At 42.1% G+C, this 144,179-nt stretch overlaps 2 protein-coding genes across 6 annotated transcripts; both read left to right on the forward strand.

Annotated features, from left to right (window-relative positions):
- The first annotated feature begins 8,125 nt into the window (after nt 1-8,125).
- Nucleotides 8,126-25,754, forward strand: LOC140118910 (gastricsin-like). The gene is made up of 9 exons (XM_072137358.1): nt 8,126-8,233; nt 19,913-20,069; nt 20,147-20,264; nt 22,428-22,546; nt 22,682-22,881; nt 23,034-23,141; nt 23,468-23,615; nt 24,903-25,001; nt 25,506-25,754. Exons 1-9 carry the CDS (start codon nt 8,178-8,180, stop codon nt 25,656-25,658), a joined length of 1,158 nt encoding a protein of 385 aa, XP_071993459.1. The 5' UTR covers nt 8,126-8,177; the 3' UTR covers nt 25,659-25,754.
- Nucleotides 25,755-29,379: 3,625 nt separating this feature from the next.
- TFEB (transcription factor EB) lies at nt 29,380-76,504 on the forward strand. Of its 5 annotated transcripts, none has more exons than XM_072137352.1 (9): nt 29,380-29,416; nt 50,556-50,777; nt 52,280-52,534; nt 54,781-54,861; nt 54,957-55,077; nt 65,750-65,806; nt 65,898-65,973; nt 68,236-68,386; nt 74,295-76,504. In XM_072137352.1, exons 1-9 carry the CDS (start codon nt 29,390-29,392, stop codon nt 74,664-74,666), a joined length of 1,362 nt encoding a protein of 453 aa, XP_071993453.1. In that variant the 5' UTR covers nt 29,380-29,389; the 3' UTR covers nt 74,667-76,504. The 5 variants fall into 5 exon arrangements, with proteins under 5 accessions (XP_071993453.1, XP_071993454.1, XP_071993455.1 ...); XM_072137353.1 differs by having other exon boundaries at nt 68,239-68,386; XM_072137354.1 differs by lacking the exon at nt 29,380-29,416 and adding an exon at nt 29,979-30,118.
- The last annotated feature ends 67,675 nt before the right edge of the window (nt 76,505-144,179 follow it).

Below are 144,179 nucleotides of genomic sequence, written 5' to 3' on the forward strand. Positions count from 1 at the left end.
CTCCCTAACAGGGGCAAACACGCTATCAGGTACCTAGCTTACGGACCCTGAAAGATCCTACAAGATGACAGGGAATACTTACTTTGTCTGGCAGCTTCTGGATGGTGAAGCTGACAGGTAAAAGGTAAGGTATAGACCAGTGTTCACACTAGAACACATAAAATGTTGACACACAAGTTGAAAATAAACACAAGTCTGAGACAAGGAAGGTGAGGTAACACAAGACTGATGATACAGACACACAAGTGGAGACGGACAGAACCGGGTCAAAACCTAGATGGCAGCAAAGGTACAGAATCATATAGTAAAAGAATGGTCGGTAGGCAAAGCAGAAGTCAAATACACAGGATAGCAAACAACAAGTTAGCAAGAGCACTAGATAGCAGAGATCAAACTGAATAACCAGCACCCACTGAAGGTACTGGGCAGAATATAAAGGGGACAATGGACACTGCTTCCACCACTGAATGATTCAGCTGTCCATCACTCAAACCACGACTGCAGACAAGGAGCTCAAACACACACCCAAAAGAGAACTGTCAGAAAGGGAGCTGTCAATCACAGGCAGTTCTGGGCGTGTTTTTCAAGCACAGAAGCTTGAAACCAGATCCCACTCAGAACAATTTGCGAGTTCTGATATTATCCTCTTACTTTATTGGATTTTGTTCCTATTTGCTATCTTTGTTCTGATTTGGAAAGTTTGACATTGCCTTTATGTTGTCTGTCATTGTGTCTGTATCTACCCCCGTTTCAATCCACTTACTAGTATAGTCACTGCCGCCTGATTGCCACCTATGATTTAGTAAAGGCCCAGCAAGTAGGCAGGGAAAGAGGTTGTGGGACTTATGCATAGTTCCCAACTGTCTCCGATTCAGCAGGACAGTCTAGTTTTTGACAGCGTGTCATCAGAATATAACATTAGGGACAGATTAATTAGAAATACACCCAATTCCAATATATTGATTATTAGGTTTATCTGCCGGATTTATCCGACGCTATTGAGGCTTTTACATACCAAGCCTATAAAGAATAAACCCCACCCCTTGGGGAAGTATCCCGGATGGGTGAACCAATCAGGAAACCACAATGGAGTCTCCATTCTGGAGGCTCCCCCAGCAGCATCCAATGATGCTGCTTCACACACAATGGCTTCGGAAGAACAGAGAGTGGATATCACATCTCCCAGAGATGGTGCCAGGGCACGAGCAACCTATAACAACAAGGGCTCGCAATCAGCCCCCAAACGCACCGCCTCCATGGGGAGGGTCCCAATGATGCATACCCAACATCCCATAAAACCAGAGACCGTCTTGCAGTTAACCATGCACTGTATAAAAGCACAGATCAAGAGAGTACAGTAATCAGCTTACAGGGGTCCACATAAGAACTAACAGAAAATCTAATAGTAAAACTAAATATTAAAACTAATAGTAAATCTCAGACAAACAAAAGTGTTACAGCACCATACATGTGCCTTTGTTAAAATGTATCCAATCATGTTCAAAAGCCGATTACACAAGATCTTTTCAATGTAATATTTATGTATAATAAGGGATAAGAGATGCTATCCCCAGAACTTATCCAGTGGGGCATTATTGATCTGGTCATTTAGACCTAATTGGATCAGCTCCATCGGCATTCTTTCTTTTTAAAGAAAATATCTTTACTTACCTTTGCATTATTCCTCTGTAGTCCTGCTTCCTCCTTGCCCTGGAGCTCCAAGATGATGAGGAGAAGGGGCGGGGCCATACAAGGGGAGGAGCTATAGCTGGATTGCCCCTCCTGCTTGTGAGCCCCCAGGGAGTGGGGGAAGCAGAAGGGGAGAAAGGCCACAATAAGCAAAGATGGAGGACAGTGGGGGTTGAGGACAGGTGACCACAATATGATGTAGAAGGGAAGACACAATATGAGGGTGATATAGGACAGGAGGTTGGAGGACAAGGGTCTTCAGGAGTAGGTTGGAGGACAGGAGGACACAGGAAGAGTTTCGAGGACAGGAGGCCACAGGAGTAGACTGGAGGACAAAGGGTAACAGGAGGAGGCTGGAGGACAGGAGGCCATAGGAGAAGGCCAGAGAACAGGAGGCCACTGGAGAAGGCTAGAGCACAGGCTACAGGAGGAGGAAGCTGGAGGAAGGAAGGAGGCTGGAAGACAGGGGGCTACAGAAGAGGCTGGAAGACAGGGGGATACAGAAGGAGGCTGGAGGACAGGGGGATACAGAAGGAGGCTGGAGGACAGGGGGATACAGAAGGAGGCTGGAGGACAGTAGGCCACTAGAGAAGGAGTCTGGAGGACAGACGGCTACTGAAGGCGGCTGGTGGAGAGGAGGAGTCTGGAGGACAGGAGGCTACAGGAGTTACTGGAAAACAAGAGGAGGTGTGAGGACAGGAGGCTACAGGATGCTACAGGAAGAGGCTGAAGCGAGGAGGCTACGGGAAGGGGCTGGAGTGAGGAGGTTACAGGAGGAAGCTGGAGGACATGGGGCTACAGGAAGGGTTTGTAGCACTTGAGGCTACATAAGGAAAGTTGGAGGACAGAGGGATAAAGGAGGAGGCTACAGGAAAAGGCTGGAGGACAGGAGGCCACAATATCAGGGAGGATAGGTTTACATTATACTACAGTATGTAGAACATGGATTCACATGTACCACGGAACATCATGGAAGCAGAAGAAAACCTGACGGCTTTTTAAAAAAAAAACTACCGTTATGGAAACTACGAATAGAGAACAATAACTTTTCAAACTTTCCCCTTCTGGGTGACTGTGTAAGTAAGATCAAAAATGTCTCTGGAATCAGAGATATTTCTGTTTCTATGGAACTGAAGCAAACTATTTCTATGCACTTAGATGAGCTTGCAAAGTCTCTAGACTGATATTTCCCTACAAGAGAGTCATATCCAGCATGGGTGAGACAGCTGTTCACGTTTGCTGCTGAGACACCAGATGTCAATTATGAATACCTCAACAAAATCATAGAAATTCAGCAGAGACAACATCAACAGCAACTCAGAACAAGACCATTCTCAACGTTTAGGTGTCGACATTAGGAATAGACCCAATTATTGCTGGAAGCCCTGGAATTTTTATACCATTTGTTACAACATAACTCTGCAAACAATCCTTTTCAAGGATGCTGGACATAAAAACAAAGAAAGGGAACAGACACGCATATCTGAACTGGTCTCTCAAAAACAACAGTAGTAGTCACACTGATTTGCAGGTATGTTGTGAATTCATGCATGTGTTGGTTTTGTTCTTTGATCAAGGTGATGTTCATGCACGGTTCATTTTGTGTACCAGTAAAAAAACATATACCTATGTCTTGAATTTGGAAAAAAAAATCATATTTGATTTATCACTAATGAAGGGTGAATGTAAATATGAAACTGGTGGGTTCGGTACCTCAAACAAGGTTAAGAACCACTGATATAGCACAACTAAAAATGACCACAGAGGTTCTAGTGTTCTATAACGGGCTGAGACCTCTTTATACAGAGGTGGGGTTTGCTGCATATTGCAGCAAACACCCACCAGTAATACTCGCAGTCGGAGCTAGCACCAATCAAAGGCATTACCCTGATGATGCCACCGCCAGAATTTAAAAGAAGATTATTGGTTCCGATTGACGCTCCCCCAAACGTCATTGGGGAGGAGCGATTGGTTACCACGAAATAAAGAAATTTAAAAACCTAAAAATTCTAATCACCCCCCTTTCACTAGAACTGATATAAAAATAAATAAAATGTAAAAATCACAAATAAGTTAGGCATCGCAGTGTCCCAAAATTATTTGTCGGCAGTGAACCCCATAACGGAAAATAGCACCTAAATGTCTGAGACACCACTTTAACACCTTTTTGCAACACATAAAAAAATGTAATAAAATGTTATCAAAATGTTGAACAGTTCTCAAAATGGTAGCAATAAAAATGTCAGCTTATTTCACAAAAAATGACACCTCACACCATAATATGAAAAAGTTTTACATCAGAAGATGGCAACATTTGGTACACATTGGTTTAATTTTTGAAAATGTATTAAAACATAATAAAACCTATATAAATTTGGTATCAAAATGATCATACCAAACCAAAGAATAAAGCAGAGGTGTTATTGCTCCAAGTAACACCTCTGCTTTATTCTTTGGTTTGGTATGATCACAGTTAAAGTCGAAAAATCTGAGCCCACAAGAAAGTGACGCAAATGCATTTTTTAGACAATTTCTACACTTTTTTTTCTACACAATTTTTTTACAGATTCCTAGTACAAGGCATGGAATAATAAATAACATCAGTGGGAAGCAAAATTTATTACGTAGAAAATAAGCCCTTACACAGCTCTGTACACATTAAAATTAGTTATGGATTTTTGAGAGAGAGCAAAAATTGAGTGAAAAAGTTCTGCGTCCTTAAGGGGTTAACCTTAAAAGTTCAGGTTTACTACTTTGTATAATGGTGAAAGTATTGTTTAAGTGTATAATATTTATTTCTTGATTTTCTCAGAGGTGACCGTAAGAAAGTGTTTGTATACTTCAATCAAATACTAACTTGACCATTCATTTAATTGTGGTTTTATCTCCAGGTCTTGGATCCAAACAGTTAAGATAAAATAAATGTGTGTGGTTTACATAAGTAGTACTACCTTGACATTAAATAACAGATTTAATAAGAAGGCTTCAAGAAACCCTGTGCACAAATGTTTGTAATAGTTGAAGGAAAAATGTAACGTAACCCTGTCATTTTCAGTTTTTGCATCTCCTACCCATATTCTAAAAGCCATATATATTTTATTTTTCCATTTAGATATCAGGACTTATGAGGAAAAATTGCACATGGTCCGACTAAGCGCCAGAACGTCCCCTAATTTGTGTCATATGATGCCTATTGCTGCTGCGCCACTTAAATACCTGTGCAAGCAGTTTACACCTAAAAGAAAGTGCAAAGTCTGTCAGAAAACAGGCGCAAAGCCCTTAGTAAATGTGCCCCATTGTCTTACTACCCTTACTTACTCATAGATTCAAGCACTGTAATCTTCCTATATATTTTCATAGCCATTGTTGTTCTAAAATTGAAAATCAAAAACAGTATATACTAATACTAATAATATACTAATGAGCCAGAAGTTATCTGGGGGATGTTACCAAAGCTCTTCCATGCTCTGGCTTCACATGCTGTTATGTTGTTACACTGTCTCACTCTTCTCCCTTCTCCCCCTGCAATTCCCCCTCCCTCTGCCTGCTGTAATCACACACAGTAAGAGGGCTGCTGCTCATGGCACAGTGTAACAGCCTGTGAAGGCAGAGGGAATGGAGGGGCTGAGGGAGCTTGAGGGTAGATTTCCTTTAAATAACAGCTATTATTTTTTTTATATTAAGCACATGTAGTTGTGTAAGTTATCTCCTTTTGTGTGACATTTTCAGAACTAAATGAACTTCTTGTCCTTTTCTATTATCACTGGGCATTTGGGGATACTTAACATGTTCATTATTTTGATGATTATTAAGAAGCATTATTTTCTAAAACAGGGTTGTGATTTTAACCGATAATAAAAAAACTTTTTTAGCAATTTTAAAAAGCCTTACTACCCAAATTAGTTACTAACATTTACTGATTTGTGTTGGCACAATTTTTTAAATGTTCTAAAGTTTGTTTTCAATGTTAGAATGATTACAAATCAAAGTGATATTTCAGAATTTTTTTTGAAAATTTCAGAATTAAATATTTTAGGAACTATTTTATTTCTATGGAGGCTTTGAAAGTCCTATTAATAGAAAGCCTCTACAAATCACCCATTTTCCACACACCATGTTATAGTACATTGTGGTGCAGTAGGGGCTGTATGTAGAAAGCCCACAGGGTTGGTGCTAGCTGTATTCTGCTGGCACCAATCACAGCAGTTAATCAGTGCTGGAGATGTGTCTTGAATGGTTAATCGCCCCCCTTCCTGTGTCATCATTGGATGGCGCTGATCAGTTGTCATGATTTATAGACATATCTATAACAGTGTGCTGAAGGCAGAATGTTAGAGATCAGTAGTAGACATACAACCTATTGTAATACAGTATTTTGCAAGACAAGTTGTACTTTTTATTGGTACCTTTGATATCATGGAGTAGGTCTGATTTTTGATTGCTCTTTATTCTTTTTTTTTGTGAAGCAAAGAGGAAAGTTATAACCTTTAGATGGTGTTTTTTAGATTGTGTTCACTATGCAGGTTCAGAGGTTACAGATGCAGCGATACTTAAAGGAAAACTACCACATGGGTAGTCATGATTTAAACCATGTAAACCATGGGTGAATGCCCACAGAGCTCTCTATCTGCACCCCCGGCATCAGGAAAGAATTGACTATTCCATTCAAAGCGATACATGCAGGTTCCTGTCTGAATCTTATATATGAATTGGCTCTGTACATTTGCTGAGTGGACTCTACATTTCTATATATGTCACGCTAAGTTATCCTTCATACACATGAGAAGTCTTTTATGTTTTACATACTCTGTATTTATTTGATTACTTGATGATATGATTATATAAATCACACCTTTTTATCAGTCTATTTATTTTACATGAATTACAATTATCAGTTAATTTATATATGTATCTGATCATATGAATTGTTATTTATTTATGCTGAGCATATGAATTGCTATTATAATGTTAAAAATCACCAATGCCTTCATCGATGCATAGAGTGCATTTCTTTTTGATCAATTTATTGATCCATAGATTTATATGTATACATCTAATCTATGATCTAGTACTACCCATTATCATTAATACTACTAATGATTTATATAGTGTTGAATCTTTTTAATCCCTTGTGTAATGATATAATTATATGTAGCAAAACAATTATCTATTGTATCTAGTTCACATCGCCAAATCCCCCAAAACGTTTTATTTTCCCCAAAAGAGGTACATTTATTTGTTGTTTCATTTTCGTGCATTTATACAATTTTCTGTATGCATTGATTTGCACATCCTTTCCCCGATATTAATAAGGACTCCAATATTTGTATGTTCTTTCTCTTGTCCATGGGAAAAACCTTTTACTCTTTTATTCCTTTTATTGTATTCAGTCTTTTTCACATGAGTAAGGGGTTCTTTTCCTTGGAAGGTGTTGTGATTTGAAGTCCCATTATAATAAATAAAAATCTTTTAGCCTGTACCTCAGAGTGCGACATTCAATTAGACCACCCCCACAAACATTATCCATATATCCTGTATAGTGTGGTGACATTACACAGGAGATTTCTATTTGGAGGCAGCACCTGAAAACATCTATCTGAAGCTCAAAAATAGTGTTGTGCCTATCCTAAGCATAACTGGATACGATGAGCACAACTCTACCTCTACATCTAAATTTACTCAAAGATGTCACACTATTAGCACTTTCTCCCTATCCTTTCTTGCCACTTTCTACAACCATGCTTATTAGGGAGAATGAGCTATGATTATGAGCTGATAATGTTGGACTATTTTTGAGGGTTTTTTTACAAAAAGACTGGTGACTATTCTTCTTGAGTGGGTAAGATGTAAATACCTATTAATAATATGTTTACCGAGTTAAATATGAAAGTGAAGTCACACAATTAATAATTGGGGCACCATTATTTATACCTTTAGAGTGTTACAAAGAGTCAGTGCATTTCAGAGATGCTCTATTCCATGGGCATTGAAGGGCTTTGTTCCCGCTGTGTTGTCACTGTTGTGGAAACTGAGCACTTTCAACATTGTTATGCGGCAAATTTCAACTTATACCTGGAGTTCCAGCAGAAGAAAAAGTAATAGTTGACAAAATGTTGCCAGTTCCTTTAAGGTAATGTGTTACAAAGTTATTATTTTACATTTGTCATTGATAGTAGATTTCAATCAAAATATCAACTATGGCTATAGTATACTGTAATGTTTCATTAATGACGGCAAGCTTCTATCTTAAATACCTAAAGGTGAATTCATGAACAATTATTTGCTGCCAGCGGTTGTTCAACAATTGCTATCAGATAAATTGCACTTATCAGCTGGATGCTTAAGTGGAATTTCTACACCTGCAAGATGATGAATTTGATTGGTAGAATTATGAAAAACAAAGATAACATAGGGCTGCCCAAATAATATAAGAAGTGAATTTCATACGCTAATACTTGATTCTTCCTAAGAAAGGATAGACAGAAAACATGAAGTGGGTGGTGGTTGCTTTTATCTGCCTTCAATTGGCAGAGGGACTTGTAAGGTGAGTGCAAGCCAGATAATATATTATATGTACATTAGATTTTGAATCTGTGCACTTTAAAGAGAATATATGATGAGAAATTACTTAGTAATTTTATTTTCTAAGTTTGCTAGCTATAATCAAAATTTCTTTTTTTTTTTTTTTTACATTTTTTACACTTATTACGGAGCCTCTGGACTCACCACTGTCGATTGATGTACACACACAATCCCATTAGAGTCATATTACATGCAGGTTACTGACAATGCTTTATATACACCCACACTTCTCCCATAGAAGTCTTAGTGCCTCTTGGCTGATTGAGGTATCCTTGGAATTTTTCATCTAGCCACATCATTCTTGAGTAAATAATGTCATTATGTATAGATCTCTAGTGCCAGGCCATCTGCATACATAAGAATAATGGGACAGAGTTATCACGCTGTCTAAAAGTAAGAATGTTCTTAGTTAAAAAAGATTTTGTATTTAATACGTATATTGTACTGATTGTATTTGTATTGGTCACATTTTGGGGTATGGATATTTGAAGAGCGTGGTGTAATTTTGTATAATTGCCCATACCACCCAGCTACACATCTTTTGGATATTTATTTAGGTTCCCTTTAAAGATGAACCAAAAACAGTTGGTGCACTCTTTTGGAGCAGTGCAGATTCATGAAGAATGGGTGCCACCAACATTGAATCTGGTGCCCTCGGCACACTACACATAGTACAGTTTGCACCGTTTTTAACAAATCTGGGCCAATGTGTACATTCTCTTTCTTAACCCTGTGTAAATATGAATTTGAGGGATAAATTATTATAGTTATATTGAAAAAAATATTTTTAAATGTCAAGTTTTCCTTTTGTTTAATTCCCACAAAATGCTTTACCCCCAATGATGAAGCCTGAACATAGTTTAACAAATATTAGAGTGTAGAGATTTAAGGTAACTATTTCTTTTTTTTTAGCTACCTTAAAATTTTATGCAGTTTTTGTGAAAATTTTAGATAGTAAAAAAATTAACAAATGTTAAAGTGTAATTGTAGAGTATAAAAACCTTTGCTCTAAGCCAAAGCCAGGCTGTACTAAGCCAAAATAAGCAATTCTCTAATTTACACTCATTAGCTATCTGGATAACAAAAAAGTCCCAAACTGTGCTTCTAAATAATCTACATAACAAAACCACTCTGTGCCCCCAGCATATATCAAAAATTACATTGTTACCCCCAAATATATATATTACAGTCCCTGAATAAATAATACTGTACCACTAAAAATATCAACACTAAATCATGTGTGCCCCCCTCCCCATTAATTAAATAATACATGGTTCCCCTGTGAATTATTATATACATGGTCCCCTTTAATATATTAATTTACGTATTTGTCCCTTCTAATTATTTGTATACAGTGCCCCCACTAAAGAATGTGTTTTATAACAATCTACTTATTCTTTTTATACACAGTACTGTCTAATCAATTATTGTATAAAAACTGTATTATTTTTTTTTATTAAAGAGATCTTGTCAGCATAGATTACCCCAGTAACTAGCAGAAGTGCCTTCTGCAGCATGTAATTTTCTTTCCTTGTAACTACTTGCCATAGTACAGATCAGCGCCCCCCCCCCCCCTCCATTGTAATCAATGGCTCTACATTTAAACTGCCCTGCATTTCTGTAGGGTTTAAAACTGCAAGGGTTTCCTGATGATACAGACATGTGGTGTATCTTCTGGGTGCCACTAAATGTTATACATTCTGGTTGCCGTGTTAGTACCACGCAGGCACAGGAATCCAGGGTACACAACACATGCACAAAACACATCAGTAATGCAGGACAGTTTGAAAGCAAAGTTAATCACATTCAATAGGGGTGCTGATCCTGACTTTGGCATTTAGCTCCCGCCTCCCTCATTTTTTCAATGCTGCAACAGGAAAAGTGGATCACATGCTGCACACGGCACTTGTTACTGGGAAACTCCCTGCTGACACGTTCCCACTACATATAAATTGTTTTATTTCTGTATATTGCCCCCAAATATCTTAAATGCTGTCACCTCTATGCATTTTCCAAAATAGATCCCCTCATGAATTTTAAAAAGGGCCAGCTTATTTCACACATTACAACCAGAAATTTTTAATGGGGGCACCCACATTTTACACACTACCTTCCCCGAATTTTAAATAGGCCCTCTCTTTGTTCACATTGAACTTCTTTCCCTTGAATTTTAAATATGGCCCAGGCCCCCTCATACACACTGCCCCTGGCCTCTCTTTTCCGAAAAAAAAATAAAATCATGTACTTACCTTGTCCTGCCACTGCTGCCACCCATCTAGGGTGCAGCACATCTAGGGTCAGAGTGCGCCATGTGCCGCCTCGTACTCGCTGCAGTGATAGTACTCGAGCGGCCGTTTCCATCCGCACCGAGTACTATTACAGCCACGGGCAGGGGCCTCCTATGGGTGGGAACAGTGCCCCCTGCCATAGTGCCAGGTGTCTGGTCCCACCGAGGGATTCACAGTACAGTGTAACCTCCTTGAGCAGATCTTAGGAAGGTGGTGGTCTGCAGAGTGGAGGCAGCTTACATAGAGTATAGTGGCAAAAAAATAGCACTAATTGAATAAAAAAATGGAGGGGGTCAGCTCAGATCTAATATAGGTAGTCTTTTGGGGAGGTTTCACTCTGTATATACACTCACCGGCCACTTTATTAGGTACACCATGCTAGTAACGGGTTGGACCCCCTTTTGCCTTCAGAACTGCCTCAATTCTTCATGGCATAGATTCAACAAGGTGCTGGAAGCATTCCTCAGAGATTTTGGTCCATATTGACATGATGGCATCACACAGTTGCCGCAGATTTGTCGGCTGCACATCCATGATGCGAATCTCCTGTTCCACCACATCCCAAAGATGCTCTATTGGATTGAGATCTGGTGACTGTGGAGGCCATTTGAGTACAGTGAACTCATTGCCATGTTCAAGAAACCAGTCTGAGATGATTCCAGCTATATGACATGATGCATTATCCTGCTGAAAGTAGCCATCAGATGTTGGGTACATTGTGGTCATAAAGGGATGGACATGGTCAGCAACAATACTCAGGTAGGCTGTGGCGTTGTAACGATGCTCAATTGGTACCAAGGGGCCCAAAGAGTGCCAAGAAAATATTCCCGACACCATGACACCACCACCACCACCAGCCTAAACCGTTGATACACGGCAGGATGGATCCATGCTTTCATGTTGTTGACGCCAAATTCTGACCCTACCATCCGAATGTCGCAGCAGAAATCGAGACTCATCAGACCAGGCAACGTTTTTCCAATCTTCTACTGTCCAATTTCGATGAGCTTGTGCAAATTGTAGCCTCAGTTTCCTGTTCTTAGCTGAAAGAAGTGGCACCCGGCGTGGTCTTCTGCTGCTGTAGCCCATCTGCCTCATAGTTCGACGTACTGTGCGTTCAGAGATGCTCTTTTGCCTACCTTGGTTGTAACGGGTGGCGATTTGAGTCACTGTTGCCTTTCTATCAGCTCGAACCAGTCTGCCCATTCTCCTCTGACCTCTGGCATCAACAAGCCATTTCCGCCCACAGACTGCCGCTCAATGGATGTTTTTTCTTTTTCGGACCATTCTCTGTAAACCCTAGAGATGGTTGTGCGTGAAAATCCCAGTAGATCAGCAGTTTCTGAAATACTCAGACCAGCCCTTCTGGCACCAACAACCATGCCAAGTTCAAAGGCACTCAAATTACCTTTCTTCCCCATACTGATGCTCGGTTTGAATTGCAGGAGACTGTCTTGACCATGTCTACATGCCTAAATGCACTGAGTTGCCGCCATGTGATTGGCTGATTAGAAATTAAGTGTTAACGAGCAGTTGGATAGGTGTACCTAATAAAGTGGCCGGTGAGTGTATATATATATATATATATATATATATATATATATAGGTTTTTTTAATATATTTCTTTTAAATATGCATGCCTCTTCACAGGCCTGACGCAAGCACCCGGCTTACACGGGCAAGTGCTGGGGCATAAGGTCAAGTGTACCAGTGTCACTTTAAAACACTGGAACAAATTATCACCTTCCAGTTCAATTAGTTTTCCTCCTCTATGTTGCGCTCCTCTTATTCTACGCTATGCTCTATGCAGAATCCAAAACTCAACTTTCCTCGTTCCCTCGAAGTGGAGCTTTGCACTGTACACGACGGCTCTGAAGCCGACACACATGATGATGACTTAACATCACGTGGCGGCTGCAGGCGCTGCTTCGGGGGAATGAGGAAAGCACGAAGTAGACGCCAACCTGGACGTACCTTTTCATTGGTTGAAGTTATTTATTAAAAAATGGAAATTTGGTGAAAATTTAGAAAAATTTGTGATTCTGTTTCTAAATGTTTTGCTCATCATACAGTTAGTCTAACTGCCCAAATTGGTTGCTAACTAACCTTAACCATATGTCTGCTTTATGTTGACATAATCTTTTTATATGTTTTTTTAAATTTTATTAGGACATTAGATTCAGATTCTATCATTTTAGAGGACAATTCATCTTAACAAGGGTTTTAAATGTTTTATTTATGAGAAATCCCCCACAAATCACCCTATTTTTAAAATTACACCCCTCAAACTATTCAAAACACATTGTTAAGCTTGTTAACCCTTAAAGTATCTCGCAAGAATTAAAACATGAAAGCTCTATAAAATGATTATTTATCCCTAAAATGTACATGCTCATGCAGGATAAAATGAAAAAACACATCTCAGCAGGGCACTTTGATGATGCTATTTTTAGGTGCCATTACTTTGAAAACTTCCTGAGGTATCAGAAAAGTGACCCCACCCCCCACAAATGATTGTATTTTGGAAATTACAACAATTTATCAAGGGTTATATTGAGCTTTTTAACACCATGATGTTTCATAGAAAGTATAAACACTCTCTTGTATAAGTAAGATTTCTTATTAGCTTGCTTTAGGCCCTAAATTTAATTTTTTTTCTTCTTTTTTAACATACATTTTTATTGTTTTTTTTAAACAGAACTATACAGTACTGGGAGTTAATAATCCCTGTGGTCCCTCGGAGGTAAACAGATTGCATCAGTGCAAATAACAATGCAGTTATACAAATCTCCAGTGGAAGGGGGGAAAGGAAAAGGGGGGGGAGGGGTACAGGAGGAAGGGAGGGATGGGAATGAGAAGGGTAGGAGAAGAGTGTACACATCAGAGGAAGCATACAGGGAACATGTTACCCCCTCCTCCGAAATGTACACTCTTCTCCTGCCCTTCCATTTCTATCCCTCCCCTCTTCCTGTACCCCTTAACCCCCTCTTCTGCTGAATATATGTATCCATCTTTTCCCATCTAGAGACAAAGCAAATGGGTCCTTCTCCACAGGGCATGATGTGGGGCAAACCATCCTCCAACTCCCTTAGAATCCATTTTCTACGACCCTCTTAAAAAGCATGAAGGTATTTCAGTGATCTATGGCGCTCTCACACAGTCCGACACAGAAGGACCCATTAACTTTGTCACTAGATGGGAAAAAGAACTACACAGCCAATTCTCACCTCAACAGTGGCAATAGGTGTTCCTTATGAGCTCTAAATCATCTCGCTGCATCAATCACTTAGAGATATCCAAGAAACTACGATACAGGTGGTATCTGACCCATTCTGCCACATTCTGTAGATGTAATAGAGAGACTGGCATTCTCATGTTCACATGTGTGGTGGTGTTGTGGGAATATTGTTCGCTTGTGGCATTCCATCTTTCTTTTCCTAAAAAAAACTGTTCCCTCCATCATTGGGTCTTCTCCTAGCTCTCATATCCCTAGATGTGGATGATCTCAACAAGGACAATTGACATTCCACATCTTGACAGTCACCAGAGTACAAGTAGTTAAAAAATGGAAATCTAGCTTCCCCCCATTACTTAGGGAGATTGTGCGGGGTATGCAATTCAACGCAACTATGGAATAGCTTATTGTAAGCAGAATGGGCTCATTACCTACATACAAGCGTACATGGGCACTCTCTTAAGTACTTTGGTGGTACACATATGTTAGGTATTGAATCATACCCCAGGACAGACTCATCAACGTGTTCAACAGCGGCACAGCTAATGGGAGGAAGCATACATGGAACATGTTACTGTTATGGTTATTGTTAACTGTTAATATTGTGTTCATTGCTACTGTTATCCCCTCCTTTGAAATGTACACTTCTCTCCAACCCTTTCCATTCGCATCCCTCCCCTCTTCCTGTTACCCTCCTCGCCTCCACTGCATATTAGTATTACTGCACTGTTATTTGCACGAGTGCAATCCAGTTACCCTGGGAGACCACCGGTCTCCCTGCACTGTATAATTCTGTTTAAAAAAAAACAAAAAAATATGCTAAAAAAGAAGAAAAAGCATGGCTTAGTGGGTTAACCAGTATCTCCAGAATGCAATAATATCCTGCTGCTGTCACAAACTGCTGTAGGGGCACACTGGGGTCTTAGAGCTTTTGAGCCTGTGCTTTCTCCATGACTTTGGAGAACCTCATGGTGCGCTAAATGCAAGCTCACCATGTTTCCCAATGTCAAGGTGCATTAAGGACATCTACATACAGGTGTAAGCCCTCTCTGACAGAATACGTGCTTCTTATGCACTTGTTTTAACAAAAAAGCCTTTAAAAATTGTACTCCATAAATGTCAAGGAACCTGGAACCCCTCATGGTCATTTTCATAATAATTAATTAGCCTTTTTATTGATAAAAACAAAGGCATTAGAAGAGCAGATCCTGCCACATGAGGCACATATCAGCATGTTAGTGGGCTTGGTTAACACTCCTTGATCTTGATGGTAGATGTCCTCTAATAAATCTTCAGTGTTCTCCTGCACTGCTGATTTTTTGGGAACTTTTTTTTCAGAGTAACACAAAAAGTTGCAAAATGCTTCACACCAGGAGGGGACTGGAACTTCCTTTTATCCAACTTTTAAAAAAGTTTTAAAATCTCGCCTTGCACTAGATTTATTCATTTGTTGGTTTAAATGGCATGAAATCTTCTGTGCCATTTTTTTTTTTACTTTAATGAAGCCAAAAAGCATATATACATCATTACGGCACATTACAACCTGTTCACTTACAGTAGGATGCCTTTCGGCTTCATTTTGTTTTTGTACATGTAGTTTAATGATCACTCTTAACATACTAATTCAACGAGTAACAAAGTAAACCCAACTATCAGGCACAATATTAAGGATGCATGCATACTAAAAGTAATTTGAGGGTAATTCTTTCAATTACTCTTAAATTTTAATGCGGGGGAGATGACAGTGTTTAATGCTCATCGAGCATCGAGTGAACTGATGCCTTGTAGCATATTGAAGTTAAACACAATTCCCACTTCTTATAATAAATCTGGTTTACTTTCAGTGAAAACTATCAATTTCTCCAGGATACAATTATTATTTACCCTTCTAGACAATTCAGTAAATGCATAATGCAGCTATAAGTGTAATGGCTGTTGTAGTCACGTGGAAGATTTTTGTCCTCTCTTTGGGAAGCAGGTCCTCTAAAACCAATCCCCAACAAGAACAGAGCTGGGTTTAACTCAACCGTTATACTTAGGATCCCCGATAACATTGCTTTTACTTGAATCCAGAAACCAAGAAGAACTGAACAAGTTCAAAAAATATGTAATGCATTTTGCTGAGGCTGTCTGATAGATTCTTATTAATTTTGCTGGCGTATAGTACCATCTATAAAAGATCTTTCCATGTGTGAAACACATGAGTACCTTATATACTCGAGTATAAGCCTAGTTTTTCAGCACAAAAAATGTGCTGAAAAACCCAAACTCGGCTTATACTTGAGTCAAAAAAATAAATATATCTAAACTCACCTTTCCGGCGACTCCTGTATATCTTCTGTGCGATCTGTCCGGCAGCGGCGGCAGGCTATACAAACTGGGGCAGGGTCTGGCAGGCTATACAAACTGGGGCAGGGTCTGGCAGGCTATATACACTGGGGCAGGGTCTGGCAGGCTATATACACTGGGGCAGGGTCTGGCAGGCTATATACACTGGGGCAGGGTCTGGCAGGCTATATACACTGGGGCAGGGTCTGGCAGGCTATATACACTGGGGCAGGGTCTGGCAGGCTATATACACTGGAGCAGGGTCTGGCAGGCTATATACACTGGAGCAGGGTCTGGCAGGCTATATACACTGGGGCAGGGTCTGGCAGGCTATATACACTGGGGCAGGGGCTGGCTGGCTATATACTGGGGAGGCTGTGACCAATGCATTTCCCACCCTCGGCTTATACTCGAGTCAATAGGTTTTCCCAGTATTTTGTGGTAAAATTAGGGGGCTCGGATTATACTTGGGTCGGCTTATACACGAGTATATACGGTACTTATTAATGGAAATTTGTAAATCATTTTCCCATTTCTCTAGATAGGTAGTTATAGGATTTTTAGACATAGATACAATGGACTTGTATGTTAGGATGATACCTTTAGATAATATGGTAGGGTGAAGAAAGGCCATAGAGAAGATAGATGTATTATCTCCTGATAATTTCTCTAAATTGGAGAGGAAATTTCTAATTTTTAAATATTTGTAAAAGTTGTGCTTAATGTACCAAGTAATTAGAACATATCTCTGTAAAAGCCAACAGGTTGTCCTTTTGCCATATCTCCCCAATAGTGAAAATACCCAAGGCCATCCAGTTGGTGATATCTAAATCTTCTACAAAATGACATTTTTGTAGTGACAATTCACTTTTAAGCATAACAAAGGGTTGTCCCTAGTGTAACTTTGCCATTTATTCAGTCCCGGTTGTACTGTCAACACCGCCATCGGACTTTGCCCATTTACTGAAAACCCACGCTGTAATATAGTACCATCTATAAAAGATCTTTCCATGTGTGAAACACATGAGTACCTTATATACTCGAGTATAAGCCTAGTTTTTCAGCACAAAAAATGTGCTGAAAAACCCAAACTCGGCTAATACTTGAGTCAAAAAAATAGATATATCTAAACTCACCTTTCCGGCGACTCCTGTATATCTTCTGTGCAATCTGTCCGGCAGCGGCGGCAGGCTATACAAACTGGGGCAGGGTCTGGCAGGCTATATACACTGGGGCAGGGTCTGGCAGGCTATATACACTGGGGCAGGGTCTGGCAGGCTATATACACTGGGGCAGGGTCTGGCAGGCTATATACACTGGGGCAGGGTCTGGCAGGCTATATACACTGGAGCAGGGTCTGGCAGGCTATATACACTGGAGCAGGGTCTGGCAGGCTATATACACTGGGGCAGGGTCTGGCAGGCTATATACACTGGGGCAGGGGCTGGCTGGCTATATACTGGGGAGGCTGTGACCAATGCATTTCCCACCCTCGGCTTATACTCGAGTCAATAGGTTTTCCCAGTATTTTGTGGTAAAATTAGGGGGCTCGGCTTATACTTGGGTCGGCTTATACACGAGTATATACGGTACTTATTAATGGAAATTTGTAAATCATTTTCCCATTTCTCTAGATAGGTAGTTATAGGATTTTTAGACATAGATACAATGGCCTTGTATGTTAGGATGATACCTTTAGATAATATGGTAGGGTGAAGAAAGGCCATAGAGAAGATAGATGTATTATCTCCTGATAATTTCTCTAAATTGGAGAGGAAATTTCTAATTTTTTAATATTTGTAAAAGTTGTGCTTAATGTACCAAGTAATTAGAACATATCTCTGTAAAAGCCAACAGGTGGTCCTTTTGCCATATCTCCCCAATAGTGAAAATACCCAAGGCCATCCAGTTGGTGATATCTAAATCTTCTACAAAATGACATTTTTGTAGTGACAATTCACTTTTAAGCATAACAAAGGGTTGTCCCTAGTGTAACTTTGCCATTTATTCAGTCCCGGTTGTACTGTCAACACCGCCATCGGACTTTGCCCATTTACTGAGAACCCACGCTGTGATACCAGAGATCTCACTAGAGCAGGGGTAGGGAACCTATGGCTCGGGAGCCAGATATGGCTCTTTTGTTGGCTGCATCTGGCTCTCAGACAGATCTTTAATAAATAGTGATGGCTGCTGTGTGTCTTAGACTGATCACTGGGCACAGGCAGCTAGCTATGTTACGACCTTTGTACGACCCAGGCGCCATCGCCACCAGCGATGAGGAGCTGGCTGCAGGGAGTAAGTGAATATTCTTTTTTTTTGCTGTGACTGCCTATCTACTTAGGGGTATGTGCTGTGGCTACCTATCTCCTGGGAAGCATGTGCTGTGGCTACCTATTTACAGGGAGATGTGCTGTAGCTACCTGTCTACTGGGAGGCATGTGGTGGGTGTCAGGATTTGGTGTAGTGAACCCCCTGGACCACTGCAGATGATGATGTAAGCAGACACCTGGGACCGGACTCTCAGTGGCAACCAGTCTTCACCAGGGCCCGCCGCAAAGCAGGATGGTCTTGGTGCAGCGTGGTACCACCAGGTCGTTCCACAGGTGCGACTTATCCACGGTGGCAGCCAAAATCGAGGTACAGGATCACTAGGCAGTCTCATGGTCAGGGACAGGTAGACGGTCAAGGTCAACGAAGGAGCAGAATAAGGAACAGGTCCGGGGTCACAACGGGAGGTCAACACTTGGGAATGCTGAGAGCTGCCGGTCTTCATAGGAACCCGGGACGTAAGCAGCGAGAAGCAGCAGCGCACTGGTTCATCAAATCTGCGAGTGCCAGCGCGGGAGCAGGAACGTAGAGAGGTGAGTGAGCTTGGAAAGGGGCACCGCCACGGATAGGGGCACTGGTGTGCCTGCGATCCAATACGTAGATCGCAGGGGCACTTGTGATGCTGGGACTACCCATCTACTGGGGGGCATGTGCATATGGTACGGCTCTTACAGAATAACATTTTAAAATATGTGGCTTCATGGCTCTCTCAGCCAAAAAGGTTCCTGACCCCTGCACTAGAGGATGTTATAGTCTCCACCAAAGGTTCCATGACAAGTGTGAAAATGTGGGGTGACAATGGACATCCTTGTCAGGTTCCATTTGAAATACAAAAAGGAGTAGTGGAGTACCCAGCCATGGACACAAAGGCAAATGGCTTAGTGTAAAGTGCCAGCATCCCTCTCATTGCCTCCTCAGAGAAACCAAATTTTCCTAACACTTCTTTAAGATATCCCCAGTGAACTCTAATGAACACCTTCTCCGCATACAAAGAAAGAAACAGAGAAGGCATTCGATTTTTTCCAATAAAATCCACCAAATCAATAAGAGGGCACATTCCAACTAAGGAAACCCTTGCCCAGACGTAGCCCACCTGATATACAACTTTTAATCCGTATTGAGTAGGGATATGGGGCAAAAGTTAGGGGGGGGCTATCGGGGTCTTGCCAGGTTTTGGCAAGTTAAAATGGATGCCGCCAACATTTCCTTTGTAATAACACCTGTGGACTGGATATTGTTAAGCTAGGCAATTTAATACTTTAAAACAATAATTACATTTGTACATTTCCTTTCCATTAGGCCTCATTCAGGAGACGGTTGTTGGGACGTATGGCAACCGCTCGGTGGCACCGTACTGCACTGTATACACAGGGAAACAATCTTACCAATAACTGCTTGGAAATATATTTGGTAGACTATAGTTTAAAAACATCATTGCTTAACATCTTATTTTCCATTTTAGAGTCCCTCTACAAAGATATAAGTCTGCTCGGGATAACATGCGAGAGAAAGGAGTTTTGGACCAATACATGAAGACTCACAAAAGAGACCCTGCAATTAAATACCACTTGAACCAAAAATATGATTTTGCTGTAGCCTATGAGCCCATGTACATGGATGTAAGTTTAAATAAATACACACAAAATTACTTGCTACTGAAATATAAAGTAGACATTGATGCTTGTTTTGTTTTTAGACATACTATTATGGACAAATCAGCATAGGAACCCCACCCCAAAACTTCTTGGTTCTTTTTGACACTGGATCTTCCAACCTGTGGGTTCCATCGGCATCCTGTCAAAGTGCTGCTTGCGGTGCGTGTCATAAGATAAGATAAGATAATCCTTTATTAGTCCCACAGTGGGGAAATTTACAATTTATACAATTTACATTATATACTTATTAGATTTTATACTGGTTAACAGTGGTTACGGAAATTTTTCACTCTTTGTTTCATTTCAGCCAATTGGTAAGGTCAAAATAGTCTTTTTTTTTTGCTCATTAAAGTAAACTCTGTACCCCATCTAGACAGAAAAATAAACATAAATGTAGATATTTTTGTAAATTTATTAAACAAGAAAAACTGAAACATCACATGGTCATGAGTATTCAGACCCTTAGCTCAGTATTGAATAGAAGCACATTTTGAGATAGTACAGCCATAAGTATTCTTGGGAATAATGTAATAAGTTTTTAACAACTGGATTTGGAGATACTCTGCCATTCTTCCTTGCAGATCCTCTCCACTCCCCTCAGGTTGAATGGTGAATGTTGATGGAAAGCCATTTTTAAATCCCTTTTGAGAGCTCAATTGGGTTGAGGTCAGGACTTTGGCTGGACCAGTCAATAATGGATTACAGAGTTGTTTTGAAGCCATTGGTTTGTTATTTTAACTGTGTGCTTCGGGTAATTGTCTTTTTCAAAAGTGAACTTTCGACCCAGTCTGATGTCCTAAGCACTCTGGAAGAGGTTTGCATCCAGGATATCTCTATACTTGGCCGCATTCATCTTTCCTTCAATTGCAATCAGTCATCCTGTTACCACCACGTTTCACTGTTGGGATTGTATTTGGCAGGTGAGGAGCAGTGCCCAATTTTCTCCACACAAACCGCTTAGAATTACCACCAAAAAGTTCAATCTTCATCTCATCAGACCAGAGAATCTTATTTCTCTGTCTGGGTTTCAAACTGTATGCAGGTTTTCATAAGTCTTGCACCGAGGAGAGACCTCCCTCGGCACACTCTGCTATAAAGTGATGACTGCCAAAGGGCTGCAGTGATAGTTGACTTTGTGGAACTTTCTTACATCTCCCTACTGCACCTCTGGAGCTAAGCCACAGTCATCTTGGGGTTCTTTACCTCTGTCATCAAGGCTTTTCTCCCATAATTGCTTATTTTGGCTGTTGTGGATGTTACAAACCTTTTTCATTTAAGGATTATGGAGGTCACTGTGCTCTAAGGAATCTTGAGTGTTGCAGAATTTATTTTGTAACCTTGGTCAGATCTGTGCCTTGCCACAATTCTGTCTCTGAGATCCTTGGGCAGTTCCTTATACTTCATGATTCTCATCTGCTCTGACCTGTACTGTGAGCTGTCAGGTCTTGTATAGACAGGTGTGTGCCTTTCCTAATCAAGTCTAATCAGTTTAATCAAGACAGCTGGACTCTAATGACGCAGTAGAATCATCTCGAGGATCAGAAGGAAATGGACAGCTTGTGTGTTAAATATGAGTGCCACGGCAAGTGGTCTTAATACTTATGACTATGTCATATTTGAGTTCTAGCAAAAATATCTACATTTCTGTCAAGATGGGGTGCAGAGTATGCATTAATGAGCAAAAAAAAGAACTTTGATTTTACCAATTGGCTGCAATGAAACAAAGACTGAAAACTTTAAAGGGGTCTGAATACTTTGGTATTACAGAAATTTTTTTGTGCAGTTTTTAAAATAAATAGTATGGAGTGGAGATGATCACATTAAAGATTATCATATAATTGCTAGCTTACATTTTTTGATCAGAATATAAATGGATGTGGCTTGACCTTACCCATCCACCTTCATGTAGCGAAATAAGGGTTGAGTATCAGCATTAGGGTTCGTAATTATGTACCATCATGAGTGACAGTAACACCATCCATGGCTCCATTACAATCTCAGAGACGGAAAACATATTTTGCTGGAACAAAGTAGAGTTCAATCAGTTTAAAGTAAGGTATGGAACCTTAAATATTGTAATATGTTTTTGTTTGTAAAATGTGTATTAGGGAAAACTTTTCTCTGACTATAAATGTGTCCCATTCACATGAATTTGGATGTTGCTGCACTAAGCACATGAGTTTCTGCAAATCCTTAATGGAACAGGCACAAAATTGAAGCTTATCTGTTCTTTATTAATTTACCCTAATTAATACATTATCATGTATTTTAGTGATACGTTAAACTTTTTTTCTGTAAAACTCATGCATTTTATTTATTTAGGCAACCACAATGTATTTAACCCTAGTCAGTCCTCTACCTACACATCAAATGGACAACAGTTCACAATGTCTTATGGCAGTGGAAGTGTCAGTGGTGTCTTTGGCTATGACACAGTTTCGGTGAGTAAACCAAGACTAAGGATAATCATTTGCTCCTAATCAAGTTATTCTGTAAGTTACTGTAAATATTTTCATGCAACATATTATATATTGCATATTTTCATGTATCATATCATGCAAATATATTTCACATAGGTTCAAGGACTAACCATCACTAACCAGGAATTTGGACTGACCTATACAGAAAGTGGCAGCAGCTTTTACTACTCAAAGTTTGATGGGATCTTTGGAATGGCATACCCTGCCATGTCTGCTGGGGGTGCTACTACAGCTATGCAAGGAATGTTGCAGCAGAACCTGCTGAACTATCCCATCTTCAGCGTCTACATGGGCAGGTACATCAAACATTTAGAGTTCTAAATGTGACAAAACACAAAGGAAACTGAAAATAATAATAACACTGATCATTGTGATTTGTATTTTTGTAGTTATATAAAAATCCACTACTAGTTCATATAGTCTGATTGTAATTATGTTCTTTTTCTAGCCAATCCGGTGAGGTGATCTTTGGTGGGGTGGATAACAGCTTGTATTCTGGACAGATACTTTGGGCTCCCGTCACTCAAGAAGTTTACTGGCAAATTGGAATTGATGAGTAAGTTACAGGCATTGTGTACCGAACACCAGATGGATAACTTGGTATTTAAAACTCTGACCATTGTATAAAAAAAACAGATAATGATCATTTGACAAAAAGGACTCCAAAATCTCATGAAGCAAAAAAAAAAAAAATCTTCTGACTGAAAGAGATAAGATGCATTAAAAGACCAATAATTAAAACATATTATTTTGTAGTTAGTTTGGAACATGATTCACATTTACTATAATATTTGTTAAGGTGCCAAAGACCTAGTATGTATGGGTGTTTAAATGTTTTTTTGTCAAAGAATGATGCATACTGCTCATCCTTGTACCTTACAGGTTCTCAATCAATGGACAAGCAACGGGATGGTGCAGTCAAGGTTGTCAGGCTATTGTGGATACAGGAACCTCTCCACTAACCGTTCCCCAACAGTATATGGGCTCTCTCCTCCAATACCTTGGAGCCCAGCAGGGGCAGAATGGAGAGGTGAGATTAATAACAATAAATAATCATAGATCAGCACTTTACAGAACATTGAGTACTATATAGTAAGATAACACATAATCGAGCAATAACATTGTCAGATGAAACACTTAGAATGAGGGCCTTGCTCACAAGAGCTTACAGTCTATGGGGAAGATTTATCAAGCTGTCTGAAAGTCTGAATATTTCTTATTTTTAATGCAAGGTTTTAGGTTTTTTCAGTTAAGAAATAACTAAACTATATAATCTAAACTGTACAATCAGCGATCATACTGAACCAAAGAATAAAGGTTCGGTGTCATCTCGAACACACATTGAAAGCCATAAAAATAAAGCCATCAGGATATAGCGCAACTGTGGTTTATGTCAATTCCACCAAATTTGGATTTATTTTCAGCTTTCCAGCACATGGAACAGGATATTAAATGGAGCCACGAGAAAATAGAATTTGTCTCGCAATAAGAAGCCTCATTTCACTCCTTCACTCTCTCTGGGGCCTTAACATCACATGCGGAGAATAACCCACTTTAGCTTTCTATGCATAGCCACAAGCTATGTACAATAGATGCAGATCCCACCTCTAGGTCTCTGACCCCCCATCGTGTAGCTGCAGCGAGTGGAGAAGTGGTAGTAAATGTTGCAACCATTAACCGATAAGACTTGTATATGAGAGTTGATGTTGTGGTAGATGTGTAAATGTGTCTTGGCTCACCATTAGACAAAGGAGTTAGCATTCTCCAATTTGCTAATACTATCAATCTGAAGAGCTGCATTTTAATATAGTCGTGCAATATTATTCTCCATCATTTAGCCAAACCACGTTGACAATATTTGGTAAGAGAATCAGCAAGAGAGAAAAAAAAATTGTAACAATGAAAACGGTAGCTGGTCCTACAAAAAATTATACCTTACACAGGTCCATACCATGAAGTATGAAAAAGTTATTGACAAAATGAAGAAATTTTACATAATAAAAGTTATATAAATTTGCTATTTCCGAAATCATACTGACTCAGAGAACAAAGTGGAGGTGTCATTTGGAGTGTGTAATGAAAACCATAAAAACAGAGCCCATAAGAATGTAATATACAAATGCATTTTTTGTCAATTTCGCTGCATTTGGAATTTTTTTAGTACAAGGATTCAAACCGTATATTAGAGGGGGTCTGAAGAATAAAGATTTCTGTGTGAATATTTTAACTCATAATAACATGCTATATGTAAAAACAATATAATATGAAAAAAATTCTTGTCAAATATGTTTATAGCCTTTATATTTTTGATTTTCAGTTTCTGGTCAATTGTAACAATGTGCAGAGCCTGCCACCTATCAGCTTCACCATAAATGGAAACCAATTTCCTATTCCACCCTCTCAGTACATAATTCAGGTAACTGGTCACTTTCATTTATTATATTTATTATACATATTTAATGGGTACATTCATTATTTAAAAGACAATACATTTTAGGCACTTTCTGCTGCACCATTTCTCACAAGGGAGCAGGCATACCGTTTCAGAAAGGGAGCAGGGTTTCCAATGAAAAAGGCCCACAATGTTAGCCAATTGTTTTGTCAGAAAATGTGCCAACTTGAAAAAGAAGGTTGGGGGTTGTAGTGATCAGCACTAACAGTCAGTATAAGAACTAGAGTGGAACTTTATACCTATGCATGTAAATGTAACCATATTCAAAGTGTATAGAACACAATAATATAGATTTTCGGACTTTCGGATTTTCAACACTTATAGAATCAATAATTCAATGGGACAGTGCTAACTGGTCAAACACGTATTTTCTGTAAGGTCAATCCTTAACATCTGCCCACCTTTATACTGATTCATCAGATGAAAGTATTATTTAAATGAATTTTCTTTATGTTTTTGTTTCTCTAGAATAATGGTTATTGTACAGTTGGTGTTGAGGAAACCTACCTCCCATCTCAGAATGGTCAACCCCTGTGGATCTTAGGAGATGTATTCCTAAGGCAGTACTACTCTGTATACGATATGAGCAACAACAGGGTTGGCTTTGCACAGGCGGCATAAGAACCCCAGGAACTGTCTTTCCTTATTGGAAAACTGATCAAAAGTTACTGTTCCTCAGCAAACCCTTAAAAAGGCAAATAAATGGTCTTATTGAAATGTGTCTTTTAATTTATCCCTAATTGAACAAGGTTAAATGTGAAATATAAAATTATGCTTGTACAGAAATGAACACATTTTATATGAATCCCAGAGCTAGGTTTAAGATAAATGGTTAACAAAGTGAGAGGTACACACTGGGGCACAGAGAGTATATGAAAGGGGGGAATACATTTAAATCATGTACATGACATATTATTATTTAAATGAACTTAGAAGATAAAAGTCTTAAAAAATAATACATAGATAGTGGAGCAGTTTGGTCTTGCCTCTGGGCTAGAAATGAGCTGCATTAAGTCTATTCCTTGCCCACTGGAGCGGTCTGGACTACAAGGGCCAGGAAAGTTAATAATTTTAGGTCTGGTATAAATATTAACTCCAATCTATATGGTTCTCTTAATAGACTTCCATTGATAAACAAGGTAACAATACATTTAAAATCGACTAGTATTATTTTTCATTTAGTTGTAGCTTCACAAATGCAATACATATGGGAGAATCAGATATTTTTAAAGCTTTGTTAAGAAAGGTGAATGCTAGGTACAATAATGTTGAAGAGCAACGGAAAAGAGCATCCCTCTGAGCTTTTGCAATAAGGTTAATTGCCATACCACCATCTGAACCATAAGGTTCCATGCGGTGGCACTCTGTTTTTTTTCGTGGGTTGCCCAGGAGTCCACCATCATGTGGGAGATGTTTGTAGCATTTTTGAAGAAGACAGAGACCAGAGAAGATGGATGTGGTGAGATCAATTTCTCTAGTCCGGCAGCAACACCTTCTCTGGGTCCTGAGTTTGGAGAATAATCAAGGCAGATAATAGAAGTTAAATTATATATTTTATTCAGAAAACATAAGGTGTTGGAGTAGATCAGGGAACTGATGATCCCAGATGAATGGGGTAGGAGCAACACTACTTTTGTGCAGGACATCAAAAAAATTGCAGGAAACCTGTACTCATGGTACTTCTTCTGGAAGAAGCACCATGAGAATAAAATGGCAATCGTTTTTTGTAATATTTTGATGTCCTGCACAATCTTCCTCACTACCGGAATTTTAAAGAAGACCAATCTGGTGAATAGAAGCTGTTGGCTGATGTCCGGTCGCCGCCTGATGAACCACCGTGTATCCAAACAAAGTTGTGAAGGATAATACAGGCTTGATCTACCAGCTTCATGTTGCCTGGCTCCATCTGAATAAAGCTAAGGAGCACCCGCCACTAAAAATTCTGAAGGCACATACCATCTCACAGAGGTAAGATAATGGTTGAAAATGTTGAAGTTCTGATGGTCCACAGTTATTACCTTAGGGTTAATATATTTAAAATGTTTACTCAGACTATACTGGGGTACTTATCAGAGGATTCAAGGAATGGTACACGGAAAAGGACAAAAGATTAGGTCGTGAGTGTCAGGTTCGCTAGGGAGATTGCTGGGACTTCTGGTTCTTCTGGTGGTACCAGCAGTGTTCTCCGAACCCCGGCGCGTATCCGCGCAAACTCCACCTCTCGTCCTGGGCAGCGGCTGCTAAGATCTCGCGCTGTCTAGGAGTTGCTGGGACTTTGAACCTCTGCTTGGTGCCTGGTTGTTTCTGCACCATGAGGGGTTAATTCCCAGATGCTGTCCAGCACCTATCAGGTTCTGGAGGTGGAGTTCTGGCTGCATAAATTGCAGCTTCACTGGTCTCCTGTGCCAGTGTTTGAAAATCCCTTTCTCCACCTGGTTGCTGCTAGTTTGTATTGCTCAGTATCTGTATCTATATTGTTGTTAACTCGGCTAGTTTTGGACTTTGACTCTTGCTTACTGATTCTGCTTTTGACGTTCCCTCTAGTTGTGACTCCGGCTTGTTTACGATTCTTTTATGTTCTATGTTTGTCAGTCTGTTTGTATTTTCCCTTATCCACACTTACTCAGAATATTCCGAGTCTTCAAGTAGTCGCCCCACGGTTTAGCGTGGGGGGGCTATAGGAAGGGACAGAGGTTGGGGCAAGCTCAGGGCACACTATCCCCTGTCTTTTGTGTACCCTATCCTAACAGTGAGTATTTGGATTCTCCAAATAAATTTTTTACTTTTCACTAAAATTAAAGTCCACACTGTAGGTACTTGTTCACATTGTGAACAGGGACAAGTACTGTGGGGGGTTACTTTCAATAATAAGGGCACCTCCTCTTATTCAAATCTGCTATTGCAAAATGAATCTTAGGAGAATAGTATATAAGGGATGTAAGTGACCTCAGGTAGTCAATATTGCATGTGCTTATTGAGGCTCTCTCGAAAGCTGCCTGCCCGATGCTGTGTTAGTATGAGCAGAGTGAGCAAAGTGCTGACTGGTCATTTGACTGCTTCCTGCGCCTCGGCCGTGTCACTGGATTTATAAATGTTTCGCCAAGGGGCTTGGCTTCATCTGGGGACAGGGTTGGCCGCTCTCAGCTTTTTTAGTCATTTGTTCCTGACAGGGTGGTTTAGCCTAAAAGTGATTGTAGAATCAAATGCACTGACTGGTAATTTATTTGTTATCCATAGCCTCCTTCCTGAACCAGGAGGGCTCTGGGGTTGTTACCAGAGCACCTCTGTGCAGTAGCTTCACAGGTTGTCACAGTAGGCAACCCACTCTGTATTGAAACTTTCATCCTCTGCTGACATGAGATTACATTAGGCAGAGGGGGGAGGTAAGTGCTGGGGGAGCAGGAGGGAGGGGGAGTGCTCCTTGAACAGTGATGGTAAGTGAGATCCCCAAAACTGCATCAGAATGCTGGTCACACAGCTTTTCTAAAACTCTGCATGGTCAATTTACCTAAATAAATTCTTCTGCTCTGATGTCACTACAATGTGTGGTTGCCATAAGACTAAAAGCAGGATAGAGTAATATAATTTGTCTGGAAAAGATGGGTGACAACACCAGTGGTGGTAATATTGATTATCATCAAACTTGTCCACATTTAGCTTGTGGCTTTGTTGACTATGAATAGCCCCTATGGTGCAGATTGTAATTTCTGGTTTATCACAGGTTGGTGCAGATGCACACATAGAATTCCGCAGGACACCCATATTATATAAGCAACTAGCTGTAGTTCCCGGTGCTGCTCTTAGCTACAAAAAAATAATTTTATATGTATATATATACTGTGTCAGGCTGTCACTGCCGTCCCTTTTTTTATAAACTTTTTTGACACTCTCATTCCAGCGACTCTTCGTTTCTGACGCTCTCATTCCAGCGACTGTCCGTCTCTGGCACTCTCATTCGAGCGACTGTCCGTCTCTGGCACTCTCATTCGAGCGACTGTCCGTCTCTGACACTCTCGTTCCAGTGACTGTCCGTCTCTGACGCTCTCGTTCCAGTGACTGTCCGTCTCTGACGCTCTCGTTCCAGTGACTGTCCGTCTGACGCTCTCGTTCCAGTGACTGTCACTTTGTCAAGTTTCATTTTCCCACAGCTGTTTATAAAATTACAGCTGATCTCAGATTAGTTTCCAGATTAGTTTTTTATCAGACATTTCTGATAAATCTCCCCCTATCTCTGTATCCCTATTCATGTTACCTCACACCAATCAACCAATAAAAGCTCAGAGCTCATATTAATGACCTATGGCAGAACAGCAACCATTCACGGCTCAGCTTCCAACTGCCACAGCAGCAGCATGAGCAGACAATGGCTCCTGTATATGGTGGGTAATAAGTGGATTTTGGAAAGTGCGGGGTGAAAATGTCAGCGACTGTGCTAAATTTGGTGATTGTAAACATGACGCTACAGATTCCTTTTAGCTCTTCCTCCCTTCATATGTCTATGGACTGAGCAGCTACTCCTTGTGCCCAGTGCTGACTTATATACAGGGTATATTATAACATGGAGAATCACTGCTCTCAATCTCCACTAACTTCTGGTTGGACAAGAGTTACTGGCTGCTTGTAATGGGCCAGTCACTCGAGCTGTATCACTGAGTGGCAGCTGCCTCCAGTTTGTGGTATCCAATCAGATCACGAGGGCGGGGCTTCTCTCCCTGTCAGCACCAAGTCTAGGGATAGAGTGTGGGGAGATAAGATCTGTACCTGCAGCTCTCTCAGGCCCGTAATACCTGCCGCCGTATGGATTGCTGTTGTATTGTGCCCTTCACAAAGATGGCGGTCTTTAACAGAGCAGAACTTCACTTCCCATAATCCTCTAGGACGGGAAAGTCCACCCCAGTCTCCTCGCGACTCGAGGGCTCCCCCTGGCGATCCAGATAACTCCGTTTTGACAGGAGTCGGTGACAGGGGGCGGGAGAGTCGGACGAAAGAGGAGCAGAAAACAAGGCGCTGAGGCTGCACCCGGCAGTCACTGATCTCATTGGAAATTCCCAGCACTACTAAGGACAGCACGTACTTGTCAGGTAACCTTAGCAGTACCGGGTGACCTTCAGGGTGTCATGGCTTCAGAGCCCCGAGAGACAAGCCGGGAGCTGGGTGCACAATGCTACCGCGCCAGGGCGGGGGTTATAGACTGCACTGGCACTGGGCACAGTGTACGGGACTCACCCGGAGAGTAACGGGGAGTGCCTGAGGGGGCGGGGCTCTAGTGACACCTGTCATCACTGTACCAGGGACACATCCGGGGCTCACATGGGGTTATTTGGGTCATAGCTGCTTGTGCCGGGTCGGATGTGACACACGAACTTTATGGGGGAAGTCACACAGAGCCATTTCTGCGGAACTCGAAGAATCTGCGCCCTTTAGCACATGGCTTTCATCCAGGCTATTAGTGTTGTCCCTGGCCATAGCCCAGGTGTGTGCGGAGCTCCGTGCCCTGCAGACACTTGTACCATCTTATCCCCGAGGTCTGGCAGCGGAGTAGAGAAGTGGTAGATGTACGTAAAGGCGCAATTCTACTTATTCAGATTCCCACCGTTAGGACAGTGACCGGCAGTGCAGGCATCAGGGGCCCTGACATAGCGGCAAGTTAAAGGGCACCGACAGATAGATCTTATCTCTCTCCATAGACTTGGTGCTGACAGGCAGAGAAGCCCCGCCCCCTGTGTACTGGTTACATTACACACTGGCTGTAGTAAGCCTTTATTGGATGAGGCAGCTGCCAGTCAGTGTTAGAGCTGGAGTGACAGATTGACAGGTGCTTCATGCAATAGAAGCCGAGTACAACCAGGAACTTTTGTCCAATAAGATTCTTACTCTAGGCCAGGATGACGTTAGTGGAGACTGAGAGCAGTGATTGTGTATGTGTAGAGATTGGAGAATTGTGGTCGGCACCAGGGTCTGGACGCTGCTCAATCCCCTCATAGAACAAGAGTCAGACTAATCATCTATAGCAGTGATGGCGAACCTTTTAGAGGCTGAGTGCCCAAACTGCAACTCAAACCCCCCTTATTTATCGCGAGGTGCCAACCAAAAATTAAAGCAGTAACTTATTGCTCCCTGTTCTTCAACAACTTTCAATCATATTGGCCTCCTGGGGACAGCAACACTATCGAAAGATGGAAAATTTTCATCATTTTAGCTTCTTTCCAGTGTTCCTCTGTACACAGAGAATCATGGGGCCAGCAGGAGGTCCTCCAAAGATAATTCAGCCCCACATTCCCCTCTTCCTACTGTCCCTAGTAACTAAGCAAGTATCAAAATATGACTGAAAGCAGCATCTTTTAAGTGGCTTGGAACTGCAAGAAGATTCTTTGAGTCCTGTCTGATGTGCTGGGGCGATGGCCTGGGTGCTCACAGAAAGAGCTCAGAGTGCCGCCTCTGGCACCCGTGTCATAGGTTCACCACGACTGATCTATAACTTCACAACAGTCACATAAGAAGTTGTGTGACATAAGCACTGCCAGACAATGACTCCTGCCCCAGTATTGTCTTGCATCTGCTCCAACATGTGATAAGACTGAGCTGCATAATGGGGTCCCTTGCTATTTATAGTATATAAATGGATACTTTTGGTGATAACCAATATGCCATTGGTGTCATTGATTCGGGATGGAGCGTTTCTCACGGACTGCACTCGCTTGTGGGGACGAGAGGCCTTATTTGACAGACATTTATTTGCTAGCGGATTTAATAACTAGGTACATTGGCAGCTTGGTGCAGTGGAATACCTAGGCACCATCAATAATTTCCCCAGTGATGTAGTGCAGGTTTTTCATGTGTTTGGTTTATTCGCCTTTTGCTACAGTTTTGGCTTTCCCAGGCGATTTCATCCATTATAATGGCAAAATTTGCTCAGCAGCTAGCGTTATTTTTGCAGTTATAAGTAATAGAAAAGTAGAGGCAGGCACCATTACTTGTGGTGTGAACTTGGACTCTCCCTCAACCTTGCATGGGGCATGGAGAGACATAACCGTTTACCAGGTGGAAGAGTTACTGTGGTAGACAACTAGTACGTACCCTTAAGTTGTCTGGATCCAGCGCAAGATGAAGGAGGAGTGTTGGCTGCTCTATCAACCAGCATGCAGCTGCTTCGTTCTAGACTAGAGTTTCCTCAATTTCATATACTTCTATACGCAAATGATCTGATGCTTAGAAACGCAATGCGCCCTGGGGTGGGGCATGGCCTGATCGCTTCTGCGTTCCCAGTGAAGCGCATGCAAGCGGCAACAAGAATCTGGTGTTTTATATCATGTACATGCAAAACACTGGTTTTTATCGATCACATGGAAACGCACTTGGGGTCAGGCTGAAGCCCACCACAGGTGCTTAGATTGCGTTTCTAAACACAGTGTAAGCGCTGCCTTTGTCCATACCCATAAAAACTGGAGGGTGATTCATATTTGTGAATGTGAACTGCAGATAAAGATCCAATTCCCACCTTTTTCTTTAACTTGCCATATCTCCGTTTCTGTAACAATCATAAAAATGAGATTCTTATCTTTAATATGACACAAAACCATATTTCTAGTTGCTATAAAACCCATGATTTTGGCGTCTGCAGTGACACTCCCCTTCCAGCCTCTAAAAGGGATTTTCACCTGACTTTGAAGAAGAATTGTTTTGCAAGTAAACAGTGGAGTTGTAACATAAAAGGTGAATTCTAGAAAGGATATTTCATACCCTACCTGTGTGTGCTGGATATTTAGTAGTATAACAGCTGGTGATGGTGCCCCTTTAACGTTATACTAGGGTCCTTGAGCCATGAGCAACTCGATAAAGACTGTTGTGTGACTTTTTATTCTGTAGTATTTACATAAAGTTTCAAGTCATGTGTATGTACATATGACATGGAGAAATATGAAATAACCACTGCTAGGGCTGTATATAATCTCGCGCTGACCACTTGTCTAATGACCCGGTCTAGCAGCATCATACTGTAGATCCTAGTTATGACCTAATGGAATTGTAGCTATGAGATTTGTGTGCACTGCAAAACCACCTTGGGCCTGGATTTTTACTATGTGATTCATGTCATTGGCGTGTACAAAGTCAATGTTTTGTTACATGGTCTTTGCTGCCACCATGTTTGTATATTTGGGACAGAATGAAACAAATTGAGGCTTCTGTTGATAGAGATGTGAGAAACATTTGCAGAACATGATTGTTGTGCAATATCTCTCCTGCGATTGCAACAGAACTGGAATTAATCTGCGGACCCCTCGCAGGGCTGGTACTATGTGCACACCAGAGCTGCTAAAAGGGGAAGACACAAGAAAGATCCCTTGACAAACAAATGCACTTGTTCAGTCTCGCAAGTATTAAAAGTTTTTTAAACTGAAAATAAGACCGTATTGGTTAACTACACGTTCACATGTGGCAAGTTATGCTGTATTCACATTTGCCTGTGATCATGGGCTGATAACTCTGCTGGGGGACTGAACATAAAATTGATATATGATGCATGGAATTCTTGTTTCCCCATATGCAGCAGAGCCAACAATGTACTGTCGGCTCTGCTACATATGGGGGAAACAAGAACTCTGTGCATATATTATGTTCAGTCCCCCAGATCAATCCATGGAACAGGACTTCTCATGTCCGGCCTTTCATCAAATTAAAAACTGTTCTGCTTATATTAATAAGGTTGTTTTGGTGGCAAAAAAAAGTATTTCTATTCAGGTTATGCCCTGTTAAAACATGGCAAACCTTTCACCATGCAAATACATCCAATTCACAGGCAGCATGTTATGGAGCAGGCGATGCTAAACAGATTGTACATGAGGTCCAAACTGCAGGAGAAGTTGTTATACAATTTTGTGAAGAAGGATTTAATATGCCTCTTATTTTATTAATTTAGACCTTCACTAATAAGGACTGCCCACTGCGCTCCTCATCCCAGAATTATGAGTAAACCACAAGTTATCCTGGTTGCATATGCTCTATAACGTGCTGCCTGTAGATAGAACTGCATAGAAAGCAGACAGATCCGTCTGTACTGCCCTGGCTGCGCAGGCTTAGCTGTCATTGACTTCAAAGGGGGCTGTATATGCAGTGAGCTGAAACATGTTCACCATATACACCATTCGCTGTCCTAGTGCTAGGAGTCAGACTTCCAACTATCTCAGGTGGTAAAATGTTAAGTGTTCTATGCATTAGTACTTTAAAACTGTGAGGAAGACCTGTCCTCATAATAATATATAATAATAATAATAATAATAACAACAATATAATCTATATTGTGTGCCCTGGTTGCCAAAGGCTAGCATAGATGTAATTTCTTGTGCACAGGACAACCCCAGATTCCAGATGACCTTTGATTAATTTTGCTTCTTCTTTTTCCCAGCTCAACATATTTATTGCATTTATAGTAGGAAACACCTTGGCAATTCTGCTCCAGGTTACCGTAACATGTACCCCCAGCACTGCATTTTCAAGCGCAATGCTAGCGCAGGGGGTTGTGCCTCAGACCGATCTCATAAGCGTTTCCAGTGAAACGCACACGGCTACTTACTGATCGCATGCAAATGCAAATAGCGAAGGCACGGCTCCATTACGATAGTGTTGCGCTTGAGGTACTGAAGTAAGCAGAGTTGCTTGCTGGCTGCTATTCCACCACTCCTACGGAAACTCCATTTAAATACCTATATTATAATATTGCAACATTTCCATTTAACAATACTGACAGCAAGAATATCTTGTATCAGACATTTGTTGTATATCTTTTTTAACTAACACTCGCCTTTTATCAATATTATGAGCCCTTGAATGTTGCACACCTGTTATCTACACATCTCTGAACAGATGTAGATAATCTGGTATGTGAGATCACTATCTATCACATTGTGGGGAGGTCACACTCGGTGCACACAACACTCCAGCCTTCAGCTGTCAATCACACTTGAATATCAGCGCTAAGCCTGGTACTCGCTGTCCCCCCCTTACATGTAAACACAGCCTCTTCACTTCTGTATCCGCCGTGCTAAAAAGGGCTAGTGAGTCAGAGCTACAGCTACTGACCCGTACTACTGGTGCCTGTGAAAACCAGTGCCACGGGTATTGGTTGACACACTACTCACCCATATATAGAGTAGGACGCAAGTAAACTAACAATTTTGATCTAGAAAATGATCTGACATGTCCTATCTTTTCCCGGGCTACGGAGCGGTACGGTGCCCCACCGTACTGCTCCCGTAGGGTGCCGTGAGCCCATAGAAGTGTATGGGGGACTTATATTGGCCGCATATAGGTCGGCCGTATATACGTCCCCCATACATGTGTGTGAATGCAGCCCAACTCTCCCCTGTTGCTCCCTCTTTTTGATGTAATCTCATTACAATGTTTCAGCACACATTTACTGCTCCTTAAAAAAGGTAACAGCCTACAGTTGCAGCACAGAGGAGCTATGGTAATGCCCCCAGGAACCCTTCAGGCTCATTAGCATAGTTTTTTTTCAGGAGGAAGTAGGCCATGAATAACATATATAAGATTACCACAGTCACAGTGCCTGGATCTATCAGTAAGTGTCCCTGGTTTATCCATGCTTGATTTTTATGGTAGATTTCCTTTACGCTGCTCACTAACTTTACAGTTGTGCTCTTCATATGATCTAAGTTCTTGGGGATTTGTTTTTTGTACTTGTGGATAACAGATTGTGTTGGGACTATACTCAGTATATGCCGATATCAGGGCTGCTGGATGCACAGTCCTTACTGTAAAAGATGGTTTCACTTTGTTGCCCTCTAATGTACTGTAGTCCAGCAGCAAACTAGGATTTAAGATGTTTTCTAGGAAACAACTTTTTGATTCCGAGCACTTTGTTTAGAAGTCTGGCGCCTACAAATTCCTAAGGTTTGGCAAGTGATATAAAAGGATGCAATGCGCATTGTGTAATCGTCACATTCTGATTCAGTAACAATACATTTCTTCAAGTGTCCACGTCTGTACCTTGTTGTTGGCTATGATGTTTAGTAATGTCAAATGTTAGTTCTTTTATTCAGTGCACATTTGGGCGTGAGTAACTTCCTGGTAACACAAATTGAGGAAGCATAGCTGTCTGATGTGGGGATTGCCCAGAGACATTCAGAGAAGGAGACTAAGCTGAGACTGGATACGTCAAGGTAGAAAAGGCATGGCTTGTTAGATTACAGGCACCAAGATTACCTGGCAAAAATCACATGCAGTTCACATTGTGCACCATCATGTCATTATATTGCAGTTAGAGCTAATTTTTCCCCACAGTTTGCACAGAATTTTTGTAAAAAAAACCAGGAATTGATTGTTCTGAGTACAGGCTGTCCCCGGGTTACGTACAAGATAGGGTCCGGAGCTTTGTTCTTAAGTTGAATTTGTATGTAAGTCGAAACTGTATATTTTATGATTGTAGATCCAGACAAAAAAAATTTTGGCCCCAGTGACAATTGGAGTCTAAGAATTTTTTGCTGTAATGGGACCAAGGATTATCAATAAAGCTTCATTACAGACACATTACAGCTGATTATTGCAATCTGGGACTATAGTAAAGCATTCAGAAAGCTTCACCAGAGGCGAGAGGGGTCTGTCTGTAACTATGAGTTGTCTGTAAGTCAGGTGTCCTTAAGTAGGGGACCACTTGTAAATGCAATTCCAGAAATAATAAGAAAGATGTCTGGAATCTGCTGTATATTCTAGTTTCAACATTTAAATGATGAAATATAGAAGATCATTTATTTCTTATTGCATATTTATAGTACTTCCATGGGAAGTTTTAGGAACATTTAGAAATGATATAGGTTATGTTCTATCCAGCTATGTATTAAAGGGGTCAGGGTTATTAAATCCCATCTATAGACCAAATGGACTAAGTTGATTGTATTCTATAGTTCTATAACCAGATAATGCCAGATTGACACGAGAATGACCCATCATTTCTAATTTAGTGGGTAGGAGAAGGTTACTGGACCCTGTTACTACTGCTGCTGCTGCCTGAGAACATATAGATATGTAAATGCTTGCACTGATGTCTCACAGGTGCTTTTATGCATAATATTTTTGTGGCATAAAACATATACTAATGTATGTATTTACGATGACCCTTTATAGAAAGTTGGACCCAGGTTATAGAGCCCCTGTGCTGAAAGATTGTGTGAGAAGAACCTTTGGTGGTTGTTGTAAGAGCTGACGCCGTGTCTGCTGCTGCACTGGTGTCATAATTGAGTCAGACAGAAAGCAGAAGTTACACACAAACAAGCTGTGCTGAAGCAGAAGAGAGCTATTCCTGGCCAGCGACTCCCCACCCAAAGCACCAAGCCCCCTCCTACGCAGGGGGACAGCGACTGACACACATACAAGAATATACAGGTGCACTCTCGCCTACATCCAAGAGCAAGGTCAACCGTGAACTTGGACACAAGGGACCTGGTACATACAACAATGTCCACTGTATGGCTGAACGTTATTAGATCTCCAGTGAGCTGACATTCGTCCCATTTGGGGATTATTAGCATGTGGAATTGTGACAGGTCATGGCCATCAATGCAAACATAGAGGGCACTTGTCCTAGATAAACATATTATCTCCCTGTTTATGTGCGCACACAGCAGTCTTTGAGTACATATAGTCTCCTTAGATCTGTTTAATATTTGGAAGCACTGAGGTGCAGATGTTCTGCTTCATTGAGCAAGGAATAGGGACAGAACCTTCTGGATAAAATATAACCGCTCTAGCACATACTCTGTAGTGGGGCACATTCTGTTCTGTCCTTTACTTCTCCAGTCTAAGACATGCTAATGTGTAGTAACTTTGGTTGTTGGTAGTGCGTACTTTGGTTGTTTGCATGTTATTAGATGTTTATTTATGTTAACAATTGACCGAATAAACCACTACCAGTATATTGTTAAGTGGCGTAGCACCTTCTAGTAATTGTTTCTTTCATGGCCCAGTGTGGTGACGTCATCCAGAAAATCAACATTGAATTGAGATGTAAATTGGTCGTCCAAGCGCAACGCTAGCGCATGGGGTGGGTCTCGGCGTTTCCAGCCAAACGCATGTGATTGGTAACCAGTCACATGCATTTCACTGGAATGTGCTTTAATCGAATACATGTATGTCTCTTGGAATTTGTAAAAATGGAGTGATCTTGTTCTCCCTGCTGTTTGTGCATGTAATCGCATGCATTTTAAAATACAGACCACAAACACATGCGTTTTGAAGAACGCACCAAAAACGCCACGTGTGTCACCGGCTCAAGTGAAACAGGAAGTTCAAAAAAGGCCATAATTGGATTTTTTTTTTATACAGATCACATTCCTAATTATTTCTCTGGTATCTCTGGTTCTGTTGAGTACCAAAGTCTGATGAGATTCTTATCTTTAATATGACACAAAAAAGTACTATAGAACCGAAGTTAAGGGCCTCTCAGCGTGCCTCATCTCAAACTCTGATCAGCTCAGAGTACATGTTTCCGTTAAAATATTACATATCTTGTTTTTGTAGGCTCCAGGGTTTTTTATTTATAAGATCAAATTGTTCAGCAAATATTAAAGTAGTATGTGCATTGCATCCACAGGACTATTCCTTTTCTGCGAACCTGCACAGAAGCCATGTACTCTGTTGTTGCTATGGCACATGTCACTACTGTTGATTATGCTGTCTGCAATTGGAGCACCATGACAGGTCGCCTTTAGATCTACTTTCATTTGTGTTGTAAAACTTAAGCCAGGTCATTAGCAATTGGCCTGATAAACCAATAATACAATCTTGTCAGGCAGTGTAACACCTTCTAGTTTTTGTTTCTTTCATGGTCCAGTGTGGTTACATCATCTTGAAAATTAACTTTGAAGTAAGAGGTAAATTGGTTGTATGAAGTCAAGGAGGAGGAGAGTTTAGTACTGAAGTCAAGGTGGGGGGAGCTCTGAACCTCTCCTCCTCTGATTTAAATCATTAATTGGACTTCAGGAGATTTGGTTAGTGAGGTCTCTGAATTCAGGACCATCAATTACAGTGAGGAAGAAAGAGCTTGATTTCAGTATTAAAATCTACACTCACCGGCCACTTTATTAGGTACACCATGCTAGTAACGGGTTGGACCCCCTTTTGCCTTCAGAACTGCCTCAATTCTTCGTGGCATAGATTCAATAAGGTGCTGGAAGCATTCCTCAGAGATTTTGGTCCATATTGACATGATGGCATCACACAGTTGCCGCAGATTTGTCGGCTGCACATCCATGATGCGAATCTCCCGTTCCACCACATCCCAAAGATGCTCTATTGGATTGAGATCTGGTGACTGTGGAGGCCATTTGAGTACAGTGAACTCATTGTCATGTTCAAGAAACCAGTCTGAGATGATTCCAGCTTTATGACATTATCCTGCTGAAAGTAGCCATCAGATGTTGGGTACATTGTGGTCATAAAGGGATGGACATGGTCAGCAACAATACTCAGTAGGCTGTGGCGTTGCAACGATGCTCAATTGGTACCAAGGGGCCCAAAGAGTGCCAAGAAAATATTCCCCACACCATGACACCACCACCACCAGCCTGAACCGTTGATACAAGGCAGGATGGATCCATGCTTTCATGTTGTTGATGCCAAATTCTGACCCTACCATCCGAATGTTGCAGCAGAAATCGAGACTCATCAGACCAGGCAACGTTTTTCCAATCTTCTACTGCCCAATTTCGATGAGCTTGTGCAAATTGTAGCCTCAGTTTCCTGTTCTTAGCTGAAAGGAGTGGCACCCGGTGTGGTCTTCTGCTGCTGTAGCCCATCTGCCGCAAAGTTCGACGTACTATGCGTTCAGAGATGCTCTTCTGCCTACCTTGGTTGTAACGGGTGGCAATTTAAGTCACTGTTGCCTTTCTATCAGCTCGAACCAGTCTGCCCATTCTCCTCTGACCTCTGGCATCAACAAGCCATTTCCGCCCACAGAACTGCCGTTCACTGGATGCTTTTTCTTTTTCCGACCATTCTCTGTAAACCCTGGAGATGGTTGTGCGTGAAAATCCCAGTAGATCAGCAGTTTCTGAAATACTCAGACCAGCCCTTCTGGCACCAACAACCATGCCACGTTCAAAGGCACTCAAATCACCTTTCTTCCCCATACTGATGCTCGGTTTGAACTGCAGGAGATTGTCTTGACCATGTCTACATGCCTAAATGCACTGAGTTGCCGCCATGTGATTGGCCAATTATAAATTAAGTGTTCACGAGCAGTTGGACAGGTGTACCTAATAAAGTGGCCGGTGAGTGTACGCCTCCTTGACTTTATACAAGCAATTCACATCTCAATTCAAAGTAGATTTTCTGGATGATGCCACTACACTGCTCAGCCGCTTAGCAACATACCGTATATACTTGAGTGTAAGCTGACCCGAGTATAAGCCGAGACTCCTAATTTTACCACCAAAAACTGAGAAAAACGATTTACTCGAGTATAAGCCAAGGGTGGGAAATGCATTGGTCACAGCCAGCCCCCAGGTAGTATACAGCCAGCCAGCCAGCCCCCAGGTAGTATACAGCCAGCCAGCCAGCCCCCAGGTAGTATACAGCCAGCCAGCCCCCAGGTAGTATACAGCCAGCCAGCCAGCCCCCAGGTAGTATACAGCCAGCCAGCCAGCCCCCAGGTAGTATACAGCCAGCCAGCCAGCCCCCAGGTAGTATACAGCCAGCCAGCCAGCCCCCAGGTAGTATACAGCCAGCCAGCCAGCCCCCAGGTAGTATACAGCCAGCCAGCCAGCCCCCAGGTAGTATACAGCCAGCCAGCCAGCCCCCAGGTAGTATACAGCCAGCCAGCCCCCAGGTAGTATACAGCCAGCCAGCCCCCAGGTAGTATACAGCCAGCCCCCAGGTAGTATACAGCCAGCCAGCCAGCCCCCAGGTAGTATACAGCCAGCCAGCCCCCAGGTAGTATACAGCCACATTTGTGCACATGTATTTAAGAAGTGCTCGAGACACATTTGTGTCGTAGCTGCACTATACTGCACTGAAATGGGTGTTCCTGTGCTCATTTGGACAGTGCGCCACATTTATAATGCAAATTCCGACAGAAGTGTGTTGCACATCGACGTTAAAAGTGCACCAAAAAAAGTGGCACACTTTGTCGGAGCAGTGCATCTGGTGCCAAATTCATGAAGAACGTGCGCCAGAAATCCTGAATGTGGCGCCCTCTGCACACCACACCACACATAGTGCACTGTTTTTATTGAATGTGGGCCTTGTTGTTTGTTACCTTTCACATACGTTTCAATGGAAGCGTATATGCGATCGGGCCGAGACTTGTCCATGTGCTTTGCGTTTCTAAACGTAATACAAAATCATCCTCTTAGCGACCCTCACTTCCAGTGACGCCTCAATAAGCTGTTCAATGCCCTTCTGCTTGTATTGCATTTGTACTGCACTGAAGTTTGCAGGACAATGAGAGGCAGGCATCCTAGCTGGCCACAGCAATCACAGATCTGTATGCGTAATTAATATATATATCTCATTGTGGCCTAGGACAGACTCACTCTGGGGCCTTGGCAGAGAAGAAATGTGATACCATGAGGGGCGTTCTCGTGGGAAACCTTGGGTCTAGATATTTGTGTGGATGTTACCTTACACATAGCACATTGATGGTATCCATAGGCTCTGCGGTGACATCACATGAACAGCGGGCACATGCTGTAGTGGTAGCATGCCATTCATATAACATCATTGCTGAGTCTATATACCAATAGGGATCTGAGGCACAGGTCCAGAGGCAAGGATCGTGGTAAGTATAAGTTCTTTATTATTTTTATATCACCCGGGACCTATAATGAAAAAAAATTACCCTGGACAACTTCTGCAATACAATTTTGTACACACATTCTTATTTAAGAAAGCATCATCCATCTGATTTGAAGTGATATCCATTGTAATTACGGTGATGTCAGCAAAGATCAGATTATCAAGACCCTGAGATTTCTGATTGTTTGTTTAAAGTTCTTAAATATTATTACATTTACATGTGGCGTAACATGATGGACTTGATGTCTACCACTAGATGTCACTAAATTCCCACGATGTGAGAACTTTTTCTAGTGGATCCCTTCATCTGTGTATATATACAATATACACTGCTCGAACAAATAAAGGGAACACTCAAACCTTTCTAGATCTGAACAAATAAAATATTCTTATTGAATACTTTGTTCTGTACAAAGTTTCTTTTAATAGACTCATAGTTGGGCAGTGTCATCGTCATGGCTGCCGTCCCTTACACAAGCAGAGAGGGGAGGATTCCTCTTCTTCTTTGTCTCACTTCTACCTTTTATTGCACAATCCAGCAGGTTGCTAAAGACCAGTCTTTTCTGTACAGAGTTTAATGTGCTGACAACAAAATTGCCAAAAAAATAATCAATGGAAATCAAATTTATTAACCAGTGGAGGCCTGGATTTGGAGTAACCCACAAAATTAAAGTGGAAAAACACACTACAGGCTGATCCTACTTTGATCTCATGTCCTTGAAGGGAACCGGTCATCAGACATTGACCTAATAAACTGCTACCGGTATGTTGTCAAGTAGCTAAACACCCTCCAGATTGTATTTTCTTTCATGACCCAGTGTGGTGGTATCATCCAGAAAATCAACTTTGAAGTGAGATGTAAATTGGTTGTATGAAGTCAAGGAGGTGGAGATTTTAACATTGAAGTCTCTCTCTTCCTCAAAAAGCCCCCTTCACTGTAATTGATGGTCCTACGTGTGTCATGTAGCTTGTCCTGGAGCCTATATATCAGTGGTGGCGAACCTATGGCACGGGTGCCAGAGGTGGCACTCAGAGCCCTTTCTGTGGGCACTCAGGCCATCGCCCCAGGACAGAAACACAGTTGTTCATGGTGCACAGTTTGCCCCTTAAGGAGCTACTCACAGTATAAGACCGGTTTACACAGTCTTTGAAAAAGTCCACAGAAATAGAGAAAATAATTTCACTATGACCGGAGCTCCCAATATTATTCTTCTTATTCATTATTCCATCTTAAACGACCGATGAACAGCACCAATGCTCAGTTTCTCATGCTGAGAGCTCCGGTCATAGTGAAATTATTTTCTCTATTTCTGTGGCCCCAGGACAGAGTTCACAAAACAGGACCAAATCCACTGAATCTTCCTGAAGTCCCAGGCAACTTCTCTCAGTGCCATTTTAAAGCGACAGACTGTTTGAAATTTTGGGAAAAATGAAAAGGTTTTGCTAGAAGATCTTTGGAGGTCAGCCTGTTGGACCCACCATTCTTCCTGTACAGAGAGACCCTGGGGAGAAGCTACAATAATAGTCTGAATTTGTGCTCCTTCTTTCAACTGTATTGGTGGCCTCAGGCAGCTGATACAATTAAAAGAAATGGAATAACAGGTAGCAATAAGATACTATTTACAATGATGTTGGCACATCATTGTAAATAAGTAGATTTTGGTTGTTGTTTGGGCACTTGGTCTCTAAAAGGTTCACCATCACTGCTATATATATTAGGGCAAATGCATAGTGCAGATCACACCAGTATAAGGTAGAAAATTATTTTATTAATATACTCAAAAACGGAGTTAAAAATGTGCATATAGTAAAAAGTAAACACCAAACACTGTGCCTGACCCAGGTTTCGCCTCTTCAGGCTTCTTCCAGGGGCATGGTGCTGACGTAGCCTTGGGCGTTTTTATTTGGTACAAATTCACAATTGACAACACCTCTCATTTACAGAACAAACACATTCAAAAAGGTTTCCTAAAGTTCCAATAAGAAACTCCGATAGTGTGGCTCGTTAAAAACTCCACGTTATTTCATTTTAAAATCTTAAAAAAAGTCTTAAAAATTCTTTTCCCCAAATAGTTTCTATAGAAAAACCAATCCAAAGATGGTACAGGTACACGCTTTCACAAATTGCATCTCCTGTACTTGTATTATAGTTTTCATGCCGCGAAAGATTTCATTTTCCTTGAAGCTCAAACCTAACATTTTAACCAATCAATGAGGAAAGCAACAATTGTGTTGGTATTGTCTTCTCGGTTCCCAATTGGACATTTGTGGCCTGCTGGAGGTTACTTTGCAGGGCCCTGTCTGTGCTCATTCTGTTCCTCCTTGCACAAATAGCGGTCCTGATGCTGGTAGCGTCCCCCTCTACATCTCTTGGTGTACTGGCCTGTTTCCTAGTAGCGCCTCCAGCCTTTGGACTCTACGCTGACAGACACAGCAAACTCTCTTACCACAACTTGCATTGATGTGATATCCTGGATCAGCTGCACTACCTGAGTGACTTATGTAGGTTGTAGAGTGTGTCTCATGCTACCAAGAGTGTGAAAGCACCACCAACATTCTACATTGACCAAATGCTGACCCACCTGCATAACCACACCTTTTATTGAGTGTGTCTTGCTAGTGGGCTGTGAAATGGATTGTCAATCAGTGTTGCTTCCCAAGTGGACACTTTGATTTAACAGAAGTTTGATTTGAGACCGAGAAACTGGAAAAACCCTATTCACTCGAGTATAAGCCGAGAGTGGTAAATGCATTGGTCACAGCTCCCCACAGTATATAGCCTGCCAGCCCCCTGTAGTATGTAGCCTGCCATATAGTATATAGCCTGCCGGTCATTTGCATACAGCTTTAGGACCTGATTGCCTAAGTTTACAGGCATATAGAGGGACAATGAAGGGATAGAGGCAATGCTTTCTAATGGCAGTTTATGAAAATATATTTAATTTTGGGGGTTAATTTGCCTAACTGGTTCTCTTTAAGGAAAGCTTCATTTTGTTTTTGTTTGTTTTTTTTTATTCCTGAATGCAATATGATTGTCTTTGTTTCTAAACATTGAAAAGTTTTAGTTTGAAAAGTTGTGTTTTGCATCTGTCATGGCTGTGGAATCAGTAAGCCAAACTCACAACTGGATTTAAGTGATCAATTTACAGTAATAATAAGGCTTTTTATCACTATTATGATGCAATAACCAAGTTATTTAGGTAGAACATAAAAAATATTTATTGATATACAAACATAGAACTAACTTTGATAAATTGTAATTATGCAAAACACTATGTGGAAAAAAGTGTTTTAAAACAAATGTACTGAATAAAATTTGTTTAATGAGTCTATGCATTTGTTCTTAGAAAAAACGTATTACCTTCATCAGATCCTCCTTCATAGATGACCTCAAGCCTGACCTAATTATTTTAAGGTTAGAGAACAGCCTCTCTAAACCGACTTGGGTTGGTGGCAATACAGCAACCACACTGGCAACATCTCTAACAATTACCTGATATGGAGGAATCACCAGGTTCGATGAACAGTTGAACTTTCAATATCAGACTCTTCTCTGGGAACAGCTCACTAGGTGTTTCACATAATAATGCTGCACAGTCTAGCAGATGTGGGGAATTGCTCTGGTAGATGCCTTGTAGCAGTGCAGGAAGCAGGGACACACACAGAGTTAAAGTCCAAATTAAGTGTTTTTTTTCACACTTCTTTGTCAAAACACAAATTCAGCCTTGGCTTAGGCACGTACAAAATACAAAATAAACCCTGCCCGGCTGGGCACTGCCTAATACAATAGCAGCTCCTAACTATACATGTACCAGGCTGCCTGGCACATGCTCTTGGCCAGCAGAATATCAGGAGTCACTCAGTTACCTTTGCTGTGTGAACACGGTCCAGCCTTCAGCTCTCCAGGTAGTGCCTCTCCTAATGCTTCTGGCCTGCAGTCTAAATCAGGCTCTAACGAGGTCTGTGACTTGCACCTGTGGGCTATACAGAAACCCAGGACCGAAGCCTGGATGGAGTAGGAGTCCCACTACCAGCCTACCCCTACGGACATTAGCAGGCCAAGTACGGACATTACAAAGGTGTCTATGCTAGCTAGGCCAACATAGACCAAACAGACTTCTCCTGCTTACCACATGTCTGCATTATCCCTTGGGTTACTGCAAACAAATCCAGGGCTTTTACCATATGCTTTTTATCTGCCTGTAGGGAAGATAGCGGTTATCCCACACAACACCTCTCACTTTCTCACACAGAACTAACATAAAGACTTGCCTTCTGTACCTATATTTCTGAATTTGAGATGTTCTAAAACAGTTTTCCCCTCATGTTCTATGTAAAGTGTATAGAATTCCTCAGAGCAGCTAGCTTATACACACATGAATTTTGAGGAAAAGCAAACTAAAACATTGGGGCTCATTTACTAAGGGACCGCGGAGCGCATTTTCGTTGGGTTTCCCGGCTATTTCCGTTTTGCGCAGAATTTTCCCGGGATTTTGACGCACACGATCGGATTTTGGCACATTGGCGCCGGGTTGCATGTGACGGGTAGGCCGTCGGACATCTGGACTGATTCGGACAACGCACAGGATTTAATACCTAGAATTGTGTCTCATTTACAAGCACCGGGAAGAAGAAAGCGAACTCCGGCGGACCTCGGCGCGGAAGCGACGGATGCAGGAACTCAGGCGCACGAGCTTAGGGAATCGCGGCAGACCCAAATCCTTGTCGGACAACGCACCCGGTAAGTAAATCAGAGACAACATACACTGGACAATCCTGCCGTAATCCAATTTTCCTGATCACTCTAGTTCTAAGATAAGTGCAGACATACCTTCCCCTCTGATCTGTAGGGAAGTAGCTTCACTACTGAACATAAAAAAAGTGCATCCAAATTCATCTCAACTAAAAGCCTACGTCCAGAGACACAGACATTTATAGGACATTCCATAATTTCCCCAAATTTTGGAGTCCGGCTCGATACATTTTATTCACCAAAATGGTCTATGACTCCGACTCCATAGCCCTGCCATCTCTCTGTGATTTAACCCTTTAACGACCGGGGCCTTTTTTGCTTTTTTTCATTTCCATTTTTCACTCCCCACCTTCAAAAATCTATAACTTTTTTATTTTCACATGTAAAGAGCTCTGTGAGGGCTTGTTTTTTTTTTCATAAAAAATTGCACTTCACAGTGACGGTATTTCATATTCTATGCCATGCACTAGCAAGCGGGGAAAAAAATTCCGTTTTCTTGTGGGCTTGGATTTTACGGCTTTCACTGTGCGCCCCAAATGACATTTCTACTTTTTTGGGTCGGTGCGATCACAGGGATACCACATTTGTATAGGTTTTATAATGTTTTCATACATTTACAAAAATTAAAACCACCTCTACAAAAAAATTTGGGGGGTGGGGGGGGTTTGCCATTTTCTGGTGCTTATAACTTTTTATACTTTTATACATTTTTTGCGACTTTTTGCGAGTTGTAGGTGGTGTCATTTTTCGCAACTTTTGATGACTTTTTAATGCTTCCATTTTTTGGACTGTATGACCTTTTGATCACTTTTAAAATAATTTTTTATATTTGCCAAAAGTGCCATTTTCAACTTCGGCCACTATTTTCCGTTATTATATTTTGATAGATCGGGCATTTTTGGACACGGCGAATGTGTTTTGGATGTTTACTGTTTATTTATATCAGTTCTAGGGACAGGGGTTTTAATTAACTTTTTTTAAATTTTTACTATTTCTCGGGGAATTAATGGCAAACCTTTTAGAGGCCGAGTGCCCAAACTGCAACCCAAAACCCTGCTTAATTGGTTGTTCCAACCAAAAATTAAAGCAGTTATTTATTTCTCGCTGTGTAACAACTTTCAATCATAATGGCCTCTAAGGACAGCAACACAGTAGAAAGATGGAAAATTTTCTTCATTTTAGTTTCTTTCCAGTTTCCCTCTGTACACAGAGAATCGTGGGGCCAACAGGAGGTCCTCCAAAAATAATTCGACCCTGTCTAATTCTCCCTCTTCCTACAGTCCCAAGTAGCATCGTTTAAGTTGCTTGGAACTGCAGGAAGATTCTTTGAGTCTTGTCTGGTGTGCTGGGGCGATGGCCCGGGTTTCCCACAAAAAGGGCTCTGAGTGCCGCCTCTGGCACCAGTGCCATAGGTTCGCCACCACTGCCCTAGGGTACTTTAACCCTAGGTTGTCTGATTGATCTTACCAAATACTGCCATACTGTAGTGGGGATTTTCAGCCCGAGAGCCCTCTCCTTGCACCAGTACCCGATGTGCGCCATACTATTATTACTATTAATCTCCACCGTTTATTCACATATCAGTGAATTCTGTACATGGTGTCGTGGATCTGTGGGAAAACACAAAGCACACGGAAGCCATTCATGTATAATTGCTGTTTGAAGGAGCCAGTATCTCTAAACCTATGTGTATTCTACAGGGTGGGCCATTTATAATGCATCTACTGTAAATAAAATGGAAATGGTTGGTGATATCAACTTCCTGTTTGTTGCACATTAGTATATCGGAGGGGGAAACTTTTCAAGATGGGTTTTGACCGTAGCGGCCATTTTGGATCCAACTTATTTTTTATGGGAAGATGGTCATGTAACACATCAAATGTATTGAAAATTTCACAACAAAAACTTTGGTGTGCTTGGTTTTAATGTAACTATATTTCTCTATATCATGAGTTACTTGCTTGCGTACAAGTTTGTATCTTCACAGTGTAGGCAATTGCAGACGACCCCAAAGATAAAAGTCTAAGGGGTCAGATCGGGAGCTCGGGAGACCTCGTGGCCATTCAACTGGCCCACTCGACCAATCCACTTTCCAGTGAACTGTTCATGTAGGAAGGCTTGGACCTTTGGGGTCATCTGAAGGCACTTGTCTATGCTGTGAAGATACGAGATGTGCAGCATCTGAAACAACGGATACAGGAAGCCCGTGCTAGCATTTATTTTGTGGTGTTGCTGTCAGTGTGTCAAAAGTGGGAGAAGAGAGATGCATTGACAATCCGACACAATGGGCAACACTTTGAACACATTTTATAATGATGATAAACTTGTAAATAACTCATAAATGAATAAAGTTACATTAAAACCAAACACACCATTGTTTATCTTGTGAAACTAACAATAAGTTTTATGTGTTACATGACCCTCTTTGATCCAAGATGGCCGCCATGGTCAACACCCATCTTGAAAAGTTTCCCCCCTCCTATATACTAATGTGCCCCAAACAGGAAGTTAATATCACCAACCATTCTCATTTTAGTTAGGTGTATCCATATAAATGGCCAACCATGTACATTGCTAGCTCCTTTTCTCATTTGGGAATTTGGTGACCTCTAGTGGTGAATAACATCAACATGTTATATTATGAATAGATAATACATGGACAAGGTTTTAGAAAGGCAATGTCATGACTGTTACCATTTTGGTAGTGGGGACGGCAGGTGTAAATACAAATGTAGGCTCAGGATTAGGGATAGAAGGGAAAGTAGCAAAACTTAAAACCTTTATTGTCTTTTATAACATTAGATACACCATCAAAAAATAAAGATGACTATAAAATATGAGACAGGGTTAAAGAACTGGTCAGTGGTTGAATTTTTCTTTTTCAATGTAGTGGACCAGCAGACCCCTAAATAGTAGACTTCGTCCACTTCCCTTTTAAACATCCCTTTTATACATCCACTAGAACAATTGTAATCACAAATAAATTGTTTTATGTGGACTGCAATGTGTGAGCTTCTGTTTGTCATTTCACGTCTTTATACCTCGGAACACACAGGCCGTGGTACAGGCCAATCGCCCCCTCTATGCAGTGTTCATAACCCGTGCGGCGAGCTTTTGCCGTGCTAAATGGACAATGGCCACTGGGTAGCAGATATTCAGCCCATGTAAATAGTGCATTAGTGTAGAATGGTTGTAGTTAGGAATATCCTTAGGTGTCTGTGATAAACTTCATAACAGGGACAGTAATGGCCATTACAAATCCTAATCATGTTGTTCTTTGAAGTAGTTCAAGGTTGAGTATTTTTTGGGTTGTTGTCATCTACCAAAACCAATCTATGATCAGGCTTGAATATTAGGCTTTTGGAATGTGTTCATATTGACTTTTTCCTTCCATCTTTGTTATATTTACAGTGTCGCACAACTCCAAGGCATAACATTATATACACTCATTCCTTTAGCAATTGTTCATTCTCTGTTAAAGCTGCGATCACCACCCACTGTGTTGTGGCCCAAGACTGTGGAGGATGGAGGGTAACCCCCTTTTATAAAGACAAACCACAGAAAAGGAAGCATTCTAAAGCGGGGGCCATAGAAAAGGGGCGTTGGGAAGGGGGCTGCAGCAATGGGGGTACTATAAAATGTGCTTTGCAGGGGTGGGTTTTCCGGAAAAAATTTTTTTTTGCAGACAGTCCCTGGTTACAAAAAGGTCAGAAACCGCTGATTTAAAGCACAGACTACCCCTAGAGTGAGGTTCAAAGTGCTATGTGGTTTATGTGAGCCAGAAGATAAGTAGTTAACTGGTTGGACAGATGCAACAAAGTCGACAGGTGCATGGCTACCTGTCTGACAAATACAACTTGCCAACTTTGGTACGGAAAGTTGATAATGTTGGGTTTGTAGCACTAAGAATCACATCTATTGCCTTCACATTACCAATATACTCTAAATATTTATTTTAGGGGACATCAAGAAAAGTGATCTTCAACATGGCGTCAAGAATTGGACTTCGGATGCAGCTGATGAAAGAGCAGGCTCAGCAGGAAGAGCAACGCGAGCGCATACAGCTGCAACATCAACAACACTTCACACAGCATCATATAATACCATCTTCAGCCTCCACTGCCATCAACACACCTGCCTCTTTTCAGGCTCCACCACCAGTTCCCATGGAAGTCCTGAAGGTAGCGTTTGTATAAGTGAGATTCTATGCAAGGGTGAAATCCAGTGGAAAAAATTGAGCTCAAATCTTCAACATAATAGGCATGCGGTGTATATGAGAGCATATGTTTATCTAAAGAAACTATTTTATGTGCACATTTGGAGGCCATATACACAGGTCTGTCCTAGAACACTTTCCATCAACCTTTAGTATTCAGCCTCCATCATGCTTTTCTGTAACTTAAGAGCATAATGGAAACCACCAGTGCCTATGTGAACTGTGCCAAATAGAGGCCTTAGACAGTAGAGTTTCAATATTTGTTGAAACTCTACTGTCTGTAAAGTAACTTATACACAGGGAGATGGTATAAGATTACAGAGGGATTTCTGGAAGCTGCAGGTCTGGACTGAGAAATAGCTTATAACGTAGATAATTGCAAAATTATGCACTTGGTTCCTGGAAATAAAATGTGCAAATATGTCCAACATTCAATGACTTGTAAAACCGCATCAGTAGAAGACTTCGGTGTATTGGTGGATAGTAAACTAAATTTTAGTGACCAGGCAGCTGATAATAAAGCAAATAAAATTATGGGATGTATGAAGAGAGTAAGAAATTCTCATGATAAGGACATAGTTTTTTTTCCCTTGTCAAACCACGCATGGAATATTGTGTACAATTTTGGGCACCAGTGTATAAAAAGGACATAGTAGAACTGGAACAGGTGCAGAGGAGAGCAACCAAGATTATTAAGAAGATGGGGGGACACATTTGCACATATACAGCCAGTGACAGGTTCTAATAGAGCCCTATTAACTGACTGACACCCTTCGTTTAGCTAAAAATAGTTTTGCTTAAATCCACATGTCCTCCCATCTAATCCTCCACATAACTTATGCCTCCTTACTCGTCACAGTTTGTCATGTGACCAGAGTGACATCACCTCACGTCATTTAGCATCTTAATAATAGCAAACTGTACCCCAAGCATGTATCTGACCACATGAAGTCACAGCAGTCTCCATGGACTTCTACTCCTCTCCATTCTCCATGGAGGCTTCTGTGCTTTCTTGTGATATCATACATGGTGAACAGTTTGCATTTAACCCCATAACGGAAAATAGCGCCCAAAGTCGAAAATGCCACTTTTTTGCCATTTTGAAAAATATTTTAAAAACTCAATAAAAAGGTTGTACAGAACTAAAAATGGTAGCATTGAAAGCTTCATCAAAAGTCGCAAAAAACACGAGCCCACAGCTTAGTACACTGAAGTATATAAAAGTTGTTATTAGTGGCAGAAGATGGCAAAATAAAAAAAATTCTACAAGAGTTTTTAATTTTTGTAAATTTATGAAAACATTATAAAATCTATACAAATTTGGTATCCCTGTGATCGCACCAACCCAGACATAAAAGTAAAAAAAAGTCAAAAACAAAGGGTGAGGCCCTTAAAGGGTTAAGGTGTTATTATTATTATTATTTTTTACATTTCAAAAATGTCTCTCCTTTTTGTTTCCTAACACAGGTTCAGAGCTACTTGGAGAATCCAACCTCCTACCATTTGCAGCAGTCTAGGGACAAGAAGGTTCGAGATTTTATCTCAGACACTTATGGGAACAAATTTGCCTCCCAAATAAATCCACTCAGACTGTCTCCAAAACCCCCTCCGGCTCCATCTTCTCCTGCACATCGCCCAGCGCGCCTTTCATCTTCAGCAGGAAACAGTGCACCTAACAGTCCCATGGCTAGAATGAACTTGTGCTCCAACACAGAAAGAGAAGTGAGTAATTTGTGAAGCTTTGTGATGTCTACCGGAAAACACACATAAAGCATCTGCAATATACTATAAAAAATCTACACCTAAAGCTGGCCAATTTAATTTATTACAGTTTATCATTCTTCATCTCTGAAAATTTCCAGCATATTGCACTTATCGTGTCACCACATTACTGAAACTCACGTAAACTTATTTAAGTATATCTAACAATAGACTATTCGACTGTCTCCAATAACAACATGCAAACCTCTGGTGTGATGCAGGCTAAGCCCAGGATCGATACAAGATAGATAAGACTATATTCCTAGTTCAATTGAATTTTATTCACATCATCAGTAATGATATTACCATTGGGTTAGTCACTTAAATTTTAGGACTTTTTAGAACTATAAAATAAAGGATTAGGGCTAAAAAGAAGGGAATGGGTGAGGGAGTAAAAGTTTCTTGAGTGATGCATGTTGTGAAGTATTTCCAATTTATATAGATATCCAATGTAAGTGTGCTACTAAAAATAAGGGACAGACCAACAGATAACACAATAGAGGTGTTGTGTTCATCTGCCAGTAGTATCTCTGTCTGCAAATTAGGAAAACCACCCATCATCATGTTAGGGAGTCTTTGCATGAAGTCAAGTATGTAATGCTCTAAGAGAATTTTGTCCCATTTAAATTTCACACTTGGGCAACTCCAACATATGTTATGCATAGTATTTCTATCTTTGCCATTCCTCCAAATTCACAAAAGATAAGGGAGGAGATTTATTGATCTATGTCAGAAGACTGGAGTCATTTGCACCTGAAATGCAGGTGAAATGAAAGGTTTTGTTTTCCAACTCCTGCCAAAAAGCAGCATGTCCTCGATAAAAGGAGGTGTTTCTGCGCCAGAAATAACCCATGCGCCAGAAAATTCAATATTGTGGCGCAGCAAATTACTAGACCAACTAAAAGAAGGTGCAAAGTGCGACTCACCAGTCTTATACTGCACCAGATTAATTATCCAGTATCCGACACAATGAATAATATGGCGCAGCAGAGACCTGTCTAGTTCTACTCTGCACTGATCTAAAGAATAAATATCCCCCAAGTTGTATGGGTTTTGGTCTGACTGATAGCAGGAGATTGACTGACTATTTGCAAAGAAGGCCAGTCAGTACTGTACATCTTGCATACATCGACTAAAAGGGGTACTTTGTGCAAAATAGTGTACACAGAAGCTGTGCCCACTCAATAACAGCTGTCCTCTCACTGCCTGCTGCATCTACTGCCAACAGCTACTGTATCTAATAGGTGTGTCAGAGGAATTGACATCCCTATTGGCTCCAGAGTTGATCAAGCTGATGGTTTACTGGTAGCTTTCTTATAAAAGAAATATGTATGTATACATATGCATATATATTTACATATATACATATACATTTTTTTTAATTGAAAGTTTTATTAATACATTAACAGAGAGGGTTACCAAACATTATAAAACATTATATAAATATTTATCTAAAACACAAAGGAAAAAAACACATTGTAACCCAAATGAGTTCCATAAATAAACCCATTTCAAACCCATTCACGATTTTTTTGTTATGTTATTTTTAAACATTTTATACACAAAAATGTATAAAATGTTTAAAAATAACATAACAAAAAAATCGTATTATTATGTTTAAACCACATGATGGTTCATATAAAAGAGAAGTATAAGAAATAGCCCCTTGGAAAAAGGATGGAATAAAGAATGATGAAAAAGTCATCTGTATTCTGAAATAGCACTCCCAGCTTGCCAAAAGCGTCAGCAGTCACTGGTCCTGCTGCAGCCTCTGCTAAAACCGGGATAGTTGACGAAGTTGTTTCAGGAACAATGCTGAAAACGGAACAGGGTAAGTACACTTTGTTCATTTTCTGTAACATTGCCCCTCGTGGGGTTTCCAAGATTCCGAGAAAACCCCTTTAAATAAAGAGATACAGCAAACTATAAATTTTTTCAGTAGCTTGTTTTGTAAGTTATCACACTGCAGCAGTTTAGTCAATTCAGTGGTTGGCATGGCCAATAAGGAGTTAAAGAGCCCTGGGTAGATAGACTTGCCATTGACAACATTTGGACACTGAACCATAAGAGTATGCTGGGTCTATTGTCCTAAAAGCTGCTGAAAATGTATACATCTAAACCAAACTTAAAGAAATAAGGAATAAATATGATATTACCGGTATATTGTTATGTTTCCCTATTTGTACATGACTGCTGCTTCTTTTTAGATGGATGACGTCATTGATAACATCATAGGTCTAGATGACATGTTTGTGTACACAGAACCTGCCCTTTCTATGCCAAACACGGTATGTGACATTTAGACTCACATATTCAGATTTTATACATGTGTTCTCTAACATGATTGTTGACTTACTACTGTCATCATTCCTTTTGCTTGCAGTTGCCATTTTCCAGTAGTCACTTGGGGCTGTACAGTGATAATTCGCGGCTTAGTGATACTGTTGTAGGTGTCACCAGCAATTCTTGCCCAGCAGATCTACCTATAAAGAGGGAGCTAACAGGTACTTTACAATAGTATACATCTTATATCGTTTAATATTACTTATCAGAACCTTAAACATTATTTAGAACATGTATAGATGCTAGATTTTGGCAGGGGCCTGAACAGTGAGATCAATCAGCACATAAGAATTAAGCAGCAGGTAAGGATGAACAGAAAGTATGTATTTTTATAATTCATACATCCATACCCAAGGGTTACAAGGTGAAGCAAAGGTTATGCCCCTTTCCTTCCAACTCCCTTACATCCCCAAGGGAATGTCATTGGAGGGATTGACCTCAGGATGGCATAGGACAAAGAAAGGGCATGATGGAGGTAACCCTGCTTCATTCAGAGCGCTTCAAACTTTGAGAGTTGCCAATTAAATACATTTGGAGCTGCTAGTGAAAGTAAGAAATGATGAACTTGAAGTGCATGGAACCCTATTGTGCACGGAAGGTTTGTAAAGAGAATTCTTCAATGGAGAAGCATGAATTTCCTTTCAAATAGTGTATACTGTAACTCCAGGAATAAAGGATGGGTTTTGCAATATAGGAAATACAGGTAAAGAAAAAGGGGAAATCCTGCTATTAGCTTTTCAAGCTTTTCAACTCCCACTTAGTGGGGTCTCACAGAATCCAGTTTCCACTTGTACCCTTACCTTACTGTCAGAGTACCTGTGCCAGTCTATTGCATGCGCTAAATAAGTGGCTCTATAATGTCTGGTATCCTTAAACCCCCCCCCCCCACCACCACCACCACCACCACCTGTTTAGATAATCACAAGATGCCCCAGAAAGTTACAAGGATTTGTTCTCCCAAATGAAAGCATGTAATATTGTGCAAATTTTTTTAAGAAATGGGACTAAGATTGGAAGAGCTTGAAATTAATATTAAATCTAGGTTGTATGTTTATTGTTATAATTGAACATCTACCGGTCCATGAGAATAAATTGTTTTACCATAAGTTTGTAGCCCTTGTCACTTTGCTCGGCTCCCAGTTATGCATGCCCACAGTGTGCATTGGAATCCATCCACTCCCTCCCCTTCCTGAGAGCTGATGATGTTGCACACCAGATTCTAATGCACGCTGAAGGAGTGAATAATTGTTAGCAGAGCAGCAAGCGCCCTGTGTGATATACACAGGAGCACCGGAGCATAATCTGCTTACTGTATATACTTAAGTAGAGGCCTCCCCGAATATAAGCCAATATAACCCCTAATTTTACATTAAAAAAACTGGGAAAACCTATTGACACAAGTATAAGCCTACAGTGGGAAATGCATTGGTTGCCGACTCCCCCTACTAATGAAATGCCCAGCAGCCTCCCACACAGGGCCCCTGATTATACGATATCTGGAGTAGCATCATGACACTGAATACCAATACAATATTTTCAAGAATATTAAAAAAAACAATATCTGAATTCAAAATGTTTAGCGTGTGGTCACAATGAGCATTAACAGTGTGTATAGAAATGCAATGCAAATGCCTGGAGCAGGGCTGAGCATGGATCGCATATACACTCACCGGCCACTTTATTAGGTACACCTGTCCAACTGCTCGTTAACACTTAATTTCTAATCAGCCAATCACATGGCGGCAACTCAGTGCATTTAGGCATATAGACATGGTCAAGACAATCTCCTGCAGTTCAAACCGAGCATCAGTATGGGGAAGTAAGGTGATTTGAGAGCCTTTGAACGTGGCATGGTTGTTGGTGCCAAAAGGGCTGGTCTGAGTATTTCAGAAACTGCTGGGATTTTCACGCACAACCATCTCTAGGCTTTACAGAGAATGGTCCGAAAAAGAAAAAACATCCAGTGAGCGTCAGTTCTGTGGGCGGAAATGCCTTGTTGATGCCAGAGGTCAGAGGAGAATGGGCAGACTGGTTCGAGCTGATAGAAAGGCAAATGTGACTCAAATCGCCACCCGTTACAACCAAGGTAGGCAGAAGAGCATCTCTGAATGCACAGTACGTCGAACTTTGAGGCAGATGGGCTACAGCAGCAGAAGACCACACCGGGTGCCACTCCTTTCAGCTAAGAACAGGAAACTGAGGCTACAATTTGCACAGGCTCATCGAAATTGGACAGTAGAAGATTGGAAAAACGTTGCCTGGTCTGATCAGTCTCAATTTCTGCTGCGACATTCGGATGGTAGGGTCAGAATTTGGCGTCAACAACATGAAAGCATGGATCCATCCTGCCTTGTATCAATGGTTCAGGCTGGTGGTGTTGGTGTCATGGTGTGGGGAATATTTTCTTGGCACTCTTTGGGCCCCTTGGTACCAATTGAGCATCGTTGCAACGCCACAGCCTACCTGAGTTTTGTTGCTGACCATGTCCATCCCTTTATGACCACAATGTACCCAACATCTGATGGCTACTTTCAGCAGGATAATGCGCCATGTCATAAAGCTGGAATCATCTCAGACTGGTTTCTTGAACATGACAATGAGTTCACTGTACTCAAATGGCCTCCACAGTCACCAGATCTCAATCCAATAGAGCATCTTTGGGATGTGGTGGAACGGGAAATTCGCATCATGGATGTGCAGCCAACAAATCTGTGGCAACTGTGTGATGCCATCATGTCAATATGGACCAAAATCTCTGAGGAATGCTTCCAGCACCTTGTTGAATCTATGCCACGAAGAATTGAGGCAGTTCTGAAGGCAAAAGGAGGTCCAACCCGTTACTAGCATGGTGTACCTAATAAAGTGGCCGGTGAGTGTATGTTTCCATTAAAACCAGTGTGATCATAACATAACAGTTTATTATATGTACCGTATTTTTCGGACTATAAGGCGCACAAAAAATCCTTTTGATTTACTCAGAAATCAAAGGTGCGCCTTATAGTCCAGTGCGCCTTATATATGAACCGCAATTACAGACAACAGCTGCCTTGAACTGTGCACAAGTCTGCCACCTGCTGGTCTTTCATGCTTATAATCAGGTGCGCCTTATAGTCCGGTGCGCCTTATATATGAACCTAAATGTTTTAGCAAGCATTTATTGATGGTGCGCCTTATACTCCGGTGCGCCTTATAGTCGGAAAAATACTGTATTGTAAAGGTTGTCCCAAGTAACGTTAATATAAAATAAGTAATTTACTTTGTACCTTAATACATTTTTACTAATTATATTTCAATTTCTAAATTTAGATGCTTTTAAAAAAAGGATAATTTAGTGATATATAAGGAAATCTCAGAGAATATCCATCTCTATATACCAGTGCTTTATCTCATCTGTCAAGGGCAGAAATTCTTAAAGAAAGTGTATCACCAGTTTAGACCATTGTTAGCTGGCAACCCTGGAGTTCTTTGTAACCATACCATTGTGTGTGTTCATAGTAGCAGGGCTGTGAGCTTATTTTTATATAGCCTTCTCTCTCTAAGTTGCACCTGCTTATCTATTTCAGGTCACTACCCCTCTCTCTATGTTGCTCCCCAATCTATGAGATGTCTGTCCCCTTCTGCTTATCCTTCTCTGCCTTTTATCTCTTTTTTTTTTTTTTCCCAACTTACATTTTATTATAACAAATAAAAACCATTAGATACATACATCATGGCCAGTACAATTACAGATCATATTTATATAAAGAATAGTACATATTAGTACAGAAACAGTCAAGTTACCGGTCCTAACAAAAAGGATCTCTTTATACAGATAAAAGATAAAAAACTGCACAAGTGGTGAAGACCACCGTCATTACTATCTTTCAAAATGTAAAATTACAAATTTACTTTTCTCATGATGTTTCTACTTTAGGTTGGATCCAAAGCATTAGGTTTAAAAGCACGTGTCACGTTTTAAAGTATGTATCAATCAACCAAAAACAACTAAAAATTGTCAAACCATGGGTCAGAAATAGGGATTTATGATGACATTGGAAGACTGTCTCCGATAGCGTCCCAACTGGCCCACACTTCCTTGAAGTGTTCTGATCTAGAGTGGATTGACGCTGACATAGACTCCATCATTCTCATGTGTCTAATACGGGAATACAAGTCCTGTTGAGATGGAGGGGCTGAGCGTTTCCAAAACTGAGAAATCAAGGTTTTGGCTGCCGTCACTAGATGTAGGAATAGCCTAGACTTAGCTTTTCCAAGATTCTGCGGGGTAAGTCCTAAGAGGAATGTCATGGGGTCTACTTCTATTGTAACTTCCAGTACTGTTTCTAGAATTTGACTAACCATTAACCAATAGGGTTGTATGATTGTACATTCCCAAAATATATGAATCAGGGAAGCTCCTGGTGTATTGCATCTCCAGCAGGTATCGGGAATGTCTGGGTTTAATTTATGCAACAATGCTGGAGTGTGATACAAGTTCATCAATATTTTATATTGATTTTCCTTATATAATACTGATGTGGAACCCTTTGGAGCTTTATCCCATAACACCTTCCATATGGGCATTGGGATTGATCTCCCAATCCATTCCTCCCATTGATGCATATACGTGTGATTAATTGGTTCCGTGTACGACTGTGTTAGTAGTAGGTTATAGAGGTCTGAGATAAGTCCTTTTGATGTTGAACCTCTTGTGCAAATGCGTTCAAAGTCTGTAAGGGTCGGGACCTGTGTAGTCTCCAATACTCGCATACAATGTTGATATATTAAGGGATAGGTGGCTGTCACTGGAGTGAATCGGTCAGAGGCTGTAAGTAGGTCCGTCAAGGTGAGAAGGCAGTTCGTCGTAGGGTGGGCTAAATCTTTCACTTGAAACACTTTGGTTTGTTTCCAGAACTCCACAAAGTCAGTATTCAAACTTTCCGGTAAGTGTGGTGTATATAGAAAGGGAGTTAGTGCGGACCTATGTGTAGCTAGATTAAACCTAATACGGCAACTACGCCATATGTCCCTTGTAAATGCCATCGGCGCTAGTAGTGATGTGTTGGGTACTTCCGTCGGCGGCCCCCATATAAGTACGCTTGGGTGTATTGGAGCTAACCAAAGTTTTTCGATCTCCGTCCACCTATTGTAAGCCAACAGGCAGGTCCAGGAGGCTATGTGGCGCAGATGGGCGGCATAATAGTAGAGAGCGATGTCAGGCATCCCCAGGCCCCCTTTAGATTTAGGTGCCGATAGTACTGATTTTGAAATCCTATGTCTCCCTGAGTTCCACAGAAAATCGAGGAACATTGATTGTATTTGTCGCAGGACTTTCACTGGGACCTTAACAGGGAGTGTCTCAAATAAGTAGAGGAACCTGGGGAGAACAGACATTTTAATTGCAGCTATCTTTCCTAAAAGCGATAAATGCATATTGCGCCAGCCTTGTAGCTGCTTTCTCACACTTTGAATTAATGGGGGGTAGTTTGCTTTGTATAGGGTGGAAGTCTTATCGGTTAGTTGAATCCCCAAGTATCTTAAAGAAGTCTTGTTCCATCTGTAGTGAAACCTGTCCTCTAGACGCTTAAGTAGGTTTGGGTCAAGTCTTATGGGCAAGGCCTCTGATTTAGTTTGATTAATCTTGTATCCTGACAAGCTACTATACGTATTTATCGCTGCATGGAGGTTAGGTAGAGAGATTAGGGGGTCAGAGAGTGTAAGCAATACGTCATCAGCGAATAAGGAGATTTTGAATTGCTTTTCTCCCACCTTAACTCCCTTGATGTCTATATTATTCCGTATCTGGGCTGCTAGGGGCTCAATACTTAAGACATAAAGTAAGGGTGAAAGGGGGCATCCTTGACGAGTCCCATTTCTGATAGTTAAGTAATCTGAGTGTGCGTGAGATAATCGAATTTGTGCTGTAGGGGAAGACTATAGACCCGCTAGAGCTTTCAGGAACGGTCCCTTAAGGCCATAGTGGGTTAAAGCTCGAAACATGAAATGCCAATTTAGGCGATCAAACGCCTTTTCGGCATCCAGGCTTAGAAGTAGTGCTTCTTTTTTTTCCCTATGTATCAGATCTATCAAATCTATAGTACGACGGGTGTTGTCACCAGCCTGTCTGCACCTTACAAACCCCACCTGGTCCTTATGAATCAGATGAGGGAGCCAATCCCCAAGCCTATTCGCCAACAATTTAGTAAATATTTTCAAGTCAGCATTCAGAAGGCTGATTGGTCTATAACTAGAGCATTCTGTTGGGTCTTTGCCCTGTTTAGGGATGACCGTTATGTAAGATACTAGCATAGTCTGTGGGATTGGTTCCCCTTTGAGGAACCCGTTAAACAGTGTGCTTAGATGCGGTAAGAGGAGGGGAAGGAATGTCTTATAATACAGGTATGAAAAGCCATCTGGGCCCGGGGCTTTCCCTCCTGGAAGTTCTTCTACCACTTCCTCTATCTCTTCCGGTGTAATATCTTGATTTAAGTGGGACAATGCCTCTGAGGGTAGTTGAGGAAGGGAGCACTGAGAGAGATAGTGATCCAGTTTTGCATCCCGTTCTGAGGGAGTAGGGGGTAGGTCAGACGGTAGAGAATACAATTTCGTATAATAAGAATGGAAAAGATTTGCTACGTCGGTTGGGTGATAACGTATAGTACCATTGTTATCTTTTATTGCGTAGGGGCTTTGCATGGCTTCTTTTTGCTTTAGTTGACGAGCCATCATTGTATGGGCCTTGTTCCCGTATTCATAGTACCTACTTTTGGAGTACCGTATCATCCGTTCCACGTCTATCAAGTCTAGCTCCCTGAGTTTCGAGCAGAGAGCTTGTACCCGTTTCAGGAGTTGGGGTGAAGGGTTAGAGACTAGTTCCGCTTCGGCTTGTCGCAAACTCCGTTTAAAGTGAGAATAGTGCATAGTCCTGTCTTTTTTCAGCTTCGTGGCAAGTGAGATCGCCTCACCTCTAAATACTGCCTTATGTGCCTCCCATAGTATTGGTGTTGATGGAGCCGTTGGTGAATTTTCCTTAAAGTAATTTGTCAGGACTGTTTTTAAGGATTCCCTAGAAGTAAGAGATGTTAAAAGAGTTTCGTTTAAGCGCCAGTGGGGTACCCTGGGTATAGAGTCTTGTAACTCTAGCTCTAAAGTGATCGGGGCATGGTCCGACCAAGTTATAGGCCCTATATCCGCTGATGTGGAAAGTCGGAGTGTTGGCACATTGCCAAAAAAATAATCGATCCTGGAGTGAGTTCTGTGTGGGGCTGAATAGAAAGTATATTTTCTCGCTGTAGGGTACAGAACTCGCCATAAATCATATAAAGCGTGTTTCCGGATTAGTCGTCTAAAGCCGGATGATAGTGATTGTGCAGCTTGGGGGGTGGGTCGAATAGGTAGGGAAACCCGGTCTACTATGTCTGAGAACGTTGCGTTGCAATCTCCTCCTATCAAGGTCAGACCTCTACCGTCTGGAGATAATTTATTCAATACTTTAGTTAGGAAAGACAGCTGGCCTACATTAGGGGCATATACATTACTTAATGTGATATTGGTTCCCAGGAAAGTTCCTTTAAGTATCAGGTATCTCCCATAGGGGTCTACAATTGATTCTGTTATCTTCAGAGGGCAATGACTAGAGATCAAGATAGCTACTCCTGCTTTTTTAGTAGGGGCGTTAGAGAGAAAGGCTGTTGGAAACCAATGTTTCGCAAACTGAAAAGACCCTGCGCCCGTGAAATGCGTCTCTTGTATAAATGCTATGTCCACTTTAGACTGACGTAGCTCCTTTAATAGAAGGCGTCTTTTGACATCGGAGTTCAAGCCTTTGACATTAAGCGATAAAATTCTAACCATTATCTTTGGAGCTGGGCCTTCTGCTATGTGAGGTGGATAATAGGCTGACAGGATCACTGCCATAGGGCCCCCCGGACTGGACCCTACCGTTAATCATTCCTGTCTGACATGTGGGAGATTCAGAGACAATCTTATACCTGAACCCATGGATTGACAGATAAAACAGAAATAAACATGTAAATAGAACATCAAACATAAAAAAAACAATAATATAAGATAGCGAGAACATCTGACGACTTTTCTCGCCGTGAATCCTCTTAAATACAGATGGTAAAGAAGTACAGTTAATCTGCTCCATCTCAGAGGAGCGAGCCTGACCTAGAGGATTCACAGTAGGGGGAATTGTGTACATGCACAAAAAGTGCCATAGAAGGTTACTTCGACTGTCAATGTTGTCGAGAGGGTTAGAGGTGCACCCCTTAGCCTTGGTACAAAATCCCGCTCCACCCCATTAGCGCTAGAGATGCAAATGAAAAAAGCTGTTAAACAGAAACTGCTTATTTAGGCTACCTATTCAAACATTGGCTACATTTTTTATCTGAGGGTCTCTCAGAAGACATAAAGTCTGCATTGTATTGTAGCTGGTACTTATCGTCTGGATGAAGAGGCTCTACGGTCCAGTTCTGGTGTTCTTTGCCTTTTCTTTGAAGGACGGACTGGTTGCCATGTAGGTGGGAGATCCACCGCTGTAGGGAGCTTCAACCAATCTGGCAGTTCCGGCGCTGTTAGCTGAAGCTGATCACAAAAATTCTGCAGCTCTTCAGGGAAACGTAAAGTAGCAGATCGCCCATCTCTCCTAGCTGTGAGGCTAAAGGGGAATCCCCAACGGTAGGGTATCCCCTGATCTCTCAATAGGTCCAGCAGTGGTTTTAGAGCTCGTCGCTGCTGAAGTGTTATCCAAGACAAGTCCTGAAACAGCTGAATGCGTGATCCCAAAAAAGTCACTGTTTTAAGCAACCGGGAGCGTTTCATGATTTCTTCTTTGATCCCAAAGTCTGTAACATGGCAGATCACATCCCGGGGAGGGCCGTTGGATTTAGGTCTAAGCGCCCTGTGTGCCCTGTCCATTTTAATTGGAGTGTCTGGCGGTGTATCTAATACCAGATTGAAGAGACGCTGTAGGTACCCCTGAACATCTTCCTCCCCCTGTTGTTCTGGGATTCCCCGGACCCTGATATTGTGGCGGCGGCCTCTATTGTCTAAATCCTCAATATGGCGGTGAAGATCTCTGATGGTTGAAGCTTGGGAGACAACCTGGGTTTGTAAGGTCGATACCACTGCTCTGGCTTCATTGTGATCATCCTCCAAAACGTCCACCCTTTGTGCTACTTGTTTTACATCATTACGTACTGCCACAATCTCCTGCCTGCAGGTTTCCTTAACTTCTGCAATTAACTCCCTAAAGTCCTGCTTAGTCGGGAGGCGCTGGATATATAGCCATAGAGGGTCATGAAGCGGCGGGGACTGCTGTGAAGCAATATTGGATGAATAGCATGGAGTAGCTGGTGGGGTGGATGTAAGGGCCCAAGCTCTGAAGCTCCTGACAGAGGAATATGAGGAGAAGTTGGGCCTTGTAGTGGGTATTCTGAAGAATAGGCAGGTCCCCCTGTATAAGAACCTTCCTGTTCTCCTCTCCCCTCAGTTAGCACTGCTCTGGTCTCCTGTTGCAAGGTAGGAGAGGGAGGGAGAGACGGTATAGTCTCCTGGGCCACATGTTCTGAGGGGGAGGGTGTACCCCTATCCAGGGTGAGGAATGTCGGGCCAGGTGTTGGGGGGGATAGGGAGACGTCCAGGGAGCCCCCCTGCTGTTCAGCACATTGATCTGACCTGCTGGGGATCCGTCCCCCGGCTGGGGACTTTGCCTCTCCCATACTTCGGGGCACTACTGCCTGTGCAGCCCCTTCACTGTCCGTCCTCCGCTCCTGGTAAGCTGTACCGGGGTCCGGCTGTGTATCGGCCAGAACCGCGCTGTATGTGGCGCGCGGTGCACGCTGCGGCTGAGGAGGGGGGAGGGAGGATCCCTCGCTGTTGTCAGCTCCGGGCGCCATCTTGCCCCGATCTGGCTGCCGCTCCGGACCTTTTCTTTTAAAGAAGTCCGCCGCGGAGCTGCTCGACGGAGGTCTCTCCTGGCTCCTCGATGTCCGTCCTGAGGGTCCCTTGCGATTTCCCATTATAGGGTGAGCGGGATAAGCAAATTTTCAGCTTATTTGGCTGCGGGTCTGCAGAGCTCAGGGACTACACGTCTGCACGCCTTGGCATCCGGTCACGCCCCCCCCCCCCCTTTTATCTCTTTATGCTTACGATTCCCTGCCCAGCTTGTGTTCCCTTGTAAGACTGATAAGTATTGTGCAAAAAGTTTGTGTTAGGACATATTAAAAAAAAAAGTATGAATAAAAGTTTCTTTAACCTCCAAAAAGGTAGATAACAGTCAAAGTGTTCTCTGCCCAAAAATTTTAGCAATAAAACTGTTGGTACTCCCTGCAAAACCATGAAGAATTTCTTATTATTTCATACAAATAGTTCGTTGTAGACAGAGACCATGTATATGGTTGTGTTTCTTACCTCTTAATACCTCCACACTGTACATGTTACTTATGACATGTAAACCCAGAACCAAAAAAAGTGAGATTATCCCCCCCCCCCCCAAAAAAAAAATATAGAAGATAAAAGTGTGAAATGCTCAAACTCTTATAGTCACTGTGAGGTATGAGCTATCGAGAATTGCTGTTTTTTGCCCGCCCTTGAAAGTCTGAAGAAACATATCTAATGATTTTTTTCCAGTGTCTAGAACCTCATCTCTCATACCTATGTGCTGTAGACCTCAATCCAACATGGATGACGGAGTTGGCAGGTGTTTCTGTAAATTAATTTAGTGTATATCCCAAAATGAAGCCGACATAAGGAAGCGTCTCTGATTGATCACCATTAGATTTCAATGTCGTAATTGACTCTTTATGTGTTTGTGCTATTGGTTAAGTAGTGAATGTTATTTGTTTACAGATGCTGAGAATCGCGCCCTTGTACGTGAGCGTCAAAAGAAGGACACACATAACATGAGTAAGTCATAGCACTGGCAGAGCACTACATACATTTTCTCTTTTTAACAGGTTCAACATTTTTTATTTTAATTCTCTGTTGTCTTTTTTAGTTGAAAGAAGAAGACGCTTTAACATCAATGACCGGATTAAGGAGCTGGGCACTTTAATACCAAAAACAAATGACCTGTAAGTTACATTATAGAAACAAAAAACATAAGATTTGTAAATATGAAAAATGTGTATCTACAAGAACTGGTTTCACCTGAGTGAAGTTGGCCCCCCCACCTTGTCCAAATCAAACAAAATTGGTGTCAAACGTTTATGCTACGTTTGTGCTAGTTTGTGCAGCAGAAATTTTCGTTTGTGCAGCTATCGTTTTTCAGATATTCATGAAAGCTTCCAGAGGTCATCAGAGGTCAACCAGCCCCCCCCACATTGCCCAAACCAAACCAAACTGGTGCCGAACAATTCTGCTACATTTGCGCTGGTTTGTGCTGCTCAATTTTTTGTTTGTGCTGCTTTTGTTTTGAATAAATGAACGAAAAATTAAAGGTTTAAAGTTCAACTAGCCCCCCCCCCACATTAACCAAATCAAACAAAACTGGCGTCAAACGTTTGTGCAGCAAAAATTTTCATTTGTGCCGCTATAATTTTTAAGGTATGTTCAGGTGTTTACATAGGTTAAAGGTGTTTAGGATGAACTGGTAAAAAACAAAGCTACTGACCCTTCCCTGGTTTGATCACCAGGGGTAGCTAGCAAACACATTGTACTTTAGAAGAAATGAACTCTGATGACCTCTGGAAAAAAGTATGAATATATTAAAAATGATAGCTGCACAAACGAAAATTTTTGCTGCACAACTGTTTGACACCAATTTTGTTTGATTTGAACAAGGTGGGGGGGCCAACTTCACTCAGGTACTGGTTTCTGATGTTTGGAAGGCCTTGTATTTGTAATGATCACTATGGCAGCATGCTGATGTATTAAACCAGCCCTGAGAGAAATTGGATGTATGCAGAGGATACGCTCTTTGTATTTGTGCAGGGGATGTGTCTTGCCTTATAGAGGTGCACTAGTACCCTCTAGGAGTGGAGTTGTGTTTTTTTTTTTGTTCACTGACAACATTAGATCAGTGAAAAAAAAATAAAATGTTAAAAAGCCCAGTGAAAAGAGGAAGAGAAAACCTGTATGTGTCCATAGACCAAAACGTGTTCACCCAAAAATCACAGATGTGAAAAAAACGCCAAATTGAGTCTACCCTTAGGGCTTATTCAGACAGGCATGTCCACCAAAAAAAAGCAGACATGTTTATCCATGTTCAGACCGTATCGTTTCCACATCAGTTTTTTTTTTACATTCATATGTCATCTGTATCTTTTGTTCAGTCCAGCTGGTTGCCTAGCTACATTTGAGAAAAAACAGACTGCATACAGATGTTATTTGTGTACCATCCGTTTCTTTTGCGGATCCATTGACTTCTATGGAGGTTGGTGGTCTGCATGTGAGAAAATAATTGTGCATGCTGCAATTTTTTTTATCAGTCTGTACGTCAGTGAAAAAAACGGACAGATGAACAGACCCATAGAAAGCAATGGGCCAGTATGCGGTCTGCAAAAAAAAAACGATAGTATGCGGATGTCGAAAACACCCATCTGATTGAGCCCTTATTTATGATGTGATTAAACTGCTGGGTTTAGGGTCACTCATTAAATTTATTAAATGTAGGCCTGGGTTTCAAGTAAAATTGGTCATTTGTTAAAAAAATTGTCAAAAAGTTCCCACTTCCATTCTGTTGCAGGTTCTTTTAGTAGGAGTAGTAAAATAACACAGCAGCTTTTTTTTTTTTCGGTGTAGTCAATGGAAGTGCAACGGAAACCTTCCATACATTCAAGTCTATGGGGAACATGGTTTTTTTACATTTTCCAATATGCTTTCCTTAAACAGAGAATATAATGGAAACCCCTGACGCAGGTGTTACCTGGGCCTTTCTGGGTAAAGGGTATTATAACGATATCCATTTATTCTTTTAACTGATATATTTACGATTTCAACATATTGCAAAGGGTATTCACTGTACGATGAAAAGCTGGAAGTTGTGATATATGGATATGGGCACTGTAGGATCATGAACAATTACATTAGCCTACTATCGGGAAAAAAGTTGATTTAAACTGAAGGCCCAGTACCAAGATGTGCAAATTTATTCCCAAACTCTAAAGAATACTGTGAGACTGTAAAAAATTAATAATCCTTGTGCTGTGCATATGGTTATCTGAATAAACCCAGATAGTGTTAATGAATTGTATTGTGCATTAAATGATAAAGCTCTTTATGGTGTATAATCCATAAAATATTATGGCACTCAGTTTACACACGTTCATGCAATGAGAAAAAGTGTGCTCTCAGGCAATGTACAAATTGAGATCAAGTGTTTTCTTTATTTTAAGCAGTGATACCCGCTGGAATAAAGGAACTATCCTGAAGGCATCAGTAGAATATATCAAACACATGCAGAAGGAGCAGCAACGGAGCCGTGAACTGGAAAACCACTCCAAACAACTAGAAGAAGCCAATAAGCAGCTGTGGCTTCGGATCCAGGTGAATCTGGCGCTCATAGATGTAGCTTGAAAATGGTTTGAAATTTTACAAAAACACTGCTATAATAAGTAAATGTACACTCTTTCTTCACAATTTATTACATAAGAGATATGTGCTTGAGAACTGGATGTCAAGCAAGTAAAAGTATGTATATATGCATAGATGTGGCAAAATGTTCCGGCACTATACACTCTGGTTACTATATTTTTCATTTACAACCTTATTATTCATAAAATTCACAGACTTAATAGTTGCATATCAAATCTAATAGAGCGTCCTTAACTAATTGGAGTGGAGTGATTATAACACTAGTATATAGTCACTAAAAAAAGACTGTATTCTTGTTATGAACTCCCCAAAGATGTATCTTAATAAAAAATAAAACATATCTTAATGCCAAAAAGTAAAATTATTTTAAAAACTTTTCAAAACATATACTGTAGTGTGTTGTAAACAAAAATAATTTAAACACAGCAAAAAGTTGAGGGTTGTGAAAAACAGTAGAATGGCACTCATTCCTTTAGTCCAGTTTATTGAACCATACTCACAAAAACACGGTGAAGGGTAACATCTTCAATAGGGAGGGAAGACGCCAAAACTCACACAGGGGTAAAATGCATGACAGCTGTTTCGCGCATAAATAGCATAATTTACTTCCCTACACCAGGATCAAGAAGAATATCTGAAGGCCTCATTGAGTTAGGTCTCCTGCATAGGACCATGTGTGCCAATGATCCCATGTTTTGCAGGCCGGTTTGGCTTAGTGGATATGGGAGGGTGAGCCCTGATAACCCCGTGCATTTCCATAGGAAATGAGCAGACATGCTGCAAATTGGGACAGAAATAAGACCTATTCTTTAATTTGCAATGTAGCCGATTTGCTCACGCTGAGTTCAGAAACATGTGCATGGATCTCTTCAGAAATCATTTGCACATGAGATTTATTATAGTGGCTTAAAGGAGTTTGCCCACGAAAGAAAATTCTCCAACTTGAATCCCCTAGTGATGTTCACACAATAAAGTTCACATTTTTTACTCAGTTTTAAATTGCTGTTTTAGCTCCTATAACTCTGTGATGGTCATTGTAAAATTCCAGAGGGTGGATGGGAACTCTCTAAGCAGACACTTTTTGATCCCTCTAGTGCGGTGAGATGCTGTGTGTTGACAATGTGCTTAGATTATTAGGGTCCAGGTAAACCTTATCTTGTTTGTAGCTTGTAGAGCAAGTCTGTGCACTCTGCTTGCCGGCAGGAGGTGTGTGAGTGAGCTCCTCTTGTAATGCAGGGGGAAGGGCAGAGATCACAGAAGATTTACGGTCGGCCACGGGGCAACCGGAATTGTATACACCAGGACGGAATTATATCTGTGAAATGCTGGTTTTTTTTTTTTGTTGATAACATTGAATTGGAGAATGTGTTATTTTGTTACTCTGAGTATATTTAAGAATCTTTTATTTGTGGGAATGCCCCTTTAACCTCATAACGCAAAAAGACGTTACTGTACGTCCTGTTACGTAGGGGGAAGTATTAAGCGGGCTGAGCCCTCTTTATACTCACTGGGTGTTTGCTGCCACACTGTAGTTTGGTAGTATATGATAGGATCAATCAGACAACCTAGGGATAAAATACCCTAAGGGGTCTGAAAAATAGTAGAAATTAAAAAAAAGTTATATTAATAAAAAAACTAAAAGTTCATACCCTCCTTTCCCTATATCCTAGTATGGCTCCGGCTCCAGGAAGAGGGGGGGGGGGGGTCTCAGATTGCCAGCCACCTATTTGGGGTAGTAGATGGTGTATCCCCTGGGCAATGAATATCCGCATTGGGCTTCAGTAAGCAGTCCTCCAGATGTGGGGGTTAGGAAAGGGGATTGACACCTTACCAGGTTTTCTGGGGGAGGGCTCCAGGTGCTGGCCTGGTTGCTGATGGTCTCCTGGTGCTGACTGGTTCCTGGTGGAGGGGTGCAGATGTCACTTTGGCCCAGGATAGTTGCTCGGCGGCAGCAAGCCATAAATCGAGGCACCGGCTTCCACCCGCTGCTAGGCTTGATTAGGCCTCGGTGGAATCTAGGCCCTCCGAATAGTAAGATGGGGCCTGCCTGTCTGGAAGCCGATCCGGATTGCTCTGGTATTCCTATCAGGCTATGTCCCTTTAAATACTTCTCTTCTCTTGATGGTAGCTCCAGGAGGAAGAGAGTGTGCAACTTCACTTGTGGGCTCCTGGGCTAGTGGAGGCTTGTACTTGAGGCCGGGGCTTATGGGGCCTAGTGGGTTTCAGCAGTAATCTGCACTGTGGGCACTTCAGGGAGATGTCGCAGGTTAGGGAGAGGCTTTTGTGGGAGGGGGTGGGGTTGAGGCTCCAATGAATCCAGTCATGGGGCTGGAACTGGCTAGGATGCAGCGACTTCTGGTCTGGCTGATAGTGCCTGGGCACCAGGTATGGCTGCTACTCAATGGTCGGGGATCCAGTCGACTGTTAGGCCTCAGTTGAAAAAGGCCTACCTGAGCTCACATGACAGCTTTATCTTGGCTTCGGAGGGCAGTGATATGCTGCATGGGCACAGGAAGGTTGAGATGAGAGTTTGACCATCTGATAGATAGGAGAATAGGGCCTGACCCAGTTTCCAGACACAGGGACTCCCAATCCGGTGTTAAATCCGGAAAAGGATGGTATCGGGGTGCTTGGGGGATCCCCTTAAACAACCAACCATCTACAGCCAAACGTAGTGGTGATCCCATGACCTGCCCAGGCAGGTGCAGGACATGTGATGTGGACATGTGACCACCGGCCATCTTCTGTCCTGTGAATGCTCTGCAATGGACCGCACAGAGGAAATTATCGGACTGATTAAAGAGCCTGTAGCATTTTAATTCTTCGTTGCAGTCTATGTCGCCAGCATTGTATGCTAAGGGGAGCAAAATTTTAAATACCGAATATACTCGAATATAAGCCAAGACCCCTAATTTTACCACCAAAAACTGGGAAAACCTATTGACTTGAGTATAAGCCGAGGGTGGGAAATGCATTGGTCACAGACCCCCCCCCCCCTAGTATATAGCCAGCCCAGCTTGCCCCTAGTAGTATACAGCCTGCCCCCAGTAGTATACAGCCTGCCCCCAGTAGTATGCAGCCTGCCCCCAGTAGTATGCAGCCTGCCCCCAGTAGTATGCAGCCTGCCCCCAGTAGTATGCAGCCTGCCCCCAGTAGTATGCAGCCTGCCCCCAGTAGTATGCAGCCAGTCCCCAGTAGTATGCAGCCTGCCCCCAGTAGTATACAGCCTGCCCCCAGTAGTTTACAGCCAGCCCATAATTTAAAAAATAAATAATAAATAATAAACTTATATACTCACCTCAATGCGCAGCGCTGCTCCCCCGATGTCTGTGCGACTTGTCTTCTGGCTTCCGGCTCCTCTTCTGTCACATCGTGCTGGGCGCCACCATTGTTCTCTCCGCCCGCCAGAAGACGAGCCGCCCGGACATAGGGGGAGCAGCGCTGCACATTGGGGCCACCGGAGGGTGAGTATATAAGTTTATTATTTTTTAAGCCCATTGACTTAAAGAGGACCTGTCACCGCGGAAAAACCACAGGCCAAATGTGCCCCCCATAATCCTCCCCCCTGCCCCTTTCTCCCTAGCTGTTTTTTTTTTAAATTTATGTTCAGTAAATAAGAGGTCGGATTGTGTATCTGGCGCGCTGGCTGTTGATGTCATTCATTGGGGGGGCGTGCCGACACACCCCCAGCACGTCCCCGCCAGTGGACACATTGTACGAGAAGCCGGCAGCATTGCATCGCTGCTGGCTCTCCGCGGTGCGGCCGCACTAACAATGGCTGCGAGAGCAACCTGGCTTATTCACATTGCCGGCCGGCCGCGCCACACTGTCAGCGGCTGTGGCCGAGCCGGGCTTCTTTACCGCTGCACGGAGAGTTGGCAGCGATGCGATCGATGCTGCCGGCTTCTTGTACAATGTGTCCGCTGGCGGGGGCGTGCTGGGGGAGTGTCGGCACGCCCCTAATGAATAACTCCGACTGCCAGCGCGGCAGATACAAGATCCGACCTCTTATTTGGTAAGAGGTCGGATCGTGTTAAATCAATTTACTGCACATAAATTTAAAAAAAAACGGCTAGGAGAAAGGGGCTGGGGGAGGATTATGGGGGGCACATTTGGTCTGTGGGTTTACATATTTACATATTAGCTTATATTTTAAGGACCCATTTATATATGAATTATGCTGATTCCTGGAATACCCTTTTAAGTGTGCTTGTGCAAAGTCACAAAAAAGGAGCAAATGGGTGGATGCCACAGTTGTGAGACATTTTGAAGACAAAAACTGATGCAACTGAAATGATGCATTCTCCCTTCCATGCTAAATTTGGCTCCTTCTCAGAAATTAATATAAATTGGTTGAAATTAATTATTCTTGGCTTGGGTGCAGAAGTGAAGAACTTGCATCTCGGTGGACTGCAGGTATTTGGCAAATGTAGATAGCTTGGCCTAATTTCCTCTAGGAATATTAGGGATTATAATGAGTTCAAAATTTCTCCCTTTTTAGGGGATGATAGAAAGAAAGTTAAATCTGCCTCCCACTCACTAAAGCTGTAACAGTCAAAATGATTGTTTTCCCTAGCTATCTACAATTATTTTATGGAATTTCGCCAACCTTTACAGACTTTTCTCTGCACCCGAATCTATTCAAGGAGATTGAATATGGGGAGGAAGAGAGTGAGACTCAGATATACTGTAAAAGTTATGTTCAATCTGTCTAATCCAACTGTAACAACTGGTTGACTGGAATTAAACTCAGATCCTTGGGAAACGTCCCTCCAATTATGTTTTTTTTCTAATGCAGGTCAGAATAAGGATTTATTTTACTTACATGATAAACATTTTTGGACATTGAGGGGTATTGTTTTTATTTCGCATTTATTCACTAATTGAGGAATAAAGTTTGGAATGCCTTATTGGGGGTTTATCAGCACAAAATAGGAGCGGTCTGATTGTGAAATTTGGTGGACTGCTCACTGTTGCTCACAGGATATGATGAGATTTCAATGATATGATTCATCTAAATTCTTGTGTAAGAATATTTACAACATCTTCATTTAAAGTATGGAATGATGGATTCTGATTTGTAACACTTGGCTTTGGCGATGTCCAAAATTGTATTGTAACTGCCAAAAGATTTTTTCTTTATATTAAAGGTCATCTCTCCATCACATTCCCTAATGGTAGATGGCTACTAATCACCTCCCCATCCTTTCCCCCTTTGCAGTAATCAGATTTCAGTATAAATAGGAATGGCCACATTTAGATGGGAAAAAAAGGTTTTTAAATATTCAATTTAGCCCGAGGTGCTCTGCAGAGCACCTCCGAGCTTGTCCGTCTTTTAATTTCTTCAGTGCTGTCCTCTTGCCCCCAACACTCTAAGCAGAGAGCTGGTTGGGGATGGGACGGAGAGGTGAGTAGTTATTATTTACCATCAGACAATCTGATTGTAGATGTCCTTTAATAATTTATTATGTAAATTGCCTTTGACAATTTGAATGATGTTTCTAAATTTAAAATTTCATAAGGGAAATCTTTTTTTGCTGCTTTTATTTCTTGCCTTACTGCAGACTGAAAGCTTTTACTCCTTAGTAACTGGAAGCCGCAAATACATAGTCATAATCCTTGAAAGGATATTTTTCATGAGTAAAGTACAAGGTGATATTTAAAAAAAATAAATAAAAAGCTCTCCATATTGAACCAAATACTGTGGTGTGTGCTATGGTTTATAAGATCTGGAGTAGGATTCTTACACAAAGCACCACCATAGTATGTCTGTTTATGTGCTATAGGCAGTTAGTTGGTGGCAAATACAATGTGTATGCAAGAAAATATCTTATTTACTAACATTTCCTTTTGTTTTCAGGAACTAGAATTGCAGGCACAGGCACATGGCATTCCAACAAGTTCTCCACGAAGAATGAATGTGGAGGTAGTCAAGCAGGAGTCTGAAGCATTGCCTGTAGTTCAGCAGCAGCTTACAGTCCCACAGCAGGGACCATACCACCAACAAATGGACTTCTCATCAGGAGTTGGCTTCCAAAGCAGTGCCTGTGTAGACACCTCCTTTCCTGCTCTCTCTAGGACAGAGCTAGACCTTATGCTGATGGAGGACACTATGCTGGGTTCTGATCCCATGATGACCTGTGACCCTCTCCTTTCAACCCTTAGTCCTGGCACTTCAAAAGCCAGTAGCCGGCGAAGTAGCTTCAGCATTGAGGAGGTAGATGGGCTGTGACATCACAAGCAAGGAAATGACACCTTACATAAACGGACTGTGACATAGCCCAAACAAAAGTGGAAATTACAATGCCTTATTTATGGGAAAGTTCAGCCAGAGGGCCACTAGTACAAAATGATATGCAAGGCCTTTATGTGTGGCTATACTCTGTACCTCTAAATGTACTAGTAATCATACAAAATGCCTGCCTTGATGGACTCTTCTCAGTTGGGTGAGCATAAGGTGATATCACCCCTCTAGTCGTCTTCTTGCTGCCGCCAGACTTCTTAAGAAGTCCCCATTTACTACACGCTTGTGTGGATTGGCACCATCCGTTGTATCCTAGTGACATTTCTTTTATTTCCCACTGCCTCTGACTTCTCTGAGATATCCAAGAAACCAAAGTGCCTTCACATGTTGAGCAGAGCAGGACCTGTATGTACATTGGTTGGGATGAGTGTGGTAATAAATTACATGTACGCCTGGGATTGTTATCTCTAAATTAAGAATGGTTGGCATGTATTGTGTGAATGGGGACAAAGAATACACATATTTATTATGTTGTATAGGTCATTGTGTGAATGGAAATGTTATGTGTGTGCTTTCAAGGTCTTTGTTAGTCTGGACTGAGCAATAATAGCCTTGTATTAACCTGGGATTGTATTCACGAGCAGAGTTACGGGTGCCTTAATATTTCTACTGACTGTAGACTTCTGTGATAAGAAGGCCTTTTATTCTCTTAGGTGTTTGCAATTTTTTATTTTATTTTAATGCATCAAAGTGTAGGGCAGCCTCTGTGAGTGTTTGCCAAGTCCGTTGTGGTATCCATTCAATGTGACCATACGTGTTAGGTGAGCGTTAGCCAAACCCTCTAATTTTGGCCAGACCATCTGACTGTGCGTTATGGATGGAGTTTTCTACCCTACCAAAGACTATGTTGGGCATGAATTTTCTACATAGCCAACCGCTTGTTTTTACCAAAGATAGGATGAACTAAGGGTGTCTTGTAGCGGCTTTTCTTTTGAGAACATGAGATATCAAAAGAACACGTAAAGAGGGTAGCAGGCAGCTGGCAGATGAGTAAAAGCTTTCCCGGAGGACTGTCGCGTCATTCATTGAGAAACAGTTGTTCCTATTCCTTGTAGAAGCCAATACAAACAAGCACCTATTGATATGTTCTATCTGTATAGGGGTGCTGCCACTATTGCCTCATTATTGTCATGGCCTTGTTACACAGCAATTTGAGACAATCTCCGTAAAGAATTATGTAGCGTTATAAAATATTGATTTGGATACAGTCCTTTATCAATTTACAATGGGCATCCTGTGTGTGATTCTACTGCTGAAGAATCTGCCAGCTATCTAGTATGGGTACCCAGTAAGTGGTAGAGTTTTGCCTGTTTTTAACTATTGTTGAGTGAGGCCATGCCCAGATGAGTGCACCACTACTGTACATCCTCTGGTATATATTCGGGTACAATATAGATCTACAGCACTGGATTAATGCTTCCTGCTGATGGTAAATAAATGCAGTATATCCTTTATAACATTAATCCAGCAAGTAATTCACAGAGAAGCAGTCTTCTAGATGAGACTGCCATATATTATGCTATAAATGACAAGCTTCTTCTTGAGCGAGGGGTGCACTTCCCAGATGTTCTGTGCTGTTATCTGTGTGTTCTCTCCATTACTTATCTCAATCGCATATTAATTTTGATAAAGAACTGGATTCTGCTTGATGTGTGCATCTGTTCACAATGCCGCTGTATAATCTGTTTTTTTTCCCTGTAATTTAATTTCACATAACTTTCCAACAAAAGCCACCAGAGGGCGCTGCTTGTATTAAAAAGATACTGCAGAAAGCGGTCGTGGGCTCATTTAATTCTATACAGACATCACTGTGCATGTTTCTTTCATACTCATTCAACTCCTTTAACTAAAGGTGTTTTCTCCTTTTAGGAAAGCCATACCCACCTTTCTGGAGGGTACACCTCGACTTGCAAAACAAATAATTTTTACCAAGCCCAGCATTTGAACCCACATTCCACCTGCCAGAGATATAGAACAGAGTCTCTACCCACTAAGCTATGGGTTTAGTGATTGTCTATGTAACCAAGAGCGTCACTGTTACACAGTGACACAGGATTAATGCACTGATATATAGAGTGGCATCTTCTTAGAGATTATTATTATTGAGATGATTATTATTATTATTATTAAGGAGATGGAGATTATTATTATGGATATTATAATATTTTAATGATATAATACAGTTAAATTAAATGAATAAAAATGTATAAGACATGGGCTCGTTCAGACAGGCGTGTCCGCTGCTCATCTGCAAAAAATGCAGATGTGATGTCTGTGATCAGGCCATATTGTATCTGTACACCGTTTGAAAAAAAAGCTGATGGGTTTCTAATCTACTTCCTGCCCTGCCCAGTTGGTTGCCTAGCAACATTTGAAAAAAAAAAAAAAAAACTATCTGCATACAGATGTCATGCATGTGCCGCCATGATGTCATGCTTGTGCCGTATACATTGACTTCTTTGGATGTACATGGTCCGCATGCGGGACAAAATAACGCATGCTGCAATTTTTTTTCTCACTGTCTGCACAAACCCATAGGAAACAATGGGTCTGCTTGCCATCCACAAATAAAAAATAGCACATGGCATCAGACACCCGTCTACATGAGCCCTAAATTATACTATTTAGTATACTATTGTATATTAACATTAATAGGACAATCTTTACAATACATATACTACACTTACAGCACTAAAGCTTCTCCTGGCAAATCACTGGTGACCATTACTGATTGCATGAGTTTCAATGGAAAACCAAATGCAATCAGGCTGCGCCCCTCCCCCAGACGCTTGTATTGCATTTCTAAATACAATGTAAACACCCCATGTGACCGCACCCTACCTAAACATTCAAATAATAATACAGGCGGTTCCCTACTTAAGAACACCCGACTTACAGACGACCCCTAGTTACAAACGGACCTCTGGATGTTGGTAATTTACTGTACTTCAGCCTTAGGTTACAATAAACAGCTATAACAGTTATCAGAGGTGTCTGTAATGAAGCTTTATTGTTAATCCTGGTTCTGATGACAACCCAACATTTTTAAAATCCAATTGTCACCAAAAAATTTCTGGCTGGGGTTACAATTACAAAATATACAGTTCTGACTTGCATAGAAATTCAACTTAAGAACAAGCCTCCAGAACCTATCTTGTACGTAACCCGGGGTCTTTTTTTGAAAGTATTGTATCGTTATAGAGTATTGCAATATACATTTCTGGCTATCGTATCACACTCAAAATTGTGGTATCAGTGCACGCGGCCTTTGTAAGCCAAAAAAAATATATCCTACATGGAAAAAAATAATAATGTATAGAATTTGTACAGCCAAGATCATAAATGGATCAAAAAAGCAAAACGCTGCCTATACAACTGACCTTAGAGTGTATTCAGATGCTGGAGGGCAGTTTTCAGTCGCCATGTATGTCATGGGATGAGCATAGTTAACACACTGTGAGAGACTTGTACGTCATGGTGATTGTATGGGCTCAGGTGCCAAACCATGACACCTTTAGGTGCACCATAGTAAAGGTTGACCCAAATGTCTTTCCTACCCTTCCCCTACCATGATTGATTACCATGGCAGCACTGGCATCTGTTGATAAACCCAGAGGCTGCCAGCAGTAACTGGATTTTAGATCCTGCCTCTGCTGTTTCCAGCCAAATCTGTGAAAGTCAACAAATTAGGCCTAAAAATTCAGATAGTACTTCTTCACTCCTTGAAAACTGTCGTGTTTACAGGCCAAACATTTGGGCCACATATAGGTTGTTTAGAAAACATGGCATAATGAGCTGACATTTTATAGCACATGCTGTTTTTATATATTTGATACTAAAAATAGTCATCTAAAATTTTTGACTTTTCACTGGTTATTACCTTTTGGAGAATACATGTCAAAATACTGCCTTTAATTGGTTTCCAAATTGGGCACCTGAAAATCTGCTCTCCAAACACCCATTGCTTCCCTTTTGTTCCCTGTTGTTGGCCCATTCATAGATTTACATTTACATGTGGGGTGTTGCTGTGGTCAGGAGAAACTGCACAACTAATTCTGAAATGTGTTTTTTTTTTTGTTCTATTCTGCAAGAATATGAACATTTTGGGGCTAAGTAAAATGTTATTGTTAAAATTTGAAAATTCAAAAGAATCCTCCATTTTGTTTTAATTCATGTAAGGTATAACACGGTTAACAAAATAGCCAAAAATGAGATGATTAAAGGGGTATTCCAAGAATATGCTAAATATCACAACATTTTATGGGCTTCCTAAAGTAGGCGGGTTTATCTCCAAGATGGCTGCCACAGGATACTACAACTCCCATGATGATCCAACAGACAGTCTTGCTCTGTTACCATAGTAATGATGTGTGTAACTGCCATTACTGCACATTGCGTCACTGAGATGGATCTCTCCACAACACTGGCCATACGGGATGCGCTGAAAGCAACCGTCTACAGCCATAGACGATGGTGGCGATCACATGATCTGCCCAGGCAGCTTCAGGGCTTGTGACCAGCGGCCAGATTCTGTCCTGTGTCTACTCTACAGGGACATAATTAATGCACAGATTAAAAGGCCCGTGACATTAGAATTTTTCAACATTTTTATGTTAAGGGAAGCAAAATTTTAAATAATAACGAATTATGTATTGGCTTATAATTAAATGACCTATTTGAATATGAATTATGCTTATTCCTGGAATACCCCATTAAGGGTGAGTTCAAAATAGGACTTTAAAAACCTGGTCTCTAAAATAATGGATTCATAAATTTCAATGTCATAGAAAAGAAGTACCACTGAAGCTAGAGCCACTGCACAGAGCTCCAAAAGAGCTGGGGTCGTAGCAACAACAGAAGGAAGACACGCTGGTAGGGAGGGATTGCAGAGGCTACTGGAGCATGTAGTAGCCATTGCTTCTGCTCCCCGGAGAGGCCACTCCACATCCTGCTAGCCTCTATAGAAAATTTGCATATTAGCTAGATAAAGTGCAGTTTAGCATAGAAACTATCATTATGTTAGAGAGGTCACAAGGTTGCAAGGAACCTAACATCAGATCTACCTTCATAAGTACATTTCTGGTAGGTTTCCTTTTTTGCTCAAGTACTAAAATGTAAGTAAAAATGTACATATAATGTATGGAATCATTTTATAATTTTTTTTATAATATAGCACACATATTTTAATTGAATAGTGTTGAAATTTCTGTATTATTCTGTTCTCCCACAGGAAGGAGTTAATACATTTTGAGCCTTATTTTGTTGCTTTCAGCCTAAAAATTAACCCATTGCAAAATCCAACACTTAACACAAAAAACAAGCCCTCATATGCATGTATAAGTGAAAACAACAAAAAAAAGTTATGTCTTTTGGAACAGCATTGAAAAATAAAAAAAAGGATTTTGTCCTGAACGACATTTTAGGCCTTTTCCTAAAAGGGTTAAAACATTATTTCAACATATACCAGACATTTGGTTAATGCTAGTTAATTCATGTCAACATTAAACTGTCTTTGGGCTTTTTCACATGTGCAGATTTTTTTCACTGCAGCCTTCATTTAGGCTTATAGAGAAACACAGATTTGTTGTCTCTTTTTGGTGTTGATGATTTTCACTGAAGCTTTTTCACACTTCCATATTTTTGCACTGATCTAATGTTGTCTATGAACAGATTAGGACAGGCTCCAAAATATTTTGCATGAAAAGCACACAAAAATGGTTCAGTAAGGGACGTGTTTACAGGTTCAGTTTTTCAGATGCAGTTTTTGATGTCCAAACCAGGACTGGAGTGAAAACAGAGGAGGAACAGTCTCTCTGAATCAAATGTTCTTTGTATTATAACCCATACCTGCTTTTGCTTCAAAAACTGCATCTGAAAACCTGAACATGTGAAAGCACCTTATGGCATCAGTGAAAATTTCTGATGCAAGAAAGAGATAACAAATCTGTATGCGTCAAAATCACAGTAAAAAATATTACAATTTTTTCAAACATGCTATATAGGCGGAGATTAATCAGAAGTTTCTGAGAGCAGATCTGTTCTAGTTGCTTATGGCAGAGGGCATCTTTCCTTTTCCCACAGCTGTTTATAAAATTAAAGCTGACCTCTGATTAGTTGCCATGGGAAAATAGAACAGTTCTCCTATGAGACATTTATGATATATCTAACCCTATGGGCCTAGTCTTGATGCTGCCCTAGGCACACACATTGCTTAGGCCCCCAATTGGTGCCGTCAAGCTAACGCCTCTGCCCATAACCCCCAGCTTCAGGCTGGTTTCACATCATACCCTAGTGTATGACGACTAGGTGTCACTATTAAAACACCCCCGATCCCTTTACGACCCACAGTTTACAGAGGCCACACAAATACAAAGCTTCGGTTTGAGGCGTGAGCCGGCGGTCAAGATTTGACAAATACAAAAACGGTCCGACACAGTCTTGCCCATATAACTGCAAAACCTAATAAAAAGGTAACATGCAAACTGACATATAGTATTAACCCCTTCACTGTACCCTAAATGGTCTAAGATATAGGGGAAAAAAACAGAAAAAAAAAGTTTAAAAAATGTTAAAAAATTATAAAATATTAAAAGTTCAAATCACCCCCCTTTCCCTAGAACTGATATAAAATATAATAAACAGTAAAAATCACAGACACATTATGTATCGGCGTGTCCCAAAATGCCCAATCTATCAAAATATAAAACCGGTTACAGCCAGTGGTGAGCTCCGGAACGGCAAATGGCGCCCAAATGTCCCAAATGCGACTTTTACGCCTTTTTATATGACATAAAAAAATGTTTAAAAAAATTATCAAAATGTCGCACAGTCCTCAAAATGGTAGCAATGAAAACGTCAGCTCATTTTTCAAAAAATGACACCAAAGTATAAAAAAGTTATTAGTGTCAGAAGATGTCAAATTTTTTTTCTTTTTTCTACACATTCGTTTAATTTTTGAAAATGTATGAAAATAAACCATAAAACCTGTATAAATTTGGTATCACCGCAATCGTACTGAACCAAAGAATAAAGTAGAGGTATTATTTGGAGCGCAGAGTGAAAGTCGTAAAAACTGAGCCCACAAGAACGTGACGAACATGCAGGTTTTTTAAAATTTTTCCACATTTGGAATTTTTTTCTGGCTTCCCAGTACACGGCAGGGAATAATAAATAAGATCATGGGAAAGTAAAATTTGTTACCCACAAAATAAGCCCTCACACAGCTCTGTATACGGAAAAATGAAAAAGTTATGGATTTTTGAAGATGAAGAGCGAGAAATGAGCGAAAATACCCTGCGTCCTTAAGGGTTGTGCAAAACCATAGTCACATTGGCTTTAACAGCCCAATGGGTAAACAGCTTAAAGCAAGGGTAGGTGGCCGCAGCCCAACTGGGAGAAAACAGCAATATTTACAAGGCAGATAATGGGCATCAGCCCATCAGGGTATTACTGTCTGGAACAAGCGCAGAATCCCCCAAAGGAACAACAGCAACCTGGACGTTGTCATCGGCAAAAAGCTGAAGAGCGTTTCCTGTAGACTGGGGTGCGTTGGTAGCAGCAACCAGATGGAGATACCCAGTGGTAGAAGCAGGAGCTGCAGGCACAGTTGGGGCGTCTGTTGTATCAGCTGGGGCTAAAGCTTGAAGATCATCTGCAGCAGTAGGCATCTCGGCTAATAAGGGAGACAGGCACTTCTCTGACCAACCTTCAGTAGCTGGGGGCACTGTAGAGCTGCAGTTTGAGTGATGGACGGCTGAGCCAGTCAGTGCTGGTGATAGTTTCCATTAATCCCTTATATTTTACCCAGCCCCTAATTTGGGTCCTGGTTCTTCAGTCTAATCTGTGTAACTTGTGCTCTTGCTATCTTTGTTTGCTATTCTGTGTTTTGACTTCTGCTTTGCCTACCGACCATTCTTATGCTATACAATTCTGTACCTTTGCTCCCATCTTGGTTTCGACCAGGTTCCATCCGACTCCGCTTGTCTGCCTGTATCTGTTGTTTGTCCCTCAGTGTTGTGTCTCTCCTGGTGTTATCCCGATTTCCCTGTCTCAGACTTGTGTTACATTTCTGTGCACTGGTCTATCTCAGTATTCCTGTTACCTGTTCGCTCCACCATCGAGCAGCTGCCAGAAAAAGTAAGTCTTCCCTGTAATCTTGTAGGTTCACTCAGTCTGTCAGTTAGGTTCCTAATAGTACGTCCTTGTCAGGGCGGTTAATCTGCTGTAGGCAGGACCTCAGCTGCAGGGACGTCGTAGGGTGAGTTTGCCACCATTTACTCAGTCTGACAGCTAGCTCCAAGCCTGGTTGTGGTTGCTCAGTTGCTTGACAGGGACTGACAACCAGGCTCCATTCCTTTACTCACAAAACCACCTGAATCAGCCACCCTATTCCCTCACATCTCATACAGTCCCTCTCCCAAGTGGTCACTTCTCTCCTCACTTCTTATCCACTCTCTTCCGAACTGCTTAATTTGGGTCCGGAGTTTGGCACCCACTGACTTAAATGGAACCTGTCACCAGGAGACCCATTTTTAGCACTCCCACAGTCCCCACAGAGCATAGTACATACACTGCCAAAGTGCTTTTGTATAAAAAAAATTGGTTCTACAGAAAAAAAAGATATGTTATATTGTACCTTTCATTAGCATCTGCTGTGTGACTAGGCAGTTGCCTAATGGGAGGGTCTGGAAAGGAACAGTTCCCCCCACTCTTGGGAAACATGTGACCTTTTCAAATATATGAATAACTCCCCTCACTGGGGATTGGCTGTAGAGGAGCAGGGGGCGTCGCTAAGCCAAGTGATGGGTGTTTTCATATATTTGAAAAGGTCACATGGAGAAGCTGTTCCCCAAGGGTGGGGGGGAACTGCTCCTTTCCAGCCCCTCCCATTTGGCAACTGCCTAGTCATACAGCACATGCTAATGAAAGGAACAAAATAACATCTTTTTTTCTGTAAAACCAATTTTTAATACAAAAAACACTTTGGCAGCGTATGTACTATGCTCTGTGGGGACTGGGGGAGTGCTAAAAATGGGTCTCCTGGTGACAGGTTCCCTTTAAAGCCAAATGTCACAAATCATTTGGGCTTCAAGAAACACATAAAGCTGCTTGATCAACTGCTGAGCAGCCAATCAAGCAGCTTCCAGCCCCTAAAGAACCACAGCCTTGCCCACACACAGCATGGCTGTAATTGACATGACGGGACATGTGTCTTTGCTGTATAAGAGACTGGGTCACATGTTGTTGGTTCCTTGACTGAGGATAAAATGTCTGACAAGGCCATTGTTGACTCTGGGTCCAAGCACTACAAGTACATTAACCTTGAGTTATGTGGTATATAAAACCGTTAACACCTTAAGGAAGCAGCCTGTTTATAGGTTAAAGCTCAGCCCTTTTTTTAAAAAAAAATTGACCACTTTATCTTCCTGTGGTAATAACTTTTCAACACTTTAAGATACCCTGTGATTTTGAGATTATTTTCTCCTGAGACATTGTAGTTTATGTTAGTATAGTCATGGCCAAAAGTTTTGAGAATGATACAAATGTTAATCTTTTCAAAGTCTACTGTATCAGGTTTTATAATGGCAATTTGCATAAACTCCAGAATGTTATAAAGAGTGATCAGCTTAACAGCAATTAATTGCAAAGTCAATATTTGCCTAGAAAATGAACGTTTTCCCCAAAAACACATTTCAACGTCATTGCAGGCCTGCCTTAAAAGGAGCAGCTAACATAGTTTCAGTGATTTCTCCATTAACACAGGTGTGGGTGTTGATAAGGACAGGGCTGGAGATCAATCTGTCATGATTAAGTAAGAATCACACAACTGGACACTTTAAAAGGAGGATGGTGCTTGGCATCATTGCTTCTCTTCTGTTAACCATGGTTATCTCTAAAGAAACACGTGCAGTCATTATTGCACTGTACAAAACTGGCCTAACAGGGAAGAGTATTGCAGCTAGAAAGAATGCACCACAGTCAACAATCTATCGCATCATTGAGGAATTCAAGGAGAGAGGTTCCATTGTTACCAAAAAGGCTCCAGGGCGCCCAAGAAGGACCAGCAAGCGCCAGGACCGGCTCTTAAAAGTGTTTCAGCTTGGGGATCGGGCTACCAGCAGGCAGGTGTGAGTTCATGTGCACACACTGCGAGGTGGAGACTCTTGGAGCAAGGCCTGGTGTCAAGGAAGGCAGCAAAGAAGTCACTTCTCTCCAGAAAAAACAACAGGGGCAGACTGATATTCTGCAAAAGTTACAGGGAGTCGACTGCTGAGGACTGGGGTAAAGTCATATTCCCTTTCCGATTATTTGGAACATCTGGAAAACAGCTTGTTCGGAAAAGACAAGGTGAGCGATACCACCAGTCTGGTCTTATGCCAACTTTAAAGCATCCTGCAACCATTCATGTGTGGGGTTGCTTCTCAGCCAAAGGATTAGGCTCTCTCACAGTCTTGCCTAAAAACACATCCATGAATAAAGAATGGTACCAGAATGTCCTCCCAGAGCAACTTCTCCCAACCGTCCAAGAGCAGTTTGGTGATCAACAATGCCTTTTCCAGCATGATTTAAGAGAAAAAGTCATACCACAAATTTATTTTGTAGAAACCTTTTGCCATTTGTTTTACGTTTCCAGATTTTTACGGATGTGAGAAGGTTTAAATTTTTAGTAGATTTTCAGATTTTCAAGAGATTGAAAAAATGCTAAATTTTTGGTGACCAATTCAGTTTGGAAGTGCCCTATAAAGGCTTATGTAATATATAACCCCACAAGGGGGTATATCTATGTAGGGTCATCCCCTGTATTATAGAGGTTACATATTTGCATTTGATATCTTTCGTACATTTATCTGTATTTGTCCCTACAAGACCTATACCTGGACCCTCCCATACAGTGGGCCCATCTTAGGGCCAGGTTCAGAACAGGGTGGCAGCTGGTTAGGGGTGGGTCTGATTTTTGTGCTGATTACATATTTTTATATTTAATTTTATATGATTTAGCAATTAAAAGTGAAGTTTTATAAGTCAATCACCGTATTGTACTTTCTCTTTTGTACTGACTTAGGGAGTCAGGTTTCTTGAAAACAGCACTGGATACATCTTTATGGATGTCAGAGGCGACTAATGTTTTCTCTGGCAAGACTTTCACACAACAAAAAAAATACACACCCACAATCAAAGGGGCCTTAAGACAACTGAACAAACTTTATAAGGACCATACAAGTGCTTAGTGGGAGGTACAGGGGTTGGTCAATTACATCAAAAATAACATTGTCCCTAAGGGATTCAGAGTCCCCTTAGTTCCAGCAGCTCGATATCTGAACCCAACATTTATGAACCCTTGGGAGAAGGAGGCTACTGAGTGTGCTCTCAAATTTATGAAATTATTATTAGAAGAAGAGAAAAACCGACTTGAAGATCTCACGACTAAATTACAGGAGCAAATAGAGATCACTGATAAGTCCTCTACTCATCCGGAGTTTGGAACACTAGAGAAACAACTGCAGGCTTCTTTGGAACGATTTCAGTACCCTCTTAAGGACTAATCCTAAGGGACCTAGAGGTAGGGGTAGAGGATGAGGTAACAGGGGACGAGGTCACCAACAGAGACAAGACAGGGGAGCATCTGTATCCATCATGTCCATCTACCTCTTCTGCCATAGGTTTGGCCTCTGCATCCTCCTCTTTTTTAGCTCAGGGCCCTATGTATCCCCTCAGAAATCGCAATTAGAGGGGCCGTGCAAAGAATCTCTGAATGGTCAATCTATCTTCTAAAACTCTGACTGCAGAAGAATTGTCAATCCTTAAAAAGGGTCTATCTTTTCTACCAGTAAGCAGATGTGACCCTTTTGGGTGGCATAAAGACATTCATTTATTCTTGCGTAAACAAAGATTGCAGAAGTATGCCGAAAGACGGAAAGGATTGTTACGAACTGAATATACCACTTGACATTCTGTCTGACGTCAGACTTTTAAATAACCTTGCTGAACCCAATCCTTACAGCAAAGGCTTTGGTCCTTTCACTCAAATACATAAAAAGAATACCACATTTCATCCCACTAGTGATGTCACTAGCATAGATATTTTTGCACAATTGGTACTTGATGATTTGGAGCATAGTGAGCTCAGTACGACCAATCTTAATTCTACAATGGATGAACTCCAATCCCTTTCAGCATTAGAAAAAGACCCCCATATAACAATAAAACTGTCCGATAAAGGTGGGAATATCGTTATTATGGACACAAGACAGTACCAAGCGATGTGTGAATTCCTTCTGAGGGATAAAATAGCTATGCTATTCTTTTCAAAGATCCAACCGAAAGCTACTATAACGAGCTTAAGGTTTCCTCACCCAGGCACTGGACAGCAAATTGATAACCAAAGATGAGTTCTTGTTCCTCCTTCCGAAACACCCCACCACCTTTTACAGTGTGTCCAAAATTAATAAGGCTGTGTCCCCATTAAAAGGCAGACCAATTTTTTTTTTTTTTTATTGGGGGTTCAGTCCCTATGTAATCATCTAGGGATATATGTAGATAGAATCCTGGCCCCATTTGTCACAGCACTTCCATCCACCACTGACCTGCTTACCAAAAATCGATGGCCTACACAATTCTCCAGGTTGTCTCCTAACGAGTATTGCTGTAGAAGCACTATATTCATCCATCCGACATGAGTTGGGTCTCAGATTCTTCCTGGATAGTAGGGGAACTCTATTTCAGGGGCAGGATTAAGCGCTGTTACAGCGCGAAACGGACCGTCGCCTTTCTTGTGGGCTCCTGCTGTATATACTCCTTCCCTCCCGCAACGATGTCTCTTTTATTCTGAAGAAATAAAGCCTTGAAGTTTTAACTGGGTGAGTGCCAGCTTTCTCTTTTTTCTTCTTACGAACATTCGAACTCTATTTCAAGCTCACAGTGAATTTGTTTTACACCTACTTGAATTCTCACTAACACACCACAATTTTACATTCAATGATAAATTGTTGCACCAGCCCAGGGGCACGGCTACGGGGAGCGCTTGTGCCCCCAGCTATGCCAATTTGCTCCTCTGCTGGTTGGAACATAAGTGTGTCTTTGATGAGGATGCTAGGGTACATGGCACTGTCTCTGGGTTGGCTTGTCTCTGGGTTAGATATATTGATGACATCTTTATTATCTGGGAGGGCAATAAAGAGACATTTGAAGAATTGGTCAGTGATATTAATTCCAACAACATAGGTTTACATTTCACTTCTGAGACCCACTTGTCTCCCTTTCCTCGATGTCAAATTTACCTAGTGACCTACATACCACTATATATCGTAAGCGTACAGCTACCTATCAGCGGGCAAGTACTTTGCTAATCCCGAAAAAGAAGCCCAAGGAGGATGCACTCATTCGCCTCATTGGTACCTAGGATGGGGCTGTTAATAAGATCAGGGATATACTATCAAAATATTGGCACATCATGCGGATGGATCCTGACCTTGCACAGCACCTCTCAGATTCACCTAGGATAACATATGCCATGGCCACAACAGAGTTATACCAAACCCCGCACCTACCTTGTGGCTTAATAGGGAAATCAATGGCTGTTTTTGCTGTGGTGGCTGTGTGGCCTGTAGTGTGATAACTAACTACACCATTTGCAGGTTCATTAACTGCCAGTCAAAAGGAGTCATTTATTGGGCCACCTGCCCATGTGGTAAGGAGTATATTGGTAAGACTTTTAGGGCGTTTCGGCAGCGTATAGATGATTATTTAGGAGACCTTAGGAATGCGAGAGACAAACCTCTCTCTAGACATATGACGGAAGCCCACAATGGTAATACTAAGGGATTGACCTGTATAGGGATAGACTTAATCGATCCACCATCTAGAGGGGGAGATTGGGATCGGATGCTGTTATAGAAAGAGGCCCAGTGGATATATTGTCTTCAAAACCGTAAACCCGCTGAGCCTCAACGAACAGTTGAGTTTTGCGTGTTTCATTTCATCTGATCATCCACATTGACATATGAAATTGTCTTATCAATATGACACATTATGAGCACTCTGCAGGTTACCATTTTACCAAGACAAGTCTGTCATTTTAGCATGTATTTAGCGGGTAACATGGGTGTGGGAAGGTGATGTTTTTGAATGAGGGCCTTTCTGGATTGTGTGAATGGGAATCTCAGAGGTGCAGTTTGACAAGAGCTGCTGCGTCCTCTGGTTAACAGGGAGAAAACCCTGAAAGTAACAGATAATTTTCTGGAAGGAGTACCCAGTAATTGGTTGCGCTGCTAATGGCTGAGGTAGGTCTGATTGCTTAACAGTGATACAAGTAAATTTGTATAATAAATAATGAGCATTTATTGTCACAACTGGTTTACATAAAAGACTAGATTAAACAGGTAGGACAATGCGTTTCGGGACGGATTTACCCCTTCTTCATGTCCATAGGCTTCTGTAATGTGTAGAAACATTGTATCAAGTTCTATTCCATTACATATATATAAATACATAGGGTTGTTATACCATAATGAAAGTATAAATACATATAGATTAATAGGTGGAAAAGAACAATAAAAAATGTATATAAAAAATATATAGAGATTACGGTAATAAAGATTAAATAGATACAAATGAAAATAGATACAAATAAAAAGCAGTTATAAGATACTGGAAATTGATATATCAGTACAACATACAATAAATATTTGCAGTAAAGATACAGATTTGAATTTAACATGGTCCTTTTTTAATTTAAATTCTTATGACATGCAGGTATATAGCAGGAAAACTGTCGCTCATAAACATAAGGCATACAACGACAACATTACCATCGTCCATTTTACTGTAAATGTTACCATACTGTACCTTAAATTTTTATTTTATTAAATATTCCATGCCATGTACTCAGAAGCGGGAAAAAAATTCCAAATGCAATGAAAATGGTGAAAAAACGCATTTGCGCCATTTTCTTGTGGGCTTGGATACATGTATTACGTCTTTCACTGAGCGCCCCAAATGACATGTCTACTTTATTCTTTGGGTCGGTACGATTAAGGGGATACCAAATTTGTATAAGTTTTATAATGTTTTCATACATTTACAAAAATGAAAACCTCCTGTACAAAAATTATTTTTTTGATTTTGCCAACTTCTGGCGCTAATAACTTTTTTATACTTTGGTGTACGGAGCTGTGGGTGGTGTCATTTTTTTGCGAAATATTTTCAATGATATCATTTTTAGGACTGTACGACCTTTTGATCACTTTTTATAGATTTTTTTATATTTTTCAAAATGGCAAAAAAGTGCCATTTTCGACTTTGGGCGCTATTTTCCGTTACGGGGTTAAACGCATTGAAAAACCGTTATCATATTTTGATAGATCAGGCATTTTCGGACTCGTCGATACCTGATGTGTTTATGATTTTTACTGTTTATTTATATTTATGTCAGTTCTAGGGAAAGGGGGGTGATATGAAATTTTAGGTTTTTTTATTATCTTTTTTTTTTTTTTTTTACTTTTTTTTATTTTTTTTTTTACTATTTTTCAGACTCCCTAGGGTACTTTAACCCTAGGTTGTCTGATGGATCCTATCATATACTGCCATACTACAGTATGGCAGTATATGGGGATTTTCCTCCTCATTCATTACAATGTGCTATCAGCATTTAGGAAACTCAACCCCTCAAAGAATTTATCTAGAGCTGTAGTGAGCATTTTAACCCCCAACATGATGGTCAAAATCTAATGCAAAGTAATTGGTTCATAGTAAAAATTGCATTTTTATCTCATTTTAGTGCCTAATGCCTAATGCCTAATGCCACTTCAGACAAACAACCCAATAATCATTTTGCAGGTTGTCCTGAGTATGGGAATACCACACATATGCCAATAATTGACAGACTGGGCACACAGCAGGGCTGAGAAGGGAAGGAGCGAAATTTTGCTTTTGGAGCTACGTTTTCACACGTTTGGATTTGGAGTGCCAAGTCATGTTCGCAGAGCCTGTGAGGTGCCAGTGCAATATAAACCCCTGAGAAATTATACCATTGTGGAATCTAGACCCCTCAAAGAATTTATCTGGGGGTATGGTGAACATTTTAACCCCCACCATGCTGGTCAAAATCTAATGCAAATAAATGGTACAGAACAAAAATAGCATTTTTATCTAAAAAATGTAATTTTAGTGCCTAATATATTGTGCCCAACTCATGCCACTTTAGACAAACACCCCAAAAATCATTCTGCGGGTTGTCCTGAGTACGGCAATACCACACATGTGCCAATAATTGACAGGCTGGGCACACAGCAGGGCTGAGAAAGGAAGGAGTGAAATTTTGTTTTTATAGCACCGTTGTCGGCGTGCCCCTGAGGTTCCAGTGCAAAAGAAACCCCTGTGTAGTGACCCCATTTTAGGAAAGGAAACCCCTCAAATAATTGAGATGCTGGCCCAAATGTAATACAAAGTGAAGGGGGAAGTGTAAAAATTGCATTGGTTTCGCAAATGTGTCATAGTAGGGAGAAAATGTATTCAGCTCAACTCATGCCACTGTGGATAAACACCCCAAAAATCATGTGGGTTATTACGGGTATGGAAATACCCCATGTTTAGCAATAGTCTACAAGCTGGGGACACGGCAGGCCTGAGAAGTTACAAGCAAAATTTAGCTTTTGGAGCACCCTTTTCACTAGACTGGTGTTAAGATACCAGTACAATAGAAACCATCGAGTAGTGTGACCCCATTTTAGGAAAAGGCAACCGGCCAAGAATTTATTTAGGGTTGTACAAGCATTTTAACCCATAAGATCCTGGCTCAAATGAAACACAAATTGAATGGTGTCGAGTAAAATTTGCTTTGCAATTTCTCAAAATTTGTCATTGTAGTGTCAAAAGTATTTTGCCCAATTCATGCCACTGGAGACAAACACCCCAAAAATCACCATCCAGGGTCTCCTGGGTATGTGGCAATAATCTACAAGATAGAGACACGTCAGGGCTTGGAAGAGAATGGCATTTGGAGCACAGACATTAATAAAAAAAATTTGGACACCATAAACATTTGTAGATGCCCTTAAGGATTAATACAGTAGAAATCCCTGAGAACCGACCCTATTTGAAAACTACACCCCTCCATGTATAAATCTAGGGGGTGTAGTGATCATTGTAGCCACGCAGGTGGACCCCAAGGATGATGCATAATGGATAGAGATGAGCGAACATACTCGTCCGAGCTTGATGCTCGTTCGAGCATTAGCGTACTCGAAAATGCTCGTTGCTCGGACGAACACTTTGCCCGCTCGAGAAAATGGCATCTCCCGCCGTTTTGCTTTTTGGCGGCCAGAAACAGAGCCAATCACAAGCCAGGAGACTCTGCACTCCACCCAGCATGACGTGGTACCCTTACACGTCGATAGCAGTGGTTGGATGGCCAGATCAGGTGACCCTGGAATAGACTAGCCCCTGCCTGCGCTGCTCGGATCATTCTGTGTCTGGATGCCGCTAGGGAGAGAGCTGCTGCTGGTCAGGGAAAGCGTTAGGCTGTTCTATTAGAATAGTGTTAGGCAGGAGTGATTCTACAAGAACCCAACAGCTCTTCTTAGGGCTACAATAACGTTATACATTTTTTTTTTTATTTGCAGCTAGTACCGTTGTGTTTAGCTCTTAGTGACACACATATCCACCTCAAACACCAAAGTGGGACAATTTATTAGGGGTTTGATTTCAATTAGGCACAGTCTGCCAGTTTCTTTTTATTTTACGTTTATTTTTTCATAACTCAGCGTCATCTCATCTGGCATAGCAGTGTGCTTTCATACTTGGCTAGAAAATAGCCATAGGAGAATCCAAACGGCTTACTTAGGCCTACAATAGCGTTATATATTTTATTTCTGGTTGAGCTGCTGGTGGCTGGTATTGCTGTACTGCATCTACTACCATATTGTGAGGAATTTGCAGTGAGACTTGCGACCGTTGTGTTTAGCGCTTAGTGACGCACATATCCATCGCAAAGACCGAAGTGGGACAATTTATTAGGGGTTGGATTTCAATTAGGCACAGTCTGCCATTTACTTTTTATTTTACGTTTATTTTTTCATAACTCAGCGTCATCTCATCTGGCATAGCAGTGTGCTTTCATACTTGGCTCAAAAATAGCCATAGGAGAATCCAAACGGCTTACTTAGGCCTACAATAGCGTTATATATTTTATTTCTGGTTGAGCTGCTGGTGGCTGGCCTTGCTGTAGTGCATCTACTACCATATTGTGAGGAATTTGCAGGGAGACTTGCAACCGTTGTGTTTAGCGCTTAGTGACGCACATATCCATCGCAAAGACCGAAGTGGGACAATTTATTAGGGGTTGGATTGAAATTAGGCACAGTCTGCCATTTACTTTTTATTTTACGTTTATTTTTTCATAACTCAGCGTCTTCTCATCTGGCATAGCAGTGTGCTTTCATACTTGGCTAGAAAATAGCCATAGGAGAATCCAAACGGCTTACTTAGGCCTACAAGAGCGTTATATATTTTATTTCTGGTTGATCTGCTAGTGGCTGGCCTTGCTGTAGTGCATCTACTACCATATTGTGAGGAATTTGCAGGGAGACTTGCGACCGTTGTGTTTAGCGCTTAGTGACGCACATATCCATCGCAAAGACCGAAGTGGGACAATTTATTAGGGGTTGGATTGAAATTAGGCACAGTCTGCCATTTACTTTTTATTTTACGTTTATTTTTTCATAACTCAGCGTCATCTCATCTGGCATAGCAGTGTGCTTTCATAGTTGGCTAGAAAATAGCCATAGCAATAGGATAGCATCGTTTGGTTTTAAAAACTAAAAAACACAAAAAAAAAAAAAAAAACACAAAAAAAGTAAAAAAAAAATTAAAGTTATAACTTTCATTTTCAAAATGTTTAACCCGAGGGCTAGGGGTAGAGGACGAGGGCGGGGACGTGGGCGTCCAACTACTGCAGGGGTCAGAGGCCGTGGTCCTGGGCGGGGTGAGACACCACCTGCTGATGAGGGAGCAGGGGAACGCCGCAGAGCTACACTCCCTAGGTTCATGTCTGAAGTTACTGGGACTCGTGGTAGAGCACTGTTGAGGCCAGAACAGTGCGAACAGGTGATGTCGTGAATTGCCGACAATTCTTCGAGCAATTTGTCCACCAGTCAGTTTTCCACGCAGTCCACCCATGTCACCGAAATCGGCACTCCTCCAGCTCCTGCACCTCTGACAAGGTCCACCTGACCACGGACACGTGGACGAGTGCTGCCGGGCAGGGCCACTATATATCGCTGACGGCACATTGGGTTAACTTGGTGGAGGCTGGGACCGAGTCTGACCCTGCGGCTGGTCATATACTGCCGACGCCGAGGATTGCGGGGCCTACCTCGGTCCAGGTCTTTCAGGCCTACTATGCCTCCTCCTCCTCCCACCCCTCCTCCACCTCCTCCTCCGAACTACCATCCGTGGGCATGGCGCCATCAGTCGCTAGCTCTAGGCACAGCAGCAGTGCCGTCGCTAAGCGACAGCAGGCGGTGCTCAAACTGCTGAGCCTAGGCGATAAAAGGCACACCGCCCAAGAACTATTACAGGGCATCACGGCGCAGACTGATCTGTGGCTGGCACCACTGAACCTGAAGCCAGGCATGGTTGTGTGTGACAACGGCCGTAACCTGGTGGCGGCTCTGCAACTCGGCAGACTGACACATGAGCCATGCCTGGCCCATGTGTGAAATCTGATAGTTCAGCGTTTCCTCAAGACATACCCCAATCTGTCTGATTTGCTCACGAAGGTGCGCCGCATCTGTGCGCATTTCAGGAAGTCCAGCACAGATGCTGCCACTCTCAGGGCAGCGCAGCGCCGCCTCCAACTGCCCGCTCACCGACTGTTGTGCGACGTGCCCACGAGGTGGAATTCAACATTAACCATGTTATCCAGAGTTTACCAGCAGCGCAGAGCGATTGTAGACTGCCAGATGTCAACTTCCACCAGAACTGGTAGACAGGTCAGTCAGCTTCCTCAAGTCTACAATGAGGAGTGGATGTCTGATATCTGTCAGGTGCTGAGTAACTTTGAGGAGGCAACACAGATGGTCAGTGCCATCATCAGCCTCACCATCCCGCTGCTTGGCCTGTTGAAAAACTCTCTGATCAGCATGAAGTCGGAAGCTTTGCGCTCGTCACAAGAGACGGGGGAAGAAGATTCCCTTGTTGATAGCCAAAGCACCCTCAGGTCGGTTTCTCAGCGCATATCGGAGGAGGTGGAGGAGGATGAGGAGGAAGAGGAGGAGAATGTTGGCGAGACACAAATGGGGACCATTGTTCAGTCCTTCACTGTTCAGCGTGTATGGGCAGAAGAAGAGGAGTTGGAGGAAATGGGCAGTCAGGCCAGTGAGGGGAGTGAATTCTTGCGCGTTGGGACTCTGGCGCATATGGCAGATTTCATGCTAGGCTGCCTATCCCGTGACCCTCGCGTTCAAAGAATTTATTCCAGCACCGATTACTGGGTATTCACTCTCCTGGACCCACGGTACAAGCAAAATCTTTCCCCTCTCATCCCTGGAGAGGAAAGGAGTGTGAGAATGCATGAATACCAGCAGGCCCTGGTGCACAAGCTGAAACAGTATTTCCCTTCTGACAGCGCTAGCGGCAGAGTGCGTAGTTCTGCGGGACAAGTAGCGAGGGAGAGTAGGCGAGCAGGCAGCTTGTCCAGCACTGGCAAGGGTACGCTTTACAAGGCTTTTGCCAGCTTTATGTCACCCCAGCAAGACACTGTCACCTGTCCCCAGTCTCGGCACAGTAGGGCTGATCTTTACAGAAAGATGGTGAGGGAGTACGTAGCTGACCATACCATCGTCCTAAATGATCACACAGCTCCCTACAACTACTGGGTTTCAAAGCTGGACATGTGGCACGAACTGGCGCTGTACGCCTTGGAGGTTCTTGCCTGCCCTGCCGCTAGCGTGTTGTCCGAGCAGGTTTTCAGTGCAGCTGGTGGCATCATCACCGATAAGCGTACACGCCTGTCGACTGACAGCGCTGACAGGCTGACGCTTATTAAGATGAATAAAGCCTGGATTTCTCATAATTTCCAATCTCCACCAGGTGAAGGAAGCTCAACCTGAATAATTTATGCACTCCTCCTCCTCCTCATTTTCCTCCTTCTCCTCCTCTTTGTACACTAAAGCAGAGGAAACTGGCTATTTTTTGACAGGGCCCACTGGCTCTAGCTATAGTACTTTATGCATTTAATTTTTCTGGAGGGCCACCTACCCGGTCCTCTGCTTTAAACAATTTTTGGGAGTGCCACATACAGGCACTCAATCTATTCAATTTTTCTGGAGGGCCACCTACCTGCTCCTCTGGTTTGAAAACTTTTTTGGACTGCCACATACAGGCACTCAATCTATTTCATTTTTCTGGAGGGCCACCTACCTGCTCCTCTGGTTTGAAAACTTTTTTGGACTGCCACATACAGGCACTCAATCTATTTCATTTTTCTTGAGGGCCACCTACCTGCTCCTCTGGTTTGAAAACTTTTTTGGACTGCCACATACAGGCACCACTCAATCTATTCAATTTTTCTGGAGGGCCACCTACCTGCTCCTCTGGTTTGAAAACTTTTTTGGACTGCCACATACAGGCACTCAATCTATTCAATTTTTCTGGAGGGCCACCTACCTGCTCCTCTGGTTTGAAAACTTTTTTGGACTGCCACATACAGGCACTCAATCTATTTCATTTTTCTGGAGGGCCACCTACCTGCTCCTCTGGTTTGAAAACTTTTTTGGACTGCCACATACAGGCACTATCCAAATTAAATTGTCTCCATAGCAGCCTCCACACGTTGTCTCCATTGCTACCTCCAAAAGTGGTCCATATAGCTGCCTCCATACATCGTCCCCTTATCAAACAAGGTGTGTCAGGCAGAAATTTGGGTTGTTTTCATGGCTTCCACAACAATCTTGTTAACTTTGTCGCCACCCTGCTGTGTTATCCACAAAATATACTGGCAAACTTTAATGATTAACCGATATTATTTCAGCGCTTCTTGCGCATCTGTTGATTACACTGCTGTGTAATCCACAAAATATACTGCCAAACTTTTACCATTTACGGATATTATTTCAGCGCTTCTTGCGCATCTGTTTACATTCCCCTCACCCGCCATATCCCAAACTTATAATTACGCTACTACACTTAACTTGGTGGAGGCTGGGACCGAGTCTGACCCTGGGGCTGGTCATATACTGCCGACGCCGAGGATTGCGGGGCCTACCTCGGTCCAGGTCTCAAAGGCCTACTATACCTCCTCCTCCTCCCACCCCTCCTCCACCTCCTCCTCCTCCGAATTACTATCCGTGGGCATGGCGCCATCAGTCGGTAGCTCTAGGCACAGCAGCAGTGCCGTCGCTAAGCGACAGCAGGCGGTGCTCAAACTGCTGAGCCTAGGCGATAAAAGGCACACCGCCCAAGAGCTATTACAGGGCATTCCACATCAAACTTGTTAACTTTGTCGCCACCCTGCTGTGTAATCCACAAAATATACTGGCAAACTTTTATCATTTACCAATATTATTTCAGCGCTTCCTGCGCATCTGTTTACATTCCCCTCACCCGCCATATCCTAAACTTATAAGAACGCTACTACACTTGATCTTATACAAAAGGTTCTTAGAAGTGCTGTTTGGGGAGTAGCTTAGAGACAGGGGCTTGGATTGGCGAAAGCTCGCCTGGCAGCGGAGCGCCAGCTCCATCTCAAGATCCAACTAACGTAGTTTTAACTGCAGCACCTTTAATCAACTACTAGTTCACTGCCTCCATACATCGTCCCCTTATCAAACGAGCTGTGTCAGGCAGAATTTTCAGGTGTTTCACCAGATACATAGTGGAACGCGGCCCATCTGTCGCCGCCATGCTGGAGACCTGAAGTTGCAATCATAGCAGCGCAATATGGATGCCCCATACTGTCGCTCTTAATCATGGAACCATTTCCGTAAAAACAATTAAAAATAGAACCACTATGCTATTCCATTATTCCTAGGTGAAATATTCAAACGACCCGGCCTGCTTTGAAAATTATAATTTTTTCAAAGTAAACGCTTCTGGCCCCCAGGCCCATTTTGGGTGGGGAGGAGCCGAGAGACAGGGGCTTGGACAGGCGAAATCTCGCCTGGCAGTGGACCGCCAGCTCCATCCCAAGATTAGGCAGCCTCAGAGGCATCCATGCATGCTGCCCCTACTGTTTTCTGTCCATTTTGCCTCCACGATCCTCCACAGCGTCCACCAATGTCTCATTTCAACTCTCTATACCCCAGACGCTGGAGCACGAGAGGATATGCAGCACATCATCCCCTTATCAAACGAGCTGTGTCAGGCAGAATTTTCAGGTGTTTCACCAGATACATAGTGGAACTCGGCCCATCTGTCGCCGCCATGCTGGAGACCTGAAGTTGCAATCATAGCAGCGCAATATGAATGCCCCATACTGTCGCTCTTAATCATGGAAGTCGTCTCCATGGCTGCCTCCACATGTTGTCCCCTTATCAAAAGAGCTGTGTCAGGCTCATTTTTAGGGTGTTTCACCAGATACGTTATGGAACTTGGTCACTATGTCGCCACCATGCTGTGTTATCGACTAAATATACCGTCAACCTTTTGTTCACATAGGAAATCATTTCACCTCCTTTGGTGAAACCTGAGTCCATTTAGGGTATGTCGCCATGAGACTCTCTAGCCTGCCACTGCTGCCGCTGCCTCTGCATGCCGTCCCCTATAGTGTCAGGATCAATTATTGCATGTTTTAGATGGCCATGCTGTTGCCCATAATTTTGGCATAATGGTGCGATTAAGCAGCCTCAGAGGCATCCATGCATGCTGCCCCTGCTGTTTCCTGTCCATTTCCGTGGTGTTTCCATCCTTTTCTGAGGTTCCCAGGTGTTTGGCCAAGCTTCCCTGTGCAGAGCCTTGGTCCCCTTGAAAAATGCTCGAGTCTCCCATTGACTTCAATGGGGCTCGTTATTCGAGACGAGCACTCGAGCATCGGGAAAAGTTCATCTCGAATAACGAGTACCCGAGCATTTTAGTGCTCGCTCATTTCTAATAATGGATAGTGATTAGTGCAAAATATCCATTATGTCATCTTGTGCCCAGCTACTGCTATGGGAGGCAAAGACCCCAAAAAACATGATGTGAGTTCTCCTGGGTACGGCAATAACCCATATGTGGCAATAATATATACAATATTTCATACATAACCCTGGTTTCTCGGAGCACACCTTGCACCTCTTCTGTGTCCTTCCCTTGGTGGCAGTATGGGGAACTTCTCCTGGAAAGTGCTGCCCTGGTACAATGTGTGATGTGGCCTCGCTTCCAGGCGTACTAGCACTCCCTGCTTCCTGTTCTCTAAAAATAAACTGCTTGACTACCACATCTTGAAATTCCAGGAAAGTTCCCCTCTGGCTTGCACATCGATGTAACACATAAGCATTCAACAGTGCCCTCTGCATCATGTGCAAAGCCAGCTTCTTGTACCACACCCTTGATTTCCACATGGCGATATATAAAGATGTGGCTGCAGACTGGGGACCTGCGTCTGGTGATGTCTGTTTTGCCCTCCAACACCAGGTTAAGCTTATAGAGGAATGTCTTGGTACTACACTTGCTGAACATTCTGGAGTCACTGCTACTAGAAATGCGATTTCTAAATCGTATTGGTCAACCCCACCCCCCCTTGCATCAACACCTTGTAGACAAAATTAAGTGAGGACTGCCCTTGGTGTTCCTGATGAGTGCTCCAATGTGTCACAAGATCTGGCAACATGTGGACGACGTGCTATGGCCAGTCCCCACATTGCTTGATTTAGTTTAGTATCATTATGTTTTTGCTACCTTGGAGATTATTGTTTGATTGTTGGATGCAAGTAATGACATGAGATCATCCCCTTAACAAGGACTATACATTTTCCCTGTATATTTCATCTACTTACCTCCTGATGAAGCTGATTAAGGGAAAACATACTTGCCCACTTGCCAGGCAGCAGAATCCATCTGGCTCAGAGGTCAGAAGTTGTAAACCACAGGGGCTCTCACATGTTCTTACCTTTGCATTCTAGCATGTTTTTTTCACTGTCTCATCAGATGTTCTCATCTGATCCTTATTCTGAAGTCTCATATAGGACTGGGAAGAAAGAGAATGTGTAGGCATTTGATCAGCCATTACTAGAATATATTGGGGCACATTTACTAAGGGTCTGCAGACCGCATTTCGGTCTGGTTTCCCGACGATTCCCGTTTTGCGCCGCATTTAACAGGGGTTTTTGTCGCATGCGATCGGATTGTGTCACAATCACGCTGCCTTTCATGCAACACAAATCGGGGAGCAGGCCGTCCGACGATCTGACTGATTCGGACAAACTGTGCAATTTAACTTTAAAATTGTGTCGCATATAATGCACTTACATACGCCCGGAAGAAGGTGGTGAACTCCGGCAGACCTGGTTGGGGAAGCGATACATGCAGGATATCGGGCGCATGCTGTAAGTGAATCACGGCAGCTGTGTGTTCTCGTCGGGATCGCACCTCAGGGATCATGCAGGGACAGGTAAGTAAATGTGCCCCATTGAATCTAATGAGTGATGCTCCTGTGTAGCCCTCGATAATACAAGTGCTCAAGGAGCTGAACTCTTTCATGTGTTGTTTTAAAGAGCAAATAGCCACTGTTTTATATGACACCAAATCGCCTAGTAGCAAAAAACAACGCACTGCAGAATCTAACCGCATGCACCAAGTTGCCTCCTCTTCCGCCATATCCTCGGTTGAGTCCCATTCTGAAGGTGAATGTGCTTCTTCTCATGACGATTCATGTTGTGTATCTCTACTTTTGAAACAGGCATTTGAAACAGTGCCAGTTAAAGGTTGGTTCATAATAAGAGACTGCTGGGATAGGGGAAATTATGTGTATTTGGATAAGCAATTGGCTGAGTGATAGAAAACAGAGGGTTGTCATTAATGGCACGTTCTCAGATTGGGTTGATGTTACCAGTGGGGTGCCACAAGGATCAGTATTTGACCCCTTCTTTTTAATATTTTTATTAATGACATTGTAGTGGGTTTACACGGTCAAGTTTCAATATTTGCATATGATACTAAATTGTGTAAAGTAATCAATACCGAGGCCGATAGTATAACATTATAGAGGGAGCTGGAGGAATTGGTTGATGAGGTTTAATGTAGATAAATATAAGGTTATGCACTTGGGCCATGGAAACAAAATGTACAAATTATGTTCTAAACAGTCAATTACTTGGAAAATCTACAGCTGAAAAAGACTTGGTGGATGGTAAACTTAATTTTGATGACCAGAGCCAGGCAGCTTCTAATAAAGCAAATAAAATTATGGGATGCACCAAGAGAAGAATAGATTCTCACCATAAGGACCTAAGGGAAAAAAGATTTTGCCCTTATAAAAATCCATGGTCAGACCATGTTATATTATGTAATATTATGACATTTAATACAATGTAATAATGTGTACAGTTTTGGGCACCAATGTATAAAAAGCATATAGTCAAACTTGAAAGGGGGCAGAGGAGAGCAACCAAGATTATTAGGGGAATGGGGGATTAGATTACAAGGGCAGATTGCAAAATTTGGGAATATTCATTTTAGAAAAAAGACAACTGATGAGGGACCTCATTACAATGTACAAATGACTGAATGGGCAGTACAAGGATCTCTGCAAAGATCTTTATATACCTAGGCCTGTGGCCAGGACAAGGGGACATCCTCTACGCCTAGAGGAGAGGCGGATCTACAATCGCCATTGACAGGGATTCTTTACTGTAAGGGCAGTGAGACTATGGATATCTCTGTCACAGGAGGTTGTTATGGCAGCTTCTTTTTACAAGTTCAAGAGAGGCCTGGATGCCTTTTTGGAGAGCAAAAATATCACAGGTTATGGGGAAAAACATTTGTTTAATTCTTAAAGTTTGGACTTGATGGGCTTGCGTCTTTTTCCAACCTTATATACTGTGATTGTTACTAATATCCGGAGGAAGTTTTTCTCCTAAGAAAGGAAAGTGTAAAGCAATTGTTTAAAGCAGTTAAAGAAACTGATATCTTCTAAATATGTGGAACACAAATGCGACGGAGAAAAGCTTTTTTTATTTTACAGTATTTAAGTAAAAGAGTCCGTGTGGTCAATTTGGTACAGAGCAAATGGGAGGTTTCCACTTAAAGCTTTACTTTTTACATGATATTACAGAGTAGTGCCGCTTGGGAAGGTGTTCTTTAATTATATCTTTCAGTAATTAAATTATCCAAAAGATCTGTTTTTAGTTATGAAGATACAACTATCCTTCTGGACTCGGTTAAACAGGAAAGCTAAAGAGTTTCTCAGAAAATCATACCTGGCCTATGCTGCAGCTTGCAAGACTATTAACCTTACCTAAGATTTAACAGGCAAGGGCCTCCTCTTAAAAGTGCTTCAGAGTTTCTCTGTGATGCGCCACCATATACCAGCAGATTTTCATCTAACGTGATGGTTTCTTCCAACTCTGCTAGAAGAGCACTATGGATAAAACTATGGAAAAGAGACATAGGGGCACATTTTCTAAGGGTCCGAATGCCGCAATTTCGTCTGGTTTTGCCTTTTTTTCCAATTTGCCCTGAATTGCACCGGGTTTTTGGCACACGTGATCGGATTGTGGCACATCGTCGCCGGCTTGCATGCAACACAAATCGGGGGCGTGGACGTCAGACAACCCGACTGATTCGGACAAACTGCAGTATTTAAAAAGCAAATTGTGTCGCAAGATCAGCACTTACATACACCGGAAAGAAGAAGCTGAACTCCGGCGGACCTCAGCGGGGGAAGCGACACAGGAAAGCACAGGAAATTGGACGCACAATCTTAGTGAATCGCGGCAGACCCGAATCCTCGTCGGACATTCAGGATCGACGGCGTCAAAGGGACGGGTAAGTAAATGTGCCCCATGGTCTCTCTAGTCTCATAGAACAGCTGGGCTTAAAATCCATGGTCGCCACAAGAAGAAAGGCCTCTCCCCAAAACACAGACAAATTAGAGATGTAGGATTGGCCCTTCTTCATTTTCACCCCTGCTTGCAAGTCAAGAAGTAATTGTTCAATCAGACTACATGGTGATGGTATATTATTTAAATAAACATGGGAGCACTCATTCTTCTCAACTTGCCAAAGTACGTCATATGATTATGGGTCACATTTACTAAAAACATAGTGCAGTTTGCTTGTGTAATGTGCACCGGAACAACTCTTTCAGTGACTAAATTTGTGTCGCGTGAAGAATAGTGCAGCCACAACACAAAAGGGTCACGTGCGACACATATTTGGTGCAGACACTTCTAAAATATGTCTGAAGTAGTTTGCACATAAAAAGATGTGCACCAGAATGCCAGAAAACTGGTGCAAAGACCTTAGTAAATGTGCCTCCATGTCTTCTGAGAAAATATCGTTTTCTAGGATGGGATAAGGAAAACCACACCTCTTTTAGCTACCTTGTGAGGTAGCTCCCTTGAGATCAAGAATGACCTACAAGACTTGATGCGGGATTAAACCAAACCAGTATATCCATTGGGAAGTATATTCTTGGGAAGAGACAAATCTCTGTAACATTTTTTCAGTCCATATCTAGGGGACACTCAATGTCTAGGCAGATATACTGAGTCGCATTTATATACAATCGGGGAATGGAGCTTGCATCCAGAAATCTTCGAGCAAGTCATCGAGAAAATCGGCTTCCCTCACATGGACGTGATATCCTCCTACAGAAACAGAACGACAACCAGCTTCTGTTCCCTTCTGTTTAATCTATGTATTTTCCCCTCTTTCTCTAATCTCAAGAGTACTACGCAAGATACTGGAAGAGAAAGCGGAGGCAAAAGCAATCATCCCATATTGGCCTCGTAAATGTGTTCACTAGTTCTATATCTTTCCAGAGGCTGATATTGGACACTCCCCCTGCAGCCAGCCCTGCGTTTCCAAAGAGGTTTTTCAGTATCCTCATCTTCAGAAAGCCATTTTGTCTCATTTTCCAATAGAATATGAAACATCCATAAATTTGGTGTACCACAAACCAGAGGTCTTTGGAGCAATTACCATCCCTCCAACAAAGGGTTAAGATACAATACACTTAGTTCACTTCACACCCATTAATGCTCAATTTGAATCCAAATCTCTAATCATTCCTTGGTTAGATGTTTTTTCAAAGCCCTTAGGAATCTGCAGTCAGTCATTAAGAATGCTGTTCCTTCCTAGGATTTGTCCTTTTTCTTCAAGCTCTAAAAGGGCCACCATTTGAGCCTCTGGCCCAAACCAAACTCAAACCTCTCTCCTTCAAAGTATTATTTTTAGTAAGAGAGTTGGGGAGCTTCAAGCCCTCTGTTGCAAGGATGCCTACCTGTAGTCTTTGGCTACATTCTTTCCAGAACCAAAAGATGACCAGGAAAAGGCTCTCCACACATTGGATGTGAGAAGAGCGCTCATCACATATGTAGACATCACTTTTTTCAAAAGCATTATTTGTTCAGTTCCATGGAACTTTTAAGGGAAGTAAAGCCTCCTTATCCAGATTGATTAAATAGACAGTCAAAACCAAGCTCATTCTACTTGTTCGATGTCTGCTTCGTGTGCTGAGTTTGGCCAGTAGGTCCTCTCCTTCAACATTTATAAAACACTACAGGATATTCAGGCATCTGAGGCAGCCGGCAAAGTGGTGCTAAAAAAGTAACTCAAGATCCCACCCATTAGTACTGCTTTGCAAGTTCCATGTGTGTGCTGCCAATTGAATGGTAAGGAAAGCATACATTTGCATATTAAAATTTTCATTTCCTTGAGTTCAGAGGCAGCACAACTTTCCCACCCTTTTATTTTTTTTCTTTATATCATACAAGGTGGTGCTGGTAGTACTACCTTATATAGATGGAGATAGCCAGGAATTAATTGGTTAATTGTTTTTACTGCTTGAAAACCTGTTCCCTGCTGAACGGTATCAAGGGGAATTAACCCATGTGTGTGCTGCCTCAGGACTCAAGGAAATGGAAGCTGGTAAGTAAATTTCCGGTATTTGTGTGGCTGACTGTGTAGAATTCTAAGGTATGTCTCCGTTTCCTGATGTGTTCCATCCAGATTTTTAGCCGTTATTCCTTATATTTGCATGTCTTGAACTTTTGTATTTATGTTTGAAGATTTTTTGTACAATAAAATTATATACTTTTTTGATTATTTTACTTGGGCCATTAATTCTTGTGTGTTTGTGTGTGCATTTTTAGTGTGCACTGCACAACTGACACATGGATGAGTAAGCATGGGCAAGGACATTACAGCTCCTAAACTGCCCATTGAGTTAATATGGAAGCAGCTGGTACTGAGGCAGGAAGTATGACATCAATCCATGCCTCCTCCTCCTCCTCTGCTTTCTCCTCTCCTGCTTCCTCATCCAGTCAGCGCAGTGCCTACAGCACCCCTTTTAGCAAAGCCATGGGTAAACAGTAGCTGACTATGATGAAACGTTTCTGTCTTTGGGAAAGTCCAGACCCACAAGCTGCGGACTGGGATCCAGGAACAGACAGATGAGTGGTTGCTGCCACTATACCTCAAGGTGGTGTGCGACAATGGCTGGAACCCTGTAGCAGCTTTGGGCTGAGCCAGGTTGATACACACCCCTTGCTTTGCACATGTACTGAACTAGGTTTTGCAAACATTCCTGGCCAGCTACACAGAGCTGCAGGAAGGAGCTACTGCTTAACCCTTTAATTTCCAAGTACTTGTAAAAGATAGTAGGGTACTAGTGTTTGGCTAGGTTAGAGGAGGCTTTGTGACATTTGCATACCTTTTCTAGAATGGATTGTTACATGACCTAACTTCTTCCATTGTGCCCTAAAGGAAACATTACCCCTTTTCTGTAAGGCTTCATTTAAAAAAAAAAATCTGTATTTTGCATCACCATTTCTAAGCCAATATGAATTGCTGTATATACAATACACAGTAGATTTGTATACCGTTCAGGTTATAGAAGGGAATAGAGAGGGAAGTCTTGAAGTTCCCTTGCCATTCAGCAAAGCTTGTTTAACTGGTATAAACTGTATACATATATACTCTGGTACTCTGGTATAATACTGAACCTAACTGGGTACCAGTAAGGCTCAGTTCACACTACCATTTAAACCTCAGTTAAAAAAAGTAAAGAACAGAGGTTTAATGCATCAGTTAAAAATCCCATTGAAAAAATTACGGTGGCTGCAGTATTTTTTTACTATTTAAAAAAAAGCATGAATAACTGATGTTATCATTTTTACATTGAAGTATATTGGAGACTGAGATTTAAAAAAGTGTCAGTTTTTTCTATTAGTTATTACATCATTTTATATTAGATAGACACACTTTTGTCAGGCAGATAGATAGGAGAGAAATAGATATTCCAGTTAATCCTGATGGTAGTGTGAATTTAGCTTTATTTGGTTGTTATTCTGTGTAGTATGCAAACTCCTTGGTCTGACTACTGTTCTGTTTGTTTCCCATCTATGCTTGAATTTCTTTCTGTGACTTTGGTGTGGGATTTTGTATAGACATACTGTCCTGGTTTTGATTTAGCTTGCTGACTTTTGCTCTTTGTTACTCCTTTCCTTTCACCTTGCTAAGTGTAGGCAACACCATACAGCTTGCAATGAATAAGTTCATGGAAAAATGTGGTGTTATTTTATTTGAAAGAAGAGAAAAAAAAACCTTTCCCTTTCCCTAATCTCCAGCCAACCCTTAGAATGCAATTAAGTTTCTAAGGTAGTTGATGAAACTTAGCTTCGATATCTTAATTTGTTTTGATCCTCAAGAGACAGACAGATGCCTTAGAACAGCAACACTTACGTCTAAGCTTCCTATGGGATTTTATTAGCACTTAGCCCCAGAATAGTTGTTGAGATTTTAAAGGTCAGTAAATGCACAAAATGTTTCAGGGCCTGAGGATGATATGGAATATTTTATTAGCAGACAAATTAATTAAAATATCCAAATATGCTGCCCTAAGCCCTTGGTGGTTTATATATCTGATTAGTCCGGGAAAAGCAGAATTCTACCTGTTATCTAGATATAGATTATCTCCTTTTAATTTCCACCAATTGAATAAAAACATTAAATGGACTTCATCTTTTGAAAGTAAAGGCTCAGAAGGATTTTTTTTCGTGTTGTATTATGTGGAGGTAAAATTTTTTGCTTCATTTGTTCAAGTAGAACATAGTGTATACATGCAAAACTTGCCAAAGAGAATGTGTGGCATCATGAGTAAATAGTATTATGAAGGTGCCAGCATGTATAATGAGATTGCATGTACCTATTGTATGGCATTTAGTGTATCAGTGTCATCCAGCCCCAAAAGTATGTAACATTGCATTTCTATCTTCATCGGGAATGATAATTAATTCACAGCTTACACTAAGCTAATTAGCTGCTTAATTACTTGGCATAACATATTTAGCAGGGTTCTTAACACTAATTAGTAATTAGTGAAATTAAATCTGTTGCCAGCTTTGAACCAGTGAAAGCGATATTGATGCTACATACAGAGCTTGGTGCTGCTGTCCAAACAATATAGCCCTTAATAGCAGAACACCAGCAGGGATATAATATAATCTGTACCTACTGTATATTCACCTTCAAATAACATATCCCAGGTGCCCAGGTTATAATGCACTGTTGCCTCAGCAAGTCTAGCGGAAATAGAGCCCATGAAGTGTTTATGCTTCATTTATAGACCTATATAAATCCATACTGTACGTCTTTTTGATGCGATATCATACACAGACATACTGTACAAGAAGCTTGTGCAGCGCCGCATGGAGCTTTGCATAGCAACATGTAATGTCTCTGTATTATGAAGCAGCAGAGGATCTGAGCCCCTTAGCTGGGTCTGTCATGGTACCGTCATGTACAAAAGGCCTATAAAAAGACTCTCATAATTCACATGTTTCCTAAACAGTCCACACAGTGAATTCTGGTTTCAAACTGATCATCACAGCAATGAATGGTCTTGCAAAGTGGACAGAATCAAAACTTGGGGCTGTCCGGCCCCTGATTGAGTTGTCTCTCCTGACTGCATGATTCAGGATTAGAGATGAGCGAACATACTCGTCCGAGCTTGATGCTCGTTCGAGCATTAGCGTACTCGAAACTGCTCGTTGCTCGGACGAATACTTCGCCCGCTCGAGAAAATGGCATCTCCCGCCGTTTTGCTTTTTGGCGGCCAGAAACAGAGCCAATCACAAGCCAGGAGACTCTGCACTCCACCCAGCATGACGTGGTACCCTTACACGTCGATAGCAGTGGTTGGCTGGCCAGATCAGGTGACCCTGGAATAGACTAGCCCCTGCCTGCGCTGCTCGGATCATTCTGTGTCTGGATGCCGCTAGGGAGAGAGCTGCTGCTGGTCAGGGAAAGCGTTAGGGTGTTCTATTAGAATAGTGTTAGGCAGGAGTGATTCTACAAGAACCCAACAGCCCTTCTTAGGGCTACAATAACGTTATACTTTTTTTTTTTTATTTGCAGCTAGTACCATATTGTGAGGAATTTGCAGGGGGACTTGCTACCGTTGTGCTTAGCTCTTAGTGACACACATATCCACCTCAAACACCAAAGTGGGAAAATTTATTAGTTTGATTTCAATTAGGCACAGTCTGCCATTTACTTTTTATTTTACGTTTATTTTTTCATAACTCAGCGTCATCTCATCTGGCATAGCAGTGTGCTTTCATACTTGGCTAGAAAATAGCCATAGGAGAATCCAAACGGCTTACTTACGCCTACAATAGCGTTATATATTTTATTTCTGGTTGATCTGCTGGTGGCTGTCCTTGCTGTAGTGCATCTACTACCATATTGTGAGGAATTTGTAGTGAGACTTGCGACCGTTGTGTTTAGCGCTTAGTGACGCACATATCCATCGCAAAGACCGAAGTGGGAAAATTTATTAGGGGTTGGATTTCAATTAGGCACAGTCTGCCAGTTTCTTTTTTTTTTACGTTTATTTTTTTAATAACTCAGCGTCATCTCATCTGGCATAGCAGTGTGCTTTCATACTTGGCTAGAAAATAGCCATAGGAGAATCCAAACGGCTTACTTACGCCTACAATAGCGTTATATATATTTTATTTCTGGTTGATCTGCTGGTGGCTGTCCTTGCTGCAGTGCATCTACTACCAAATTGTGAGAAATTTGTAGTGAGACTTGCGACCTTTGTATTTAGCGCTTAGTGACGCACATATCCATCGCAAAGACCGAAGTGGGAAAATTTATTAGGGGTTTGATTTCAATTAGGCACAGTCTGCCAGTTTCTTTTTATTTTACGTTTATTTTTTTAATAACTCAGCGTCATCTCATCTGGCATAGCAGTGTGCTTTCATACTTGGCTAGAAAATAGCCATAGGAGAATCCAAACGGCTTACTTACGCCTACAATAGCGTTATATATTTTATTTCTGGTTGATCTGCTGGTGGCTGTCCTTGCTGTAGTGCATCTACTACCATATTGTGAGGAATTTGTAGTGAGACTTGCGACCGTTGTGTTTAGCGCTTAGTGACGCACATATCCATCGCAAAGACCGAAGTGGGAAAATTTATTAGGGGTTGGATTTCAATTAGGCACAGTCTGCCATTTCCTTTTTATTTTACGTTTATTTTTTCATAACTCAGCGTCATCTCATCTGGCATAGCAGTGTGCTTTCATACTTGGCTAGAAAATAGCCATAGCAATAGGATAGCATCGTTTGGTTTTAAAAACTAAAAAACACAAAAAAAAGTTAAAAAAAATTTAAAGTTATAACTTTCATTTTCAAAATGTTTAACCCGAGGGCTAGGGGTAGAGGACGAGGGCGGGGACGTGGGCGTCCAACTACTGCAGGGGTCAGAGGCCGTGGTCCTGGGCGGGGTGAGACACCACCTGCTGATGAGGGAGCAGGGGAACGCCGCAGAGCTACACTCCCTAGGTTCATGTCTGAAGTTACTGGGACTCGTGGTAGAGCACTGTTGAGGCCAGAACAGTGCGAACAGGTGATGTCGTGGATTGCCGACAATGCTTCGAGCAATTTGTCCACCAGTCAGTCTTCCACGCAGTCCACCCATGTCACCGAAATCGGCACTCCTCCAGCTCCTGCACCTCAGCCTCCTCCCCCCCAGTCTGCCCCCTCCCAGGAAAATTTGGCATTTGAACCTCTGAGGAACTGTTTTCTGGACCCTTCCCACAGTCACAAACCACTTGTGCGGTTGCTGCTGAGCAATTTTCCGATGCCCAGGTTTTCCACCAGTCGCAGTCTGTGGGTGATGATGACCTTCTTGACGTAGTGGAAGAAGTGTGTAAAGAGGTGTCCGACGATGAGGAGACACGGTTGTCAGACAGTGGTGAAGTTGTTGTCAGGGCAGGAAGTCCGAGGGGGGAGCAGACTGAGGGATCGGAGGATGATGAGGTGACAGACCCAAGCTGGGTTGAGAGGCCGGGTGAACACAGTGCTTCTTAGACGGAGGAGAGTCCTCGACCAGAACAGGTTGGAAGAGGCAGTGGTGGGGCCAGACGGAGAGGCAGGGCCAGAGCAGGTGCAACAGCGCCAAATGTTGCCCGTAGTCAAGCTCCCGTGGCGAGGGCTAGATTTTCAGAAGTCTGGAGGTTCTTTAAAGAAACACCGGATGACCGACGGACTGTGGTGTGCAACCTTTGCCAAACCAGGATCAGCAGGGGTTCCACCACTACTAGCTTAACTACCACCAGTATGCGCAGGCATATGAATGCTAAACACCCCACTCAGTGGCACCAAGCCCGTTCACCTCCGGCTGTGCACACCACTGCTCCTTCCCCTGTGTCAGCTGATAGTCAGCCCCCTGCCCAGGACCCTGGCACAAAAACCCCATCGTCGCCTCCACGATCCTCCACAGCATCCACCAGCGTTCAGCTCTCCATACCCCAGACGCTGGAGCAGAAACGGAAATATAGTGCAACCCACCCGCACGCCCAAGCCCTTAATGTCCACATCTCCAGATTGCTTAGCCTGGAGATGCTGCCCTATAGGCTAGTAGAGACCGAGGCCTTTCGCAACCTCATGGCGGCGGCCGCCCCTCGGTATTCGGTCCCCAGCCGCCACTACTTTTCCCGATGTGCCGTCCCAGCCCTGCACCAGCACGTGTCAGACAACATCATCCGTGCCCTGACCAACGCCGTTTCTGACAAGGTCCACCTGACCACGGACACGTGGACAAGTGCTGCCGGGCAGGGCCACTATATATCGCTGACGGCACATTGGGTTAACTTGGTGGAGGCTGGGACCGAGTCTGACCCTGCGGCTGGTCATATACTGCCGACGCCGAGGATTGCGGGGCCTACCTCGGTCCAGGTCTTTCAGGCATACTATGCCTCCTCCTCCTCCCACCCCTCCTCCACCTCCTCCTCCGAACTACCATCCGTGGGCATGGCGCCATCAGTCGCTAGCTTTAGGCACAGCAGCAGTGCCGTCGCTAAGCAACAGCAGGCGGTGCTCAAACTGCTGAGCCTAGGCGATAAAAGGCACACCGCCCAAGAACTATTACAGGGCATCACGGCGCAGACTGATCTGTGGCTGGCACCGCTGAACCTGAAGCCAGGCATGGTTGTGTGTGACAACGGCTGTAACCTGGTGGCGGCTCTGCAACTCGGCAGACTGACACATGTGCCATGCCTGGCCCATGTGTTAAATCTGATAGTTCAGCGTTTCCTCAAGACATACCCCAATCTGTCTGATTTACTCACGAAGGTGCGCCGCATCTGTGCGCATTTCAGGAAGTCCAGCACAGATGCTGCCACTCTCAGGGCAGCGCAGCGCCGCCTCCAACTGCCCGCTCACCGACTGTTGTGCGACGTGCCCACGAGGTGGAATTCAACATTAACCATGTTATCCAGAGTTTACCAGCAGCGCAGAGCGATTGTAGACTGCCAGATGTCAACTTCCACCAGAACTGGTAGTCAGGTCAGTCAGCTTCCTCAAGTCTACAATGAGGAGTGGACGTGGATGTCTGATATCTGTCAGGTGCTGAGTAACTTCGAGGAGTCAACACAGATGGTCAGTGGCGATGCCGCCATCATCAGCCTCACCATCCCGCTGCTTGGCCTGTTGAAAAACTCTCTGATCAGCATGAAGTCGGAAGCTTTGCGCTCGTCACAAGAGACGGGGGAAGAAGATTCCCTTGTTGATAGCCAAAGCACCCTTAGGTCTGTTTCTCAGCGCATATCGGAGGAGGTGGAGGATGTGGAGGTGGAGGAGGATGAGGAGGAGGAGGAGGAGGAGGAGAATGTTGGCGGGACACAAGAGGGGACCATTGTTGAATCCTTCACTGTTCAGCGTGTATGGGCAGAAGAAGAGGAGTTGGAGGAGGAGGAAATGGACAGTCAGGCCAGTGAATTCTTACGCGTTGGTACTCTGGCGCATATGGCAGATTTCATGCTAGGCTGCCTATCCCGTGACCCTCGCGTTCAAAGAATTTATTCCAGCACCGAATACTGGGTATTCACTCTCCTGGACCCACGGTACAAGCAAAATCTTTCCACTCTCATCCCTGGAGAGGAAAGGAGTGTGAGAATGCATGAATACCAGCAGGCCCTGGTGCACAAGCTGAAACAGTATTTCCCTTCTGACAGCGCTAGCGGCAGAGTGCGTAGTTCTGCGGGACAAGTAGCGAGGGAGAGTAGGCGAGCAGGCAGCTTGTCCAGCACTGGCAAGGGTACGCTTTACAAGGCTTTTGCCAGCTTTATGTCACCCCAGCAAGACACTGTCACCTGTCCCCAGTCTCGGCAGAGTAGGGCTGATCTTTACAGAAAGATGGTGAGGGAGTACGTAGCTGACCATACCATCGTCCTAAATGATCACACAGCTCCCTACAACTACTGGGTTTCAAAGCTGGACATGTGGCACGAACTGGCGCTGTACGTCTTGGAGGTTCTTGCCTGCCCTGCCGCTAGCGTGTTGTCCGAGCGGGTTTTCAGTGCAGCTGGTGGCATCATCACCGATAAGCGTACACGCCTGTCGACTGACAGCGCTGACAGGCTGACGCTTATTAAGATGAATAAAGCCTGGATTTCTCATAATTTCCAATCTCCACCAGGTGAAGGAAGCTCAACCTGAATAATTTATGCACTCCTCCTCCTCCTCATTTTCCTCCTTCTCCTCCTCTTTGTACACTAAAGCAGAGGAAACTGGCTATTTTTTGACAGGGCCCACTGGCTCTAGCTATAGTACTTTATGCATTTAATTTTTCTGGAGGGCCACCTACCCGGTCCTCTGCTTTAAACAATTTTTTGGACTGCCACATACAGGCACTCAATCTATTCAATTTTTTTGGAGGGCCACCTACCTGCTCCTCCGGTTTGAAAACTTTTTTGGACTGCCACATACAGGCACTCAATCTATTTCATTTTTCGGGAGGGCCACCTACCTGCTCCTCTGGTTTGAAAACTTTTTTGGACTGCCACATACAGGCACCACTCAATCTATTTCATTTTTCTGGAGGGCCACCTACCTGCTCCTCTGGTTTGAAAACTTTTTTGGACTGCCACATACAGGCACTCAATCTATTCAATTTTTCTGGAGGGCCACCTACCTGCTCCTCTGGTTTGAAAACTTTTTTGGACTGCCACATACAGGCACTATCCAAATTAAATTGTCTCCATAGCAGCCTCCACACGTTGTCTCCATTGCTACCTCCAAAAGTCGTCCACATAGCTGCCTCCATACATCGTCCCCTTATCAAACGAGGTGTGTCAGGCAGAAATTTGGGTTGTTTTCATGGATTCCACATCAAAGTTGTTAACTTTGTCGCCACCCTGCTGTGTTATCCACAAAATATACTGGCAAACTTTTACCATTTACGGATATTATTTCAGCGCTTCTTGCGCATCTGTTTACATTCCCCTCACCCGCCATAACCCAAACTTATAAGAACGCTACTACACTTGATCTTATACAAAAGGTTCTTAGAAGTGCTGTTTGGGGAGTAGCCGAGAGACAGGGGCTTGGATAGGCGAAAGCTCGCCTGGCAGCGGAGCGCCAGCTCCATCCCAAGATCCAACTAACATAGTTTTAACTGCAGCACCTTTAATCTACTACTAATCCACTGCCTCCATACATCGTCCCCTGCCCATCTGTCGCCGCCATGCTAGCTTATAAGAACGCTACTACACTTAACTTGGTGCAGGCTGGGACCGAGTCTGACCCTGGGGCTGGTCATATACTGCCGACGCAGAGGATTGCGGGGCCTACCTCGGTCCAGGTCTCAAAGGCCTACTATACCTCCTCCTCCTCCCACCCCTCCTCCACCTCCTCCTCCTCCGAATTACCATCCGTGGGCATGGCGCCATCAGTCGGTAGCTCTAGGCACAGCAGCAGTGCCGTCGCTAAGCGACAGCAGGCGGTGCTCAAACTGCTGAGCCTAGGCGATAAAAGGCACACCGCCCAAGAGCTTTTACAGGGCATTCCACATCAAACTTGTTAACTTTGTCGCCACCCTGCTGTGTAATCCACAAAATATACTGGCAAACTTTTATCATTTACCGATATTATTTCAGCGCTTCTTGCGCATCTGTTTACATTCCCCTCACCCGCCATATCCCAAACTTATAAGAACGCTACTACACTTGATCTTATACAAAAGGTTCTTAGAAGTGCTGTTTGGGGAGTAGCCTAGAGACAGGGGCTTGGATTGGCGAAAGCTCGCCTGGAAGCGGAGCGCCAGCTCCATCCCAAGATCCAACTAACATAGTTTTAACTGCAGCACCTTTAATCTACTACTAGTTCACTGCCTCCATACATGGTCCCCTTATCAAACGAGCTGTGTCAGGCAGAATTTTGGGTTGTTTTCATGGCTTCCATGTTAACTTTGTCGCCACCCTGCTTTGTAATCCACAAAATATACTGGCAAACTTTTATCATGTACCGATATTATTTGAGCTCTTCTTGCTCACCTCCTTTGGTTCCTCTCTGCCACCCATTGGTTTGAAGCCTGAGTCCATTTAGGGTATGTCGCCATGCCACTCTCTAGCCTGCCGCTGCTGCCGCTGCCTCTGCATGCCGTCCCCTATAGTGTCAGGGTCAATTATTGGATGTTTTAGATGCTATCTAGCTTCATTCTGCCACTCTGTCATGGCCATGCTGTTGCCCATAATTTTGGCATAATGGTGCATTTAAGCAGCCTCAGAGGCATCCATGCATGCTGCCCCTGCTGTTTCCTGTCCATTTCCGTGGTGTTTCCATCCTTTTCTGAGGTTCCCAGGTGTTTGGCCAAGCTTCCCTGTGCAGAGCCTTGGTCCCCTTGAAAAATGCTCGAGTCTCCCATTGACTTCAATGGGGCTCGTTATTCGAGACGAGCACTCGAGCATCGGGAAAAGTTCGTCTCGAATAACGAGTACCCGAGCATTTTAGTGCTCGCTCATCTCTATTCAGGATCTATTATCTGAAAAAAATACTTAGTATAACAGTTTAACTTTATAGCAATGGTGTTAGGATAGGGTACACAAAAGACAGGGGATAGTGTGCCCTGAGCTTGCCCCAACCTCTGTCCCTTCCTATAGCCCCCCCACGCTAAACCGTGGGGCGACTACTTGAAGACTCGGAATATTCTGAGTAAGTGTGGATAAGGGAAAATACAAACAGACTGACAAACATAGAACATAAAAGAATCGTAAACAAGCCGGAGTCACAACTAGAGGGAACGTCAAAGCAGAATCAGTAAGCAAGAGTCAAAGTCCAAAACTAGCCGAGTTAACAACAATATAGATACAGATACTGAGCAATACAAACTAGCAGCAACCAGGTGGAGAAAGGGATTTTCAAACACTGGCACAGGAGACCAGTGAAGCTGCAATTTATGCAGCCAGAACTCCACCTCCAGAACCTGATAGGTGCTGGACAGCATCTGGGAATTAACCCCTCATGGTGCAGAAACAACCAGGCACCAAGCAGAGGTTCAAAGTCCCAGCAACTCCTAGACAGCGCGAGATCTTAGCAGCCGCTGCCCAGGACAAGAGGTGGAGTTTGCGCGGATACGCGCCGGGGTTCGGAGAACACTGCTGGTACCACCAGAAGAACCAGAAGTCCCAGCAATCTCCCTAGCGAACCTGACAGTACCCCCCCCCTGACGGGGGGCCTTCGGACCCCTAGATCTTAAAGATGGCTTCTGAGGGTAGGTCTGATGAAATAACCTGAGTAACCGTGGAGCATGAACATCTCTAGCCGGAACCCAAGACCTATCCTCAGGACCAAAACCTTTCCAATGGACCAGGTACTGCAGGGAGTTACCTACCCATCTGGAATTCACCACCTTTTCCACCTCAAATTCCAGATTCCCCTCCACAATAGATGGAGAAGGAGGGTCAGAAAGAGGCAAAACAGGCTCAACATAGCGCTTCAGAAGACTCTTATGGAAGGTATTATGGACCCGCCACCCTGCTGGAAGTGTAATCTTGAAGGAAACCGGGTTAACAATATGAGTAACAACAAACGGACCCACAAACCTGGGCGCAAACTTCAAAGAGGGGACCTTCAATTTAAGGTTTTTTGTTGATAACCACACTTTATCCCCCACCACAAACGTATCAGATTTAGTGCGCCTTCTTTCAGTTTGTTGGACCATAGAATTTTGTGCCCTCTGAATATTCTCCCGAACTTGTGACCAGAGCGAGCGCAACTTGGATGTAATAGCTTCCGCTCGAGGAATATTAGAGACAGGCACAGATGAAAAAGAGAAACGTGGATGAAAACCATAATTGCAGAAAAACGGAGATACCTGTGTGGACGAACTACAGTGGTTATTAATAGCAAATTCTGCCAACGGAAGGAATTTCACCCACTGGTCCTGACTGTCCGAGACAAAGAGTCGCAGATATTGAATCATCTCCTGATTCATTCTCTCGGACTGACCATTAGACTCAGGGTGAAACGCCGACGAGAACGACAAATTAACTTCCAGTCTAGAACAAAATGCTCGCCAAAATTTGGAAACAAATTGTACGCCCCTATCTGATACAATATCATCTGGTATACCATGGAGGCGTACAATATTCTGTATAAACAATTCAGCCAATTCTTCAGCTGAAGGCAACTTTTTTAATGGAACAAAGTGTCCCATTTTAGAGAAACGGTCCACTACCACCCAAACCACTGAACAGCCTTGAGATGCTGGCAGATCAGTGACGAAGTCCATAGACACGTTAGACCATGGCCTGGTGGGAACTGGAAGCGGAAGAAGAGGCCCCTCAGGACGTCTCCTGGGAGTCTTTCCTCGCGCACAGACCTGACAGGCTTGGACAAATGCGTGCACATCCTTAGTCATGTGAGGCCACCAGTAACTTCTCTTTAAGAGATCCAAGGTACTCCGCATTCCCGGATGACCAGCCAATACCGAGCAATGCGTCTCCTCCAACACTCTCAAACGACAAGAAGGAGGAACAAATAATTTGCCTTCCGGAAGGTCTTTAGGTGCAGATCTTTGTCCTGCTAAAATTTGAGAGGAGAGGTGGGAGGAGACAGCTGCCAGCACAACCCCTGGAGACAAAATATTACTGTCAGCAGCCTCTGGAAGCTCAGGAGTCCCGAAGCTACGGGACAAGGCATCAGTCTTCACATTTTTTGACCCAGGTCGGTAGGTGACCACAAAATTAAAGCGAGAGAAAAACAAGGCCCACCTAGCCTGACGTGAGTTCAAGCGCTTAGCAGTGTCCAAGTATACTAAGTTCTTGTGATCCGTGAGCACAGTTATCGGATGAAGAGCTCCCTCCAAAAAGTGTCGCCAGACTTCAAATGCCCACTTAATGGCAAGGAGCTCTCGATTACCAATATCATAATTCCTCTCACAAGAAGAAAATTTTCTAGAGAAATATGCACAGGGCCTAAGTCTGGTGAGAGTGGAAGACCCCTGAGACAACACTGCACCTACTCCTACCTCGGAGGCATCAACCTCCACAACAAACGGTAGAGAGAGGTCAGGTTGAACCAAAACCGGGGCTGACGAGAATGCCGCTTTTAGAGTTTCAAACGCTGAGTAAGCGGCAGGGGACCAATTGTTCGGATCAGCACCCTTACGGGTCAGATCCGTGAGGGGTTTGGCGATCACGGAAAAGCTCTTTATAAAGTTCCGATAATAGTTAGCGAAACCTAAAAAACGTTGTAAGGCCTTAAGATTGGTAGGCCGAACCCAGTCCGTGAGCGCCTGAACCTTACTCGGATCCATCTGTACATCAGAGGGAGTCACAACATAACCTAAGAAGGAAACCTTCTGGACGCAAAAAACACACTTTTCCAGCTTCGCGAAGAGGTGGTTTTTGCGCAACCTGGTAAGTACTTGGCGGAGATGTTGCTGGTGAGAAACCATATCAGGAGAGAAAATCAAAATATCGTCTAGATATACCACCATAAACACACCGATGTAATCATGAAAGATGGAGTTCATAAACCCTTGAAAAACCGCTGGGGCATTACTCAAACCAAAGGGCATAACCAGGTATTCAAAGTGCCCCAAAGGTGTATTAAATGCGGTTTTCCACTCATCCCCTTCTCGGATCCGAATCAGGTTATAAGCCCCTCTGAGATCTAATTTAGAGAAAACTTGGGCCCCAGAAACCTGATTTAAGAGATCCGGGATCAAGGGGAGAGGACCTGAGTTTTTTATCGTTATCTTATTTAATTCTCGATAATCAATACACGGCCGTAGACCACCATCTTTTTTCTCAACAAAAAAGAACCCGGCCCCAGTGGGCGACTCAGAGGGACGGATATGTCCGATTGCCAAACTCTCATCAATATAACTCTTCAGTGACTCCCGTTCTGGTACTGACAGGTTATATATACGACCCTTTGGCAATCTAGCACCAGGAAGAAGGTCAATTTTACAATCAAACTCCCTGTGAGGAGGAAGGACTTGGGACAAGGGTTTTGAAAACACATCTGAGTAATCAGAGAGAAAACCTGGAAGACTCTGATCTTCTGCCACTACTGTACATAATGAAACTTTGGACAGGTGATCCTTACAGTGAGGACCCCAATGAACCAACTCCAGAGTTTCCCAATCAATTACCGGATTATGGATCCGGAGCCAGGGTAGACCAAGAATGACATTTTCAGACAAGTTTTCCATAACTAGGAAAGAACACCATTCTTCATGCATAGCTCCTACCATAAGCTTAATCTGCGGGGTTCGGAATTTGATCAACCCTGCCTGTAGAGGGGTCAAATCCGCACCCGACATCTGGATAGGAGTGGACAATGGAATCAATGACATGCAAAACTGAGAGACAAACTTGTAATCGATTAAATTAGACGCAGCACCTGAATCCAAAAAGGCGCGACCAGTGCAGGAAACAGACTGAAACTTAACTGTACAAGGTAAATACATTCTAGACACAATTGGGAGTACCTGAGCTCCTAAGCAGTCCCCCCGACTACTGCTTAGGAGCGGAAGTTTTCCTGCTGCTGCCTCTTGGAACAGGTGTTGACCAGATGATCAGGACTTCCACAGTAGAAACAAAGATGACGTCTCAGTCGATGTTGCTTCCGCTGTGCAGGAGAGATGCTATCCAGCTCCATGGGTTCCAATTCTGGACTACCTGGAGACAGACTGGCCGCTGGCTGACAGTCAGAGGACACCCGAGGTGATCGCCTGGATCTTAGGCGACGATCAACTCGGATGACCAGAGTCATAGCATCATCTAATGTCTGAGGCTCAGCATAAGCTAAGACTAAGTCCTGTACTCGGTCTGACAGTCCGGACATAAATTGGTCTTTTAGGGCGCAGTCATTCCATTGCGAGTCAGTTACATACTGTCTGAACTGGGCACAATAATCTTCTGCTGTCCGTTTTCCCTGACACAGAGATCTAAGGTGGGAAACTGCAAGTGCTCGGCGGTCAGGTTCGTCATAAATCTGGCCTAAAGCAGAAAAAAAAGCGTCAAGAGAAAAACGGGATGGAGAGTCAGGTGGGAGAGAAAAGGCCCAATTTTGCGGATCCCCACGCAGCAGGGAAATTACCACGCCCACCCTTTGAATCTCTGTGCCCGATGAACGAGGACGTAAGGAAAAATAAAGTTTACAGCCCTCCCGAAATGAAAAAAATTTCTTACGGTCACCAAAAAACATGTCAGGGAGAGGAACCTTAGGTTCAGGTGTGGGTGGCAGTGGATCCTGCGGTGATGTCCGCACCGGAACCTGCATAGATTCCTGAATTTGGAGACGGGAGGCTAGATCCTGAACAAACTGAGTTAGGGTCTGGACCTGAGTGACCACAGCTGACAAAGGCTCCATGGGAGGAGAGAATGTAGCAGGTCGGATACAGGATGCAGACCTATGTGTGGCCAGTGTTTCTGTTAGGATAGGGTACACAAAAGACAGGGGATAGTGTGCCCTGAGCTTGCCCCAACCTCTGTCCCTTCCTATAGCCCCCCCACGCTAAACCGTGGGGCGACTACTTGAAGACTCGGAATATTCTGAGTAAGTGTGGATAAGGGAAAATACAAACAGACTGACAAACATAGAACATAAAAGAATCGTAAACAAGCCGGAGTCACAACTAGAGGGAACGTCAAAGCAGAATCAGTAAGCAAGAGTCAAAGTCCAAAACTAGCCGAGTTAACAACAATATAGATACAGATACTGAGCAATACAAACTAGCAGCAACCAGGTGGAGAAAGGGATTTTCAAACACTGGCACAGGAGACCAGTGAAGCTGCAATTTATGCAGCCAGAACTCCACCTCCAGAACCTGATAGGTGCTGGACAGCATCTGGGAATTAACCCCTCATGGTGCAGAAACAACCAGGCACCAAGCAGAGGTTCAAAGTCCCAGCAACTCCTAGACAGCGCGAGATCTTAGCAGCCGCTGCCCAGGACAAGAGGTGGAGTTTGCGCGGATACGCGCCGGGGTTCGGAGAACACTGCTGGTACCACCAGAAGAACCAGAAGTCCCAGCAATCTCCCTAGCGAACCTGACAAATGGCTCCAGAGGCCTTTGTCATGGCTCACTTCTTCCTCAATGCAATGAAGCCACTAAGGGAACAATTTACCAGCAAGGTTATCTTATGATTACAGGAAAGTTCTCCACTGACCATACACAGGATGATTTTCAAATGTAGGAGGAGAAGAGAATTGTTCTGTTAAAGTCATCCTTGATCCTTTTGCTGTAAGAACGATAGACAACTGCTAGCCTGACATGGCTGTGGTCATCTTCCATATCCCCCTTTACAATATATGCACACTCAGGGGTTAATATAGCCTCTCTGCTGTCTGAGGTGAACTGTACAACAATATCTCCCTCTTCCACATATAATAGTAATATATCATGTACTTTTTGCAATTAGCAAGATGTCCTTGCAGTATCTCTGATGCTGACATCAGATGTGAAGAGACACTGTTTTGTCTGGTCTTGCCGTGTAACACCTGATCCTGCAGATGGTGCTGCCAGTGGCAGTTTAAGTGTCCCATGGGCCCTGGGCTGTTCACACGAATAGGGCCCCCCACCAGCATCCAAACCAACATGTGCCCGAATGTAAGGACTTAAGGACTACTTTATATCCTTAATCTTGTACTGTTTATAAAAGTAATTTAATGATGAACTACAATCATGCTCTTATACCCCATCTATTCAGAAAAGCTGAACATTCTCGGGCTGCATTTACCCCCCCCCCCCCCAAAAAAAAACAGGGAAAAGTTATTGACTGGAGGAAAACCACTAGGGTAGAAAATGCAGCTGCTACTCATTAAATGAAAAAAAATGTAAAAAAGCTATACTCACCGTCTGGCTTCTCACCGGACCTGCAGCTCCGTCTTCAGATCCAGGCGCATAACTATGATGGTGGCGGTGTGGCAGGCCATTACACGTCATAGTGTAATGGCCTGCGCGCTGCATAAACGGTGACGTGATGGAGCCGCGAGGCCGAGGAGAAGAAGCAGGAAGGTGAGCATATATTTTTTTTAAGACTGATGGCAGTGAGTATAGGCCCCCGCCCATACCGCCTATATGAAGATCCACCATTGGGTGCTGCCTGGGACAAAAGGCTCAACATGCCATATGGCAGGTACACCGCTGTGCACACTTCTTGGACCTGAGTGTGCCTTTGTATGGAGGAGGTAGGCAGGATAGTTATAACCAAGTGAATGATACTTTACAAAATGTTGTAAGAGTAGATATCATTACTGTTTATTGGGGTGGTTGGCAATAAACATACATTAATGAATCGAGCTCTCATAGAAATACATATAAAGAAAGCAAAGCTAAAAAAATGTACCATAACTTATACAAGCTAAAATCTTCACAATTTTTTTACATATTAGAAATAATTTGCAGAATGCTTCAAGCTCCACATTTTATTCTAACTCATGAATATTACAGATAGTTATTGGTGTGGTAGTATTTCTAGTATGTTTGCCTCCTACAAAGTAATTCAATGAAGACTACAAATCCATATAGATTTATGAATAACCTCTCCATGAATACTATAGAATACTATTTGTTCCCAAACCAAATCTACAAAATTATGTACAGCTTAAAGGGGTTAGATTTTAATAGCAGGGGCCCAGTGGTTGGACACCCATTCATCCCAACTGCCAAAAGTCCCTAAATGTGTGCACAAATTCACTTCTATAGCAATAGTGCATGTTTTTTTTTATAGAAATATAAAGATTGCAGGTTTAGCATTTGCACTGGTGCTCTATTTGCATGGAGACTTCAGGGGATTTTGTTCTCCTGATCACAGGATTTGATCCCTTTGTTGGTAGCACTGATAACATAAAATTATTCCTATATGTAGAAATATAATTTTAAAAGTCCTAGGCGGATCAATGAAAAGACATAACACATAAAAATGGCTCAGGTGGAAGGAATTTTTCATGGCTCAAGTTTCTTTTGTCTGTGGCATACACATTAAACTTCCTCAAACAAACTATACCACTGTTCACATATTGATGTCCCATTTTTACCTCTCATGTCTGGAGCTTTGCATATCATGAAGAGAAGCAAAGGCCACAGCACTCCATGCAAATCTCAAGGCAGTCCGCAGATTCACAGCATGCATCTACAATGCCACAGTCAGTGCTGCAGGAGTCTGCACAGTCTGGACACCCACCCATGGAGCAGCAGGAGCAGCAGAACCCAGCAGAGTCAGCTGAACACGTACCACAAGTCAGGAGATCCAGGAGCAAGTTGCATAGTGAAAGAAACTGGCAAAACAGCAGAGCCAGGGTACAATGCACACAGCAATCTGGGAAAAAGGAATTGTATGAAACGTTAGACTGAATGTTCAAAGTCAATACAAATGTATGTCTTTTTATTTTACTCTTTGTAGATAAACATTATAATATAGTTCGAATCTGTTAAGCTGAGATACTCATCATAATTTAACCCCTTGACAACTCAGCCCTTTTTTATTTTTTTTGTTTCAGTTTTTTGCTCCCCACCTTCAAAAAACCATACATTTTTTTAAAATTTTTCAATGCACACAGCTGTATAAGGGATTGTTTTATGTGTAACTAATTCTATTTTCCTGTGACAGTATTTAATATTCCATGCTGTGTACTGGGAAGCAGTACACAAAAAAAGACATTTGCACCATTTTCTTGTGGGCTCTGTATTTTCACCTTTCACTTTTGCTCCTAATGACACCTACCCTATATAATTTGGCTAGGTATGATTAAGGGGATACAACATTTACATAGGTTTTATTGTGTTTTAATATATTTTAAAAAATTTAAACATTTTGTTAGAAAAAAAATCTTCATTTCACCATGTTGAGATGCTAATAACTTCATACTTTGGTGTATGGTGCTGTGTCATTTGTCAATTTTTGCAGGATGCAATGAAGTTTACATACCACCGCCCACTGATAATAATAATTATAATCTTTATTTATATAGCGCCATCAAATTCCGTAGATGGGATATTGGACACAGGATGGATTAGCAAAAAGGGAGTTGCAGTCAGGGAGTGTGATAGGCTTGCCTAAAGAGATGGGTTTTAAGAGCACATTTGAAGCTTTGGAGGGTGGGTATTAGTCTGAGAGTCCTGAGACGGGCATTCCAGAGAATTGGAGCAACTCGGGAGAAGTCCTGGAGATGTGCTGGAGACCTGAGAGGTCTGAATTAAGGTAGAGGTTAATCTAATATCAAGAGCATGGGAAAGGCGATAGACTGAGATGAGATAAGAGAGATAGGGAGGTGCAGCATTTTTTAAAACTTTGTGGATGAGGGTTATTATTTTAAAGTAAATACAGAAGGAGACAGGCAACTAATGCTGGAGGCATCTGTGTAGCGTTTGGTCTGAAAGACAAGCCTGGCTGCTGCATTAAGAATAGATTGTGGAGGAGAGAGTTTAATGAGTGGAAGACCGATTAGTAGGGAGTTACAGTAGTCTAGTCAAGAGTGAATAAGCGCAACAATTAACATTTTAGAAGCTTCAATTGTCAGAAATGGGTGGATTCTGGAGATGTTTCCGAGATGCATGCCACAAGAGTGAGCAAGAGATTGATTATAGGGGGAAAAGGAAAGGTCAGAGTCCAGCACAACCCCAAGATAGCTGGCCTGCTGCCTCGGTGCTATAGTGATCCCACAGACCGAGATGGAGGGGTCAGGGTTAGGTAAGTTAGATGGTGGAAAGACAAGAAGTTCAGTCTTAGAAAGAAAACCAAGAGAGTGCAGTGTCCTGTAGGCAAATGGAGCAAAGCATCCTGAGGATGTGCTGGTGGTCCACAGTATCGAACATTGCCGATAGATCCAGAAGAATGACGAGCGAATAGTCACCTTTGGATTTAGCAGTGAGGAGATCACTGGAGATTTTAGAAAGAGCAGTTTCAGTGGAGTGCATAGAGCGGAAACCAGATTGCAGCGGGTCAAGGAGGGAGTTAGCTGAGAGATAGTGGGAGGTTAGAAACTGGTCTGTAGTTAGTAGCATTGGATGGGTCCAGTGAAGGTTTCTTTAGTAAAGGGGTAACAACAGTGTGCTTGAAAGAAGAGGAGATGACACCAGAAGAGAGAGGTTGAAGATTTTAGTGAGGGGAGAAGTGACTGCTGGGGAGAGAGACCTTACAAGATGTGAGGGGATGGGATCACTGATGCAGGTAGTGGGGCGAGCAGAGGAAAGGAGCCTGGATGGACACTTCTTTCTCTGTGACTGGCTCAAAGGAAGTGAGTGAACAAGGTAAGGTACCGGAGGGAAGTGGATTAGTGGGGTGGGAGTATTGAGCAATTATTTACTGACTAATGCAATCAATTTTATCCTTAAAGTAGGTTGCCAGATCTTCAGTTCCAAGGTCTGTGACAGGTGGCTGCACCTTTGGTGTTAGTAAGGAGTAAAGAGTATCAAAGAGCCTTTTGGGGTTGTTAGAGAGAGAGGATATTAGATTAGTAAAATAGACCTGTTTAGCGAGGTGAAGGGCAGAGTTATAGGTTCCTAGCATAAATTTGAAGTGTAAAAAGTCTGCAAATGTGCGAGATTTTCTCCACAGCGGAGCACTGCCGAAGGAAACAAGTTTGTTCGGTGTGCCAAGGTTGGCTGCGTCTGTGTTGAAAATTTTGGATCGTGAGTGGTGCCATCTCATCTAGCACGCTTCTGTGATTATAGTGGTCAGTAGCCAGGTTTGGACAGGTGAAAGAGGAGATGGGGGACAGTGCAGACTTTAAGTTTTCTGTGAGTTGGTGAGTATCTATTGCACGTGGGTTTCCGATATGAATGATGGGTTGAAGGATTCTGAGAAGGTGAAGGATTATTGAAAGTAAAAGAAAGGAGGTTATGGTCTGAAAGTGTAAAGGAAGAATTGGTAAAATTAGAAATTGAAGATGGCAGAAGACCAAATCGAGTGTGTTTCCCTCATTATGAGTGGGGGAATTGCAGAGTTGTGAAAGAAAGTAGTTAGCGCTAAGAGCTGAGATGCAGGAGAGGAAATAGGAGTGTTAACAGGGATGTTGAAATCTCCCATGATGATGGTTGGAATGTCCCAGGATAGAAAGTGAGGGAGCCAAGAGGCAAAGTGGTCAAGGAACTGATATGGTGAGCCAGGAGGACGGTATACTACAGCCACACGAAGAGAGAATGGGTGGAAAAGTCTGAGGGTGTGAACCTCAAAAGATGGGAAAGTAAGAGAGGGTACATAAAGAATAACCTGGAACGTGCATTGTGGAGAGAGGAGTATGCCTACCTCTCCCCCTGCCTATTCTCAGGTCTGGAACAGTGAGAAAAGTGTAAACTACCAAAAGACAATGCCGCAACCAAGGCGGAATCATCCTGCTGGATCCATGTTTCTGTGATGGCAAGCATGTCAAAAGACTTAGAAAGAAAGAGGTCATGAACTGCTTCTAATTTATTACACACAGAGCGGGAGTTCCATAGGGCACATTTAAAAGGGTTTAAAGGTGGAGGAGGGGGAGAGGGGATACCCTTAATCTTTATAAGGTTAGCAGGGTTTCTGTGTGAAGCATTAAAATAAGCAGAAGGTGGGCCTGGGTTAGGAGAGATGTCCCCTGCAGCAAGCAGAAGGAGAAAGAGAAGAAACAAATACCATTTTCTAAGACTTTTTGATCACTTCTTATCTCTATTTTTATGAGTTACAAAATGACAAAAACGTGATGTTTTGGGCATATGGGGGCGCTAATTTCCGTTACATTCACTGCCGGGAATAACCGTTTTTAAATATATTGATAGGTAGGGACTTTTGGGACTTTTACTGTTATTTACTTTTAAATCCGATCTAGGGAAAGGGGGGTGATTTGAGCTTTTTGTATTTTTAAAAAATTTTTTTTAACTCAAAGGGGTTTTCTTACAAATGAAAATTCTCACATTCTAATCCCCTTGTGATGTTTACACAGTAAAGATCATTTTAACCCCTTTTCTTTACAATTTTACTTTGAGTTCTATCTCTGAGTACTCAGTAATGGTCGGTGTAAAATTTCTGAGTGTGGATGGAGACTCTCTAAGAAGAAACTTCATTATCCCTCTAGTTCTGTGTGGTAACAATGTGGTGAGATTATTAGGGTATAGGGTTTAAATACACTTGTATTTACCTTCTGAACATTGTACTAGTATCTGACATTAGTGATGAGAATTACGGCTCTTCTTATTGCACTGGCTCATTAGGCTCTTCTCACTTGGAAGAGCCAGCTCGTTTGGCTCCTGCACGGCTCCCTATTAAATATATAAAATGGAGCCGCAGGCCAGTCAATCACGCCACACCACTCCACTTTTAACCCGATTGTGTCAGGTTAAAGGAGGCGTGCTATGCCGGTTAGGGGCAGGGTTAAGTGAGCCATCGGCTCACTGAGGGCAGCCAGCTCACGTTGTTCACGAACAAGAGCCAGCTGTTCGTTTGCGAACAACACATCACTGTATGACACACAGAAAGAGAGATAAGTCAGATCAGAGATGATGAGACCCATGAGATGCCTATTATACACTTTCAGCTCTGTTACATATCTGTTCTCACAGACATGTGCCTGCCTCCCTTTTCACCCGGATAACTTTTCTGCCTGTAGCTTGCAGCTTCTCTCTCCTCACAATGTGCCGTTTGCTGGAAGGAAATGAGTGAGTGCCTGTGAGCTCCCTAATGTACTGCAGGGGGCCTGGGCGAGAGTGCAGGGAGCAAAGAGAGAGAAAGAGAAACTCAGCTGCACAGCCTCACACAGAAATTCAAGATGGCTGCCAGCCCCTAAGCCACTGTGTACTGCAAGTACACTGCCGGCCGTGCCACCTTCATTTTATATTCCGTTTGCAATGTGCTTATATAGGCACCCAGCTTTCCAAAGGTCCTGAATTTTATAATAGTTTTTTGAGCAAAATGAGTCGGATCAGGAATTAAACAAGATATATTTTTGCATCAGTGTTGCTACAGCATCCACAGGGTATGTTTGGTTAACAATACATAATGACAAATGGTAGATTTCCTTTAAGCAACATCCTTGCTCATTTGTTATATGGCCCTAATGGGTTGAACTACCTGTTTTTATCCTCATTATTATATTTATGAAAATCCAATAAAAAATATTTGAAGAAATGAAAAAAGACAAAACACACATATGTAGACAGGTATATTAAACATTTGACATGAAAGTTTTAATATCATATCTGGAATAAACAATAAATCAGATTAATAAAACAATAGACTATCTAGTTACTGAATGTAAGTCATTAGGTAATTTATAGTTTCATAGAAAATAAAGTTTAAAAAAATGCAGGTCCAGCAAGTCCAACCTAGAAATCATACAATGTTTGTATCACAACAACTTGGTACAACTTGCTTAATCAGACTGCTTTCTATATTGTCTGCACCTTCATTGTGAACACAGTGGGGGTCATTTACTAAGGGCCCGATTCGCGTTTTCCCGACGTGTTACCCGAATATTTCCGATTTGCGCCGCTTGTACATGAATTGCCCCGGGTTTTTGGCGCACGCGAGCGGATTGTGGCGCATCGGGGCCGGCATGCGCGCGACAGAAATCGGGGGGGCGTGGCCGAACGAAAACCCGACGTATTCGGAAAAACCGCCGCATTTAAAAACCGAAAATGTGTCGCTTGGGGAGCGCTCACCTTCACCTTCTATGGGATGGTGCATTCCGGGGCGTTAAGATTATTTTCGGCGCTGCAGCGCCACCTGGTGGACGGCGGAGGAACTACCATCTTAAATCCCAGCCGGACCCGAATCCTGTGCAGAGAACGCGCCGCTGGATCGCGAATGGGCCGGGTAAGTAAATGTGCCCCAGTGTTGTTTGTGACATTGAGCCTCTGTTTTGTATTCCTGTGAATCACTTGACATTGCCTATAATTTGGTGTGGATGTTGCTTTTCTTAGTTTGTTTTTTTATGTTCTTTTTTATGATAAAACCAATAAACCCTTTGAATCATAAATTATACACTGTTGATCCAAAAGAAGACAAAAAGCCCTAAAAGGCTGATGCCAATTGTCCCAAATTAGATAAAAATATTGCTGTGAAAACAACTCACTGAATCAACATCAACTCGTACACAGCATTCTATGACCAGTGTTTTATATGAGGGCAAAAGATACAAGATAAAGACTGTGGGGAACGTTTATCATAAGTTTTACCATTATAAAGTGACAATGTGCTTTTCATGTCACTCAACTAGTGGCTTCAACATAGAAGCGCGGCTAGTGAAACGTTGTGTAAAAACAGTTTTGTTGACTTGACCGATTTTATTATTTGTAGTTTGCCCGTCTCTCCTAAGTTCCAATCCTAATAACTTAAGTGCTAGATGGCTATAAAATCTCTGTCAGCGGTCTTTGCAACCCACCAAGAACTTCAAAAGAGGCATGGCAGATCCTGTAAACATTGTAACAGGGGCATGATTATCACGGTCGCGGGGGGGGGGGGGGCAGAAAAGAAGAGCCAGAGCCGTGACAGGCACATCTGCCTAGCGTACGGCGGTATATATCGACCCGTGACAGCCTTAGCCCGGGCCCTCCTGTAGTGAGTATGCTGGTGAGTGGTGGGCCCCGACCACAGCTGGTGAGGGGGCAGGTGCCGACGTTTAATCTGTGGCCGATGGGGCCGGTCGCAAAAAAAATAAAAAACAAATGTACTCACCTTGTCAACGCTCCCCCATAGCTCCACTACTTGTTGCAGTCCGGCGGGCAGTAACAGCTCCATGAAACCGGAGGGCGCACAGACTATGACGTTCGCAAGTGGCTGGCAGCTGTCACTGCCGGCCGGACTGACTCCATCAAATAGCGTAGCTGCGGGGGAAGCTTTGGAAAGGTGAGTACATTGTTTATTATTTGAATGTGCTGGGCAGGGGCTGCTGGCTGTATACAGGGGGGCGGCTGTCTGCTCCGCATGCTCAGTGTGTTACTGCCAGGTTCTGCCAGAAGACAGGGACCCGGCTCCTGCACAGGATAGCGCAGCCACGTGATCGAAGCCATGTACCCCCCCAGTAAGCGCCGCGTGGGGTCCAAATACATACAGATGGCCTTTACATGCCGCGGTCAACGTGACCGCGGCACGTAAGGGTATTAACGCCCGTGATGGGCAGAATCTCTGATTGCCGCAGCTTCTGGCCGTTCGGCAGTTGGTGCCAGAAGTGGGATGTAGTACTACGTCACGATGCGGCAAGTCCTTGCCGCCCGTGACGTAGTACTACGTCCAATGTCGGAAAGGGGTTAAAGCCACTTTATAAATATGATGGGCAGCAAAGCTTCAAAGACAGTTGTTGAACTGTCCTATGATTATGCTTTGTCCTGGACATCTATTCCTCTATTAATGCATTCCATAAATGTATTGCCTTAATAGCAGCTGTCTGGATCTGGTAACTAATAATAAGTTTACAGATTATCAATACTCCAAGTCTATTATTACCAACACTATTTGCAATCTTGATTAAAGTTTATTCATGCTTTAACTTTTTGTTGACAGACACCATGCTATTATGTCTTGCTGCAATTGACCCTATGTGGAGAGGGCTCTTGGGCTGAGCCCCTCCGTGCATGGTGAGTGACTGCTGTTGTCTGACCATAACAGAATGGCGTCATATACACTAGCTACCCCTAAAGAAGCAATGTTAAGTAGCAATACATGTGGGGATTTCTTAGCCATTTTTTCCTCCACTGTCTTTGGCATATGATAATTACTCATGGCAGTTTCAGTATGCTAAGTATTCTGATTATATCTGGACATTGTGTCACTTTAAATACCTTGATGGTTATGGGATTTGTAGAGATACATGTTGTTCATGGATATTTGTTGCAGATAATATTATTTTTGGGCCTAACATTATAATATATAATTGGCTAGTTCATGTGTATATGCAGTTTTTGTATTACTCTATTGGTAGGACCATATTTAGGTATTTGGTACCTGCCTTATAACACAGTTTGTACATATATTATTGACATTGTTTGGGAAAGAGGTGAACAGGGAGACTCTTTTCAGGTATTATCAGGTCCCTAAGTCTCCCTTACATTTGTTTTTGGGGTATAATTTGCCTTTACCCCTTTTTTTAATTTCTTTTAACTTTGCTCACCTAGTTGCAAAATTGTTGTTAAATTATGAGTTATTGTTTATTTATATAGTGCATATGTCTAAAGAGTAAACTATAATAAAGACTCAACTTACCCTCTTGGGCACCAGGTGGAAGGTATGGAAGCTCACTTCCATCATTACTTATTTGGCTGGTCTGTTTCTGAAGAGATGGCTGGGAAGATACTTTTTTCTTAGAACTTCTCTTGGGATTGTGGATGGAAACAGCTTCTTGGTAAGGATTACACTGTGTCCCATTGTTGATTTGGGGAGATTGCGTCACAGGAGGAGGCATAGAAGACTGACCCGAGGAGAAGGCTAAGTAAAATATTATAGAGAATCAGTAAAAATTAGAATTAAGTGAGGGTATACACAGTATAACATTTGTTTTCCAAAAGCATAACTGATAGTTGAAAAGGAGTGCCAACTCCAAGCATGTAGATTTTGAGGGTCCTTGGTTATTCTTGATTTCAACGCTACCTACATCCTCTATCTTGTAAGGTCACATGTATGAGCACAGTACAATAATATCCTTTATACAGGACAATACTATTAATATCATCTTATATATATTGGAACAACACAGTGCTTCAAATTTTATCCTGCATATATGGCACAGTATAGTGCTACTACGCCTGTGATGGTAATATAGGCCTAGCACAATAATACTACTCCTATCCTACATATTCCAGCACCTTTTCCTCCAATGCATTTTCACACAAACCGAAATACTTTCTTTATATCTGCTGCACTAATATATCAGAGCTGCAGGCATTAAAATGCCAGATTGATGAATCCAAATGGATGATTATTCTTTTTATTGGTTACTATGGACAGCAATGTGAAAATGAAAATTTAAGGAGCATCCAATGTTTTCCGCCATTTAGGAATTGGGCCTAATGTGACAGCAAATATTTGGATAGTCATCCTTGTGATGTTAACATAATCACTTAATAGTCTACAGAGCCATTGGTAGAACTGGCATCTTGCACTATGGTCATTGTATTGTGGTAATAGTGGTATACCTGAGCCAGGGGCCCACTCGGATATGTTTGCTTTATGTGAGGATCTCTAAGCTATAATTCTCTGCCTATGATCACTTAAATGGATTTGCCCAAGATCCCATACAACTTGCTACTCCATTCATTCCGGGGAATAAAGCCCTCATTGTCATGATCAATGGAGATCCCAGTGGCTGTATTAACTGTGCATAGGGGAGAATAATAATTCTGGGATCAAAGTAAAATAATTATTTCCCCTGTTAATAAGTCTCTTCCCTTTGGCAATGTGATTTTGCAGGAAAAAAATGTTCTTAAATGCAAATTTCGGAGGACATTGAACTCCACAGGTCGGCAAGACAACTGGCTGTTCACTTGCTGCACTGTCTGGTCATACTCATGAGGAAAATCTACTGTGAAAATCAGGTGTGATAAACCTGGGACACTTACTGATAGATCCAGGCATCATGACTGTATTAATTTTATATTTATAATCCATGGCCATTTTCCTTCTAAAATCAACTATTAACATTATGTTTATGAGCCTGAACGGCTCTGGGGGCGTTACCAGAGTCCCTCAGTACTAAAGATTTTAAGGCTGTTACAATAAGCAAAACATGTCTCACCCAAGCCCCTGTCCCCTCCCTCTGTCTGTGTAATCTAGCAGAAGCAGGAAGTGCAGGGGAGGGGGAGACCTGCTCTGCTTATTGTTACAACACAGAAGGGTTCTGGGAACACCCACCAGAGCCCTCCAGGGTCATAAGCATAATTTTAAAAGTTTCTTTTAAAATGAGAGGAGACCAGTTGCTTCATTTCCCTTCCCCATAATTTGGCCTTGCAAATAAAGTGCATATACTGTATATAAATATATAAAAATTTGCATACATGATTTTCGGTGGGGCTCCAAAGTCTCTGTCAACTCAGATATCACATTTGTTGAGTCTTTTAGATTTTTTTCTTCCATTTTTACTCCATAAGTTGTTCTGAAGGTCTCTGAGAAAACAAGAAAACAACATTTAAAAATTAACCAGACCTGAACACAAAAACATTTTTTATGTTGAAGATTTTGCTTTGAAAGGGACAGAAATAGTAGGTAATTTAGATGTTCCACAACCAGTATGGAAAGGACTACAATAGTATATATTGACACAAAATCCAATACTCAAGAAAGCAGTTTTATGCACTTTTCTAATTGTAACATATTGCACTTAAAGCAGGGGGACATAGGTTGGATCCACTGTGGAATTCAATTAGCAGACATTTCCCAGTGGACAAAACACAGAAAACAAAAAAAAAAGTGTTTCTACCTTAAAACACCTAATCCACTACCTTACACAGTAGCAGATTGGTGGATAAGATTTAAAAACAATCACATCTACCCATACATTAAAAAATCTGCTCAACAAAAAGGCTTGCTTTATGGGTTTTGTATATGCCTCATATTAATTACTGCAGCAGATTCTAAAATAGGTCTTGGACCAAAGCACTGGTTGAAAGCCAGCCACACGGGGCTTGCTGCTGAACAATAAAGGAAATCCACCATTAAAATCAAACATGGATAAGCCAGAACTACATTTTGTCCTGAAAAAAAAAAACACCATAAAGCTATGGTGACAGGAAAATAAACTGTAAAAAATAGCCTGGTCATTAACGTGGAAAACAGGTATTAACATCATGAGAGCAGACACAGGGTTCAGTGCAAGACATAAAAAAATATAAAGGCCAAAAACATACAAAGTTGCCATCCTAGCTCTATATCAGAATAGGTGCTGGTTGCGGATGTTAACCATATGAGTGCCTTATATTTGTTCAGATTGTTTTTTACCATGGCATCATCAAGGGGTGTTGAAAAGGTTGCTATTAGAATAGATAATGCACATCACTCCATGGAATTCTGGGTAATCAAACAGGGTACCACCCTGTCTGTAACTTCTTTTAGAAAATTTGGCACTCCTTTAGTATAGTGCTTATCAGATTTTATTGAGAAGGCGCCTCTACTCTATAGTAGTACTTGCCTCTATTCCTCCTGCTGCCCTTCTACAGTAGTCATCATCTCTTCTTGAAATGTCACACTGATTATTTTGGATTTCTATACCCTTCTCAAAAAATATTCTTGATAAGCATTATATTAAGGGAGTTCTGGAATTCCTATAAAAGTGAAACTGTCATAGAATGATCTAAAAGTCTGAGTGATCAGACCCCCTAGGGTTTAAGCACCCTAGAGGCCTAAAAAAAAAAAAACCTAAGTTCAAATCACCCCCCATTATCACAACGTTCCAAAATGCAAAAGAAATCCATAAAAATATAAAAACTATTATTCCGGGTACTGAATACCGAAACAGAAAAAAACATTCAAAAGTCTGAATGACCACTTTTTCATCATTTTGCCAACCATAAAAATTTAATCAAATGTGATCAAAAGGTTGTACAGTCCCCAAAATGGTAGCAATGAAAAAGTCAGCTAACTCTCCACCAAAAATGACATCTTACTACACTAAAGTATTTAAAGTTTAAATGAATATGGTTGAATGAAGACATTTCTTTTCGTACAAAAGACCTACATATATTTGGTTGTACTGACCCAAAGAAAAAAGGGGAGATGTCATTTGGAGTACACAGTTAAAGCTGTAAAAACAGAGCCCACAAGAAAATTAAGTAAATGGGCTTTGGATGGTATATTAAATACTAACACTGGAAAGTACAATTATTATGGTATTCAGAAAATGTAAACTGAAAAGAGCTATGGATTTTAAACCACGAGGAGCAAAATAATTTAAAAATGAAAAAGTGAAAACTTAGGGCAGAGAGATCCGCAAACCAGCAACATCTTAAGACAGCTGCAGTAAAGACCTAGCAAAGCATCAAAGGAGGAAATCAATGAGTTCAAGTCTTCAGGCCGTGTTTGAATTGTGTTAAGAAATGCAATTCAAGACACTTAAATGAGGAGACGTTGTAGAAAAATGGTTGTACGGTAGGATATTTTTGTTCAATCCCTTGAATTTATGATATGTCACTGTACATGTATTCTTTTCATTTACAAAAGTGACATTTTCTAAAAAAAAAAAGGTCACATAATAAAATCTTAATTATTAAAATAAAATATAAAGAAGATCAGCAAAGCTTCTAAGAGAAAAAGCACTGAATCAAATACATTTATTGAATTTGAGATAAAATAAAAATTTAAAGAGTAATTGTAATTTCAGTTTTCTGATATTTTTGATATCATGGGGCACATTTACTAAGGGTCTGAACAGCGCATTTTCGTCGGGTTTTCCCTACTTTTTACCGCTTTGGCCTGAATTGCCCTGGGTTTTTGGCACACGCGATTGGATTGGGGCGCATTAGCTCCGGCTTACATGCGACACAAATCGGGGGGCGTGGACGTCAGACAACCTGACTGATTCGGACAAACTGCTGAATTTAAAACGATCAGCACTCACATGCACCGTGAAGAAGAAGTTGAACTTTGGCGGACCTCAGCGGGGGAACCGACACATGCAGGAAATCGGGTGCACAAGCTATGTGAATCGCGGAAGATCCGAATCCTCATCGGACAATGCACAGCGGGGATTGCGACAGGACGGGTACGTAAATGTGCCCCTATGTGCATGTGTGTGGAGAGGGGTAGAGTGTTGTGAACATTTTTCTATTATACTTATGAAATTCTGCTTAGTTTGAAAGGCAACAGGCTGCAATGTGCCTCTTAGTTGGAATGTTACTTCTACGTTGCTATGGCAAATCTGTATACAGGGTTAAATATTAGTCTTCCTTCTCCCGTTTCTTACACAGGTGTATTAACCCTTTTTGCTCTCTCCTTGGCTTAAGTATGCTATAAGCAGAATTTTCAAATATCAACATGAAAGTAAAGGGGTAAATCCTCCCCTTCTCAAAGCTGTATAACCAAATACAGGGAGATTAGATTTCAGCTTATATAGCCTCCATAGATGCACAATGTACAGAGTGGAATATGCATCTGTATGGAAGGGAGTGTTTTTTTTTTTTTACAAATTAAGCAGAATTTGTAAATTAAGTATATCAGAATAATGTTCACCACATCTTCCCACATTAAAAAAAATATCTCAATTGAAGGCTACACTTCAACATTTTCCAATTTCCTATTTCCACTGATATTCTTTTTATTTATTTATTGCTTTCCTCCTTTAAAAATATTCATTTTTTCATGTACGGAGAAGTATGTAGGCTTTTTTACTTCATGACAATTTGTACTTCCTAGTGGTGGTATTTAATATTCCATGCCGTTTTCTGGGAAGCTGGAAAAAAATTCCAACTGCAGTAAAATTGATCGAAAAACTCATATGAGACATTTTCTTGCAGGCACTGCTTTTACAGCTTTCACTGTGCACTCAAAATTATGTATTCTCTAAAAAAATTATACAAGTTTTATTATGTTTTAATAAATGTTAAAACTATTATAACCTTTTGTACAAAAAATATTTTCTGCATTTTGCCCTATTCTGACGCCAATAACTTTTCCATACCTTGGTTTATGCATCTGTGTAAAGTTGAATTTTTTGAGGACAAGCTGACGTTTTCATTGTTACCTTTTTTGGTCATGTGCAACCTTTAAATCACTTTTTATTAAAATTTTTAGTTGAAAAGTTGCAAAATGGTAAAAATATGTAGATTCTGACATTTTAATTAAGGGGTTTACCGCTAGAAATTTTGGATTTTATATTTTGATAGATCTGGACATTTGGGATGCAGCGATACATGACATTTTTATAATTTTTTTGTTTATTAATAAATCAGTTTTAGGGAAAGGGGGATCATTTATTTTTTATAGTTTAACTTTTTAAAATATGTTTTTACTGTATTTTTACACCTCTTAGTATACATTAAACCTAGTAGGTCTGATTGCACCTACCATATACTGTAATACTACAATGTAATAATATAGGCGAGATTTGCTATTTATCTGTAACAGCGTGCTTCCGCCACACACTGTTACAGATCTGCATAAATTACAAGTCCTAGAATCTTTTATAGACTCCAGGGTGTCACAGAGGCAGATAATCGCTCCGTGATGACATCATAGAGTGTGACTATCGCTGCCAAAATTGTACTGCCCAAGTGCTGGCGGCTTTGCTGGTGGCCTCTTACATATTAATATGTGCAATTAGCGCTAGCACTGATCACAGGTGTTAACCAGGTTTGTTTGCCGACATACTCTTATGGTGGCTCGGGCTGTAACCATTGTCACGCAATCCTTGGTTCATGATCTGTTTATTCTTGAATTGTGCTAATGAGGGGGTAACTGGGGTCTCGGCACTGATCAGTTTGTTAGCTTGTTGTGGATAAGGGGTAGCTTAAATAGTTGGTTCAACCACCTGAGGTGTTAAATGTACACTTGGTGAATAAAAGATCCTTAGCAACCCCTCCAAACTGCGGTGGATACCCCACCATTCTTTGTTTATAGTATGCAATGATGTGCCATGGAGATTCAAGAGGTCAGTGCTGTTTTTTAAATGCAGTGCTAGCTGAGCCCAGGAGCATTAGAAGTCCCATAAGTTAGATTTTTCCCCACTTACAGAAGATATCAGTACTATAAATGTTACATTATAGCTTGGGGACCTGGTATAGTGTTTACATCGGGAATACTTTGTAAATCTATCATGTATAGTATTACCATTCATCATTCTTTGCTTTTAAAGAATTTTTGCTTTATTATCTTGGTATTGATTAAACCAAATTTTCTTTATTTGTTTTATTAGTTTAATTCTAGGTGCTTTATTTTGATTTATGTGTTTGGCCCCTATACTATGTCCATCTCAAGTCTCAAAAACTGAAAATATGGTTGCAAGACTAAACATTAGTGGGATTGCAATATAAATATGTTAGGTAGAGTAATTGGATCTGTAGCTATTGTTAACTTACAGAATATAATTAGATAAAAAGAGAATATAGTAATGCTCCATTCAGTATCTTACCTACATATGTCTCCTTCAGAAAAGCTTGGCAAATAAGTTCCTTGATTCATGTAAATTTACGACAGCCAGTATAAGGGCAGCGTTTGTTTTATCTTGATGCCATCACTCACCTCTCTGGTTCTAGATCCTAACATAGCGTTCTTCTATGTTATATTTGGCTCTTTCAATTGGTATTTGACTTCTTCAGGCCCTTTCTTAAAATCTTCTACTCATTTTCCGTATTTTATTCATGGCAATACTTTTATTTGGATCTTCTCATTCCTATCCTTTACTCATTCTGTATAGCAGTTTGCCTCATCGTGGCTTTTCCCCTCCCTCTGCTTCTCTGAATTCCAATTAGGTAATTTCTTGCAGACTATGCTAATTGACTCCCCTTCCACATACCTTTACTCCTCTTGGTTCTTCGGTCAGAAATCCAGTCAGTTATTTCCCACTTTGCTTTGATTCCTTTTCCTCTTCTGTGGACCTCTGTATTCGTGAAAGGTCTACCTACTTTTACTGTTCATTCTGTCTTAGTTCATCTCTCTTTACGTGGTTTTGGAAGTCTCACAGGAGTTTGTTGTTAGTTTCCTCTCTTGGGACAATGTGGGAGTTTATGTGACCTTAATAAGCAGGTCCTGCAAACATGGTTCATAAATATAAGCTTGTATTGGCAAATGTTAGGTGCTATTTTAAATCCCTTGCACAAGTATGACGTTTTTACAGATTCTTTGGATAATGCTTCTTCTTTTTATTAAACCTGAAAGTTTATTGACATTTATATTAATTGTACTAAAATATATACAGATTCTGTAATTTTTTTTTTGGTTTCAGGGTGATTTGAATTTATTAATACAGGCGGTCCCCTACTTAAGAACACTCGACTTACATACAACCCCTAGTTACAAACGGACCACTGGATATTGGTAATTTATTGTGCTTTAGTCCTAGACTACAATGATCAGCTGTAACAGTTATCACAGGCGTCTGTAATGAAGCTTTATTGTTAATCCTGATTCTTATGACAACCCAACATTTTTAAAATCCAATTGTCACAGAGACCAAAAAAGTTGGCTGGCTGGGATTACAATGATAAAATATACAGTTCCGACTTAAATTCAACTTCAGAACAAACCTACAGACCCTATCTTGTATGTAACCCGGGGACTGCCTGTATATATAAACTCAATATAAATATAGTGTGTTAATTTATTCTATGAGTTTGATGACTTTATTCTATGATAATGATGACTTTATATTCAGAATCATAAAAACTCTAAATTTACAAAAAGGCTGCCTAATTTGGGACAGTTGGTTGGTAAGTGTTAGGCTACCACCAGTCATTTGAATACCCGTCACAATTTACTACAATTTACCTCTAGCCAGTTTCAGGCCAGGGCTGTAACTTTTGTAGCTCTACTGTCTTTAGTTTGTATTAGTCAATAGATCAGAGTGCTGCAGAAAATCAGAGCAGTCCTGTCTTTATAGAAATGGTTTTAGCTTTAACCCCCCCCTCAAGATTTTGATGGAAGAGTTCTGCGTTCATTTACTGAAATCGCTTCTATTAATGAACACCGCATAATTTAGCAGACATTTCATGTCTTTACTTGTTATAAAATTTCTGACAGCATTGTATTGTGCATATGCAGGGGGATATGCAGATTGTGTGTTTGGGGGCTCTCTAATGCAAAACTCTGAATGGCAAAGAAAGTAGTGTACCGGTCTCTGCTGTGACATTCAGTTATCCATATTAGGATCCTGAAAATAGCCAAATAACTTAAAGGAGGAATAGAAAATGTGTTTTTGCTGAAAACAAGCAATAACCATTTTTCTAAAACTAAAATCTTTAGCAGAGAAAATTCAGTAAAATTCACAACTCCTAATTTGCAATAGGTATTTAACTGGCACAACTAGTGTTTTATGTCTTGGGTTTCTAGTTTTACAGGTTCAGTTAAGCAGGTACAGTTCAATGGTATCATCATTGCCTCTCTCACCTTATTTGCCTGCAGATCTGGAGTTTAGACTGAATCCTGGCTGTCTGTGTATTTTGGGAATTTCACAAAGCCCTCTTTGTTTCTCGGTGTACTGCGCAGTCACATGACTTAATTGCTACCAACTCTGTATTTGTTTTTCAAGTTTCGGAAATGTTTTTTTATTCATAAACGTTGTGAGAGACTCTAAAACCCTATGGGGAGGGGGGGGGGAGGGTGTAACCAAACAAACATCAGTAGGAGATTTTTTTTTAGGTTAAAATGTATGCATGGTGAAATTAATGTACTGCTCAGTGTAACTACAGTACAATACGTTCCTCAATCCCATGAGTGTAGTGTATTTCAGCCAGCCTTGTTGCAATTATTTATTATTATTGCATGAAAAAAAGTATTTGATCACCTACTAACCAGCAAGAATTCTGGCTCTCTCAGTGCTGTTAGTATTTTCTTAAAGAAGCTCCTCCTACTCTTATAACCTGTATGAATTGTACCTGTATTAAAACTCATACTCCAACCTCTCCACCATGGCCAATGCCAAAGAGCTGCATAAGGACACCAGGTAGAAAATTGTAGACATGCACAAAGCTGGCATCAGTTACAGAACAATAGGCACCTTAGTGAGAAGGCAACATATGTTGGAGCAATGGTTAGAGAATGGAAGAAACACAAGATAAGTAGCGAAAAGTCACATTTCCCCCACAGAATAGCCTATAGTCACATACAATTTCTGCACTTGGACTGGGGGGGCAAACCCTGAAATTTCCAAGGTCTCTCATTACCCAAATGGCCTCTGCCACTGTTGCAGGAGGGACAGTAAACATCCCCTGTGTGATCTGGAGTATTCTTCTGTCTACAGCATAACAGATAGCTTTAGTACAGCAGCTGCTCCTCCCCCTCCCTCCTCCCAGGTGAGCAGACAAGTCATTTTTACTGACAGTATATCAGGTGCCTTTGCCTACAGTGATGCCATCTGCTTCAAAACATGTAAGGGTCCAGGAGATCTATTTATGTAATAAATATATGGACAATATAATAAATATATATACTATATATAAGCTGTGTAAATTGTGTGCTGTGCAGCTGTGTAGAGTATGTAGAGTATGCTGTACATATATATGTGTATATTGTTTGATGTGCAAATTTGCTGAATTTAGATATGTATGTTGTGTGTATTGTATATTTATACACCTTTACAAATGTGCATTATGTAAGCTTTGTATATCAGCATTTATGGATATGTATATACATATTTATATGTATATAAATCACTGTTAGTCATAAATAATCACTTTAAAGTGGTAATATAACAGTATGGGGCAATATTAATTACTGGATGGCAACAATATTAATCACTGAATTGTGGTGATATGGCTGTATGGGGGTATTATTAATCACTGTATGGCACCAATATTAATTATTGTATGGAAGTGAGGTTTATCACTGTATGGGGTTAATATTCATCACTGTGTAGCAGTAATATTTATCACAGCATGACGGTAATATTAATCACAATATTATTGGTAATATTGACCTTTGTATATTGGTCTTTATGTTGTTACAATGGTGATGGTATTATTTGACCTTAGTATAGTTGTATTGTTGGTAATATTGGGGCACCTTCTTCTTTGTGGTGCATGTACATGCATTGTCTTGCGATAAAATTTGAAAGTTAAATCCCGCGCTCAGTCCGAATCAGTCGGTTCGTCCGACGGCACGCCCCCCAATTTGTGCCGCATGGAAGTCAGTGCAGCTGTGCCAAAAAACAATTGCGTGTGACACAATCCCAGCTCAGACACCTGTTAAATATCTGTCCAAGCTGTGAAATCCCTGAGAAAGGTGCAAAGTCTGACGAAAGTGTTAAAATACCGTGTTGGAACTTCACAACAGATCATTGAGTTTTTGGTTGCAGTTCATGAACTTGGTGTCTAAAATGTAAACCATCACTGGCCTAGGTTCTCTTACCTTGTTTATCTCAATAAAATTATATGTTTGTCGCTGACACTTTTTCACGCACAGTTCCAAAGACGGTGTATGAAATGTATTGGCATCAATACATTTTTTGTACAAAAGATTAAAAATTTTTAAAAGGTATTTAAACATCATAAAACCTAAATAAATCTGGTATCTCTGTGATTGAACCAACCCACAGAAAAAAGGAGAGTGTAGTTTGGAGTGCACCATGTTGCATAAAAGCAGGGCCCACAGGAAAAAGGTGCAGATGCTTTCTTTGTCAATTTCATTGCATTTTTTTTTCCAAGCTTCAAAGTAGATTGCATGGTGTATGTTGCCACTAGAAAGTGCAGCTTGAATTCCCAACTATGGGGCACATTTACTAAGGGTCCGCAGCCGCGAATCCGTCGGGTTTTTCCCGAATATTTACCGAATATTCACGGGATTGTGGCGCACGCAAACGATTTTTGGCGCAATCGCGCCGACTTCCGCGCGACAGAAATCGGGGGGTGTGGCCGCCGGACAACCCGAAGGATTCGGAAAACCGCAGAATTTAAAAAGCTATTTGTGTCGCAAGATCAAGCACTCACATACACCAGAAAAAAGGCGCAGCAGCGAAACATGGTGAATATCGGCGTACGGACCTTAGTGAATCCCGGCAGAACCCGAATCAGCGTCGGAGAACCCGCCGCTGGATCGCGACTGGACCGGGTAAGTAAATGTGCCCCTATGTCTCTAACTGTCAATCTCTAGTTCTATAGCAGAACCATCTTGTAAATTATGTCAGAAGCATGGTTTTAGGTACATTATGATTGGGGACATCTGGTGTAATGCACCTCTCTAGCTTCTCTCCATGGGACAGCTCTTTACTTGTACAGTGCAGGCATACCTTGGGGACCCTAAAACAGAGAAAAAACTGTATAGGAAAAAGTTTCACGCACCCTGATGTCCCAATGGTGGTTCCGGCTTCAAATTGCAGATACTTGAAAAATGGAGGATATCCTAGCACATCCAACGAAGTTAAAACACTTTATTCTTCATTCTTAAAAAACATACATCGGTGTACAAGTAGGCACAAGGAACCTACACGTTTCTAGCTTCTCTTCACGGGAAAGCTCTTTACTTGTACAGTGCAGGCATACCTTGGGGACCCTACTAAGCCCCAAGAATGGCATGTAATAACACTGCCTGCAATGGCATTTGCATATGGTAATTTTACAAAGGGAGACCATTCTCTACATAAACCCTTAGATGATGTAGTCATTATGGACCATGGCACTTAAAAGGTTAGCTTCAGAATCAGCAGTAGTTGGCCTTCTAAGTGTGGGCCCTCTGAGGAGTAACATGGGGGTCATGGTGGAAGGAGATGAGGAAAGGGCCAATCTACTGAATGTCACCTTCTCGACTGTCTTTACCCAGGAAAATCCCCTGTAGGAAGGCACGATAAGGAATTATATAAGTTCTCTTTTGAATGTCAACAGTTTAACCCAGGAAGAGGTTCGGCACCGCCTCACAAGCACTTAGTTAAATCACCGGGGCTAGATGGTATAGGCCGCGGGTTCTACATGAATTATGTACCGTGATAGACAGACCATTATTTTTATTATTTGAAGATTCCTTGAGGACTGGTTATGTTCCACCGGACTGGTGCCTAGCAAATGTGGCACCAATATACAAAAAAGCGATCCTGGAAACTACAGACCTGTGAGTATAATTTCTGTTGTGGGTAAACTATTTGAGGGGTTTGTTAGAGATGCTATTCTAGAGTATCTCACTGTATATAACCTTATAACCCAGGATCAGCATGGGTCTATGAGAGATCGGTCCTGGACTAATCTGATTGGCTTTTATGAGGAAGTAAGTTCCAGACTGGATCTGGGGAACGCTGTGGATGTTGTATATCTGGACTTTCCAAAGGCATTTGACACAGTGCCGCATAAAATTGCAACATCCCCCACTGGGGCCTAGCCTTTTCTTGGGGCCTGGAGTCAGCCGGGGCCCAGGATACCGGAGTGGCTGGCAGTTGCGGCCTAGGCACGCTAGTGTCACGGTGCTTGGTATGGGGACTGGAGGGCTGTCCCACAGCCTGGCAGGTCTCCAGCAGGTGGTGTGTGCAAGAAATTAGGTGAGGGAGAGGCTGTAATACTGGTTCTCCCTGGGGCAACCCTTAGAGTCTGTAGTATGTGTCCCTGGATGGTGGAAGAGGGAGCCCTTAGCAGGGACCGGATGGAGGCAATGTTGTGCATAAAAGTAACTTACAGTTCTTTATTCGAACCAACAGCAGCAACAGGCCAAACGATTCTGTACAAAGGCAGATTACTGGAGTTGGCAGTTGGGTCACCAGCCTGAATCCTGGCTGTTCTATGTGAGCTCACTTGATGTGTGAGGCACATGCTGTCTCTGTCAATCAGTGTGTAGTTGATATGCTGAGGCCTGTAGCAAGAGCTTGTGCTCTGAGGTGATGCTCCTCTGTCATGAGATGGGCCTAAAGAGCTCCTCATGTGGTGAGAGTTGGGCGTAAGAGAGATCTGAGCTCTCTGAAGTTTATGGAACTCTCCCCAA

Source organism: Engystomops pustulosus, chromosome 2 (genome assembly GCF_040894005.1).
Source record: "Engystomops pustulosus chromosome 2, aEngPut4.maternal, whole genome shotgun sequence".
Classification (NCBI taxonomy): domain Eukaryota; kingdom Metazoa; phylum Chordata; class Amphibia; order Anura; family Leptodactylidae; genus Engystomops; species Engystomops pustulosus.

Bases quoted from the DNA above. Each gene is read 5' to 3' on its own strand.
- LOC140118910 (XM_072137358.1), top strand. From the start codon at position 8,178: ATGAAGTGGGTGGTGGTTGCTTTTATCTGCCTTCAATTGGCAGAGGGA. The intron at 8,234-19,912 runs GTGAGTGCAAGC...TTTCCATTTTAG, and splicing joins TTGGCAGAGGGACTTGTAAG to AGTCCCTCTACAAAGATATA. The intron at 23,616-24,902 runs GTGAGATTAATA...TTTGATTTTCAG, and splicing joins AGCAGGGGCAGAATGGAGAG to TTTCTGGTCAATTGTAACAA.
- TFEB (XM_072137352.1), top strand. From the start codon at position 29,390: ATGAGCAGACAATGGCTCCTGTATATG. The intron at 29,417-50,555 runs GTGGGTAATAAG...TATTTATTTTAG, and splicing joins GACAATGGCTCCTGTATATG to GGGACATCAAGAAAAGTGAT. The intron at 54,862-54,956 runs GTATGTGACATT...TTTTGCTTGCAG, and splicing joins CCCTTTCTATGCCAAACACG to TTGCCATTTTCCAGTAGTCA.